This window comes from Labrus mixtus, chromosome 16 (assembly GCF_963584025.1).
Source record: "Labrus mixtus chromosome 16, fLabMix1.1, whole genome shotgun sequence".
In the NCBI taxonomy this organism is placed as follows: Eukaryota; Metazoa; Chordata; class Actinopteri; order Labriformes; family Labridae; genus Labrus; species Labrus mixtus.
Window position 1 is genome coordinate 7510773 of NC_083627.1, and position 133880 is coordinate 7644652.

The following is a 133880-nucleotide window of genomic DNA, read 5'->3' on the forward strand; positions in this document are numbered from 1 at the left end:
CAGCGTGCAGGTGTAAATAAAGAGATACAAACATATTTAACACATAAAAGAAAACAATGAGATACAACATGCTGCTTCAGGACACAGTCAAAGAATATGTTTGTAGTAAAAAACAAACAATATCAACATCTGTCTTGATGTCACAGCAACAGAAATAGAAGTCCTAGGTACCCAAATTGGGTAATTTCTTTTTTGCCTTTATTGGATAGGAAAGCTGCAGAGAGACAGGAAACGTTGGGAGGAGAGAGAGAGAGAGGGGGGATGACATGCAGCAAAGAGGCGCGGTCGGAATCTAAGCCATGACTGCGGCGATGAGGACTGTAGTCATGGGGAACACAAAATAACCGCGAGGCTATCTGCGCTCTCTCCGGTAATAACTTGTGTCTATCACATAAAATTGCAAAACCCCATGCCGCGAGAAAAAGAGAGCGCAAGCGAGACGCCGTCCCTTTAATCTCTCTCTCTTTCTATATCTCTGCACATCTCTTTGTGTTTCATTATCGGACACGGCAGGAAGCGAACAGGCAAGATAAAGGTGAGTCACCCTGAGTCAAAGCGACGTCTTCCTGTTTGACTCCGTATTTAACAGCCGCTCTCTGCCGAGCCTCGTCCTCACTGCGTCCACAAACCCACAACTCCTCCTGAAACACACACACACACACACACACGAGCGCAAAGTCACACACTTTTTGTTTTTTCCAGATTCTGTGCGTAGAGATCAATACAGCGTCGACGTAGATTTATCTATCTACAGATCTAACCTGCTGAGTGTCGGTAGAATCAGGAAGCTGCACTCTGTACGCCGGGATCTGATGACCCCACCAGAGCTGGCGGGAAACGCACCAATCACTGTAAAACACACGGACATTGTTTGATCACACAGCAGCTCATTCATCATCAGGCTGCTGTCATTTCACTCACATGTCACATCAGAGACACAGGCAGAGGCATTGTTCATCCTCACTCCCCTGCTAACAGTCTAAAAGCTCCTTTCACACACACACACACAAACACTGAACTCCTGGACACGTCCTGATGTATCCAGGTGAGCTGAATGAGTGAACAAACACCCCGACTTCAAGGGGACTTAACTGAACACTCCTCCCCCTCCTCCTCCTGTGCTGGAGTTCAGTTTTGACAGTGTCCGATAAATTCTCCTGCTGTGATGTGCAACGTCCCCGGTGAGGAACATACCTGATGTTGGACAGCCAGCTCTTCCACGTCTTGTCGTATGAGTGAGGGATGATCTCCAGCTCGCCCTCCTCCACCGCCTGACACAGAAACAAACGTCACCATCCTAACATTTCAACCTTAAACACACAAAGTTTAATCACCTGCTGCTCACCTGAACGGCTTTCTGAGCCATTTCCTCGCAGCGGACGAACCACTGCTTCTTCAGCAGAGGTTCAATGACGTCTCCTGAGCGGCTGAGGAGCAGAGGGAGGAGGAAACTAAATCAACATTTAAGGACATAATTCAACTTTTTTAACCCTTCATTTGACGGGAGAGCTGAAGAGAGACAGGAAGCGTTGGGAGGAGAGAGCGAGGGATGACATGCAGCAGAGGGCCGAGGTCAGTGAGATGAGGACTTTAGCCTCTGTTGGCAGGGATTGTGACTTAACTGCTTGGCTACCCAGTGCCCCTTAAGGACAAAATAAAGCCTAGTTAAGTCTGGACAGGAAAGACTGTTTTCATGTGTCGTGATAAAGGAAGCTGTAACGAGTAGGGCTGGGAGATATGGACCAAAACTCACATCTCAATATTGTTTAGCTGAATGGCGATACTCGATATATATGGATATGTATTTTATTAACAGTGAAAACACATGGAAAAATAAACTACCTGTTTGTGAATTTAAAAAGTAATATTATAAAATAAAAATGTTCCTTAAATACAATAAAAGAGAGAGAGAGAGGAGGAGCAGGGTTAAGAGGGACAGACAGTCAGTCATCATCAGTGAGATGAGAAAAAAGTGACCTGGCACCTCTGTAACGTTATTTTAATGCAACTTAAACTATATTGATATTAACGATTTTGTCTTGACCCTATATCTTGTTTGAAAATATATCGATATATCTTAAAAACTCGATATATTTCCCAGCCCTAATAACGAGCACTGCTGGAAATCATTGTGAAAGTTTGTGCACACAGTAAGTATTAAATCTGGTTATGCACATTTATACTACGACCAACTATTTTGGTGCTTTCACACATACACAAAACTCCTGAAATGTTAGGGTTTAGCTGCATGTGTGAAAGCAAACCGCCTGATTTTTCACTCCGACTTTACCCGGGATTTTTCCTGCCAGCCCCCTTAGTTAACACGGCAGGAACGCAGCAGGAAAAAATTCAGGAAAATTCATGGTGTGAGTGAGCAAAGTGTGATGGATTTGATATCCTGCGACAGACACACGACCAGACTTCATGCATCCGACCGGTGCAATCTCTGTGCATGTACAGAAACTGCTGCATTATGTCTTCTGTTCATATGTACACATAAAAGTGGCGTTCTTTATGCGTCATCCCCCTCCCGTCTGACAGGGAGAGTCTGCTGCTGTGGGATGCATGTGTGAAACAAGTCAGCCAGGTAGTCGTCCTGACATTTGCTAAACATTTTCAGGAGTGCATTGTTGAAATCGTTGTGTGTGTGTACCTGCAGACAGGTAAAGTCATGGCGTGGCTCTTCTTCCCTCTGAACAGCTTCCTCTCCATCAGAGCGTCGACCACCTGCTGTCTGGCATCAAAACGCTTCACTCCCTTTAAACAAACACAAATCATCACATCCCAAGCCGTCAGCTCCTGTCCTCTAACACAACTACACACTTCACAGCAGCTTAAAGAGAGTGCACCTGCAGCCAGTGTCCACAGGGGGGCGACATGGTCCCATCTCCTGAGATCACAGTGAGGCGAGGCAACGAGTGTCTCTGAGACAGCAGGAAGTCAGCGTGGTCGTGAGCCGGAGTCACCTTCACCGCACCTGAACCACACACACAGACACACACACAGACACACACACAGACACACACACACACACACACACACACACACACACACACACACACACACACACACACACACAAACACACACACACACACAAACACATTCACACACACACACACACACACACACACACACACACACACACACACACACACACACACACAGACACACACATACACACACACACACACATACACATACACACACACACACACACACACACACACACACACACATTCACACACACACACACACACACACACACACACACACACACACACACACACAGACACAGACAGGTGAAATGACATCCACTGAGCATGTGCAGGAGCAGTTTGTGATGAGGCAGGTGTGTGTTACTCTCACCTGTTCCCAGCTGCATGTCCACTGTGCGGTCAGTGATGACGGGCAGCAGCCTGTCAGTGAACGGGTGTCTGAGCTGTTTCCCATGATGAGCCTGAAACAAACACAAACTAAAGTCATGCTGGATCATTTTGGGATCTACAGCTCACATCTGAGCCTTTTTCACTCAAACACTCAGGAGCGTCATTTAAAGGTCTCTGTGTCTCTTTGTTTCAGCTCTGCATTATAGTAGTTTATATACTCTCCAACGTGGTTGACGTTTACATACAGACATATGAAGGCGTGTTAGGGCCACATTAAGGGGGAAAGGTTGAGATTATGAGATTAAAGTTGAGATTTTAGTCTACAGTTATATCAGAAGAGCAGCCGCCTGAACGACAGGGAGGAACGTGGAGCCTCTTTAGTAAATGTTTCACATATCAGAAAAAACTGGACCCTGAAAATCCATATCACTGATCCTGTTCTACAAAAACACATTGGATCTTCATTAGAGCTCCATCAAACACTGAGACTGGCCTGATATCGAGGGTCGTCGGGGTGAACGGCAACAGCCACGTCTCCCAGCATCGTCTCGGGTCGGGTGGTGGACACACACACCTCCCCATCTGACGGACAGAGAACCATGAACACATCAGAAATCACTCTGTAACAAATCAAAACGAGGAAACAGTAAAATGTAAATCTCTCACCGTGTCCGTCCAGAGGATACGCAAATGTCACCATCGTCCCAAACTCCACCTTGTTGTCATACCCAGGAACAGACAGCATGGTCTGTCCACACAGCTCCTGAGAGTCCACCTGACACAGAACACACACCTTTACCTTCACACACATACACATCTGTACAGTTTGTGTGGATAACGATGCCAAAGTATTTGTGCAATTTAAACATTTCTCTCTCTCTAACATTCTTTTTCAGGCTTCAGTACTTATGGATCATTATTAAAATGACAGAGATTGGGGTGCTGGTGGTCTAGTGGTGAGTTCCTGCGCCCCAGGTACGGAGGGTGTAGACCTCCAAGTAGACCTGGGTTCAAATCTGTACTGTGTCTCCTTTCCCACATCTCATTCCCCACTCTCTCTCTCTCTCTCTCTGATTTCTGACTCCATCCACCATCCTGTCTCTACTTTGAAGGGATAAAAATCCCCCCTACATCTAAAGCTGTTCGCACACATGCACATCTGGAAATGTTTAAGAAACTTCATGAAACCTCTGATACCTTCCCCAGTAAAAAAAAATGTGTCCATTTGTGTTCACACACATGACATTCGACATTTCAGGGAGATTTCAGGAGCTTTGTGCGAGTGTGAAAGCGCCGTCAGTCTCACCTCGATGTCAGAGATGGCCGACTCCAGTGCACAGCTCCAGTTGACCAACGCTTCAGAGCGATAAATGAGACCGGAGTCGGAGAGACGGACGAAGGCCTCGGTCACCGCTCGGCTGAAACTCTGGGAACAGATTCAAAACAACATGAAACAGCACTCGTTGAAAATCAAAGAAACTTCAATGATATGGTGCAGAAGTTGCTGTTTTTACTGAGAAAATCTCGTCTCCTGTTAGCTGCAAAAAACGTGTAGAGCACCTTTAAGTTTATCTACATTTTGTGCAATTTAGAATTTGACTTGATTTCATTTAACTTCCAGCTGTTCTTTTTGTTCCTGTTGACTCATGAAGATAATCGATTATTTAACGTATTTCCAGTTGATAAAAAATGTAGATTTGATGTGAATGAAAATACGTTCGTTAAACCTTTAATAAAGTCTCTTTTTCTGTGGAGCATTTCAAAATGTCTGACACTAAACTTTAACGTATCTACACTAGTGAAGGTTTTCAACATTCACATCACATTTTAAACATTTCTTACTGGATCCAGAGTGAAACAGGCTCTGCTCCAGTCCAGAGAGGCTCCCATCCTCCTCAGCTGCTGGTAGATCTCATCTCCTTTCCTGAATCACACACACACACAGACACACACACAGACACACACACACACACACACACACACACACACACACACACACACACACAACACACACAACACACAGTGTAGATAAAGAGCAGGCTGTCAGCGCTAATGTGTTAAATGTGATTTCCATTGAGGTCCAAAATCAGCATATCCATTTTTTTGATTGCATTCGTCCCATCTCTAGATTGTCACTTATGGGGCACCGTAGTTGGGCCACTGTGTCGTCTTCCTGCTCCTGCAGTGAAGATGAAGAACAACGCTGCTGGACCTTTGAGTGGCCGATTTCACTTAAAATAAACTCCCAGAAGGCTCAGCTGCGACGTCCAAAGTAATATCCACCTCGTGATATCAAACATTTCACTTTTGACCGTTCTTTTATATGTTTTCATTCACTTCAGTTATTTTCCGGTCTGTCTTGACTTTCTTAATTTGTTGATAAACTTCTCAAATAAACTTATAAATTCTTTAATTTTCTTTCAAAATAAAAGCACGTTTTTAGTCAAAACAGGAAGTAAAGGGACCTTATTTTAAGACAGTAACAAAAAGCAAACAAAACAAAAGCATGACAAAAACTGTCCTCAAAGGCAAAATAATAAGAATCAAACATGCAATTAAAAAATGTGTTAATCGGGTATAACTCTGGAAATTCCCCGATTGACCGTGAATAAAATGATGAATCGTTTGACAGCCCTAAGAAAGAGGGACGGTGTGAAGGTGAACACTCACTCGTTCTTCCATTTCCAAATCTCCTGCAGGAACTCCTCTCTCGAGAAGTCCTTTCTGCTCCTCCCTTGTTCCCTCAGGAGCTTCCTCTCCACCACACTCTGCAGCGCACGCACACGCACACACACACACACACACACACACACACACACACACACATCTTCTTAAAGCTTTGACATGAAGTCAATACACAGCCAGATAAAAAGAGAACTTTAAGTTGTTGTTGTTGGTCGTACCTGAGTAGCGATGCCTGCGTGGTCACACCCGGGGACCCAGAGGACTCTGTAGCCCTGCATCCTCCTCCTGAAGGAGAACAAACACACATGTTACTGATCCACCCACAGACAGTCGGACACAGCGTGCTGCGAGTGTCGTTGTCAGGTACCATCGGACCAGAGCGTCCTCCACAGCCACAGTGAGGGCGTGACCGAGGTGCAGAGTCCCCGTCACGTTTGGAGGAGGGATACACAGAGCGAAGGTCTGATCCACAGCCTGAGGTAAACTCTCCTGGAAGATGTGGGAAAAAACAACGTAAATTAACAGCAGTAAACACACACTCATTGTACACCATCACCTGCTCACTGCTTACACAGCCAACTATGAATCCAACCTCAGGAAGGTTTAATGACTAAAGATTTTCCAATCATACACTGTGCAGTGTTCAAGTGTCGCTGTTGTTGTTTCTGTCACAACAAAGAAAAGTAGGATATCATTATAAGAACCTACAACACATTTTTAAACTTGTTAAACATTTGTGTTTTGATGTCATTCTATTGTTGATCCAGTTACAGTTGAAGTTTTATTGTGATATCAGAACATGGACCCTGGGTAAAGATGTTGTTACCAAGGCAACAAGGGCCCTGGGTAATGATGTTGTTACTAGGGCAACAAGGGCCCTGGGTAAAGATGTTGTCACTAAGGCAACAAGGGCCCTGGGTAAAGATGTTGTTACCAAGGAGACAAGGGCCCTGGGTAATGATGTTGTTACTAAGGCAACAAGGGCCCTGGGTAATGATGTTGTCACTGAGGCAACAAGGGCCCTGGGTAATGATGTTGTTACTAGGGCAACAAGGGCCCTGGGTAATGATGTTGTTACTAGGGCAACAAGGGCCCTGGGTAATGATGTTGTTACTAAGGCAACAAGGGCCCTGGGTAATGATGTTGTTACTAGGGCAACAAGGGCCCTGGGTAATGATGTTGTCACTAGGGCAACAAGGGCCCTGGGTAATGATGTTGTTACTAGGGCAACAAGGGCCCTGGGTAATGATGTTGTCACTAAGGCAACAAGGGCCCTGGGTAATGATGTTGTTACTAGGGCAACAAGGGCCCTGGGTAAAGATGTTGTTACCAAGGCAATATCAGAGATCACAACAACAACTAGAAGAACAACTAAAGTGAAGGAAGTGTAGTCAAATTGATGTTTGAACACTTCAGTGTGGACAACATTTAGGAAGCTGTTCTAACATCCTCTCACATGTCGCTCCGGCCTGAAGAATCCTTCTCTCTCCCACCACTGATACCAGCTGGACTCCACATAGTCTGGACTGTAGGCAGACGGGAATGGCAGGCTGGAGTCTGCAGAGAAACACCAACACGTTTTACAGTTTGCTGAGAGACACACACACCGCCACACACTCTCTTACTCGATGAAACATTCACATACATACAGTGTATCACAAACAGACAGTGGTATCAAATAATATTGAATATTTTGACACTGTACTGACAGGAAGTCAGTTACCTTTCTTTGTGCCAGGTGGGGTTGACCCGGTGTACACTATCGTCTGCTTCTCACTCCATCTCACAGTGTTTTCTTCAGCAGACTGGAAATAAAAACATCAGAATTGTGTCACTTTTTAGTTTTTAATTTTGAGCAGTTTCCTTCTCCTGAAGCTTTCTTCCTACTTACTCTATGTTGGCCTGACAGAATGGCATCATCCCTCTCTCTTCTGCGCCTCTGTTTCTCAGCTTTTGGGCGTTTAAGAGACTGAGATGAAGATGAAGAGGATGAGGAGGAGGAGGAGGGTTTGGTCGGGTTGCTGGAACAGAGTCTGGTTCCTCCTCTCCTCGTCAGCCTCACAGTCAGGACACAACCTGCCCTCCACATCCTCAATATCACACTAAAAACACCAGAAACATACACCAAAAAATCAAAGTAATGTCATATAAAAGGCCTCCAGTGATTCAGAGCAGTGAGCGTATGTATTAAAACACGAGAATAATTGTATCCATCATGACAGTTAATATTTCTACGAGTTTATTTAACTCACCGAGCATGTCTGCTACGACCTCTAAGTCCAGTAAGTTACTTCTTCACCGGAAACCCACGAAAGTGCATTTATATAAATATTTATTTATTTTATATTAAATCATAGTATAACCGTAAGTTAATTGTGACAATTTAAATAACTGTTTTAAGATTTTGTAGTTTGAGAATGAGGACGGTGTTTCTTGATGGACATAAACTTGTCCGTCTTGAAATATCTTCCCCACTACACTACCCTTGGCATCCTGTCTATATTTTCAAAATAAAACATTCAAGGGAATATTGTTCACTACAAACTAAATTAAATGTCCTGATTACTTATTCTTACCATTATTAAAATAATTTTGGAGATAGAGAGTAACACGGTTTGGCGTTACAGTTTTTCGAAACACGATTTAATGCGTTTTTTTTAATAAATAAATAAAAACACGATTTAATGCGTTTGTAAAAAAAAAAAAAAAATACATACATTAAATTAAAAACGTTGTATTTTTAGATTCCACGTGTTTTTAAAACAATAACATTATTTTAATGATAATAGTATTGAAAAGAACCAAAGTCGGAATAATTACTGATCTTTCATTTAAATATTTAACCAAGAAAGAGAGAGCGCATTTTAAGTTATACTAATACATTTGTGCAATTTAAAAAGTGTCCAGGAGTTTGCCTGCAATTTTTTGGTAATTAAAACAAAAATTAAATTTGATTTACATTTTTGGTTGCCGTGGAAACGGGTAATCTATTTTTACTCGGATCATAATGAATCTGGTATCAAACTAACTCTAAATTATCGTATCATTAACAAAACAGTGAATACATTAGAAAAAAACAATAGATTACGAGAAAATATGGAGTTTTATTTAAAATAATTGGAGTTTGAACCATAGACTGTAAATATTACATTATAATAAACATTATATTTGAACGTAGACATATTGAACTTCCTGTTTAAGTCGTTCTTGCTTATGTTACATTTATTGATCCTCGGATATTCCTATAGTCAGTTGAAACAGGGGTTCGGTGTTTTCACCTCGAGTTGTAATATCGAAACAACAAATTAAGGAATACAATAAACGAATGTGTGTCGCCTAGAATTAGCAGGTCATTCTTTGTGTAAAGCAACTAGCAGTAACGGCCGAGTTGAGGTGACGTCGTGTGTATTTTCCGAGTTCGAATCTCCCTTTTCCGATTATTCCGACACCACCTGAACGCAGGGTGATTTTACAGCTTGCCTGTGTGTTAGCCGCATCCCACCAAAGTGATCAACAGCTCCCCGTCTTCATATCAGAAGCCTTTTATTTCAATAGATTCTGATTTCAAGAACAAAAGTTAATAACCGGAGTGTGCGGAGTGTTACATTACAGTCATCGTTTATCGCTGACTGCGTTTCTTTTGGCGTCTTTTAGCCAGCTAACGGCAGCGTTAGCACAGCGGCCGCAGGTATGGCGGAGGTTCCCGGGACATCAAGTGAGACGATAACGGAGACGGTTCAGACCAGCACACCGCCGCCGCCCCAGCAGGTAACCGATCACGATGATGATGATGTCACTTGTTTGATAATGAGTAGTGGTGTTAATGTGACGAAACACACTGCTGGAACACAGTGTACATGTTACCAGTCTGACGGTGTTATAACGATGTTTGCAGCCCAGCTATATGATGCTCCACCAGGCCTAATGTGTTACACATTAACCCTAATTAACCAAGGTGCAACATTAGTACTGACAACCCAAGTAAGCACATCCTCTGCTGAGGTGTGTCTGCACTCACACAGGATTTCTGGTTGTTTGTTTTTCCACTTTTACTCTAATTAAATCAAATCATCTTTATTTGTATACAACTTTACACACAACACAGTTGATCCAAAGTGCAAGAAACAAACAGAAAAAACAGAAAAGAAACAAACACATATACCGCAAAACTTCAAATTTCCCAGTTTGGGATCAATAAAGTAATTCTATTCTATAAAAGGCCACCCCAATTAAAGTCCCAGGCCCTTCTGCTAGCCTGGCACATTTTGACAAGTAAAGGCAGACACTGTGCATTTAGTGTTGCACAAGTCAGCAAGACACAAAACGTGTTTTTTTTTTCAACATCTGTTAAAGCAAGACAAAACATTGTGCATCAGTGCTCTCAGAGCCAGCTGCAGGACGATCCGAAGAAGAACATTTTAACCTCAGTGAGCGACAGGAGACACGGGTGCTATAACATCGGCTTCAAACGACTGAAGACGTGCCGATGTGCTTCCAGCTCCACAGGCCAGCACAGGACTCATTAGTGATGGGGAAGCGAGTTCCATAGTTCTGGGGCTCAGATGGAAAAGGCCCTGACCCCAAAACACTTAATTTATAATATAGGGGAGGGGACAGAAGTTCTGTGAAGTAGTAGGAGGAGGGGGGGGGGGGGGGCATTTGAACGAAGGAGAACAAAAAGCTGCGGCATACACACACAGATATTTAGCTTGTAGGCTTCTTCTTTCACCACACACACACACACACACACCACTAATGCCTCCTGTAAAGATCCATCAGGTCCTCACGGCAGCGTCTCTGCATCTCTCGTGTCTCTCAGGAGGGACGCAGTCTGACCATCAAGCTGAGGAAGAGGAAGACGGAGAAGAAGGTGGAGTGGTCCAGCGACACCGTTGACAACGAGCACCTGGGGAGAAGATCCTCAAAGTGTGAGTTCACCATCGCCCTGAGAGAGCGCTGACATCTCTCCAATGCACTCGTCTTTAGAAAAAAAAAAGGGGGGGAAATGCCTTTATTCCATCGGCAAGTTCTATAAGTAGCACACGTTAAAATAACTGTTTCTTCTAGGGGCTCTGGTGGCCTAGTGGTTAGTTCACACGCCCCATGTACAGAGGCTGTAGTCTTCAATGCGGGGAGCCCTGGAATCCGACCTGTGGCTCCTTTACTGCGTGTCGTTCCCCTCTCTCTCTCTCTTTCTGATTTCTGACTCTATCCACCTCTAATATAAACATGAAGGCCCCAAAATAAACCAGTTTTTCAGATCTTGCCAATTTAACAAAGCATTTTTTACCTTTCTTCTAAAGACGAGAGCTTTGTTTATTTTCAGGATTTGCTCACGTCTTCTCCCAAAGAGCTCCGTCTCTTTCCCGTTATTTACGACTTCTAAGAAGCTCTCCTGTTCCAAGGCTTTTCACTGTCTCCCTTTACTCTGATCCCTTTAAATGCTGTTAAGAATATCTTCAATATAAGGGGTTTTTACACCCTCAAATCGATACTTTAATGGACCCTAACACATCGAGGAAACGGCCCGGGCTGCAGGCAGCCAGACCACAGTTGGCATCTTTAGTGTCTCTGGGAGCTTTAGAGCGTAAACACTGCATCCTCGCAGTGTTCCTGCTGCCACAACCCACATCTGCACACTAAACAGTATATGTAATGAAATCATGACAAACAACACTGACTGAAATTATCCAGACACATCCTGGAATAATTATGACTCTCTCCTCTGCAGACAAATGTTTTATGAACCAGCCGACAAAACACAGAATATAAGAAACAACTTCAGGTCAGACTTCATAATCATCACGCTCAGGTGTCTTTGGCATCAAATCAGTCTAGTGCTATCCACGAAGCTTACACAGCAGGTGATTTTATGGAAAAGATTCTCTTAAAGGTAAAAATATATAAGCTTAAGTACAGGCTGAGGACGGTCTCCATGGCAACGTTAGACTTTTTTCATCCTCAAAAGGATGCTGAAAACGTAAAGTTTAAAGATTCTCAATCAGAAGGTACAGATAAATGCATTTTTTTATGTTTAATATGCAGATAATTTTTTTATTGCATGACCACGTGTCCCTCTCTCCATCCTTTAATCCACAAACCTGTGGACATGAAAACTAATCTGACGATTTGAAAGCCTCCTGAGAACATGTTTATAGTACTTATTTTAAAACGACGACATATAAACTTTAAAGAGAAGCTGAGACGTGCAGCGACGTGATGTTAACCTGCACAGGAAAGGAGAGAAACCTGAGCACAAAATAAGATGGAAAGGTGCTGATCAAGTTACAGGAAAAGTCTGCAAAATCTCATTCAACAAAATGTGCGCCACATTTTAGTACTGTCACCTTTTTTATGGTCCTCTGTACTCGTGCACACACAGTCTGCGTGATGCACGACTCCGTTTGATCAAATCCAGCAGCGATGAGTTATTTTTAGCACAGGCGCTCTTTAGTTTCTATTCCTGACATCACTAACGTCTGAAGTCTGTGTTTTTTAATTCTTCACCAAGAGCTTGCAGTGAGTCATTGAACGCATCACCAGGATGAGTTGTAACCCTGAGTGTCGTCTTGCAGGCTGCTGTATCTACGAGAAGCCCAGACAGTTCGGAGAGTCGTCCTCCGAGAGCGATGGAGAGGACGATGACGAAGGCTGCGGCAGCGCCCACTGCATCCTCGGTCATGGCAGGACAGACCACGGACAGAGGGGGGGCCGGGGGGCCTCGGGGCCTCCAAACTCTGGAGGGGCACACACACACTAATGAGGCTGAACGAAGGGGAGGGGTGGGGGGGGGAAGTGGTGAGGAGTTTCTCACGCATCATACAAAATGCACTCTGTCTTTAGTTTAGCTCCATTAAGCGAGGAAAGGGGGCGGGCCGGATGCTGCATTCAGTAAAGAGTCAAAAAGTCCAGCTGCGTCTGAAAAAACGACATCATCATTTCATTATCTGCTTCAAACGGCAGAGAGCATGCTCAGTAACCTGCCAGCTCATCAGGGGAACATGGACTGATGAGGACACGCCCACTTTTAAAATGTCTCCGATGTCTGCTGAAGGACACGAGCTGTGATCAAAACAGAATCAGAGTCTTTCATGTTTTAGCTCTTTTTTACTACAAATCCCATAATTCCTGCCAAAGGCTTCTGCGTTTCCTGCTCTTAAGGCTTCGGTTGAAATTCTAATTTGTGCTTCTGCTGCTGCTCCTCAAGTCATACACTGAAATAATTTGTCTAAAACACTGAAGATCTTTACTTCACTATAATGTGCTCAGTTGTGCCAATATGGCGGCACATTTCCCTGATCTAAAAACAAATAACTTTTTTATCTCAGTCTTTCTCTCTGTAGGTAGGCCTGCGTGTTACTGCGAGAACGATTCACTCGACAGGGTGACGGTGTAACATCATGTAACACGTGATAGTTTCACTGTTATGTGATTATGTTTCTCTTTTATCATTCTTCATTTACGTGCGTTTTCCTCATAAATAGGCGAAATAAAAACTCTTGTTCAGGCTGTAAAATAATAGTGCGGTGATGTAAAGCCCGACCGATTAATCGGCTGATATTAGCTTATCCAGTGACTATCAGTATCGGCTAATTTTATCACAGATATGTGCCAATATTACTCGATTTATTCACCAGAAAAAAATAGCATTTAATTTGAGCATCATTGTATTACACTGGCTTTTCTCTTTCTGACTGTCACCAGCAGAGGGCGCTATTTGGATTACAACAAGCACTCTCAGAGTGTCGAGCAGTGATGCACGTACATGGTCAGTTACTTTTGTTTGATAACTGCATCTGAGGAATTAACATAATAAATGTGTTTATATATCTATATCTACAGATCTAAGAAAGATATCGGCCGATATATCGGTATCTGATTTTTTTCCCCCCTCACCGTTAAAGATATCGGCCCCAACAATCTCATATCGGTCGGAGTCTCCTCCGATGTTTGATGTTGTAGTTACAGGTTGACGCCTGTTGATTACACTGGTGACCTAAACAGGATGTGATCGTTCATGATCACAGACATGTTGACCGTCAGCACCTTGTTGACATGTTGATGAGAGGGTGGAGTCGGAGAGCGGGGGACGCTAGTTCGATTTCCAGGGCAAACCCATTATTTATCTGTTCGGGTGCTGATTTTGGTTCGATAAAAGAAACAAGTTTTAAAAATTGAACAGCTCACTCGTGCTGAAACCACATTTTTCAGATGCCTGTCACAGTGACCTGACGATCCCAGGTAGCCCCGCCCTAAATCCTCCCCTGCTGTCTGGTCTCTGTGACTCTCAAAGGGACCATAATTTACCAAATGAACATCGTGCTTTATCGAGACTTCAAACTAGAGATTAAGATCATACAAAAAGTTTCCTGAGGGAATAAATCAACAGAGAGGTAGGACCAAAGACTTCTCCGCTATCAGACATCTATTTGGAAAGAGAGGAGTCACATCCTGCTGGGCTTTAGGAAGAATGAAGGTTCAATGTAATTTCTAATAAACAGTTCTAAAATGAGCTAAAACATGTCTGACGTCATTTTCAATGAAGCCAGAGGCGGTAATCATGAAATCACAGGAACTCTTGACCGGTTTCCGTGGAAACACTCAGCCTCCTCTGTAACAGTCTGGAGCTGTTTGGAGAAACGTTCATCAGCAGTGATGTGAAGTGGTTTTTGTCATTAATGAGTTAAAAGCTTCCCAGCGCAGGGCTGAAGCTCCAAACATGAAGTGAAGTGTTATTGATCAGCAGCGTGATGGACTTTCTGACTGTGAGGCGGCCGTGCAGCACAGAGAGAGAGAGAGAGAGGGAGTGTTTTAATGATTTTATTTATTTAATCCGGTCTTAACTCTGCTGATACTTTACGTGCAGCCGACCACAGTCTGTGTAATAACACCATAAATACAAACAGTACAAGAGAGAGAGAGATATCACTCTCATAATGAAGTTACAAAGTAAAATAATCACACAATAAACTCATCAGTACCAGAGAGCCCCGCCCTGCTGTCTGTTCTTCAAGTGTGGAAAATTTCATTCATAGGAACAGAAAGTCCTCTCGGCTACGGTTGTCAAAATGTTTCGATACCACGTGTTTTAAAGGTCACATGATTGAAAATCCACATCACCATGTTTCTCTAACACTAATGTGTGTCTCTAGTCCGTCTACAAACCACCCTGTGATGACAAAAGTCCATCCTCTCCCCTCTTTTAACCTGCTCCACTTTTTAGAAAATGTGTGCTCAAACAGGCCGTTTGGAGATTTTCCCTTCATGACATCACAAAGGGCAGTAGCCCCTCCCCCAGGTGGGTGACACTCCAACAGCTAGGTGTTTGTTCTGCCCTCTGAGTCCGCCTTCTCACCGGAAACAATAAGACATGGAGCGAGAAAGCCTGAGACACCCGAGCCCTTCCAGAGAGGGAGCGTGGTCAGACACAGCTCATTTACATTTAAAGGTACAGACACAGAAACAGCCTGTTCTGAGCAGGGCTCAAATAGAGGGGTTTATAGACATGATCAAATACAGGATCAGAGTGGATTTAGAACATAAAACTTCACACACATGTTTAGAGGAGCTCTGAGACTTATTTACACTGGTTGAAAAAGAGGAGAATATGTGACCTTTAAAATCCTTAAATTTTAATCATCGAAGGCTCCTGCACACTTTGTAAATTGCACAAACACAGAAATGTTGCCGACGTGTTTGTGCAGTCCAGACAGTGATCAGAAGTAGGACTTCTGTTTTTATTGTCTCGTGCCACCGCAGGTTTCAAAAGTTTCCCTTTATTCATGAAAATGTTTTTGAGTTCAGCAGTGTGACTCGGATCAGAGGCTGACAGTGAAGCTTCTGACTGACGTCTCTCCTGCACACCTGTAACCATGGATACAATCAATCACTCTGTTTTTATGATTAATAATCTGATGAACTGTTGGCCAGTTTCGGTTTGCTCTGCACTCGTCTTTTATTTCAGAACAATGCTGGTTTGTGTGGGTTTGCATTTTGCTCGATTGATATATTTTTTTTCTCCACTGGACAATCCTGCAAACGCTGATTTTTACATGACGGGCTCGCGTCAGAAGATTGAGCTGCTTTAGCTTTTTGTTTTTTTGCTGAGTGACGTCAGAACAGAGGAGGGGCGGAGCTTCAGTGTGGATGAATAACCTTTTTATCTTGTTAATGCAACATTTCATGGGGAAAATTTTAGGAATTCAACTAACTTATTAAACTCAAATTTAAAATTCCCCGTGTTTCAGAACGATACGAGATCTGTATTGGAGCTTTAAAACATCTGTAGTCATATTTTAACCAAAAGGTGCAAAAGAGAGCGAGGGCAGAGTCTGAGTTGCACAAATACATTGGCAACGTCCAATTTGTGTAATTTAGACGGCGTGCAGAGTCTGACTGCACTTTTTGGTAATTAACACGATATCAGGAGCTTGGGAATTTTATTTTTTTTGTTTCTGTGGAATCTATATCATTTTATTTTGAAATGTATCAGCGTTTAAAAATTCTGGTATTCTGACTCTGTTCAAAGACGCAGGTGTGTAACAGGAGTGCAGCCAACATGGCGGAGCGGACAGGTGAAGGTGAAGGTGCATGTCTGCAGTGACTCGCCTGTCTCTGCCTCCATCCTCCTCTTCAGTCTGACGGCGGGGTGCGTCCCGCTCGGCTCATTACTCGTCCACTTTGTGTACTCTTATCTGCACACATTGTTACATAATGTACATCGTTCTTGTAATGCACCTTTCTGTATATACTGTTGAAGCGTAAGGAGAGCAGATTTAATGTGAAATAAAGTTTTCAACTGTGATTCATGTGGCGTTCAACGTGAGTTATTTATGACACAGGAGGATGGCTCAGTTCACATTAAAGGCTCGTTCTTCTGTTTTTTAAACCTGAGACCTGAGTTTACACATTCAGGTCTAAATGACAGAAAAAGGTGGAAATGATTCAAACCGTCTCCAGTAAATTTCTTCATTCTGCAGCAGTGAAGCGCCGTAATGATAGATACTTTATTGACCCCGAGGGCCGGGCCCAGACCAACTAGGGTACTGCCTTGTGCTGGGGTGACCTGAAGTGGGATGTGTGCACACCAAGCGGCAACCTCCGGTCTTGAAAAAGACCATGTGGAAGTGTAATATCCTGCAGTTACTCGAGTGTCCACTAGAGGCTGGCTGCAGGAACTCAGGAAGTCACATACATATGACAGCATAAATAAACATGTTTACAGCCTGGTACAAAAAAACAAATAGGTCCAATTAGTTATTGTCATCATGGGCACACATGATTTTTTTTAAACTGCTCCACTTTGATTTTATAAACGATATGTGTTATCCATAGTTAGGTGTGTAGCTGACATGAGTGACAGGTGGGTGGTGGTAGGCTTGTGATTGGTTCATCAGATTGGTACCTCGTGGCAGACATTGGTTGACGTTTTTACAGACTTACAACTGATACAGATGATGGGTTTTCTTTGTTCATTTTTCAGAGAACATGAGTTATTAATTTCTGTCAGGACCGAAAGACAATTTCAACCAGAATCTTAAAAAGTGGATCTGGAGGAAATGACCAACCCTGCCTTTGGTAAACATTAAATCTGCGATGTGATTCACGCGTTATAAAGTGAAACCAAAGAACACGTTGTTTGAACACGGTCTTTAATTTTTGTGCCTTTAACTCTGAAGCATAACAAGGAAGTAAAAATCCATACAAACACGTCATAGTGAGCTTTACATTCCCAATAAAGACGATGGCACAGAAACATGAACGTGCTGCTGGTGTTACAATCTCCAAACACAACAAACATCAGCGGTAGTGTCGTCCTGTCGAGGGCGTCTCCGTTCTGCTCTTTCAACAGGTGGTCGTCTGTTTTCAGTTCAACTTGTGGAAACATTCTCATAAAAAAGAAAAACAGGTCAACCAGCAGAAACCAGAACATTTGATGATGTCATTGAGAATAAACCAGAAGCGTCCTGCAGTGAGGCTCTCTCTGAATGCATGTTTCACTTTTAATAATCTAAATCTGAAGTCTGTGCTGGGTTCAGGATCTCTTCGATGGCTTTCTTAACAGATATGGTTGTGTTTGTTCCCGTTTGATTGACAGGTGTTTACACCTTTAGGTCCAGAGTGCAGGTAGCTCGTCCCTCCTCTCATGAGCCATCATGCTCAATATCAGACTGCATGATCAGACCATTAACAGCGTGATGACGCCGTCTGACGGCCCAGAACAGCGCTAGGAAACAAGAAACAAGATCTTGAAAAAGATCTAAACTTTCACACTGTCGGGTTTGCAAGAAAAATACGTAGCATGCAACAACACGTTTGCAAGTAAAGTCACAGAGTAAGGTTGATGCCACGTCTTAAAAACAATCTGTTATTCTGATGATCCAACGTTTTGAAAAGTGATGAAACTTCAGATCTTCAGTCGTATTTTTCACCAAAACACTGCTGCAAGTTAAACACAGAGAACTTCACCAGCACGTTTTGTATAATTCAGACCCTGGGTGCTGGAGTTTGTCTGCAATGTTTAGAAACTAAGAAAAATAATTTACCCCAAATTAGGTGCCTTTGGTTTCTACTTTCGCTACCTTAGTGTCAAAATAGTTTGAATGTTCCTGGTATGGTATTCAAGTTTTAAAGTCTGGTATTGTGACAACCCCAAAGTGGGCGTGTATTCTTTGTTTCCTGCTCCAAAGACGGTTTAAATTCTGGACTTCGATTCAAAATCAAAGTCCTTTTAAAGGTCACATATTCTCGTCCGTTTAAACCAGAAGTTTCTTGTTCTAAATCCACTCTGATTTCGAATGCAAGGAGTAGTGCTTTCAAATTCTGTATAAAATGTCAGTTATCTTAAAAGGTATTCCCCCCTCCCCTCCCCAAATATCTCTGCGATGTCTTTGTTTCAGTGCCGAAACGTTGCTAATGAATTTGTGCAATTTAGAAAGCATGCAGGAGTTTTGCTGCAGTTTTTGGTAAATAATTCAGGGGGTCCTCGGTCTGTAAGGACTTGGGTTTGGAACCTGAGGGTCGCTGATTCGATACAGACCAAAGTATTGAAGTTGGAGAGAGAGATGCACCTCCTGAGTCTCTCGCTCTTAGGCAAGACACCGAACCACAAACAGCCCTGTAGCGCCCCCTGTGGAGCAGCCTCACTCTGACATCTCTCCATTAATGCACGGCCACAGGTCCTGTTCATGCACGTGTGTGTTTCGGACCTATAATTAAAGCCAAGGACCTCATATTGTGTGCCTCAGACTTCTGTTTTGTTGCTGCAGTATCCATCTTGTATCGTGATAACCCTCGTCCAGGGCGCTCAGATAGGAGCCGGTGAACTTCATGCAAAGTACTTAAGGAATATGAAAAGTAGGAGAGGATCTGTGTGTCATCAGAGGGAGACCGACTTAAATCCACAGAACAAACACAAAGCTGTGTTTATAAAGCTGCGAACCTACCGGACGCCATGTTTACAAATTCACTCAACCTGGACTTGAAGAGAACACTGAAGAGACCGGGAGCCTCCGCCTCAGTATTCATGTTCCTCTTTAACTTCTGAAAAGCGGACACTGTGCATAAAGTTTGTCTGTACTTTGGTGCCTTGGAGAATATCCACACCAAACTTCTTAGATCCCCTAAAATCCGCTCTGATGATGATACAGCTGTTTCATCTTGTAGTGTTTCACGATGCGGCGGCTTGTATGGTTTCACATTTTCCTCCTCCTGGAGTTGATTCAGCATATTTCTGCTCATTCCAGCTGTGGGTGTGTTTGATTGTTTTGCGTTACATTGGGTTCATTTCTCCTTCCTCAGAATGTACCGAAGGCACACGGTGACTGTCTGTCAGAACATCAGAGAGGGAAAAGTCCAACAGGACAAGAAATAAAAAGCTAACAAGATAAAATGCAACAGACTATTTTCTGAAATACTGCATATCATCGTCTTTTCTTGACATTCACAACCCCTCCTGTGATTATAGTCGTGGTATTCATTGATGCTGAACTCAACACTCAGGTGACGACATGAATATAAACTGCAGGTCGAGAGTGTTGAACATAAAGTGACACGAGTACAACGTCTATCAGTTTGTAATTAGTGTGCAATACAACATGTGAGTCCGGCTGCAGGAGCTGACTCTGTGGGCCAAGTCCGTCTGTGGTGATGTCACACACCTGCTGTGATGTCACAGATCCTGCATCTCTTATATACAGGTGAGATACAGGTGGACTCAGCCTCTGTGGAAAAGAAACAACTCTGTTAATTATGAGGAAAACAGTCATCTGAGCAGAAGTGTGTGTGTGTGTGTGTGTGTGTGTGTGTGTGTGTGTGTGTGTGTGTGTGTGTGTGTGTGTGTGTGTGTGTGTGTGTGTGTGTGTGTGTGTGTGTACTAGGGCTGTCACAGTAACAGATTTTCAAACTTTGGCCCTTTTCAGACTGCTCTTTTTCTGCAAAATTGCCGTAACTGAACTCAGCCGTCATCAAGTCAAGATGATCAGACATTAAAGAAACATGCTATGTTGAAGTGCTGGCTTCTCTGACAACAATGCAGCAGCCAGTATGTCCTCCTTCTAACTTTAGATTCTGGTTCTGAATGCTCTGGATTTGTTTGGAACAGAGAATGTAGGCGGTTTTGGACGTCCCTCGGTTTGCCAGATATGAGACCAGTTATCAGGTCAACAGGTGTTGCAGTGATGGAAGCGGGTAAGAGAAGTGGTTCAGATAGAAGTGATTGTACTCGACCTAAAAAGCCTCTGCATGTTTCTAATAAGCTCCACGAGCAGAAACGTGCTCAAACTAGGATCAATATTGGAGATGCTTTTGAAAAATGGAGAGAGGTTAGAACGCAGAAAGGTTTACAGACCGATGCAGAGCTGGATAAACACTGAAGCTTCAGTGTCCACCACATGGCGACCTGAGAGAGCATCCACTCTAGAGAAGAGAGGGCGGGGGCAGACAGCTCTCTACAATGTCTAGAATTTGGACTGCAGTACCCATTTTAAACACTAGGTGTCAGAGTTACATATTGCTCCTTTAAAGCTTCAGATCTACTTGAAGCTTTACCTTTAACTTGGAACACTTGAGTAGAAGTGACATGTTTTACTCGTCTGAGTTTTATGACTCCCTAATAAAAAATTCTTCTAGATCAACATCGCGATGAAAATCTGCTGATCAACTGGAGGTGACGAGTGACACACAGCTGGAGCTGAAGCAACAGTTGGCTCAGGTCCGTTTAGCTTTAACCCACTTTTAAAGTTAATTTAAATAATAATAAGTCTTAAAATATATGAAAGAAAGTGTAGGATATAGAATAAGTAAGGTAGCTGGATAGTTATGAATCAACGACTCAGAGAGGAGCGGTGGGATTTTTAAGTTTTAAGTTCTGGTTTTTGTGTTTGGGGGGTTTCGGGTTGCACGGTGAAGCTCCGGCTTACATCACTGAGCTGCTGAAGCCGATCAACACCAGCAGGGCTCTGAGGTCCTCTGATGAACTTTTGACCTGTAGTCTTCACCTTTACGTTAAGGGAATGTGCAAATGTTGAGTTTAAATGACAAAATCAGTCCGAGCAGAGAAGTTTAGAAACCCTGATGTAAGCTTTAAAAACACGACATTCAAGATGCTCATTCAACCCTTTCATGATGTGTCTCCATCACCACTCACAGACATGACTCAGAGGACGTATTAACCATAAAGTACTCTTTAAAAACATAAAAAAGTGTCACACTTATATGGGGATTCATCCCTACAGTACAGATTATACTCTTGCACTATGTGTATCGTCTTTATTTAAAACAGACGTACAGTATCTCTTCTATCTGGCTTTTTATTGGTAACATAATGGCGTCTCTGTGAACAGATGAATATAAAAGCTGAAGCAGGAGATGAGACGCCTCGGGCTGATAAACTGAATTATGTGAATCTCCCACAGGATGTGTGCTGCTCTCTGTCTGAGGTTTCACACCGATCGGACAAAGTCACAGCGAGTTCTCTATGGCAACAGGATCTAAATAGATTCAACGCGGCCTCACTCTGGGTGTGTGTGTGTGTGTGTGTGTGTGTGTGTGTGTGGTTAATTTAGCACAACTTAAATAGACTAACATTGAGCCACTGTGTCAGATCAGTTAAACCTGACACACAAAGCCCTGCTCAATAATCCGATATGAAAACAAACTCGTCTTTCCGTGGTGGATGTTTGACGGTGAAATGAAACATAAACACACACACACTGATCCTACCGCTGAGGTCAGGTCCACCTTTAGAGTGAACACCTTCTCGTCCCTGTGCTGCTAAAGGTTTAGAAATATTGTCACAGGGTCTTTTTCTGCCCTAATAGAATCAACACTGAACACACAAAGAAACCCTGCAGTGTCGAGGTCTCTGTGTGTACATTGTGTCGTTGTAAACAATAGTGTGTTTGTTGTTTGAGTTTCAGAGTTTTAGGGCTGTGTGTTTTTCACCAGCCAGGTAAGAGATAAGATTTACTTTATTGATCCCCGCAAGGGGAAATTTCTGTTTTTACACTCTGTAAGTCATGCAACACACACGTAGGCTGAAGTATATACACACATGCACAAACAGGATCCTATGAACATGCATTAATGGAGAGATGTCAGAGTGACGGAGCTGCCCACAGTGGGCGCTCCTGAGCTGATGGTGGGGAGGGGGTTAGGTGCCTTGCTCAGGGGCACCTCGGCAGTGCTCAGGAGGTGATCTGGCACCTCTCAAGCTACCAGACCAACTTCAATATTTGGTCTGCACCGGGACTTGAACCGGCGACCCTCCGGTTCCCAACAAGTCCCTACAGACTGAGCTACTGCCGCCCAAGGTAACATTTAATGGAATGTAAAGGAAATATTTAAAGACTGTAAGTTAGGCTACTTTTTGATACAGCAGCGTACCTGCCCCCTCAGGACTGGAGTTTCAATACAACAGGAATAACAGGTTATTCGTAATTGATTAGTATCTTATCTAGGTTTGAAATTCTGTTGTTGTGACAACCCTATCAAAATGTAACCAAAACAGGAAATGAGAGGGACATAGGGGCTCACCTGAAGTCTAATTTGTCTTCACCTTGTCCTTCACAGACATGACCTTCTCTTTGTGTTCCCTGCTCTCCATCATGTCATCAGTCTCTTTGCCCTCCTCTTCCTGTTCTCCTTCTTCCTCATCCTCCGTGCCGAGGAGGACGCTCTGTCGCACGCTGACGGAGATCACCAGCGCCTGGATGATCCCGTAGAGCAGAGCAAACTGCGGGAGATACTCCTGAACCAGCCAGAGTAATCCTGCCATCCCCACTGTGGACACGAAGAACATGGCCATGCCGTGAAGCCACAGCCTCAGGGCCCCCGTGACCCCCAGAACCTCCAGGACCAGCTTGGCTGGGGGGGACACGGTCCACAGGAAGCCGACCACAAACAAGTCAAACAGGTGGCGGAGGAAGTTGAAGCAGATCTCATGGTGCTCTGGATGGATTTCCACCTTCAAGCCGTTCACAAAGAGTCTGAAGGGAGATGTTCTGGGAGGGGTGGGAGAGGGGGGTGGTGTACCGTAGTCTGAGAAGTCCCCGTCAACATCTTCTTCACTCCGACCATCCCGTTTTCTTCTTCTTACTCCGCTTGGTTCCGTTTTTCTCGGCCAGGGAAGGTAAGAAGTTGGCATATAGTTACTCCACCATCTGGAAACCAGCTGTGAGCTTGATTCGGTCTCCTGCTTTCCTGCACGGAGCACTTCGATCTCCATGGGCTGAAGCTTCTCCTGCGCCTCCCAGAACTCCTCTGCCGGACTATCACTCTGACGTCCCCATCCTCCCCAGACCCAAGAGATCCACCCCCTGCCGCCCCGGCTGACCTGCTTCTGTTCCTCAGCTGTTACTGCGGGGGTATTCTCAGACACTACTTTACTGCTGCTGCTGCCGCCCCAGGAGCGAACCCACCCCCACGCCCGGCCCACCACAGCTGTCATCCTCCCTCACTGAGCCGCCTGGAGGTGAATTAAAAATGAGTTCACTAAAGTTTGATTTAAGCTCCTCTTGCTTGAGTCAGCCAAGCAGCTATGTGAGCTCACTTGTAAAGCACGCATGCACTGCCAGCTCAGCCGTTAAGTTGCAGCACTTGTTGACAAGGCCTGGGCAGAGTTATGTGCCATAGAAACACCTGTGGGTGTGTTTGAGCAGGTAAATGTACAAAGAGGGGGGTGGGGGGGGGGCAGCTTTCACAGACTGGCAGCATTTAGAAGTGCAGCTTCTCAGCTACATGTCTTTGGTTTCACCTGACACCTTTGGGGAACCATCCAGGATGATAACTGTGCAGGTTAACACAAGCGAACAAACTTTTACGTCGTCGCAGGCTTCAGGTCGATGCCGTCAGTGTTTGGCTGAAACTTTGTAACACCTGCAAAGAAAAGAAAACACATTTTAAATCCACCCTGTCAACGTTACTGTTTTTAAATCACCAAAAGTTGCAGACGCCTGAATTGCACAAATACTTTGGCAACGTATTTAATCTCTCTTTTCTGACTGAAGATCTGTAACTTTTCTAACGCCTCGGTTCTTGTGGATACTATTGATTGATTATAGAAATAACAGAGATAGCATGCCACCAATATGAGATGCATTGAAATGTCCCCTTTGAGTTATTGAGTCTTGTTTATAGTTTTATTTCCCTTCTCTTACTTTTTGTCAATTTTTACGGTTTAATTCATCTTTATTCTTAAATATAAATATATTTTTAAGACATTAAACTTGCAACTTTTAACACAAAACACTTTCTCTTCTTGTGACAGATTTTCTTCAGCATGATTTTGTCCTCTTGAAACAAATCAAATGTAAGTAATTTTATAAATTTTCTTTAAAAAATTGAAGGATTAAAAACTGTCAGCTAACGCCAGTCTGTGTCACACATCTATACAGTTGTGTGATCTTATTTGAACCCAGCTAACCTGTAAAAAATGACCTCATCTCACCTGCACATTGTGAAATAACTCACCTGTACATTTAGCTAAATTAGCTTTTTGCTAACCTGTAATTATTTTTTAATCCGCTAACCTGCTCATCATTACTTCGCTGACATGTTAATTTCACCACAGTTTTAAAGGATTAAACGGTTCAGTCTTCCTGTCTAATGCCTGGAGAACCATTTGAGAGTTTGAACTGGGTAATTAATCTGATAATAGGTAATAAACACTCACCTTCACCGACGCTAGCTGGTGGTTGTCTGTCACAACAGAGGAGCTAAGTTAGCTCTCCTAGTTAGCATCACACACGTCTCTCGTCTCACGCCCAAAACTTCGTGAACTTTTTGTGTTTCTCGTTCACACGGCAGAGTGTGTGTCCTCTGTGTTTGGAGAATACTGTCGGAGCTGAATGGTGAGATGTACCGGCCGGGTTCGATACCGAGAGCCCGTTGAAAACAACACAGTCCGGGGTCCTCCTGTCGGCTCGGGCTCAGCCGTTTACCGAATTTAGAGAACAAAGACGAAGAAGAAGAAGAAGAAGAAGAAGAAGAACAGGTCCGGTCTGCACCTTCACAATAAAACTCCCTACAGGTCAGCCTGAAGCTCAACTTTCACAAAAAGCTGCCAAACTCAAAAGATTACTGCAACTTCTCACTCCTAGTGTGGATACATGAATCTATCCTTAAGGTAGCTTCACCTCCAGATCCCATCGCGGGGCTACAGGACAAAGTGTGGAGCACAATGCAGAATATCTTTATTGCGTGCGTGTAGATTTAGGGCGTGGTCGCCAACAGTACATTCAGCATTTCGTAACATGCAATCAGGTGGTTAAACTGTAAGGCAAGGCAAGTTTATTTATAGAGCACATTTCAACAACAAGGCAATTCAAAGTGCTTCACACAAGACATCAAAAGCATCATGACAGAGGAAAGAAAAGAAACATTAAAATAGAACATAAAAAAAATCAAAAAATCAGTGGAATGATTAAATCTGAACACAAATGAAATTAATTGAAATAAATAAAGTAAAAATATAAAAAGAGTTAAAACTTACAGTGCAGAGCTGAGAGTTTCAGCAGACCTGCAGTAACCCTGTAAAAACAACTCTTTCTTTCAAACAGGACTCCTTGTGGAAGAGAGCTCCCTTTACAACAGTCTTTCTGCAGACATCACATTTACTATTTTTTATAAACCTATTTCATACTTTTATCTTGACATTGTTCATTCATTACCAACTTCTCTGTAAACGTGTACTATTTTAGTCAATGGGTACGTGTGTGTATGTATTGCAGTAACAGCTTTTTATCTTTGCACAATAAATATACAAAATACTCAAAAAGATTATTTACAGTCCAGGCAGAGGGAGAAAACTGAGCTTTTTTAAAGGGTGGCTGGTTGAATCCCCCTGATGAAACAAGCTGTTAGCTGTTCTTAATGACTACAAACAAAAATAAGATGGAAATGTTTCTTATTTTGTCCTACAATACAGTTGAGAAAAATGTATTCTGTATTTATGATCAAGTTTCTGATAGAGTTTCTTGTTTCATCTTATTTTGGCCAAGTCAATTCACAAATCTTATTAAACTTCTGGTTCAAACACAGTTCTTCAGTAGGGACTTAAGTTGGGGATAGGAGGGTTGCTGGATAAAGTGCCAGTGTGCACTACGTCTTTAAACTGGTAAGGTGCCAGTTCCCTTCCTGAGCACTGCCACGATGCCCATCAAACCCTGAACTGCTCAGGCACCCTTTAATGTGCAGCCCCCTCGCTTTGACATCTCTCCCTTTGAGCCTGTGTTCATAGGATCCTGTTTGTGCATGAGAGTGTATTCCAGTCGGTCTCAAGAGTGTAAAAGTAATTTCCTCTTGTGGGATTATTAAGGATCTGCTCATCAGACTGCATGCTAAAAAAAAAGCAAATGTTCCATACTTGGTTAAGTGAACTTCTGATTTAAATTAGACAAAATTTCCTTCAGAATGAAAGTATCCACATCACTTCAAACTTTGATCACTAGAGGGATGAGAGGTTTGCATTTTAATAGTAACCTGGTACAACATCAAACCCAGTGGTTAATTACATCTTCTGACCATTTCAATCTTAAACTGCTTTACTTCTTCCAAAGCAATGAGTGTATTTAACTCCAAATATGTGTGCAGGTAAAGTGATCTACAGGAACAGATTAATGCCATGAGCCAAACTGCTTCACTAGTTATCAGGTTTTTCAAATTGCATGTGCTGCTGGAGCTTCATGGCTCTTCAAGCGTTGGGTAGTTGTCCCAGAAAAACCCCTTTAACTTTGGTTCTACAGAAACACTTCAGTACTGGTTATTCAAGCCGAGTACATTTACATCCCCAGAACAACCTTCTGCTTAACGCATTTCTCTTCAGTCTAATCAAATCTTCAGACAGAAAGCACAAGAGTCATTCTATTGTCAACCGTTTATTTAAATACATCTGCGTAAAACAAAATTAAAGACGGTCTTCTCCTCCTCCATGACTCCGTCGACATCTGCGCTCCAGCTTGATCAACCACAGCTCGACCTGAAAGAAGAAAGAAATATTTGGTCAGCTGAGCCCGACTGAAAACAAACTCTTCAAAAAAAAAAAAAAGAGAATCTCTGGTCGTCTGAGCGTCTCAGTGCGCTGCGAGTAAAACTTCAGTTAGAATCAGACGAACCGAAAACTGAATCATCATCGACCAAACTCAGAAACCAGAGCTGCAGGATCAGTTTATGCATCTCCACATTTTAACACCAACTACCCACATTCAAATAAACATCAGTACTTACAGCTGTTATTTTCACTGCTGATTTCCATCCAGCCAAGCGCGAGCTAAAAAACAAACACCAGATATGAATTAGTACCAACACGTGACAAACGTCGAGCAGCGATCACAAACCAGGTTTATGGATGTTTTAAACTCATTTACTGCAATCATTTCCCAGAATGGAAAATCAATCATGGCAGCACACTTTGTCCAGCATGCTGCACAATCATGCATCTTACTGCCTTCATGGAGGTCATAATCCTGCATGTCATTTCAAGTCAACATGTGACCAGCAGAGGGTGACAGAGTCTGGATTGGAGAGTCTGTACGTCACAAACCCACAATTAGAAATGTTCCACACAGGAAGCACAATGGATTACAGTGAGAGTGAAACAGTTGTGACTCCCTGTGTTTCTGGAGCCTGCCTCAAGCAGACATGGTAAAAAAAAAATCACTGATCTGTAGTTTTATCTCAGTGAATCAAGTTTAAAACATCCATTCACTGGTGTGTCTTTGTGGTCAGTGCACTGTGAAGACATCTTCATGCTTTTGTCAGAGACTCTAGTCTAAGAAATCATCATCCCACAAAAATCAGCAGAGAGGACAGAGGCTTCTTTTATTTTTTAAACTTACCGAGAGGTGACGTCACATTCAGCTGCTCCGTTGTGGACACTGTGGTAAGAAGAGAAAACAGCCTAAGAACCAGTTCTACTCTGTGCAGTGTGTGGTGTTAATCCAGTAATCTGCATGATCAGTGCACTGTGAAAGAGCATCACGGGTAATCAGAGACTCTAGTCTAGTGAATCATCATTTAGCAGGTTTTTTTTTGGATTCTGCAGCTCATCAGGGGTTCAGAGATACTCACCATCAGGTCACAGCTGCAGACTGATCTCACTCAGGAGGGATCCCAAAGGAGTGTGCAGGGATGAACTTCTGCAGCATCCTGAAACAACAGAGGGGTCAAAATCAGCAAATCATGTTTATGCAGCACGTGGTAGACGCCATTTTGTTTCCCTCTGTGCTATGCATTTAAATAAGTCTTAAAACTCCCTTATTTAACTCACAACTAATGCTACTGCAGAGATTGTATGATCGTGGTTTCCTAAACATTTAGAGCAACCATTTCCTTAACTCACCTTGATCAAATCCGCTCTCTAATCCACCTGGAGATCCATTAATCATTGCTTAGAGAAACATCTCACAGGTTGAAGTCATCAAGTTTCTGCGCCTCCATTACAGTCTGGTCTATCTGCAGCCACACCACGTGGAGGCCATGGAGGGACCTGCGCAGGCGCTGTCGCTCGTTCCATCCCGCCCAGAGGAGAAATTAAAAAACCCTTTAAAAGGAGACTTAACATGTTCTACAGTTACACCTGGAGGTCTCCTAAAACTAACTTTACAGAGTTAAATCTCAATGTTTGCTGAAGAGCTTGTGGTTGCTGATCGGAGGGTTAACCGAGAGGAAGAGACAGAGAAGTGGTCCGCTCACCCTTTTATATAAGCGGGGTCCTTAACAGCGCTACGTCATTTACGTTCCCTCTGCACTGCCTGTTTATTAATTGATTTCGTTCTTTATTCGACATTTTCAATCAATAAACAGGCATTTAAACTGTTGAATATTTCACACATTAATCCAAACATATTATCTAGATGAAAAAAAAAAAAATGTTACAACCAAAATTACCAGAAAACAACAATAGCGAAATATATAGGCTACAATAACTTGAAATAGCCTAATCACAATGAAAGAGATCAGAATAAAATTGGGCGTCTCAAGTCTTTCAGAAAGTCTCAAGGCACATAACTTTTTTCCAAGTCATTTTTTTAATGCTTCAAAATTTGGAATAACTTTTAAAAATGTACATTTATGAACAGGCAATATCATTAACCTGTAAAAGTTTGGTTTTAAAACTTCGATTATTTTCGATACTACGGATTAACATTAATAGGCTATATCAGATATTAAAAACACGTTTGAAAAGCATCATGAAATGCAAAAGCCTAATTCACAGGTTAGCAAATACTGACGTTTCTCAGATCATTTGGCTTCTCAAAGTTACATTGACCTCTCGCAAACAGACAAATAGCAGAGGAGGAGAAGCTGTCTAAATTGCAGAAATACTTTGGCAACTTATTTGTGCAATTTATCAGTGTGCAGGACTCTGCCTGCAATCTTTGGTAATTAAAAACTAATTGATTACCCATTGTGAATTAGGGAACACTTCTAAATAGTTTCTGTGGTAAATAGTCTTAATAGTATCGTATCAAAGTTACATTTGACATAAACATGTAAATATACCAGATTTTAGACTAAATGCTAATTTACATCTGTTTCCATTTCCCTCGGCAGGTTGGTGGTTCCTACGCATACAAATGTACATAAATCCACAAAAACAAACAACAACATAAACTGTACATTAGTTGACAGAGACACATTTATATAAAGCATAAGAAAACACACAAAAAAAACAAAAGGCTCTGTTCTTAACATTTTTCATATTCAACTTTTTCAAGCATTTTTTTAAAAACAGGCGTACAGAATTTAGTTGTGAGTACATCGTCTCAAAGGAATATAGTTGTTTGCTTTTTAACCAAGAGTTAGCGGAGATGACTGATACAACTTTCTGTTTATATGTGCGATGAAATAACTTTTATACGTTTAATTAATTCATCAAACAAACAACCAATTAAATACAGACATAATATCTAAAATCTTGAAGAAGCGGGGCGACTGTGTCTCAGTTGGTAGAGTCGTCGCCTCTCAACCAGAAGGTCAAGGGTTTGATCCCCAGCTGAGCTACATGTCCGATGTGTCCTTGGGTAAGACACTAAACCCAGCATTGCTCCCGCTGCTTCGGTGGCGGTGTATGAATGGATTAGTGTTGTACTTACTCTCTGATGTACGTCGCTTTGGATAAAAGCGTCTGCTAAGTGAATTGTAACAAGAAGCAGAAAGAGCAATAATTCTGTATAATCTGCCGTCTTCCATAAAACATTTAAAAACAAAACATATAATTAAATTAAATTAAAATGAAACAGCTGCAGGCCAACACAGCCAATCACATCCCACCATAAATTCCTGTTACCATTAATTTTATACCACCCAAAGAAGATCACAAAATGATCACCCGTCACAAAATAAAAAAACATAATAAACACATTTTAGAATATTTCCTCGACCTGCTGGCTTTCATAGTTTTCTTATTTTACGGTTGATTAATCTACTAAGCTGGTATCATGACTACTTTAAATAACCAGAACTGTGTGTCACCTTTAAAAACATTTACTGTACTTTTAAATAAAAAATAAAAGCATGAATTAAACTACGTTAAAAAGGCCTTTTCACCATTTTGGCATTTGAATTGTTGTTAAACAATTATTTTTTAATGTTATTGTTTTTTTTGCCTTTATTGCACAGGACAGGAAATGTCGGGAGGAGAGCGTGGGGGACGACATGCAGCAAAGGGCAGAGGTCGGATTCGAACCCACAGTCACTGTGACCAGGGGGCGGGTGACAGGGATACATATTCAGGAATCAAGAAGTACAAATGCGAAAATTAAGAAAATAAATAATTTTGCTTCGTGGATCTGGGGTTTGTCATTTTGGAAGGTTAACATCCACCCTGACTTCAATCAACCAAACAATATGACGCCTACCCAGAATCACATCTCCCACCTGTCTAAACTGATTTTTCACGCTTTTTAATATTTCATAATTTTACAACTGCCAGATGTCGTAGAAACATCTGCACACGGGGCGCGTCACCGCCAGGCCCAGCGGCGATTCTAGAGTCTGTTGGCGCCCTAAGCAAAAATTCATTGGGGGGCCCTCTTACCAGCACCTGTTTCCCAACGCTTACTCGTCTTCCTCTCTCTCTCTCTTTTTTTTTATTCAGTCCCTGACTGATAGTTCCCTTTAATTTTTGCCTTCGGTGACTTTCATTGATTTTCAAATGTTGGTTTTCAAATAAAAAATGTATGCCACGCTTAGCAGGGCAACGAGAGGGAGCGCTGTCAGATGGGAGGTATCCTGTCATTGCAAAACTTTTTGCACATTTTTAACCACTGCTTGGGGCCCCTGGCCTCTACTGGCCTAGGGCCCAAAGCAGCGCCTCTGGCCTGGCCACCGATGCTCCACAATTATCATTTTTTAAGAGCTCATAAAAAAAGAGTTAAGAATCATTTTTCACCTTAATTATGACAGAGATGACAGAGAGAAACCAATCAAACCAAAAGGATATATTTATTTCAGGCCCACCCCTCCATTGGTCCCCGGGGCAGCCAGTCCCATTCCCCCCCCCCCCCTCCTCTAAGAGACGCCCATGCTGGCTAACACACCCGGAACTCACTCTCACTGCTGCCGTCGTCACTGAGGTCAGGTACACGGAGCGAAGATGGCGACCGCCTACGAGAGATACAATTTGTAAGTACAAATGCTGAAATTCACGCTTTTTTAAAACCGTCCTTCTCACGGTTGAACGATTTAAATTGAAGCCGAGGGAGCGAGCTGACGACCGGGGGCGTAAGCGGGGCTGTCGGTCAGACGGAACCGGCTTGATCGCTCGTGTTGTCGGATGACACAGCGGCTGAAGTTCGCTGACAGGTCTGAGCTGGTGGAGCAGGAAGCAGCCAAGTTTCTCTCCACAGTCATTCATTATCAAGTGTACACGCTGCCACGTTCACAAGGAGCTGTGCACGGCAGCTTTGTAACTCTTTAAAGAAGAGGCTTGATGTTCTGTAGGGACGTAGGAAGTAGAGCCGCAACAACAACACCTGTTTTTTTTTTTTTTTTTTTTTTTATCAACTTCGATTCAATATCGAGATCAGCTTCGATACCGTGTGCAATATAGACAGTGTGCAGACGTTATCCTGCAATTTATGGGGGTTAAAATCAAGAAATAAGCTTACATCAGGTGTCTAGGACTTCTATTTGTGTCACCCTGGTATTGAAACATGGATCCATATGGTTTCAATTTGACTGGTCTCAAATGGAAGATTACAATTCTGGTGTTGTTACAAACCCTCTATTTGTATGATCCAGGTCAAAGTTAGAGACGCACCGATTGGGAGGATCAGGGCCAATGCCGATACAGATGTTTGTTTTGTGACCTCTTTTGTAAGGCTCCCACAGTGCCACCATTTTTTTTTCTTTCTCATGTTTGACGATGAAAACAGGTCAGGTGACTTCATCTACCCAGTAAATAACCTCAGGAGTGAGGTGCACGAGATGTCGGCGTTAAATTGATCTGACACAACAAGTAAACATCGGTTACAGACGTTGTCTCGTTGCCACGTCGTTTGCCGATATCTGTGAGCAGGGCCGATATCTGCAGATCCCGATGTTGAACCGATGCATCGGTGTATCCCCTGACAAAGTCAACGTGTTTTGATACCTGTTTCAGTAACGCAGCACCAAAACGGAGGTCTGTCCTAGGAACCTAGTGTTGGGGCGATTCCAACAGAAGTGCAAGAAAACTCCTACGTTGGCTACGTTTTGTCTAGATTGCACAAATACGTCGGCAAGCAACCAACCAACGTGTTTGTGGGTAAGAATCAAAAAATAAAACATAAAAAGGATCCACGCCGTGTCTTTGCAGCTCCGGTGCGTTCTCTGGAGAACAAAGGCCCGACGAAGATCTTTGAGATCGAGACGTTCAAGTTGAAGTCGTTTTATCAAACGTGTTCGTGCAATTCAGAGGAAATAAAACGACGTGCACTTTAAATGACACCATGCTGACCGTCTTAATTGCCCAAAAAACGTTGGAAATGTTCAGCTGCACAATTATGTTCTTATTTAAACTTATTTGTGCAGTTTAAACAGTGCTCTCGCTCTCTCTCCCCCTCGCTCTCCCTCTCTCTCCCACTCTCTCTCTCTCTTTCTCTCTCTCTCGCTCTCTCTCTTGCTCTCCCTCTCTCTCTCTCCCCCTCTGTCTCTCTCCCTCTCTTTCTCTCTCCCTCTCTCCTTCTCTCTCTCTCTATTTCTCTCTCTCTCTCCCTCTCTCTCTCTCCCCCTCTGTCTCTCTCCCTCTCTTTCTCTCTCCCCCTCTCCTTCTCTCTCTCTCTCTTTCTCTCTCTCTCTCGCTCTCTTGCTCTCTCTCTTTCTCTCCCTCTCTCTCTCTCCCCCTCTTTCTCTCTCCCTCTCTCTCCTGCTCTCTCTCTCTCTCTCTCTCTCTCTCTCCTGCTCTCTCTCTCTCTCTCGCTCTCTCTCTCTCTCTCTCACCTTTAAAATGATGAATGCTTTAAAATACGTAGTGTCCAAAAGTATCAGAGTGTTGAACATTTAGTCAACCTTAGCAGCAGGTTGTTGAACGCTGTGACTTTGTTTTATGTTATTTGACCTATTTTTGAAGATGTTTTCATGAAACGTATCCAGGTGTGACGTCGACATATTGTGACCTTTTGCCGTCGGCTGTTCTTGAACTGTACCTTTTCCTGAAGTCGACACATCTATATGTACTTTTTACCCGACACACCCTTTATTAAAAGCAGGTCACCCACCCAGTCTTACCTGTCTGTCCAACCCGTCACTGTCTGCACTGAGTCAGCTGACCCACCAGTGTTTGGGCTTTGTTTAAAGTGGCCTCACCTCTGCAGCTCACCTGGTCGGTATGAAATGGGTTAAACACTGAGTTAGTGTTGGTAGTCTCTGCAGTATTAAAACTGGTCTCAGGAATGCTTAGTTGGTCTGGATTATGGAGGGAAACAAAGGAGTGTTTGTGTGTTGGTGTGTGTGTGTGAACATCACCCCGAGCCGCAGACGTCACCGCGGCTCAACACGAGGTCCTGTTTTCATTCGAGGCTCAGTGTGTTACTCAAGCAGCTGCCGCGTTGAACTGTGATTCACAGTTCTGCGTTGATGGCGGGTTCAGTTTGTTATGTAACTGATTCCACAAAGGAAGCGACCATCCATCCACACACACGGGGAGGTTCGCCGTAAAAGCTTTACATCCGGAGACAGTCAGGAAACATTCAGATGTGCTTCCAGCTTTCATTTCAGAAATCGTTAACTTGACCTGGATCGCTTCCAGGTCTCTCTGTCTGAGCATCCTGCAGAAGTCGCTCTCTATCAGAAACCACCCTCTGCTGCTCATGCAATCCTGGGATTAAGTTGTGAAAATGTTTAATACTTTGATACTTATTACATGTGTTCTTAAAGGACACCATTTCAGATTTGTTGAAGTGTTGAAGCTTTAACAAAAATTAAGATCTTCAGTTTTATTTTTTAGCCACAAGGGAGAGAGTCCGATTTAAATTCACAGGTTGACAAATACTAACACTTCTCTCCAGTTCCTTTTGGTGTCTCATCAGGATGCAAAAGTTTTGTTCATGTCTCTTACAAACAGACCGAGAGCAGAGGAGCTGACGAAATTGCGCAAATACGTTGGCACGATTGTTGCCGGTATGCAGAAAACAAAGTACTCGATATCAGGTGTCTAGGACTTTGAATTAAAAAGGGTATCAATCAAGCCGCAACCTCCACTGTTGGAGAATAAGGCTGATGCTGAATGCCTTGAGTGTCCACTAGAGGCTGGCTGCAGAAGCACTGGAACCCATTCTAAAAGCCTGTTTTGACAGCAGAGATTATCATGTCTACATCCTGGTTCAAAAAAAACAAATAGGTGTCTCGATGGACACGCTGTACGTGAATGTTCTGATGACTCATTCGTTTTGATTGGATGAAGGGTAAGAGTTATTCACAATAAGGCGTGTAGCTGACTTGATTGACAGGTGGGCGCGGTGTAACGGTTTGTCAGGAGGTTTAAAACCCGCCTCAGCGCTCAGCCTGTCGTCAGACTGAGACAGCATTTCATCACTCAGGCTTCTTAATGTTTACAGTCTGTGGTATCACTACAGTCACACAAACCTATTCCTGAGTTTGATTCCTGGCCGGTGTTTGTTTTCTTAAACCTATCCGTCCACGTGTCACCCTGTCGATCTGTGCGCTGACTCAGATATGCAGAAATAATATTCAAAATGTGACGGGGGGAAGTGGAAAATAAGGGCTGAGCTCCTTCTGCATTTTGATGTGCTTTAATGTGACATATGTTCAAACTCACAAGTGGTCAAACAGAGGGATGTTCTGCTCCTCTGATCTTTGTCCTCCTACAGGATATCCTCTCTAACACATCGGAGTGAAAGAGTGATTGCAGAGCTGTAACTGTTCATTGTGACGTCTCCTTTCTTGTCTTTTAGGCACATTACCCCGGAGAAGTTCTTCATCGAGGCGTGCGATGAGGGAGCTGATGCTGTTCTGGCCATCGACAGGGTCTCTAATGAGATGACCCTCACAGGTAGACAGCCACTCGTACACTCCATTAATGTGTCTTAAAGAGACAGAGGACATGAGAAGCACGATGCGCCGAGAATTAAAGTGCTGCGCGTCCCTCCTGTCTCTATGACGACAGACGCTGTATGACCGACACGTCTCCGTTGCTTTTTACTGCATGTTTTATATTTTTGAGATTGATTTTTGCCCGATCAGATATAAACAAAGAGGATGTGGGTACGAGAAAAAAAATACGGGGAGTATAAATACATTTGGAGAACAGCGGCGGTGACATCAGCAGCGCCTTTCTGAGAAGTTGAACGATTTTTAACTTGAGCACTCAGAAGGCAGAGCGCTCTGAGAAAAAGATGCAGGGTGCTGCTCTTCTTCTCTGGGCGTTCATTTGCAACCGTCCTCATTGAAAACAGCTGAAAAAAAGACGCTGGCGCTCTGAAAAAAAAAAATGCTAGGTGAACGCGGGGCCTGAGAGTCGAAGCACGTGGCTGGAAGTTTGTGAAATTAAAAGTTTCATTCTGAGAGATTCTATAAAGCCTGTTACCTTTTCACACATCATGCTGCTTTCACAGGTAAAAAAGACGTCCCTCTGTCGGCGGTCACCCGGCCCATCTGTGGCATCATGGGAACCATCCGTCTGGTGGCAGGTCGGTACAGTCGAGTTTCATCATCATCATCTGTGGAAGTGTTTATAATCAAACCGCTGTGACTGATGGCGTCCTCGCCTCACAGGTATGTACCTGATCGTCATCACCAGGAAGAGGAACGTGGGCAGCCTGCTGGGTCACGCTGTGTGGAAGGCCGTGGACTTTGACGTGATCTCTTATAAGAAGACGGTGCTGCACCTCTCAGAGATCCAGGTCAGTGAGAGACGGGTCGCTCAGCTGGGCGAGCGAGAGCGCGGTATACAGATGTTTACACAGCCCTTTGATATCAGCTGCATGTCATCCCAAATCGCTCCACGCCGTGCGTCCCAATTCTCTTCAGCTCTCACGACACATGAAGGTCAAAACATGGACGATATCTGGGCGGGCCGACCATTTTTATTTTGCCATATTTTTTTTATATATCGCTATCCGGGATCAATGAGCAAGTGGCTGAACTCCCCTCAGAGTTTTTCTGCATTTTTCAGAGATTAAAAGCAAGAATTGAAGGACTGTTTGTTGCTGCCTAGGATGTGTATTTGTGTTGCCTTGGTAACCAGGTCTGAATATGGATTACATTTATTAGAATCCTATCAACGTTTGAAATTCTGGTATTGCGGCTATCTTACTGCAAAACCATTTCTGCAACACGCAAAGACATTTTTTAAGTTTAATAAGAAACTCGTCCTTTCTCCTGCATGTCTCTCTCGCTCTCGCTCTCTCTCTCTCTCTCTCTCGCCCGCCCGCGTCACACTGTTTGTTGTCTTCATCTGATGATATAACAACCACACACTGTTCTGTCCAGGTGTTTGTGTGACAGTCTGACGGTCAGACGCCTCATGTTTCAGTCTGGATCAATGTGTAGGATCTGATTTCAGGGAAGCAGGCGGTGAATTATTCATCGGCTTCTGCTCCCGGTTTGTTGACACTAAAAGAGCAGCAGCGTTAACACGTGGCTCATTCATGAAAAAACACTTTTCTGCAGTGTAGAAAAACAACAACAATAGACAACGGAGCTTTCATCCAGCCGGTCGTAGATCTAACCTGTGATTTCTGGTAAATCTGTCGTGTGAGGGACAGTGGAGCTTCACTCTGTGTGCTAACTGGATTAGCATCCTGATCCTATTAGAAGCTGAAAAAACACGACATGCACGCCGTTTGTTTCCTAAATGAAGAGCTGGTAAGAGAGTCGATGATCTCCAGCAGCAGCAGCAGCACAGCTTTTAAAAAAAAAAAAAAAAAATGAAAGACTGACCCTCGCGGTGCCCTGTAGTCACTGTATTTACACCTGTCAGCTTTAAATTCCAGAGCAGCAGCGGCACGTCAGCAGCTTAAGCCGGGCGTACACTGCATGATGTCGGCCCAATTTAGACCTGAATTCTGAGTGCTGCAGCTCATTTTGGAGCCAGGATGAATCGTGTGACGTCACTCGTGTGTCGATTGTGAGAACGAGAGAGAGAGTGTGTGTTTGAGCCGTACATGTGAGACAACTGAAATACACTCATTTACGACTTCATCCTCCGTCTGTGGGAGTTTTCTATTGACGCTGTCCTCGGGGTGGGAATCACCAATCACCAGAGACCCCGCGATACGATATCGTCACCACACTTGAGTCATGATAGGATATTATTGCGATTTTAAACATTTGCGACATTCTGAGAATTGCATATCACATACAGACAAGTACATGTTGCCCGTTTTAACTTTTTGAACTGCGGATTGCGTCCACAAAATTCAACTACATCAATAACTGTTTAGTCAAATAAGCAAACAATCTCAGTCTATTCATCTCACTTCTGTCTTTTTATTTCTACACAATGCGAGTCAGGCCCACCGACTGACCATCACTGTGTGAAGTCAAACCCTGTAGAAGGCCGCACGCTCCTCACAACCTGAACTTTGTAGTATTTTTCAGTCTAATTGAACGTAACTGAGCTCAAACATGTACGGACGACTGAACAATGGCCTTCAGCTTGTTCAAAATGAATCGTGTAACCTCTTCAGCAATTTCAAATCAAAAGAGAATATTTGCTGTTAGTACGATAGAAATGTGGATACTCGGGCGGCCATGAGACGAGATAATATCGCCATGTAAAATGTCGCAACGCTAAGCTGTATCGATTTTTTCCCCACCTCCCCTCCGTCCTGATTTCACTCGTACAGTTTGAGCTCTGAGGTCGTGCCTGACGATCTCGACTGCACGGATACTTGACCCGTATTATTGAGCAGTTAAGACTGTTCTCTCTCTCTCTCTTTGTCTTGTGGCAGCTTTTTGTTGTTTTCTTTAAAGCTTCTGTCATCTTTGTCTTATGTTTGACTTTTCTTGTTTAAAAAAACAACAAAGTATTGAAGATGTGAGTGAACCTGTCGGTCTGCTTCTTCAGTCTGAACGCGTGTTGTGTTTCCTCTCCAGTCTCAGGAGAACAAGACGTTCCTGTCCATGATCAACAACGTGCTGACCACGGACGGATTCTACTTCTGCACCGACTTCGACCTCACACACACTCTGCAGAGACTCGCCAACACCAGCCCCGACTTCCACGAGATGAGTCTGCTGGAGCGGGTGAGACGGCGAGGACATACTTCTTTTAAATACCTCGTGAACACCCGTTCATTCAGGCGTTTGTCAGAACAGACGGGGGAAACTCAAACGTGTGACGGTCTCATCAGCCGCTCTGATCGTCACTTTGTTAATGAGATGATTTTAATCAGAGAGTTTCTTTCTGTTTTCAGGCGGATCAGAGATTTGTGTGGAACGGAAACCTGCTGAGGGAGCTTGCTGCACAGCCAGAGGTCACACACACACACACACACACACACACACACACACACACACACACACACTAACTAAAAACATACACACACACACACACACACACTAACTAAAAACAAACACACACACACACACACACACACACACACACACACACACACACACACACACACACACACACACTAACTAAAAACATACACACACACACACACACACACACACACACACACACACACTAACTAAAAACAAACACACACACACACACACACACACACACTAACTAAAAACATACACACACACACACACACACACACACACACACACACACACACACACTAACTAAAAACATACACACACACACACACACACACACACACACACACACTAACTAAAAACATACACACACACACACACACACACACACACACTAACTAAAAACATACACACACACACACACACACACACTAACTAAAAACATACACACACACACACACACACTAACTAAAAACATACACACACACACACACACACACTAACTAAAAACATACACACACACACACACACACACTAACTAAAAACACACACACACACACACACACACACACACACACACACACTAACTAAAAACATACACACACACACACACACACACACACACACACACACACACACACACACACACACACACACTAACTAAAAACATACACACACACACACACACACACTAACTAAAAACATACACACACACACACACACACACACACACACACACACACACACACACTAACTAAAAACATACACACACACACTAACTAAAAACACACACACACACACACACACACATTACACACACACACACACACACTAACTAAAAACACACACACACACACACACACACCCACACACACACTAACTAAAAACAAACACACACACACACACACACACTAACTAAAAACATACACACACACACACACTAACTAAAAACACACATACACACATTACACACACACACACACACACACACACACACACTAACTAAAAACAAACACACACACACACTAACTAAAAACACACACACACACACATACACACATTACACACACACACACACACACACACACACTAACTAAAAACAAACACACACACACACACACACACTAACTAAAAACACACACACACACTAACTAAACACAGACACACACACACACTAACTAAAAACACACACACACACACACTAACTAAAAACACACACACACACACACACACACTAACTAAACACAGACACACACACACACACACTAACTAAAAACACACACACACACACACACACTAACTAAAAACACACACACACACACACACATTACACACACACACACACACACACACACACTAACTAAAAACACACACACACACACATTACACACACACACACACACTAACTAAAAACACACACACACACACACACACTAACTAAAAACATACACACACACACACACTAACTAAAAACACACACACACACACATACACACATTACACACACACACACACACACTAACTAAAAACAAACACACACACACACACACTAACTAAAAACAAACACACACACACACTAACTAAAAACATACACACACACACACACTAACTAAAAACACACACACACACACACATACACACATTACACACACACACACACACACACACACACTAACTAAAAACAAACACACACACACACACACTAACTAAAAACATACACACACACACACACACACTAACTAAAAACACACACACACACACTAACTAAACACAGACACACACACACACACACACTAACTAAAAACACACACACACACACACACACACTAACTAAAAACACACACACACACACACACACTAACTAAAAACACACACACACACACTAACTAAACACAGACACACACACACACACACACACACTAACTAAAAACACACACACACACACTAACTAAAAACACACACACACACACTAACTAAACACAGACACACACACACACACACACACACTAACTAAAAACACACACACACTAACTAAAAACACACACACACACACTAACTAAAAACACACACACACACACACTAACTAAAAACACACACACACACTAACTAAAAACACACACACACACACACTAACTAAACACACACACACACACACACACACACACTAACTAAAAACACACACACACACACACACACACTAACTAAAATCACACACACACACACACACTAACTAAAAACACACACACACACACACACACTAACTAAACACACACACACACACTAACTAAACACAAACACACACATACACACACATTACACATACACACACACACACACACACACACATACACACACATATATGCACACATTATAAACACGTTACACAAACACGTTACACACACACGTTACACAAACACGTTACACAAACACGTTACACAAACACGTTACACAAACACGTTACACAAACACGTTACACAAACACACACACACACATGTTGACTTGGAGTGTTTGTTTATATCATCAGAATAACTGACTCTCTTTTTCCTCCTTGCAGCTCCACAGGTTTGCTCTCCCTGTCGTCCATGGATGTATCCTTCATCTTGATTTTTCATTTTCACATTTATTCTCCTGTAGCTTTTTTATTTATTGTCTCAGACACGCTGAAGATAAGACGATGTGGATTAATGCCAGTGTTGGACAAAAAGCAGAAGTGACACGGGGAGGTGAAATGTACAGGACTCACAACATTTTCTCTTCCATTCATCAGTCTTTAAACATCTCATGACACGCGTGTGTTTAACTCATGTGACGTCTTCCGATCTGTAGATTTGTCCGTCATAGCGAACACTTTCTACAGCGTTAAAACTCTCTCCTCGGTGTCATCGTCTCCATTCTCGTCGTTTCCCCGACGTCAAACTAACCAGACTTCTCTCCGCGGATTGATACGATCACAGTTAGTCCTGCAGAGTCTGTGTGATATGAGCTGCGTCCTTAGCAACCGTCTGCTTTTCTTAGCAACAGTGTTTTTCTTGTTGACAATGGCGGCTGATCTGTGGCGGGTCATTTGTTGAAGTTCTGTTTTGTCGAGGTGGATCATCACTTCCCCCCCCCCCCCCCCCCCCACATTGGCTCTTTGACGCTCTTGTAGATGACAGAGGTTTGAGGTAGCTTCCTTGACGCCGTGTGTGTGTTCAGACATCGTCATGAAGCCGTGTCGTATCAATGGAAAGATCTTTGAGTGGATCCTGATCTCGAGGAGGAGCTGCTTCAGGGCCGGAGTCAGATACTACGTCAGAGGTTAAAACATAAACGTAGTTGATGAATAAATTGGAAGAAGCGTTATGTGCCTTGGTAAAAGTTTGATTTCCTTTTCCTGCACAGGCATTGACTCTGAAGGCCACGCCGCCAACTTTGTGGAGACGGAGCAGATCGTTTTGTACGAGGGAGCAAAGGCTTCGTTTGTGCAGGTGAAGAAAGAATATTATCCCCCCTTCTCCACCTTTTCAAACAGTCCCCCTGTGGTCTAAATGAAACATCTGTGCTGTGCTTTGGTCAAAATATAACATGAATCAAGCACCAGAGGAGGTTTGTGACCCTGTATAAACCAGCTCTCAGAACGCTCCGTTTTGGTGTGTGTGTCTCTTTAAATGCAACGAGCCCCCCCCCCCCCCCCCCTGAGTTTTCCCGGTAGACATCACTCCTGAAACGAGAATAAAAATGGCGGACTTGCTCAAGTTTTGCTCTAGGCTGGAGGTGGAGTCTATGGGTGGAGATATAAGGAGAGGGGATTTTTTTTAAACCAGAATCCCACTGTGACATCACAAAGAGAGCAAATTTGAAACAGAGCATTTTTCTCTGTGTTGTAAGACTTATGCAGACCACAAACAAAGGACTGGGTGGGTTTATTTCACATTCAGTGGGTCAGTAGACACTCAGGTTACCCAAATATATGTTCAGAAACACTGTCGAAGAGGATATTTCATAATATGTCCCCTTTAAAGCATCTGTCTGCTCAACTTTTCAACATGAACTTGAATTTGTCCTGCAGACACGAGGCTCGATGCCCTTCTACTGGAGTCAGAGACCCAACCTCAAATACAAACCTAAACCTATTATCAGCAAAACCACCAATCACGTAAGAGCAGACTTCAACGTGTTCCCGTGTGCTTTGGAAACTGTACAAAAAAAAAAAAAAAACAAGACGCTAACCTCTTTCTGTCTGTGCAGCTGGATGGTTTCCAGAGACATTTCGACTCTCAGCTGCTCATCTACGGGAAGCAAACCATTCTGAACCTGGTGAGGATGCTTTTAAAACGGAGCGCTGTGTGTCGTCTTTATTTGTCCAACAGGAAATACGATAAGTCATGTGTTTGTGTCTGCAGGTGAATCAGAAGGGCTCAGAGAAGCCGCTAGAACAGGCCTTTGCTAAGATGGTGTCGGGTATGAACAACGGTATGCTCCAGTAAGTTTCAGCCGACGCCTTCTTCAGAGTCACTGTCAGTGCCGCTCTGACCTCCAGGGGAGGAAATACTGAACTACATTGACTCTTGTTTATGTATCGAAGCGGTTTTTGTGTATTTTTTTGTGCACTAAATCACTCCTGAAAGTTCTTAAGTCTCCTCCTCTGTCCTCAGCTACATCGCCTTTGACTTCCACAAAGAGTGCAGTAAGATGAGGTGGGACCGACTGCAGATCTTAGTGGACTCTGTCGCTGAGACGCAGGATGAATACAGGTAGCTTAACGCTGCTGTTTGCGGGATAATGTGGACTCTAATGTACGGTGAAGGAGCTGATCTTGATCCCTCTCCTGTGTGTGTGTGTGTGAAGTTACTTCATGGTGAACCCCGACGAGAAGACGGTGGCCCAGCAGAGAGGAGTGTTTCGCAGTAACTGCATGGACTGCTTGGATCGGACCAACGTGATCCAGAGCCTGCTGGCCCGGCGCTCCCTGCAGTCCCAGCTTCAGAGGATGGGGGTTCTGAACGTGGGTCAGCGGGTCGAGGAGCAGGCCGAGTTTGAAAAGATCTACAAGAACGGTAAGAACGTGTGTGTGTGCGTGTGCGCTCGTCTGTTAGCATGTAGCTGTGTCTTTAGCAGATGGTATAACCTCTGTGTGTGTGTGTGTGTGTGTGTGTGTGTGTGTGTTCTTGTGTGTGATCTCTAACAGCATGGGCTGACAATGCCAACGCATGTGCTGTGCAGTACGCAGGAACAGGAGCCCTGAAAACAGACTTCACCAGGTACAGTACGGTGACATCACACACACACACACAAACACACACACACACACACACGCAGCTGTAGTGCTACCAGCTGGTCGGTTGTTTGATCAGAGTCTGCTCCTCCCTCAGGACGGGGAAGAGGACCAGGTTGGGGCTGCTGATGGACGGCTGGAACTCCATGATCAGATACTACAAGAACAACTTCTCTGATGGATTCAGACAGGTACAGGCAGCGTCGCCGAGGACACACAACGGAGCTTCATCTGAATCCAAAGCTGAAGGGATTTGTGTGGTCAACCCTGAGATTTTCTAACAACCCCAAAGAGTTACCGAGTCTCACTTTTATTTTCCTGATGGTTTCAGGACGCCATCGACTTGTTTCTGGGCAACTTCGCTGTGGACGAGTCCGACGGTCCGACTCCTCTTCGAGTGCAGAAGGACTGGAAGTTCCTCACGGTCGGTTCATCTCTGTTTTCTCTGTTTGTAGCAGCAGCTTCACTAAGCGTGACGTTTAATCTAATTCTGCGTGTCCTGTTGTCTCTGCAGCTGCCCATCATCATGCTGGTCGCCTTTTCTATGTGCATCGTCTGCCTTCTGATGGCCGGTGAGTTCTTCTTCTTGATATCGTCTAAAGCATCGTATAAAGGGGGGGGGGGGGGTGCCTTGCTCTAGGAAAGTGCTCAGGAAGTGAACTGGCATCTCTCCAGCTACCACACCAATTTCCAGACATGGTCCGCACCAGGACTTGAACCTGCAACCCTCCGGTTCCCAACCCTAAAGACTGAGCTAATCCCGCCCACTATTCTTTCTAATGTCCAGCAGGGGGCGACTCTCCTGGTTGATAAAGTAGTGTGATAAAATGCTCCTGCTTCTCAGTTAATTTCCGCGTGCATTTTTGTTCCTAGTCTCTAGTTTCAAGTCTTCTTCGACACAGCATGAGGATCATTTTGTACATTTTGGTCCCATTTAGAGTCAAATAGCTCATAAAGCGGGATCGGGGTTAGGGCAGGGTTACCTGTGAATGACATGTCACTACCTCAAGGACCTGAAAAAAATCTTAAGCCGTTTTCACATGTGCACTCCGGATAATATCTAGAGGAGGACTCTAGATTATTAGAGTCTTCCTGCTCCGGAGATTCTCCCGACCTAGCCGTTGAAATATGCTCCTCACAGCGGGGGGACTTTCCCTGTCAGAGAAAAAAAACAACGCGGAAGTAGCGGCCAAAGCAACAGAGTCCGCTACACGACGTTATAATGAGAGTATTTGCCTTTACATCAATGCTATGTGTAATCCAATGGAATGACAACATCCACAAAAGACTGGAGAACAACATACTGACGAACAGAAAACAGAATGCAGCCGTTTAATTACGTGCACGGAGATCGTAGGGGTTGGCGTGCAGACACTTTAGGCAGTCACTGTATATAAACGTCATTCTCGTCCCATTGGCTCGAGTTGAAATCTCCAGAGTATATGCTGCTGCGTTCAGACATCAGCTCACAAAAAAAATACTAGGGGTCTGGCCGGATAAACTCCGGGTAAAGTCTGCGCGAAAAATGCCGCTGTTTGCGTTCACACATAGCCTAATGCCCCTCCGGGTAGACAAATCTCCTGAGTTTTTTCAGGAGATTTCCGTATGTGTGTAAAGGGACGCTCATTGGAGTCGCTGTGAGAAACTTTAGGTTTGAGTTGATTTTGGCGCCCCCCTGTTGAAATAGCAGTACCTTTTCTCTCTGTTGATTTGTCCTGTAGATGTGTAAGTGGGTTTTTTTTTTAACCAACAAATGTCATCCTGCTGTCTTATGAAAGTCAAAGTTAAATTCTTTTTATGTTATTATGGCGTTCTGATCATGTTTTTTTCTGACACTGAACCTGCAGCGGCAGCGTTAGGCGTTTAAAATGACTTTATAGACCTAGACAATCTTTTGGCTGATGATCTTGTTCGCTTTTGTTGGTCATGTAGAGACATCTGTATTCATTTCAGTCTGAGTCATAAGCAGCAATAATCTCCTGAAAGGTGCTTAAAGTACATTTTGTTATCAGTCTGTTTTAAACCGTTTGAAATAATCAAAGTTCCTCAATAGGTCACTTCCTGCTCCACAAAAAAGACTGAAGAGAAAGATGTTTGAACTCTCCGCCTGACTGACTTTGTGTGTGTGTGTGTGTGTGTGTGTGTGTGTGTGTGTGTGTGTCACAGGCGACACGTGGACGGAGGCTCTGGCATACGTGATGTTCTGGGGAGCAGCGAGTGCGATCACAGGAACCATCATCATGTTCAACGGGCAGGACTTTGTGGACTCCCCCAAACTGGTTCACAAGGAGAAGATGGACTGAGAGCGTGTGTGAGACTGTGTGTGTGTGTGTGTGCGTGCGTGCGTGCGTGTGTGTGTGTGTGTGTGTGAGGATTATATACCTCTTCATCGTCTTCTTCCTCCTCATATGTGGACTCTCTGAATCTTTCAGACTCTGTGGTGTATCTACAGGATCCTCTGGTGTTCTGCACTCACTCCTAAACTTTACTGAACACGTCCTTCATTTCTCTCGTACCGTCTCTTCTGGGTTTGTCTGGGATTTCTGACGGCACTTAGGTCAACACTACTGTACCGTTAACCATTCTTAACGTTTAAAATCTGTAAAGAAAAAATGTTAGAAAAGGCACCTTTTCGTTTGTTCTTCATCCAACACCTCTAGATTAAAGTCCTGCTCTCTGATTGGACGAAAACTTGTCAACACTAATTTTCAGAACCAATCTTTTTTAATCAATACAGTCTCAGTTCTTTAAATCATCAATGGTATCAAAACTTCAGATTTTCAGTCATTTTTAACTAAAAGCTGCCGCCGGAGAAAGAGAGACGACACTGTCTTAGTTGCAGGAATTCGTCTACAATAACCGTATAATTTGGTGTAAAAGACGCCTTTCTTTTCATCTATGTAGCGCGCTGGTTCCTCTGTACCAGTGCGACCAATATACCAGTATGAAATGTTGAGACATGCGTTGTCATGACCGCAAGTGAAGCTGCCGCCGTCACCTGCTGCACACGTCCTGACACGATCAAAAATTAGCCCCCTTACAAACAAGTGACAAACAAGCAGCTGCTTCCAGTGTCCGCTGTGCAAAGCATGCTGGGAAACGTAGTGAAGCTGACCAGGCAGACAGTGCCATCTTTTCTCCTTCATGAGGTCATAAACCTGCGTTTAAAGAATCTGTGGAGTCCTGGTTTGAGTCAAACGACTCCTCCACTAAAGACAACGAGTGACCAGCAGAGGTTTGCAGCGTGACTTTGGGACACTTGGTCGGGGGCTGTGGGTTCAAACTTTGTAACATTAAACATGACCGCAGGCTGCGAGCTCAACTGGCATACTGTTGGCCTGTTAGAGGAATGTAAACTCCACACATGGTGAAACAAGATTGGACTAGAAGGAGCTACACAGCTGTGCAGACACTGCACGTTGTGGACTCGATAAAAATCATCACACAGGAAGCAGTTTAAACCTCCCAAAGAACAGACTGCGTCTTATTTAGCAGTGCACTTTTATGGTCATTAATAACAATAAGTTACACGACATAGGGTGTGTAGGACTTCTGTTTGTGTTGCCGTGGTGTTGAAATCATTTGATTTTTACTTGTATTATAGCAAAGATTAAAAAACTCTCGTACCCTGACGCTCCTTAACTCTGCATATTTACTAAATGACCACGCTCGAAAGTGTCCTGACTCCACTGAGTGAGAGAGAGACGGCGATAAACAACCAAACTGAAACTGTGCGGGGCTGAAATACGACTGCTAAGGTTGTTTTGTGACGTTTCTTTTGACGCCAACACAAAGCGAGGGGGGGGTGGGGGGTGGTTTTGTGTCCTCGCCTCATGTAACACACTCGGCCATTTCATTCATCATTAGTATGAACATTAGGATCATTGTGGAGCTTTAAGGATGTTTCCTGTCACCGTGTTCGTCTCAGACGGAGGATGAATTCATGTCGGTGAGCCCCAAACTGTCACACTAACACATTCCTGATGGATGTCTTACGGCGTGCACGTCCATGATACGTTTCTAATGTAACCGCCTTACAGATGCATCAATATTTGTCCGTCTGTCCGTGTGTACCTGGAGTGAAATACATGTCGTCCTTTCCGGCTCATTTTATCCATGTGTGTCTCATTTTGCACTTCGGACGCCATCGAGTGATCTCGTCGTTTTGTTTCTTTTTTTTATTTCATGCGTTTTGCTGGTTAAACAAAAAAAACCGAGCAGGTGATCGTAACGGAGCGTGAGGGGAAGTGTGTGTGCCGTATCACACGACTTACCAACTTCACTGATTTCCAACGTGTGTTAATTACAGAAATCTTTGTTAAATGAGATCAAATGTCCGATTCAAGCGTAAGAATCCGAACTTTGAACCTGTTTGTAAATCTGATTTCACGCTAACAGATGTTTGAGTTCTACGTTCTGATTTTTCTGTTTTTTGTTTACATGTGAAGATTCCCGTTACTGTCACACATTAGGAAGAACGATGAAGCTCTAAATGTGTCGACATAAAGCTCTAGACGACGTGTTTGTGGTGTTGATTAAGACGTCTGTGGTGCATTATGTACACGTCTCTTTTGTTTCTCCTCCGAAGCCTTCAGATTCAGACCTCATCCTGACATTTCTGTAATTATCAATAAACTCCAGTGAACACACACTGATTGCAAATATAGCACCTCTGATCGTTTGGCTTTTTGCATTTTTCTTCTTTTGACATTTAACAAACTTTGACTCAACACTCGGACACCATCAGAAGTAATGAGGGCGACTTCACCTTTAAGGACACCGACGTCCAGTCTGATTTACTTTTAGTAGTCAAAGCTTTGTTGTCATTTTACTGATTGGAGAGACAAAAATACAACTCACTGAAGCTAACCTATAAACCTACAAATATCACCTGAAATTTAAGAGTAATTTGGTAAATGGACTTGTATATTTATTTTCTAAGTCTTCTGACTACTCAAAGTGCTTTTACACTGCAGGTCACACCTACACATTCACACCCTGATGGTAGAGGCTGCTGTGTAAAGTGTCCATCAGTATTAACTCATCCATTCATACAGATTCACACACTGCAGACAAAGCAGCGGGAGCAACTTGGTGTTTAGTGTCTTGCCCAGGGTCATGTGGCTGCAGGAGCTGGGGATCGAACCCTCGAGCTTCCTGTTAGGAGACAACGACTCTACCACTAAACCACAGCCGCTCAGTCGTTTTGAATTCAAGACATCAAGGTAATAAAGTCAACAAAGGACATGAGGCATGTTCTGTCTCTTTCTTCTGTGGGGTCAATGTAAAGGGCTCCTTTTGAGATGATCAACAGCCCTGAAATAAATCCAACCTTGAATCTGAATTTATTTGTGAATTAGAGACGATGCAATTTAACATGGTTTCAATACAGAGCATGAAACTGAGAGTTTATAGCTGCTTTTACATCGGGAGCCAGGGACTAAGAATCAGCTGATCAGATGAAGAGGCCAGACTCTACAGTAAGGCTGTAACCACTCAGAAATGAAGGCAGGTCCCAGGCGACGCAGGGCTTTGTAAGTGATTAACAGGAATGTGTTGTAGAAATGTACCTTTCACTGAGAGGTGTTAATGACCTCGTGGTTATAAATGGGATGGAAAAATAATGAAAAACCTTTAACACAACATTTAAAGCACATATTCAATGTAAGAACTTTGATTTAGGTTAGACTACTTTAGGTTTATACGGTAGTTTAAGAAGCTGGTGAATAAAGGATTCCTCTCCAGAAATGAATATACATTGTTGAGATGTTTCCTTTTTGTTATTTTTACACAAAACTGAATTATTTATAACAATATTTTTTATTATGATATTAATTATTATAATAATAAATTATTATTATAATTATTATTATATTATTTTTATTATATCATAATTATAATAATAATAATAAATTATAATTTATAATATAACAATATTGTTTAACAATAGTTTACAGTCAATACCAGGAACAAACAAGTAAGAAAAAAAAGTTGAATTGCCATTTAAAATGAGATAATTATCACAAAAATGCTGATTAATAACAGGTTATAAAAAAGGAGAATTCAGTGTTTTATTGTTTTTTTTAACAACTTTGGTTCAGCAATTTTAATTAACAAACAGGCATTTAAACTGTCGGACAAGTAAGTTGCTCAAGGCAGGACATTTAGATGACAAAATACAATATAATCAAGAACAACAATATATTTTTGTTAAATAATATTAATAATTTTAAATAAATCAGTAATTAAATTTAAAATGTGAGTGTTTTAATCATAGACTGTAAATAAAACCGATTTCAACAACGGTTGACGTGGGCTAAAAAAAGTTACAAAAAAAAAAGTGTACGCTACGTAACTTGTGACGCAATTACGTAGTACTTCCGGTTGGGTGACGCAGCACGTAATGTTAGAGTTCTTCCTCTAGTAGTGCGCAAAGAGTTAGCATGTGCATGTGTGACTGAAGATTCCGCTTAATTCAGATTTACAGACCGTGTTTAAACACATTATATTATTGTTCTCATCTTCAGCGGCACCATGAGCACGTTATGGATGGGAAACGTGAGTAAATGTTTCACTTTTTAACTTTTTTTTACTGCGATTTAATTAGCTAGCCTAATGTTGCTGCGGAGCAAATTCAGCTAGCTCCACATTAGCTTCATACGTTGTTTGAATGGATTAAAAAAACAAAACACCGTCACTTTAACGTCTCTTTGTTTGTATAGAGCAGCGGGAACACATAAACCCTGGTTAAATATGATTATTTATCAGTGAAGAAACACATGTTTAGGCCTCATTAGGATGTAAACATTTTAAATTCTGAGATACGACGCAGTCAGAGAGTTAAGTCTGAACTACACAAACACGTTGGAGACATTTCAGCTGTTTCTGAGAAGACAAGGTTTCTCACAAGTTAAGAGTTTAAACTTTAATAACGTTAAAGTTGAAAAAGATTCCATATCTGTATTTATACTACGGCAACAAAAAAAGAACACCTATGCACCAGATATTTTGTAATTGATAAAAATGAAAACATATTCTCTAAATTGCACGAAAATGCTGCAGATCTGTAGTTTCTAAAATAGCTTTCTAGTTTTTGTTCTATTGATCATTAAAATAACAGATTGTATCATGTTTTAAACCCTCTGCACCTTTTAAGAAAAAGACCCAGCTCTTTCATGAATACCTACTAACTTAATGATGATGGTCTCCATATTATTGATGATGATGATGGTTGTGACGATTGTTTTTGTTTGATAACGACGACTTATAAGATGGTTTCTATACTGATTAGAGCTCTCAAGAACTGCCGTCAATGTTGTGCTTTGCCTCTGGTCACTTCCTGTCAGCACCTGTGTGTCCAATCAGACTCAAAGCTGATCGTTTGCTCTTACTGACATTGTTCCCTTTTTTCTAGATCCTTGCTTGTGTTGTACTTACTCTCTGATGTACGTCACTTTGGATAAAAGCGTCTGCTAAGTGAATTGTAGAATCATGGCGGTCTTTGATTCCTGTTTTGATGACACTAAAACCTGTTTTATCTAAACGTCTCCCATACTCATGAGCAGGAATAGAAAAGCCAGCTGTACAGTTACTCAATGACCTCTGTGTTTCTGTGCAGCTGGAGACCTACATGGACGAGAAGTTCGTCACCAGAGCATTTTCCACCATGGGCGAGCAGGTGGTGAATGTGCGGATCATACGAAACAAGATGACAGGGTAAGTGTTAAATCTGCAGGTGTGTGTGTAGCAGATTGTCATTCTGACGTTAAACAGTGTGTCATCACCCAGGGGGGCCCTGGGCTACTGCTTCGTGGAGATGACGGACGAGGCCACGGCCGAGAGGTGTCTACGAAAGATCAACGGGAAAGCTTTACCCGGAGCCAGTCCGGTAAGAACACATTAAATATTCAAAGCAGACATGTTTGGAGGAAAGACACCGTGGATTTTGTAATGAAAGCCTCTCTCTTACAGCCCACGAGGTTCAAGTTAAACCGAGCCACGTTTGGGAAACAGGACAGCGGGTGAGTGAAGATGGAATCACACATGAATATGATGTCAATGATTAAAATGTGCGTCATGTGACTGTGTCTGTTGCTGTCCTCACAGTCAGATGTACTCTCTGTTTGTGGGAGATCTGACTCCAGAGGTGGACGATGGGATGCTCTATGAGTTCTTCTACAACCGTTACCCCTCCTGTCGGGGGGGCAAAGTGGTGCTGGACACCATGGGCAACTCCAAGTGAGTATAAACACGTCATCAGCATGCAATGAAGGGTTAACACGATACCAGAATTTACACATAAGATATAGCCTGCTGTGATACCACAGTGTCAAAGACGGGGGTCTCAGACAACCAATGTTTGTATGTTTCTTGTTTTTATCCACCAAAACATGAAGGCAAACTCCCGCACACGGTCCACATTAATCAAAGAAGTTGTCAACTTTTCAGTACCAAGATATTTCTAATATATTTGTCGGTTTAAACAGGACTCTCTCTCTTTTTCTCGCAGCAGCTTTTGGTTAAAAATATGACACTAGATCTGTTGTTTTTAAAGCTCTGGTACTTTATGAAACTTTTGATCATTAAAATAATAGTTTGTAGTGATTTCAAACATGTGGTATCCAAAGAGACAGCTGCGGAATTAAAAACATCAAACTGTAAGAAATCTTGAATTGATTGTGAGGTAGAAAATTAAAGTGATCTTGTTCGGTTGGAGCTGACGTTGATTGTGCTGGTTTGAGAGTTTGCAATGATCTAAGCCGTGTGTGTGTGTCTGTAGGGGTTGTGGATTTGTTCAGTTCCCAGACGAGCGGCTGCAGAAGCGAGCACTGGAGGAGTGTCAGGGCGCTATGGGTCTGGGGAGCAAACCTCTGAGACTCAGTCTGGCTGCAAACAAGTGAGTTCCGCTCAAGCTGTTTTCAACTCGTGAACTAGAAAATTATCGTTTCTATATTCCTCACAAGTCTGTTGTTGCTGAGCGTTGTGTCCTTCTCCTGAGTTTAAGGAACCGTCAGCAGCAGTCAGAAAACAAATCGTGGCAGCCCGGCTCCTCTTACAAATACAACTACGACCACTACAACCAGTACAACCAGTACCAGCAGCAGGCCTACCCCGGCTACTACAACTCCTGGGGCTACGACCAGAACGGAGCGGGGTACGGTTACAACTACCCGCAGTATGATTACTCACAGTATGCTGCCCAGGTAAGACCTCTCTGTGTTTACACCTGTCACACAGTCAGCGTTAACACACATGAACCTTTCTAACACAATTTATCTTTTCAGGAAACTGAAGCTGAAACTGAACCTGTGCAGGATGACGGGATTGAAGGCAAGTGTTCAAGTTCACAGTGTTCACAGTTTCAATGTTAACCTTTAGTATGTCAGTTAGATTTTCACTCGTCAAAGACGCCTGACTCCACAGAAGGGTAGAAAAAAATGTGACTGTACGGGTCGGTCAATTTGGTACTTTACCCAACTGTTGACTCTAGAAATGCCAATAAATGAACCGGACCGCTTGGTTGAAACGGGGAAAGTCATTTGAAGCCCACATAGGCTCCAGAGTGAAAAATACTTCCACTCTGCATACATGTATGTAGTTGGCATGTGTTTTTATTCTGCATACAGTCCGATCTGTGCAGTATCGTCTAACTTTGTGTCTTGGCTGCAGATCCCAGTCCGGAGCTGGACGTGGTGGAGGCAAACAGGAAGTTCATGGAGCTCAGTGAGGAACTTTACGACGCTCTGATCGACTGTCACTGGCAGCCTCAGGAGTTCTCTGAAGAACAGGATTTTATGGAATCCAGTCTGCCGGAACCGATCTCCTGCTGAGACCGGACTCTTCAGACTATACCCCCTCATGGGGACGATCGGCTGTCTGCTGGCGTGTTCACAGTGTGGATTATTTTTGTAAGGACGTAATGAAACGTTGGATTGAAGCCTGCTAATGTGTAAAATGAATACAAACATATGAGTCTCATCAAGAAATATTTATGATTTATTCAGAACACACTTAAGGTTGTCAGAAGTTTTGATACTCAGATATTTTTCGGTACCCTGTGTTTAAGAGTGAAATGTTATTGTAATGATTAAAAGAATCAAAAGTACCAACGCTTGTCAGGGTGCCGGTAGCCTAGAGCGCGCCCTCCATGAAGTGAGGCTTAAGTCCTCAAGAGGGGGCGGATCTGTGTGTAGTCCTGTCCTGTCAAACATTAAGGAAAACTTCAGATCTTTGGTCGTTTATAAACCAAAAGCTCCTGAGTGACAGAGAGAGAGATGTCTGTCCAAATTGTACAAATAATTTGGAGTGGTTTTGGTACCAATGTTTGATCATTTCATTTGTCCATTAAGACCATGTGCAGAATTTGTTTTCAATTTTTTGTAATAAATAAAACAAGAAATGATCCAATAGGGGTGCCCAGGACTCCTGTTTTTGAAGTTCCTCAAAACGGGAAATGTTGAAACTGATACTTACTAGAATCAAAATAAAGTTTAGCAATCTGCTATTGTGAAAACTTTAGAACAGACTGAATCCAACGAAAAGCATTTAATGGGTTGTTATCCTCAATGTACGACTAAATGACTCCAACCAATCAGAGCACAGAAACACGTGGAGTAACTGTTGGTTGCTGGGCAACGAAGCGATTACAAAGATCCATTTGATCTGTCGTATCATTTATGTCAACGCTCTGACGTTCTGCATGCACATGAGCTGCGTCCAGTGTGTGACCGTTAATGGAGCTGGATAGAAGTTAATGTGCTGATTCCTAACTTTCTACATCAGCCATCCTTGCTTCCTTTCCTTCATATCATTCCCCGCTTTCACTCTCCCTGATTTCAGACTTCGTCCACTGTCCTGTTTTCAAATAAAGACACAAAAAACCTCCACAAATAAAACTTGAAAGACATTTTCTAGACAAATTGGGGCATAAAAGACCAGAATACAAGAAATGGTTGCACCTCTTCTTGAGTCATGAACACAACAGAGTAAATAATAATGATCAGACCTGGAACACAGATCGCCTCCTCAGGGTTTTCATAGGCGTGACTAGAGGAGGTTAAATAAGTAAATGAATAAACCTGTACGTGTTCTCTGTGTTTGCATGTTTAGTGAGGAAACAGACTACTGGTAACACTGAAGGTGACACTCACAGACACACGACATCTTGATTTCTCTTCAGTAACTTTATTCACTGTGATTAAAATACATTCACTGACAGTTCATCATGCCATCCCGTGGTTTACACAAACGATAATGAACAGGAGAACAGTGTTAAACACTCGTCTGATCACACGAAGGATCATCACCAGCACATTGACTTCCATCATAGAAGCGTCTTGTTTAAAAGGCTGCAGGGTCTGTAGGTCTGCCAGTGACACCTGGTCAATAGGGGGCGCTACGGCACCGCAAATCCCCACAGGGAGACGGATAGACCTTCACTGAATACGATTTTTCTTGAATAAGTTTAAAATATTTAAAAGAGGAAGGTTGATATTAGCGAGTAAAATGTATAACATGTAAGTATAAGTACACGTGATGATGTTTGTTAATTATTTTAAGTAAAATAGATCGTTTCAGAAGTTAAAATTACTTCTGACCGCCATGCTAATTGTGTTAGCCAGTTAAAGGCATTTTCCATTATGTGTTAGCATCAAGCTAACAAACTAAAAATGTACATCCCGGTTCATCCGTGAGATAATATAGATACAATAATGAGAACAAATTCTGATATAGAGAAAAACCTGAATAGGTTTAAAGGAGCCGCACACCGAAGTCTGAGGAAGAGCATGTTGTCTAAATGGGAGCTCATCGTTGTGTGGGTCTTTGCTTCTTTTTACCTGTTCAGGTGTTTTTGGGATCAAGCACCCACTGAGGGATGTGCATGTCTTTTTAGATTTTTCATAGAAAGGAAACCAGCCTTCATATCTTGAGCTAATAAGATAATTTAATCTGATATAATAAGAAAATTCGTTTTTTTTTTTTAAATGACAGGGAAAATATACACAGAACTCTAGAAAACTGAATTTGCTCATTATCAGGGGAAAACGCAGTAAATAAAATGTATGGGTGAATGTCTGCTCCGGGCTTCCGTAGTTTTAAAACCGAACGAGAACAATAAAAAGTCGTTTCAACAGTCACGTGTGTTTTAGGCCGTAGAGGAAGAAGACATCTGAGAGGTCAAACAGCACCAGTATTAAATCTGCCTTCAGACTACAGAATACAAACTGTGCACACAGTAAAAGTGAATCCATCCAACATACGCTCACTGTGACAGGGATCTGTCATTTCCTGTGGCTGTCTCTGTTACTGTAATATCTCTGACTACTCTTTTTTTTTATAGTGGAAGAATAAATGAAACATGTTCAGTAACACTGATCTGTATACTTTTCTTTACATCCGTCGCTGTGTTCATGTCATGTGAGGAGAGAAAAAAAAAACGGGAAGGAAACTTTTATTTTGACACATTCTTGTTTTTTGTTTCGACCTTCGAGCTGCTGCCATCAGCAGGTGTATTGTCAGTTGAGATTTTCCACGAGCCAATCAGTGACAAGCAGGAGGCTGACATGTTTTTTTTTCTCCAAATGGTCATATTCATGTAGCGGCCATTTTCCTCTGACGTCACATACTGGAGTATCACGGTAGAGCAGTGGTTCGCGAGCTTTTTGGCTTTTTGACTTCACAAAACTCTGGGTTGCAAGTAAACATTAATTTAAGACCACATGTGAGGAGTTTATTTTTCGCATGACACATGGATGGGAGACGGACAGTAAAATCTTCCTGAAATCTTTGCGCAGGTAAAGGAACTGCTTCATTAAATGTTTTGTTGGCCAGTATGTTCTATGTAGGTCGTACCAGCTGTTGGTCGGCCAGGACACCGTGTCACGCTGGGTTATCAGAGGAAAATGGCCGCTGTGTAAATATGGGGAAGTGACCTCCATATCTCCACTGACATGACATGACACCACAGCGAGCAGGGTGTGTGTGTGTGTGTGTGTGTGTGTGTTGAGTTCAGGGAACTGAGGATTCTATGGGCTCCACCTGAGGTTCAGTGGGTGGAGTCGAGATGTCCTCCACCTGATCTGAGTCTGGTTCAGTCACAACCACCTCGACCTGCTGACAGAGAAGAGTGATGTGTGAGCGTGTGAAAAGTCCAGTTAGCAACGTTAGCACCAGCGCTAGTTTGGCTACGTTATGATCGCATGAAAAACAAAAGTGACAGCGTCGCACAATGGCGTCACACTGGAAGGAGTTTTCCAAAAGGGGCGCCCAGCAGTCATCTACCGATTCATTCATGATCCTCTCTCGATGAATCAGCAACAAAAGAAACTCATAAAGTATCAGGAAACATCCTCAGAATGTAAAGACTACGTTCTTCATACCTGACATGGCTCGGCTGCAGCTGGAGCAACATAAACAGCTGGAGCAGCCTCAACAGCTGGGACAGGTGGGGGGCGACTCTGTGGGTAGACAGGTCTCTGGCTTGGACTCTACGGGACACACACACACATACACAGACACATCATTTGGTAAGAATAAGGTTTATCTTACGCTTTTACTAAACTCCTAAAAATCAAGTTAAATCAAAGATATCAGCAAATCAAAGAAAACAGAAAGGAAACAGTGTGAAGACACCGCTTGGTACTCTGCTGCCCCTAGAGGTCAAATGTCAGATGAATCTGTCAGGTATCAGAGCTCACCCTTGTTCCACCAGCGGCGAGGACACTGAGTCCAAACAGCATGGCGGTGATGCAGATGAGCAGCTCCAGGACCAGGAAGATCACCAGCGTCCCCAGGATCCCGTCGATCAACAGCTGGAGGAGAAATCATCGAGAAAGCCCCGGTGAGAACGCAGGAGGAGAACTCACACCGAACTCACACAGGGTTTGATGATGTGACTCTGCTGATTCTACAAACAGTGAACCTATCACACCAAAGTATAGTTATATAGTCACTTACTTTACACTTTTGCTCGATCAGCCCGGTGCATTTCCTGAAACAATGTTGCTGCAGTGAACAGACAAAGAAACATGGAGTCTGTTTCTTCATAACATCAAGTGTCAATTGTGAATTCATTCAATTGCCTCCAATTGGTGCTGCAGTGATTAGTCAAATGATAACAAACACCGACATTTCTGATGTTCATTTAAAAGTTTCGATCATTTTGTAAAGCAAAAATGTAAACATGTTTCTGGTTACAGCTCGTTAAATGTGAGAATTCGATGTTTTTCTTTGTCTTTAGGGCTGTAGATGGGCTGTATGTTCTACTTCAGCATCAGTTAATAATTAAAAATAACTTTTATGAAGGTAAAGGATTCATTTTTTATCATATAACGTATGATAAAAGATGAAGTATCATAACTTATCATAAGGAAATAGTGTTTATGTCACTGTATAAAGGGAATGTGAATTAAAATATCAAATAGTACACCGCAGTGAAAAGCATTGCAGACAATTTAAGGAGCAGTATGTGGAGGTTAGTGGCCTCTAGTGGTGAGTTTGCAGATTGCAAACGTCTGATAAAACTGATCTGTGATTGGTCTGTAGCTTCAGTGGTGGAAAATATGAGGAACTAGCGCTGTAGTTTCACCCCGCTAACTGCAACAGCTTCCAGTGACGCAAAATGACGACTTTTGCGTCATCGGAAACTCCTTTCCAGACTTAAAAAGATTTCCCATCTCAGGAGAAAATGAGGGCGGGATGCACGACCATTCAAAAATACTACCAGGTTTCTAATAATACAAAGCTTAATGCAAATGGGTGAAGTATCCCTTTAAGAGTTGTGTTCATCTGTTTGAAGTTGCTCTAGTAACATGGAAGTCATGCTGAGGTAGCAGCAGACCAGCAACTTCCATGTTCTACGTTGTAGAAGTGTTTTCAGTAGAGTCTGGCTTCAAGGGAATGATTTAACGCTTGCTCCTTTTTTCCTGCTGTTTGGAAAAATTCCTAGAATAATTGGTAAACCCATTTTTTTTAAATATATATTTCTGTTATTTAGCAAAACTTTGAGGAAGTTAATTTCTCTATTGAGAAGTCAAATGATTAAAAAAAAACTAAAAACTAAAACCTGAACACTGCAGCTAAACATGTAAACAGATTGTTGTTACATAAGTAGGAACATATTCTCTCCTGCAAACATTGTTTCAGTCTTGCACCAGACAAGACTCATATCGAAACAAATCGATTACTTTCAGCCCAAAACAGAATTTTCTGGCACAGATTTCGTCTTGTTGTTAAATCAATAAGCTTTCATTTCAGTTTTTGCCCAGGTTCATATTTAAAGATGTAATCCAGTGTTTTGCTGTTGATGTAAAAGTCGTAATCAGTAACCTTTAAACTGCTTTGAAACAGCCTTTCCTTTCGGCGCAACTTAGAGCTAATACATCAAATCCAATGATAAATCTAATAAACATGTTTTAGGGGCATTACCACGGCATGCAGCTCAAGCTTGCGGCAGTGTTCACAGTGGTACGAGTCCTGGCGGTAGGGCAGGTGTTTGGACATCAGACCCAGAGCAGCTGTGGCGAACGCCGCACTGATGAGATGAAGGATCAGGACGCATTTCACCTGAAGAAAAACAGCAAACAACACACCTGCATTGAATTTTTTATTTTTCTACTTTCACTCCTCTGAAGTGACTTTTTGACATGATTTTTTCCCCAGTGAAAACTCTTGACATTGGTATCAGGATAAGACCGTTGGATGGTGCAGGACAGTGTTTCCACGCCGACACAAACACTTGAAGGAATCTTGGTGTTCATGCGTTACTTTTAATGACAGCTGTCCTTTTCTATCGGAAAGGTATCCTTAAATGACTTCTTTCCCTGATTTCCGACTCTATCCACTATCCTATCTCTACAATAAAGGCCCAAAAAGCCCAAAAAGAAATCTTTAAAAAAAAATTATTATTATTATTATTTTTTTTTTACTTGACCTTCAAGGGGGGGCGGGGGGTGCCGTTGGGGCGGGCCGCCCCCCCCAATATAATGGTAGGGGAAACACTGCAGGAACTATAATGCAAAAAGCACCCAGTGTAATCTTTATGGATATCTCAGATGGAGTCCCACAAGGCTCTGTTTTAGGCTCTGTTTTATTTTCTATTGGAAACAACAGCTTGGTGCATCTTTATGCAGATGATACAATTGTCTATTTAGTAACAAAGTCAGACTGCTGATGAGTGTTAGACCTACTTTCAGCAGCTGCAGGACACATTTTAAGTTCTTTAAGGTTCTTCTTGATACTAATAAAAAACATTTATTCTCCTTTTTATGTTCTAGATATCACTTTGTACTTTGGAGAAACAGAACGGCAGATTGTATTTTTCAACGACGCCTGAATGAATCGACCTAATTGTTTATGAGCAGTAGTCTACATCCCTGACAGTAACACAGAGTTCTGGTTTGATTCAGACTCACCCAGAACAGAGTCGGTCTCCTCCCGCTGTGGATCAACACCGATCCAGACAACGTCACCTGGAGGGTCACAGTAACATTGACTGAGATTTAGCATTTAGAAGAAATCAAAGAACGGTGTTAGGTTAAGTTATATCTCAATAAAATGCTGAGTAAATAAGAAAGCACCTGTATGACCACAATGAGGAAGAGGGCCACGTCTCCTGTGAAGTGGACTTCATGGATCTGCAGCACAGATGCACTCAGACACAGAATCAGACCCCCGATAACCACCTGGATCGCCTGAAAAGGGAAACAGCAGGTAAGATCAGCGCGGTTACTAATTAAGAGTGTGTGTATAAAAGCACTGGAATATTATCAGTCGCTTTGAATCAGAAAACTATTTTTTCCCACAGTTGTTCTCCTGGACCATGTGGGATTTTAATTACCCACAAGGCTTCCTGTGTCTTTCTGTGGAACACATGTTTGCATGTATTGGTAAGCTTGAATCCCTAACACGTCAGGGTATAAACTGTTGGTTTACAGACTTACTCCAAGAGTCTTGGGCTCCATCTTGAGCAGACTCTGCAGCTGTCCCGGGGCGAGGTTCCCCACCGGAGGCATCGGGTCTTTGTCATTCTGAGCCATCGTGCTGCTGATGGAGACACAGAACACTTCAGTGGTGGACAAAGTAACCAGCTTCATCACTTATAGTGAGTATATGTAACCATCTGCTGGATAAATGCACGTCTTTCTAGGTTCTGGAGGAGCTACGTTGTGAGCATAATAACCATGTGTTCCAGTAAATAAGAATTTTACATTACATTTACACAAACATGGAAATAACAATCTAGGCCCTTAAAATAAATTGTCCTTGTATTTGGTGTCCTTGTAGAATAGTTAGAGTCAACTGTAAATCCAGTTCATACAGAGGTCAGCTCTGCTTTAAGTCAGAGTTTGGTCAGAGTGCACGCTACGTTTGTGTGTTTGAACTGGTACCTACGGTGGCTGGGAAGTGCAAAACAAAATTACAAAGTGTGAAACACTTTTCCAAAAGTGAGACAAATTTACATTTTGAAAAACATTTTTTGACAAAACCCAAAACCCTTTTACCAAGGACAAAACAAATGTACATGATGTGAAACACTCTTACAAGTACTGAGACAAGTTAACAAGTGACAATTATGAACTAAGCCAATAATTATGTTGTTTATGAATCTTTCAATAACTATTTTAACCCGTTTTTACCAGCAGGGTTACACATACATCCTCCTGGGATCCTGGGATGTGTCAGTGTGTAATAAAAGTTTCCATAAGGGATTCAGGCCATTTACAGCTGGCTCGTCAGAGGTCCACATACCACCGTTTGGGAACCTCCGTCCCACAGTATCATCATGTTGTTTGTCGAGAAAGGGAGCAGGCCCCTCTGAGAAGAAGGAGCTCTGTGTGTGTGTGTGTGTGTGTGTGTGTGTGTGTGTGTGTGTGTGTGTGTGTGTGTGTGTGTGTGTGTGTGTGCTTCAACATTTGCAGCATCATCCACACAGACTGCATCAGCTCTGATCTAAAGCTGCTCATGTGTCTGCTCTGAAGGATAACTTTGAATCCTCACCTGCAGGAATGATTCAGCAGAACAGAATATTCCTGCTTCTTCACAGGACATAAAGATCATGCTGACTGAGCTTGAAATATTAATGTGCTGACTTGCAGGATATTCCAGAATTAGCAGTCTGCAGCCAGAGACACTAAAAAGGTTTCTATCATGCATTTCTACTGGAAGCACGTAACACACCGAGCTGAGACATTCAGGTATAACCACTGAGATGTTTGAGGTTATTGAAAACATCCACAGCTGCAGCACAGAGCGGGGAGGCGCTGATGGACCGCAGTCACATCTGACTCAGCTCCAAGAACACCAAAACAAAACTCAGGCCGATCCGTGCCGGGCTCATCTGGGCTACATTTTTAGCAACAACACCCCCCCCCCCCCCCTCCCAGCAGCACTGCAGCGACTACACCAAAAACTGCGCGTGCATAAAAGCAGCATCAGTCAAAGTCACGGCTTCTCCTCCTCAACAATGACACCTCAATGTCACCTCAAGTCCTGTCCCGGTTACTCGGGACAAAAAGCGGTGAACGGATGAACTTACCTGCAGCCGTTTATCTCTGATGTCAGTGCAGGTGTGTATCAGAGGACTCTGCGTGTGCGCGTGTGTGAGGATGGTCTGCAGGATGCTGCAGGGTGTGTTCACGAGCTGCTCTCACTGCAGCACTCTCAGAGACTCGGACTAGTTTCTGTCTGCAAGGTCCCACACAGACTGCAGACAGCGCGCGGGGCGCCTGTGACGTCACATAATACCTCTAAAAAAAAAAAGTCACACACTGAAGTCTTATTCATCTTAAATTTACAAGTTCATTATTCACAGGGGATTGAAGAGGATTCAGGTGACTGAGAGGGCCGAATGAGAAGAATGACGATCATAATAATAATAATAATTAATTAATTTAGCAGGGCTGCAGGACTTACAACATAATAGCACAAAAATAGGCATTGACTAAAATAATACAAATAAAATAATACACTTATATGATGATAATGAAATGTTTTTTTTAAATTAAATGACAATGACTAACTTTCTGCTTTCATCATCGAATCAAAGCCTGATGGCACCAGTCAGTCATGTAAACTAGAAACTTAAGGACGTTAGGACCTGGATGACCAGAAATGTTTTGCTACTTAACTCCGAGAAGACTGAAGTTATTGTGCTAGGCCCTAAAAACCTCAGAGAGACTTTTTCTAGTGATGTGACTGTCCTTAATGACACCAGTCTGGCATCTAGCACCACTGTTAGGAATCTAGGAGTTCTATTTGATCAAGACGTTTCCTTTAACTCTCACATCAATCAAATTTCAAGGACAGCCTATTTTCACCTTCATAATATATCTAAGATCAGGAATATCCTGTCTCAAAGTGATGCAGAAAAACTAGTTCATGCATTTGTTACCTCCATGTTGGATAATTGTAATTCTCTTTTGTCAGGGTGCTCTGGTAAGTCTCTAAAGACTCTTCAACTAGTCCAGAATGCTGCAGCTCGTGTACTGACTGATGAGGAAAAGGGACCACATTACTCCTGTGTCTTCTCTGCACTGGCTCCCTATACAGTCTAGAATAGAATTTAAAATCCTTCTTCTCACTTACAAAGCTCTGAATGGCCAGGCACCATCTTATCTGAAGGAGCTACTAGTGCCGTACTGTCCCTCGAGAACATTACGGTCCCAGAATGCGGGTCTGCTCGTGGTACCTACAGTCTGTAAATGTACTATGGGAGGTAGAGCCTTCATTTATCAGACCTGCTCGTGGTACCTACAGTCTCTAAATGTACTATGGGAGGAAGAGCCTTCAGTTATCGGGCTCCTCTCCTTTGGAATCATCTACCAGCCGGGGTCCCGGAGGCAGACACAATCTGTATTTTTAAGAATAGACTTAAAACTTTCCTTTTTCATAAATCTTATAATCTATCCCTCTTCCTGCATCTTATCCCATCTCTCCCCCTATCCCTTTCCAAGCCCGGCGCAGTCTAGGCCTGTGAAGGCTGTTTCATCCTGAGCTGGGGATCCGGCGTTTTAATAAGACATTTTTTTCTTACCACTGTAACTTTTGCTGCTTTGCTAAAGTGCTCATGATGGATAGGCCGGATCTTTGTAACATAACAATGAGTAAGGTCTTTTACCTGCTTTTTTGTAAAGTGTCTCGAGATAACACTTGTTGAGTTGATGCTATACAAATACAAATTGATTGATTGATCATTTATCTGATTATTTGTTTAATTTTATACTTTTTATTCTTATTTTACTCTCAATTATAAAAATATTTATGTAATACGTTTTTTGTTTCATGTACATCTTACAGGTTTTCCTTATCCTAACAGTTAGTAAATTTTTATTTTTTTTACTTGAATTAATTATTTGTATTTATTAATGTGCATTAGATCCCCATTGGTTGTTACCGCAGTAACTTCCTGTTGTCCATACAAAAGAAAAAATACCCCAAAATAATGAATCTCAACAACCTTTGTTTTAACTCTAACTTTATTAACTCTTTTATTCTTTTTGTGCTTTATTCTGATTTTATTAATAATTGTAAACATGACCGTTGAATATATAAATAAAGTTATTCACTGATTATTAACACGAGTGTTTGTTTTATTCTGAGGATCCTCTGACACTCACACTGATCACTAAACAATAACTTTAAATATTTTATGTTTTTAAAGGTTTTAGCCACGAGGGGGCGCCAGAAGACAACATTTCTCTGGCAGCGGCAGAAAAACACATTTTGGAAACTAATTCTTGAATCCTTTGATAATTCAAGTTTCTTATGAGGCTGAACAGAGTTTATATTCTGTAAAAAGAAAGACAGACCACCACACCAAGTCACACCATGCACTTGTAGCCGGTCTGTCTTTATTTTTACAGTCTATGGTCTTGACACTCAGTGTGTGGAAATGTCTCTGCGTTGTGCTGTGTGTGGATGAGACGAAGACCAAGAACTTCCTTGCCAACTGGAGCAGATGTATTATCACACCATCTGTGTAAAATAAAATACATTCAGCACAGCAACTTCATACGACTGGGCTTCAACATGCACACCTCTCCTCAGCGGGGTCTCAGGCCGGCTGACACAATGCATGGGTGTGCTGTGACATTCTTTTTGTAAACGAGAACAAAAACTAAATAAAAAGTATAAATTCTATTTCAGCTTATTTCTTACTCAACAGTGGCAATTTTGTGTTTTTGTCAAAACTGAAAATGTACTTAAACAGCTCAGCTAATATTGTTATACTGTACACTTCACGTTATATTAAAATAACAAAATATTTTGTGACTTTTGGTGAATTATAAATAGTTTCGACAACACCTGTTACACACACAACACAAGTCTCACGTATCCAAAGTGATTCACCTTGAACTTTTATGTGCTTACTCCGATTTTAATGTACTTTTATACTTATTTCCATAAATATATATATAAATATTTCCATCTTAAGAACCTGTTTTTACAGTGTGTCCTGTGCTGCTATGAAGCTGTCCTAACTGCTGTGGGTGTGTTTGAGAGTGTGTGTGTGTGTGTGTGTGTGTGTGTGTGTGTGTGTGTGTGTGTGTGTGTGTGTGTGTGTGTGTGTGTGTGTGTGTGTGTGTGTGTGTGTGGACAGCAGCAGCAGTTCTGTGTTGTTGTCACAGCTGTGTTCAGCTTCATGTTGTCTCTTATCTCAGTTCGGTCGAGTTTGGGAGGCGGCAGCTGCAAAACATATCCACGGTAATAACACCATAGAACCGTATGATAAACGTGATGTTTCTAAATCTCTGTCTTATAATCTGTTCTTAAATGTGGCTTGAGCCCAGAGAGAGTATGTGAGATACTTCCTGTCAATATGTGGAGTTTTTCTAGTTCGTAAAATCACCTGAATCTGTTAGAAGTCAGGCTGTCATTAACTAGTTAATACAGATGAATTAAGGTCTGAAATTAAATCATTAATATATTAAAATAAACTCAGAGACACACAGAGGACACCTTCACTTTTTATTCCTGTGCTCGTCACACAGTTTGGACAGTTTGTTATCATCACACCTCGAACAGTCATACCAAATCAGAGCAGCCGGTGACCGTACAGTCAGACCTCCTCACCGAGACCTCCGCATGGTTTTAAACATCTCACCAGTCATTGTCTTCATCGACTTACAGACAAGAGGACACTGATGCTAACACACGGAGAAAAAACAGACTGAAAACCTGAAATGATCTGCAGAAAAATAACCACCAACAAGTTACAACTCGCTGATGATGATTGTGCTGACAGAAGCAGAAATTATGAGAATTTCTTTAGAGATGAGACATCGAAGGGTTAAAATCTGTCCTGATTATGAACATGTGAACAGTTCAGGGAGTTTTCTTAACGGTCACATATTATGCAAAACACACTTCACCATGTTGTTCTAACTCCAACATGTGTCCCTTGTCTGTCTAGAAACCCCCCAATGATGAGAAAAGTTTACATTTAAAGGTACAGACACAGAAACAGTCTGTTCTGAGCAGGGCTGAAATAGAGGGGTTTATAGACATGATCAAATACAGGATCAGAGTGGATTTAGAACAAGAAACTTCACACACATGTTTTGGGGAGCTCTTGAGACTGGTTGAAGAGGAGGAGAATATGTGACCTTTAACCTACTAAAGTTAAACTCCTTCAGGTAAATTTCTTAGCAAGTGTTTTATGACACTTTAACCTCAGGGACTGACGATGAAAAAAGACTTCCGGTTGACTGTTTCCGTGTGCAGATGAATTTGTTTATGATTAAATGTCTCGTCCTGACTTCTCTTCCACATGAACACAAACCTTCAGTCCGTTACTGACGTTTCCTAAAATATCAGTTTGGCAAAGTCAAAAAACACATTACGAAGAGATTTCTGAGATGAAAACAGCCGCTGACTCGTCTTTATTTTCACAATCCACAGAGGGAGTTTTAAAAAATGTAACATCGGTCTTCACGTTTGGTTCATTTGACCTCCTGAGAATTAATAACCTCATGAAAGTAGACTGAAAACTGTGGCTTCATAGCAAAGTTTCTTGTCTAAAACCTTTTACAGTCAGGTGAACTCGTACTTTACAGCACAGACAAACTGAGTCAGTGTGTGGAACAACACAAAGTACCGTCACAGATTGGTCATCACATTTTAAACATCGTTCATCTGACTGACAGGTGTCCTCACAGGTGTACCAAGTCTCTAGTGGTTCGGTTCTTTCACACATGCACAAAACTCCTGTGTGAACAAAAAACAGACTCCTCCCCCCCCCCATCAGCTGGAATCATCTCCCGCTGCGAGGTGCATGTGTGAACAAGCAAGAGAGGAAGATTTCTGCTGCTGCATTCTGCTTGAAGTACATGTGTGAAAACAGCGTAGCCTTTTTAACAGAACCTCCAACAGGACTGACAGAGAGTCACCGTGGTAACAGGCTCCTCCCACCTCTCAGGTGTAACAGTGAGTGTGTGTATCAGTGTGTGTGTTTTGTGTAACTCTCAAATGGGGGTGTTGGGTAAATGTCCGTTAGACCCCGTCAGAGCCCCGTTACTAACCAGCACCCCCGCCTGTGCACTGTGCGGGGTCTTCCCGTTTCGTTTGCTCGCACAGGGGCCCCTGAGGGCCTCCTGCTCCATGGAGGTCCTGCGGCCTCTGGGGGGGGTTCCCGCCTGGGGGGCGGTGCGGCTGCGGCAGCGCTGTCTGAAGGTGTAGAGCAGCACGGTGATCAGCAGGCTGACACACAGGAGCAGCAGCACCGACACCACCACCAGCTCCTTCAGGTAGCAGGGACCCCGTGCAGACATCAGGGGCCCCTCCTCCCAAAGCTTAGTCCCTCTGAGCCCTGACTCTTGAGTCCACAGGGCGGGGTCTCTGTCCTGCTGTGGGGTAGGGGTCTGAGCATCTCTGCTTGACTGTGTGGGCTCAGTCCTCCCCAGTTCTGATTCTGTCCTCTGAGGTCCCTCAGAGGGCTTCGATCTGGGCCCCGGCCGGGCCCCCGCCTGAGTGACAGGGTGCGAGCTGGGCTGGGACTGAGCCGTGTTGCTGCTCTTCTGTCTGACGTGGTAGATGGCCACGGTCTGCTGGAAGCCGTTCTCCGTGGACAGGCACAGGTAGTGACCCAGCGAGGTGGGCGTGGCCACAAAGCTCAGGCTGCCGTCCTCCAGGTGCAGGTAGAGCTCGGAGGACAGGCGGCTGTTGGGACGCTCCCACTGCTGCCGGGACAGACGGGAGGACGGGGGACACTGCAGCCGGACCACCTCGTTCAGAGAGACCGAGACCAGCTCACCTGCAGGACACGAAGCTGATAATACAGATTACATCACCAAGACCACCCAAACACAGAGACCCCCCCAACTAGAAAAGTACCAAAGATTGTTTTGTTTAAAAGAAGAAGTCTCTAAAGGGAGCGAGGAGCAGAGCTGCTGCGTCTGAAATCTCATTCCCTCCCCCGCTCCCAGTGAGCTCTGTAGAGGAAGGGAGTTCATTGGCAAATTGTTTTTAAAATTATTTAATTATTCTTCTAACAACAGTTTCCTGCAGGTAAGCAGCAGAAGCGGAGCAGCAGGTAAGATGGTGACTCACCCGCAGACAGTTTGTTGGGGCTGAATCTGGCTCTGTGTGTTAACGACACGCTGCTGCACGCCTCCTCCACGTTCCCTCTGTCCACGTCCTGAACTCTGAGGAGGAACAAAACACACAGTCAGCACAGGTAGACGCGAGAACGAGACTGAGGCTCTAGACTCCCGAGGACTGAATGACTGAAACTCACAGACTGCTTTTGGAGTTGGAGACCCCCACGCAGGCCCTGCTGTTTGGGTCCCAGCCACAGAACGGGTCTCGGGCCAGAACACACTGAGGACAGGTCCAGTACACAGAGCAGTTGGCTGTGGGGACCCTGACCACCCCCTCGGACGTGCCCACATAGATCACTCCCTGCACACACACATTTGAGATCAGAGTTTCATCAAACATGCTGCACAAAAACGAGAGACCAGGGAGGACATTCACTCTGATGAGTCTCACAGCGAACATTAGGGAGTCAGGTGTGTCAGAGAATAACACGTTTAACAGAGTGATTCCACTGAGACGATAAATCCACAGAGTCAGAAACACACTCCGCACACAACACGACTTGTGACCAATTAGTGTCGCTCGACGACATCATGTCATGGAGCTGAGCAGCTGAGACACAAACTGTTAGAGCGGATGGCTTTTCATTTGTTGTTTGAAATCTTAAATACAAATCCTGAAGCTGCCTTTAAGTTCACAGTGTCAAAACCACTGAGGGTGAAGGGTTAAAATGAGGGCAGAGCAGCAGAAAGGAGAAGAGGCCAACTTCCTTCGACTAACGGGCAAAGTGTCAGACTTCTCTTCGTCAAAAAAAACGAGGAAATGAGAGCAACGCAACATTTCTGTTTTTGACACAAAGAAGGAGACGCATCGCTAAATATTGAGAGCAAGTTCGAGTCCTCATTTACAGATGAACATGCTGACATTAGTCAGTGCTCTCACCTTTGATTAAAGGGTGCGTCATATATTATATTGTGCTAACTCTGTGTGAGCAGTGTGCAGGAGTGTGCTGCAGTTATTGGTAATTAAAAACAAGAAATAAGCCAACATTAGGGGTTCTGTTGTAGTTCTTCTTTTTCTACATCGTTTGAGGTCCTGGATGTTAAAGGAACAGAGCACTTAAGTGACCCAGATCAAGTCACCACAGGATGTAAAGGAACCAGTCCGGTCCTGTTCAGTCTTCTGATGTTGCTCTGGGGTCACAGACTGCCGCAGGAGTGCATCGATGATCAGACATCTAACTTTGGATTCATATCTTACAGATTTCCAGCCGGACTCTGTGGACTGTACCTGCGCTGTGGAGAGCTTCAGACTCTTGACGGGCTGCGGCTGCACGAACACCTGAACCTCCTCCACGATGTGAGCCCCGGCCTGCAGCAGCACCGCTTTGTGCAGGTAACCGGACTCTGAAAGACGGGCGAGAGAGAAGAGTTGAAAGGACTGCATCCCGCGAGACCATCGTGCAATCAAACACCAGGTTCCGTTGTCATGGTTACATGTTCTTTAAACTTAAAAGATGAAGAACGCGTCGGTGCGCTGATGTCAGACGCGGAGACGCTGTGACCTGGACGTGCCGTGTGAATACCTGTGAGCAGGAAGAGCACGGTGTAGTCCCGTTGGTTCACCGCCTGCACCCTCTGCACGCTCAGGTGACTGTACGTGTGCTCAGCAGAAACCATGGTCAGAGTCCTCCCCACAGGCCGCACGCTGTCGTCTGCCAGGAAGTTCTCTTTGACGAAACGTAGAGCGTTGTCGGACGCGTTGTGAAGGCCGCACTGCACGCACAGAGGAAGGTAGAACAGACGTCATGCAAGGATGTGACTGCAGTCTGCAGCGTGTATTGTTTCAGTACATAGTATGCATTGTGCAGTATGTGGTTTAGCTCGCAGCCTTAGTTTTGATAAACTGGGTCATGAAATCAAAATGTTTGAAGCCAAACTGAACTCAGCTTGTTAAGAGTTTAAGAACTCTTCACTACACATGATCTTCCCCTCCAGGACTAAATGAAGCGTCCTTCCTCCACCCCCGTTTCTCCATCATTACCTCTCCTGGATTGGCGACCTTCTCCTGAACCCGGGTGCTCCACTGTAACGTGTCCCGGTTCAGGACCTTGTAGTTTCCAGAGAAGACCGACTTGATGTCACTCAGACGGAACGAGCACACAGCCGAGCGTCCAGAGTTGACAGACCTGGAGGACGGAGAGCAAACTCGTTTACTCTGATTCCGCTGAAGATGAAAAATAATCTGCAGAGTCAGACGAGTTAAAACATGCGGCTCCGTCATTGTCTGGGTTTTTATTTTCTTGTGTGTATTTAAAAAAAAAAACTGCTCTCTCTGCATTTCTGCCATTCAAATGTTGAAACTTCCTTCCAGCTATTTCAAAACTTCTTTTTTTTTTTTCTGTGACATCCCTGCCGTGAACTCTGACAACACATGCACATCGTTCTGGATTGAGCTTTAATTTAAAAGGAAATATAAAGGGGTTCTCCAGGATTTGAGTCCGTCTTTCTGTTGTCTACATTTCCGTAGCATTCACGGGTCATTGCACAGGTTGGGGTTGCTATCCCCAAACCCAACCGTCCACCGATTCTGGCTTCTGATGTGATTTGGAGTAAGTTAGTCCTCTCCCCTTGTCTTCCAGCTAATGGATTACAGAAACCACATGAGGCCAGACAGGTTTTGGGTCGTGTGCAAGCGGTCTCTGCACACAAACTCATGCTACTGTGGAGTGAAAGCTGCAACCAGAAGCGAGCATTTCCTCCCAGTGGTGCGACACAACGTACTCAATGTGTCCTGCAATTCTTTTGTGTTGATTAACAGTAAAATTAGATCACATTTTACAAACACAGATTAGATCATCCTGAAACCACAAACAGCTGTTACATCACTCATTTCAAAGACACCAAGGATTAAAAACATTCTTTTAACAACTCTTATGAAATGTCTGCTTTCTTGAAACGGAGCAGGAACAGCAGGTAAAAATGTGGCCGTTTGCGTTCACACATGCAGCTCACTCGGAACGTTTTCAGGAGTTTTGTGCGCGCGCGAAAAGCGCCGTCACTGACCACTGGGAGGTGAAGATGCCGTAGAAGAGTGTGTCGTCTGCCGGAGCGCCCTCTGCAGGCGCGAGTGTGTCGACGTCCTGGATGACGTTGTAAGGCAGCTCGTTGTCGGCCTGACACAGCAGCTGAGCTTTGGCGAACGTGGTCCAACGTCTCTGCAGGGTCCGCTGGCCCCCCACGTCACTCTGATTAACGAGGGAGGAGACGTTAGATACAAACACAGCACTTCTACCTGCTGCTGTCAACACACACACACACACACACACACACACACACACACACACACACACACACACACACACACACACACACACACACACACACACACACACACACACACACACACACACACACACACACACACACACACACACACACACACACACACACGTTGTGATTCACAACAGGATTACACGGCTTTGCATCGACTACAGCTGTGCAAATAAAAACAAGGAGACACCACCTAATTTTAAAACGCACACAAAGGGTTAAATGTCCTCCTAGCTGTGCTGCAGAGCTAACAGTGTCTCTCTGCTCCGCTGCTGTCTGTGCTTTTTTTTTTTTTTTTAAGGATTGATTTTTGCCTAAATTGGACTGTCCTAGTGGATGGATTTGGAAACAAGGGAGAAAGAGGGAAAGTGAGGAATGTACTGCGGGAAAGGCGCTACAGACCGGACTCGACCACAGACCGCCCGCTTGGAGGACGACATAACCGCCAGCCCATCTGCGCCCCCGTTTGTGTGTTTCTGAACAACACATTATGCCGTCATGTGGGATTTTTTTCCATTTCTTTCATTGCAAAAAAACGTCTAATTAAGGAACACTGGCACTGACAGCGACACGCCGTTACAGTGAAAAGTTACTGTCCACTGAGAGATGGAGGTAACTGAAACCGAAAGAAATCATCTTTAAATAAAATCTAGAAATAAATATGACATTAACGTCACAATTTAAAAATAATCAGGGGTTAAATCAGTCTGAGGCAGCCAGGTTTTTTTTTTTTCTTTGCTCCATTCAGGGAGGAAGCTTTATTTTAAAGTGTTCAAATCAGATCACACTCTTCACGTCTGGCCTCACGATACACTTTAAAAGTTCCCCTCTCCCCTCCGAGCTCGCCATCGTCATGTGGACAGACCCGAGCTCCGTCAATGTGAGAGCTCAGATCCTCTCAGAGTAAAAAGGTTCAAACTGCTTCTCTCCACATTTAGTCCAGAAAATAGAGCAGGACAACGTTTTGGTTGGTTTGCACCTGAATATCATGAAACAGACCCCGAGGTGCAGCAGATAGTCGGAGCAGATGAGGAGCAGATATAAGCGGCAGCAGTCCGTTCTTCATGACTGACCCCCCCCCCTCCCCAAGAGGTTTTGGTTGCAGTTCCCTCTTTGTGCATAAACATCCTGTTGATGATTATCTGAGGTTGCGTTCCATCTTCAGCTGACTCAGACTCACCTCTCAGAGCTGCAGACAGTTTCCACTCTGAGGGAAGTTTTCCATCTGAATCAGACGCATCAGTCTGTCCTTTAGTGCATGGTCACCTTTTTTAGAAAATCGTCTGTGATGCTTAAAGCACGGTTAAAAACATTCACGACCTTTTCTGTGTCCTCGCGTATAAATTAAGTGTCAGGCGACTTAACTGAGCTCAGCCGTCGTCACGTCTTTGTACATTCATATTGATTACGTGACGGCGTGATAGCAGTGTCCCAGTCTGTGAATTCACGTTGTGTTTTCAGTGTTGCAGAAGCACGGCACAGCGGGAGCTCCACATACACACACACTCAGTGCTGCGCTCCCACACTGGCTCCGCCCCCTTGCTCTCGCTGTCTTGCCTCTGTTACTACCTCTGACTGTACAGAGGGGGGGGATCAGTTCGTCCCCCCATTAGGCGAAAGGTGCTACTGTTGAGTCTGCAAATATCGTCTGCTAATTCAACAAAGCGTGTTCGTTCGGTTTCATTTTACTGTTCATTTAGGATTCTTTGATCGCCACATACAGGTTTGTTAGACTTTGACAAGCCTCATTGTGCTGCGTCGCTGCTTTAAGATTAAAAAAATAAACGACTTCCTGTGCCCACATGTCATCACATCAGTGTTTTATAGAAATAAACTGTTTCTTGAAAATGAGTGAATAGCAAGAACTCTCTTAAAGCGTTCCTGAAGTTTTAATCGGTCTGTACGAGTTGTTGTTTGTGTTTGCTCACCATGCAGATCTGAGAGACCCGAGAGACGATGAACTTGTCGATGAAGTCGTACTCTCTGCCCACCTCACTGAAGAAGAAATAAATCTTCTCCTCGTCAGGGACGAAGCTGGAGCTGATGAAGGTCGGATCTGAAGCGAACAGATGGAAACAAGACTGAGAGATTCAGATTCAGTTCAAAACAACAGACACACAACTTTTTCATATTTAAAGAGGACATATTATCCCCCTTCTCCACCTTTTCAAACAGTCCCTCTGTGGTCTAAATGAAACATCTGTGCTTTGGTCAAAATATAACATGAATCAAGCACCAGAGGAGGTTTGTGACCCTGTATAAACCAGCTCTCTCAGAACGCTCCGTTTTGGTGTGTGTGTCTCTTTAAATGCAACGAGCCCCCCCGAGTTTTCCCAGCAGACATCACTCCTTCACTAGAGAGAATAAAAATGGGCAAAAGTGTTGTTCTAGGCTGGTGGTGGAGTCCATGGGTGGAAATATAAGGAGAGGGGAGGGTTTTTCTTTTTCCCACTGTGACATCACAAGGAGAGCACATTTGAAACAGAGCATTTTTCTCTGTGTTGTAAGACTTATACAGACCACAAACAAAGGACTGGATGGGTTTATTTCACATTTTGTGGGTCGTTAGACACTCAGGTTACCCAAATATATGTTCAGAAACACTGTAGAAGAGGAATTTTCATAATATGTCCCCTTTAATTAAAAACACGTGTGTCTCTGCCCTGTTTCTGACACTACTGCTCTCCGGGTCGCCGGTGGACTAGTGGTTAGTCTGCACGCCCCATGTATGGAGACTACAGACCAGGTTCCCTGCATGTCACCCCCCCCTCACTCTCTCCAAACATGTTGAGTAATCATGCAGGTCTCCTCACTGACCCTCGAGCCATCCCAACGTGTCGTCCAGCTTCAGGTCGACTCGCCGGCCCTCACTCAGGTGTCTGGAGATGACGGGTCTGTTTCCTCGGTAGTCTGCCACCGTCCCCGTGTACAGCTCGCCATCTGAGGGACAGAAAATCCACCAGAAAACTTCATCAACAAACAACAAACTCAGAGCGACACACAATCGTTGGTTTCTTAGTTTTATAATTGGGGTGGGCTTTCTTGGCTTTGAGTCGGAAAAAAAAACATATTTATGATCTTGAACGTGTCACCGTCAGCTCGCCACGACGGCTTAATGTATTCAAAGGTACAACTAAACAAAAAGCGTCTCCAGGCTTCTTCATCAATCACATCAGTTTCACAACATCTATCATCATCCTACGAGGCTGTTCTGGATTCTCTCTCCACACAATGAAGTCCCAGTCCCACCTTGGAACACGTGACCCCCAATGACCCTCAGACGACCGCGAGGGTTAACATGTCCGGGCCAAACTAGGTCAGCGTCTCAGCTAATGACTCTCATGACTCTCATGTGAGTCATCCTCGATCGATAGCATGCTAATGACCCGCAGTGAGTGAAGAACTGAAGCTGTCTTCCAGGTCTCTCACTGAGTCCACTCGTCTTTGGATCGAGCTGCGAGCTGAGGCCGAGGTCGATTCGACGACCGCATTGGCTTGTACAGAAAATAAAAACGCTGCCAGTGGAAATATCTGCATTATTAGACACGACATGACGACATGTTTCCTACTGATCAGCTGACAATCCACGGGGCGTGATCCTGATGTTACACCACATGTTGTAACTTCATAATGAAGGTGGAGACGGTCCGGGACATCAGCGGGAGCTGGTGGTTAGGACGATCTTCGAGACGCATTTCTCCAAAGAGGAAGAATCCAATGATTAGCAACATTTAGAATCGATTTGGTTCAGCTGTGTTTTATTTACAGACACCAGATTCAGAGAACACGATCCTCTCTGACCTGCATCTTATAAAGCCCTTCCTCTTTTTAACGAACAAATGGATTCGACCTGAACTTGACCGATAAGAACGGACTTATAAAGAACAAGCAGCACATTCTCAGGGAGGTGTCAGAGTGGACGCCTGACCCTTTATAACCAGCCGGTCCTGAGGAGAGCTCAGGCTAATACTGGTCTGCTTAATCTACCCACTTCATGGTGAGTTTGACCTTTGACCCTCAGGTCGTCGTCTCAGAGCTCCTGTGAGGAACACTAAAACACTCCGGCTCTCTTTTGTCTGAGACTGAGTTGATGCACATTTCAAATCTTCAGGAGCTCATCACATTTCCTGTCCAGCAGCTCTGGATCCAAAGACAGATCTCAGGTTTTCTTCAGCTGAAGTTTGAATCTGAACATCAGTCATTAAGTCAGTAAGATCGGTTTCATCCTTCCTGTTTGGATTCAGCAGAAAATTCTTCGACACCGAGTTAAAGACCTAATGTTTTTCCTCCCGAGTTACCTCAGCTAGCCTGTCGGTTTCGTTGTCTTACCCACGATGATGGCCGTGTTGCGTTGGTAGGGATCGTAGGGGCAGCGACCTCGTCCCTCGTCGGGCTTCGGGCTCATCGTTAACGTCTCGGAGTTCTTCACACAGGAGAGGAAAAAAAAAGTCTAACTTATTCCAGAACAAATAAAATCTACAGAAATCTGCTTTGAGAATAAAACAGCACGAGCTCAGGTTGTTTCACATATCAGCACTTTGTGTGTTTACATGTTTTTTTTTTTTAAATCGATGCAATCTCCGTCTTTTGTTTCTGTCGTAACCATGGTAACTAAGGGTCAGCTCGTCAAGAGTTACATCCCAGGATCACGCGCTGCTTTACCACAAGTTTGGACTCTAATCATTTGATATTCGTTTTTCTTTTCACACATTTTGTCTGTGACGACCTGAAGAAAGTCTGAGCCGACGCTAACGAGTCGTTCGTTTCTCTACTGAGTCGTAGAGATGCTCTCAAATCTTTATCAAATCTATAAGGTGCATCATCCTCATCGTCTGTAACAGTTCAGTGTCCACGTGTGTCAAAAATAATCATACAACGTAGGTGCAGCGTGGACTGAAGGCGAACGTCCCGCAGGCGTAGACGTGGCTGCTGTTCAGGAACTGCAGAACTCGGATGAAGTTTGGACAGTCGGACTGGAGAAAAAAAAAAAAAAAAAAAAAAAGTCATTTAACAAACAGACAATCAAAAGTTTAGGACACAGCGTGCCTGCAGCAGGACCTTTGGATCCAACACAAATATTTACACAACAGACACACGCAAAGGAACATCAACATCTGCTAACGTTAGCCACGCTCACCCTGCAAAGATGACACAGCTCATCACGACAACGGCTGCACAATTATGTGTTTTCTTCCCTCTAGACTTCCCGGCTCGTCTTAATTTATTTATTTATTTTTTTAACATTTATTTTTGGGGGCTTTTTGTGCCTTTAATGGAGGGACAGGACAGTGGATAGAGTCAGAAATCAGGGAGAGAGAGAGAGAGAGTGGAGAATGACATGCGGGAAAGGAGCCACAGGCTGGATTTGAACCTGGGCCGCCCCCGCTTGGAGGACTACATCCTGCACACATTGGGCGCACGCACTAACCACTGCGCCACCAGCGCCCCGGCTCGTCTTAATTTTAACTATAGTTTAAGTCTCTGAGAACAACCTGGTTCAGAACAGCTACTCACCATCTTCTTTCCTTTCATGGAGCATTGTTCGAGGTCTTTCTCCGACGGACTCCAGTCCAGCTGAAAGGAACAAAGACAGGCAGATGAAGAGGCGGGCATAAAAAGAGTCACCGTGTCTTAAAGACGTTTATCACTTTAGGAGGGATTAGATCAACCTGAAAGTTTGGACAGCCACTAATGGATCCATTTCCTTTTTATCAACACAGTTTTTCAGATAGTTAACTCTGAATGTGCGCTCAGTGATCACCTTGCTCCTCAGTGTGATAGCGTCCTCGTTGCTAACATCCAGTGCTAACACGGCGTCCCGGGCCCCCACATACAGCACGTCCCCGTTGTCGCTGAGCAGCAGGGTGGTGGTGTTACTGACGTCAGGGCTGCTGAAGCGGGTCACAAGTCTCCCAGGACTCCCTGTTTGTGATCAGGATGTAACACAGACGATTAAAAAAACAAACAGGTGTGACGACGCACGCTCGTCTTCTTCTTCTTCTCGTCTTTAACTGACAACAGGATAAAGAGCAGGCGTGATCGCTCCTCACCCAGACTGAAGGAGACTCTGGGAGTCTGCCCGGTCTCACTCGGACTCACACAGCTCAGCAGGACCACAGAGAGGGACAGCAGGCTGTGGATCCCCATCACAGCTGATCTCAGTCACATCTAAGGCCCGAGGCGTGAAGGGAGGGGGGGGGACCGTAGCTGAAGCCACATGATCTGGTTCCTACAGTCGACCATCACTGGATCTGAAACACACGCAGGAAAGAAAAACATGAATGACCACCGTCTTATCGCACAGCCTCAGAGATCCTCAGCCGAGTCTTCATCTTGTCCTGAGAGTGACCAGGAAGTGACTCAAACGAGACTTACACAAACAGCCTAACGGGGACGTTTTAAACATTTGTTTTGTTGCTTCCTCTAACGGACGTTTCTTCGTTTGCAGCTTTAGATTCAGCAGTGAAGGAGAAACTATGAAGGGGCGCTCAATCTTCAAAACCGCCAGTTGTCATCTGACGACACGCCTCTGGGAGCGACGGCCAGCGCCTCTGTAATTCCTCTGCAGAGGGTTAAACCAGTTCATAGAGACTATCAGACAGCATCAGGGCTTCAGATAAAAGAGTCTCAAACACTCAGAGAGTTTCTACTCTTCTTAAGAGCCCGTTGAGTTTCTCTTCTCCTTTCCTTTTTAGAAATGTCGTTTCTGAAGCGAGGAACGCAACGTCAACATCAGCTCGGTTGTTTATCGGAGCTTTTTGTTTGTCTGTCTGTTTTTTTTTTGTTTTCAGCAGGGAGATGCTGAGCAGATATCCGGGGCCAAAGGAAGAGCCCATTACAGTCTGGAGCGCGTCCAACCTGCCGAGAAGAGAAAATGACTTCCTCCAAAGAACAGCATTCTGTTCAAACTAAATTAAAGAAAAAGAAAGGCCGTATTCATGATGTTATTCTAAGAAAATACGTTTTGATATGACTTGTTTAAGGAAAACAAGAAAAAGGGAGCTGGTGCATTTTTGCGTTCAGAGAATTGAAATAAAATAATCTAATTTATTAATGAATTGAATTTAATCGCATGTTGTTGTTTGTTTTTAAACAGCAGACTGAAGAACAGTTTCTTCCACCTTCTCTTAAGACTCTTAAATACTAATATTCATTTAAAAAAGGAACACTATAACCCCCTGTGCAGCGTGCAACACTTCACATTTTAGATTGTATATTAATGCCACACTCACTCACATCATGTTATTCTGCCTTGATGTTTTCTTAAAAACTAACATTTTATTCTCATTGCGCTTCTTCGTTCTGGTTTGATATTCTAGTTTTTAAAGGTTTATTTTTGGGCATTTTTGCTTTTATTTTAGAGACAGGGCAGCGTTTCTTAAGGAGGTGTTCACACATCCAACGATCCCATGAGGTAAAACTTTACTTAGTACTTTCTTAGAGAGAAAGAGAGAGAGAGAGAGAGAGAGAGTGGGATATGATATGCAGGAAAGGAGCCACAGGTCGGATTCTAACCCGGGCCGTCCGCTCTGAAGGACATAACCCTCTGTCACCACTACCTACCGGCGCCCCTTTATATTCTATTCTACCTACCCTCTGCAAAGGAGCCTCCTAGCATAAGAATTTCACACAGTTGTGTTTGTAGGACTATGACCATCTTGAACTTTGAACCCAGCATCAGATCTTGAGTTAAGTGTATTTTTACATCCATCGTCCTTGTTGTTCAATGTTCACTTTTAGGATGGCTTCCTGTTTTTAGACACAACTGTGCAGAAAAAGATACTCAAACATAAGGCATGCAGCCTCCAGGTAACTTGTCCTGCAGACCTCTGACTTCTGAATAAGTCACGTGAAATAATACCTGACTTTCTAACCCTCAGGAGGGCATAAACTACATGTTATTAACTTCTCTCTAAATGCAAACGGAAGTGACAGTCACTTTGATATTTTCCGTACCTGCAGAAAAAGATCCTGAATGCTTTCATTTGGTCAGATCTACCTGCTGGATATGAGCATGTAGCTCTTCTCCTGCTGCCAAACATCAACAACACATGCAGCATGTCTGACTGATGAATAAGCAGGTGACTTTGACCTCTGGTATTGTACTGTTGTGCACTTTTCCGACATGCATTAGCGCATTTTTAAACCCATTTCACTCTAAAGCGGCTCATCGTGCAACATGTGTGTAGCTGCGTAGTCTTTGTTTCTTCCAGCAGACCCGCGCAGCTCAACATGATCTGATCTGTTTGTTCTGTTTCTGCTGCAGGTTGAAAAAGTCAAATGTGACGAAACACGTGGTGTCCAAAGTTCAGCTCAAATCCTGCAGTTCAACAACACACTATAACACGTTACAGCCCGGTATTAAAGCTGCACCGTGCACACACTATCACACACACACACACACCGAGCTGATTGTTCCTGCTTTCAGGAGGAGACATTTTCTGATCGTGGTGAAACATCGAGCCGTCATTTTTTGTTTTTTTTTATCAATCTGAGACAAACAGCAGACGATCAGCTGCTGTTAAAAAAAAACTGAGAGAAAGATAAAGTGATCTCACGTTTCCGCAGATTGTTTCCTCTCTGTTTTCTCCTCCTGAAGTGAATCCGCAGTTTTCCGCCCTCCTCTCTCCGCTCCGGTTCAAAAAAAAAAAAACACTCCTCCAAACGTGACCCCCGGTGAGGAGAAACCGCTGACCGAGGTTCAGCCTTTACTATCATAACAAAAGCCTCCCCCAGCCCGCTCCTCCTCCATCTGCTCCTCCTCCTCCTCCTCCTCCTCCTCCTCCCGTCAGGAGGAGCAGCAGCAGGTTGCAGGCTCCCCCTACAGGCGGTGTGACACATTACAACCTGCACAGGTGGAGAAACTCTGACATTCAGAGCTCACTGGCTCCTCTGGGTGTTCATGGGCGTCTTGGTGAGACCGGCTACCCTGGGCCACCATGGACGAGGACCCTCATTGGACTTTTCCCTGGTCCTTTTCATAGTCCATTTCTGCAACAGTGCCAGAACGACGCTCCGAGAGACAGTAGAGAAGTCCCAAAGACAGAAATGATGGAATATTTCATCATTTCTGTCTTTGGGACTTCTCTACTGTCTCTCACTGTGGGAGACGATGGTCGAGTCCTCTTTTGACGCGTGCCGATGATCGCTGTCATGCTTTACGTCGGCGTCGGCGTGTAACTGGAGTACAAAGAGGAGGAGGAATCATCCGGGGGAAAAGATACACGGATACATTCAGAAGTAGTATCATGCTAAGGCAGTTTCCCTTGTCTTCAGTTGGCTTGTTGTTGTTGTTTTTTTTTTGTTTTTTTTTAACCTCATGTTGCCGCTTCCTGGTTCAGAGGAGGTCTTTAAACAGTCTTTATACACACACACACACCTTTAGGGGGCGTCGCCCTCGGCACAGCCAGCGGGTCAAAACAGAACTTACATTCATCTTATCATGTAACCAACACCTCCTGTGGATGTCGTTAGTTTCAACTTCTCCACATGTACACACTCATAAAGTCATGCTCTCCCTTCCTTTAAAACACCGTCTCTCTGTGTGAAGAAGCTTTCGTCACAAACCACGATAAACACGTCTCACACTGCGTTAAAAAAGAGAAGCAAAGACCTCATCCTCATAGTTCGCTATAACTGTATCAAATATGACTTTTAAAGACCTCGTTGCGGTCTCTAGGTGTTAATGCAGGTTCAGTGGTGTGTTAGCTGTTAGCTACGTCGGGGTCCCAGTCTGTTTCACGTCTCAGCGTTGCGGAAGCGCGAGTGCACACACACACACACACACACACACACACACACACAGCCGGATCTCGGCTCTCGCCCCTATAACACCTCTGTAACTATCTCAGAAGGAGGCCAATCAGAGGGATAGTTTCTTTAAAATGCATGAAATCAAAAAAAAAAAAGTGAGGGATTCATTCTGATGACCTTCATTTGAAGCTTTTAATTTGTCATTCATGTAATGGAGGCGGGGTCGTAACAATACTGCAAGGCTGACTGAGTCTGTGGCAGAGGGGCCCAGAGATCCTGGAGACGCCTCTGGGGAGGTTTAATCAGGTGAAGCTGCAGTGAAGCATCTGCTGCAGAAATGTCTCCATTCAGCCGTCTGTAATAATCTATGATGTGCATGAATGATCTATGAGAGCGTGTGCATTAACCACGCTTCAGAGTGCAAACAGCGTCCGTCTGGCTGAAAATATAAGCGACGTGTGGACCCTGCAGGTTCCTGTTGTCACCTGATCAACTCTTCATGTATTTAATGTTTGTATGTTGTTTCTGGTCTGAGTCTATGCGCCTGTGTTTCTACAGGCGTTTGATCGTAGGAACGTATTCACAGTGGAACTGTTGGAACCTCCGCCTCCTTTTTTACTGATTCCACACCGCAGGAACATACGGCTTCACATATAAAACATGTTCCAGTGAAACATCAACAAACTGAATGAATCTTCGCCCCGTCAGTGTGAACACAGATCTGACAACAACAAACCCAGAGGGACTTTGACTTCACTGTTTGTTTTTAGAAAGGCATTACCATCTTGAAGCTGACGCTCGAGGAACTGCAGCGTTCTGCACTTCTGCACTGGCTTCATTTATCATCACCAGATGCCGCTTGCTCCAAACATGGCTCCAGAAAACAAAAATGGTTGCCAAGAGGCCAACCTGGAGGCTTCATATTCACAGTCAACAAACTACTTTGTGACGTTTCAGTGGTGGCATTCATTATCACAGAGTCTTTGGTGTGGAGGTGCACCGCTTTTTAACACCACTTCAGATCCTCTCTCCTCGTCTCCTCGTCTCCTTAATGGATTGAGAGATCCTCCATGATGGCGGAGGGTAACGATCAGGTCAGAGGAGAAGAGAGGACGCGAGGAAGTATAAATTAAGGTAGCTGGTTAAAGGCGCCCTGTGTTTTTAGACCCACACAACAGGCCTACAGTCAGGATTTCACAGCTCCTCTGACACGCTTTGTTTATGTGACGCAAAATTACAGGAGCTTTGTTTTGAGAAGTAAAGTGAAGTTAAACTAAAAGTGCTCCACATTATTTAGCGCGGACACACAGGTCAGATTTAAGGTTGCTTTTTTATGTCCTGTTCAGATCCTACATTTATTTTTTTTGACCTCAATCAGGCCCTTTCATCACTTGTAGTATGAAGATGTTTAAAAAGCTCTCGTTGTTGATGCAGCCATGCCATCAGCTGATTCATCAGTGCTTTGTTTGATAATCAGAAGACCATTCTTGTATCAACAGGCTGTTTAACTATTTTATGTCTGCTTTTATGTACAGAAATGCATGTTTTTTATTCATACTTTTTACGCCAGAGTGTTTAAGCAGAGGATTTTTATTTATTTAGTTGAATATTTAACTTGTCAATATATCAATAAACTGAATTAAATACGGTGTTTAAATGCAACTTTACTTTGGACAACAACCTTGTGTCTCTTCTTAGAGGTAACAAGTGCTTCTTTCTCTGCAGGTTTTGAAAAAAAATGAAAATGTCGTCCTTGCACTTTCCACTTTATTTCTAACATCTAGCCCCTCTTAAAAAGCATAGAGAGGCCTGCGGTGTGTGTGTGTGTGTGTGTGTGTGTGTGTGTGTGTGTGTGTGTGTACCTGTCTGGTGTCTTGTTTGTCTAGAACTCCATCTTGATATACAGCTGGAGGATCTTCTGATGTTTAGCTCCACCTGGTCTCCTCCTCTGCTCCGTCTCCTCCTCATACAGGCCGACTGCAGAAATAATCCAAACACTCCAATAGTTTGTGCACATGCAGGATTGTTCTCCTGCAGACGATCCCTCGTTAAAGCCGCCTGTTTCTACTCTCCGATCAGCTCAGTATTGGAGTGTGTTTGTTAAAGTAAAAGTCTGTTTAGCCTCGTCATCTCTCACCGTTACAGGTTCAAATTCAGCACAACTCGAGCAGCAAACTATTGGCGTGTAAATTTAGACTCCTACAGCTTTAGAGCAGACCGGCTTGGTTGTGAGCGCAGCAGGGAAAGGAACGGGTAAGAGGGCTAATGAGGAGAAAAGAAGATTGGAGCGGATTAGCAGTGACCTGGAAAGAGCCATGTGGTAACAGGCTGAACGCCTCCAGCATCAAACACGAAGCTGCTGCCTCACAGGTGTATGACGACCGAGCGGCATGACAGCAGACAGGTGTGCTGCTGCCTGTCGGCTGCTGCATAGTGGCTGAAAACACCACCAACCAGAAACAGGCAGCAGGGATGTACCTGAGGCTGCAACCAACAAGGATTAACTTTTTGGTTGACTTTTAAGGGCTTACAATGCGACTTTCAAAGCAGATTTTCAGACCAAAACAAATAATCTCTGAGGACACACCTCCTTCACGACTACAATTACATTTGAGGAGGAAGCCAACAATTTCCTTTAGGAGAAACAGTCAAATACAAAAAAAATGCAAATTCAAAACCACACAATTTAAGATCCTTATCAGGAAATTAATATGTTGCAACTAGCACAGGTACGAGTCAAAAACAGACATTTTGCTCTTGTAAAAAAGCTCATCATTTGGGGCCGTAGTTACATTTTGTGTGACAGTTATGATTAGCTAGACATGCACAGACCATCAGCTAAAATGTGTACTTGTAACCATACTAGGTTTGTAGCTGATGCATTCAGGGTTGAACACACTCAGGACTTTTGTGTATCCATCGCTCAGTTGTTTTAAAACCTCATAGTTAAAAATAATATCTGCACACACTTCCAGAATGAGTACACAAACTATAACGACAGCTACGAAAACTTTTTACACATGCACAAAATATTTCTTCTAGTTTATGGTCAGTATTTGTCCATCTTGTTTGTTTAGCTGTTTAGTGGACTGCTTTAGATTTCTCACAGTCAGTCTCTTACTGAGTGTCCCTTTTGCAAAGTATATTATTATGTAAGTCAAACAAATAAATATAATAAATATAAATTCATTAGTCTTAGGAAACAGTGTTGTTTGTATTTTGTGCAACTTTCCAACACATCAACAGTCAGAACAACATTTTCAGTTTATTAGTGGATGACAATAATAAACTTTAAAAACTCAGAAAAAAACAAACGTACACAGGAGATGAAGTGCAGCAGTGAATCCGTCTGCAGGCTGATAATGTTTAACTCACAAACGGTGCAGTCACAAACGTTATTTTGTCATTTTCATTTTTTATCTATAAGCAAATGTGGAGAGATAACAACCTGACCCTCGTCTTCCTGCTGGACTCAGATATCTTCACTCCAGCTGCAGAGAAACTCAAAGCCATGCAGAGACTCAGAGGATTCTATTTGTACGCTGTCCTTCAGCTGTCTTTGGCAGGTAAGACTGTTGTACTTTTTATTTTTTTTATTACATATTAGCTTATAATTTGAAGGGGCTATATGTAACTTTCAAAAATACTGAAATAACCTGTTGCTCACTCTCCCTCGCGTGCTCGTCATACATGCTCACACGTGGAAGACGGTCTCTGGCTGTGGAGGTGAAGACCGGGAGTGTGTGATGAGTTTGTTCTGTTGATCTCTGTAAGCGGAGCGGAGTGAGGAGGACGTTGAGAACGTGCATAAAATGTCACTTCCTGGAGCTTTCGCGGAAAATATGACCTGGGGAAACTTTTTATACAGGCAACACAGATAGACAGTGAACATCTACTGTTTCACATCAGTTAACCGTTCGCTTATTAATGGGCGATAAAAAACTATTTATACATGTAAAAAGTTACATATAGCCCCTTTAATAATACACAGAATCTGAAAAACTACTAAAAACCTGACATTTGAGCCCATTTATAATCTTAATACATCCTCTGAGTGGCAACCTCCAGTGTTAAAAAATGAAGCCATCGCAGAAGTGCAATATCCTGCAGTACCTCGGGTGTCCATTAGAGGCTGGCTGCAGAAGCACAGAAAGTCACATACACACCCATTCAAAAAAGCAGAAACTAACATGTTTACAGCCTGGTTAAAAAAAAGAAAAAGGTCTGATTAGCTCATGTCTCGATCGGCACACACTTTACAGAGGGTGAATGCTTTGATGACTCATCAGTTTTGATTTGATGAAGGATAAGAGTTATTCACTATAGTGCGTTTAGCGGACCTGATTGACAGGCGGGCGCGATGTAACGGTTTGTCAGGAGGCTTTAAACCCGCCTCAGCTCCAGCTCTTAGCCTGTCGTTAGGTTGACTGAAAGTAAGACTGAGACAGCATTTCCAGCATGGAGACCGCCATCGATGGGACTCCAAAGCGCCCTGCAGGAACAGACGGGTGACGTCACTCAGGCTTTTGTCCATTAATAATTACAGTCTGTGGTTTTGAGCTGTTATGATTATGAACAAATGATTCATTAAACATCAGATGAGCAGAGTTTTACATGATAACCAGCTGACTGTGTTTTCTGTCATTTCAGCCCAGGGAGTTCAGACGACTGTGTTCAGCTCTAATCTTGGAAGCAGGTAAGACACATAAAGATGCAAATGTTAGAGTGCGTGCTTCTTTTATCTAAAATGTCTGACATGCCGATTCATTACTTAGACAGAGCAGTCTGTGAGAGAACCGCCGAACACACAGATATTTATACACACATACAGAAACAACTCAACAATTGAAGGTCGTTTTTCATCAAGGTATCCAAAATGGTCGTTTGTGGGAGGCTTTGCACATCATGGTTACATATTCATACTTTTCCATCAGTGTGTTAAAAGGCTTCCGTGTCCTTTGAAGGGAGCACCAATTGCTACTGAAGGCGTAGCCATCTTTGGCTTTGGATAGATACGAATTTTTTATAGATTGTCACTTTGCATAGCAGCCTCTACCATGATGTGTGGGTGACAGGGTGAATGGGGAACGATGGCACCGGTCGCAGTAAAGTCTTTCAAATGATTACCAAATACTGACACTTTTCAAGCTACTGTACATATTAAATACTGCAGGACATTATCTGTGTTTGTGATAGATTGCTTCTTTAGTTTGTTTAACTGAAAATGTGGACAGATAAAAAAAGTAATCACAAAGAGCATTCATAAATTTCTAATGAGCAGAGTTGATGGACCAGTGCCGTTACTTTTGGCACCAAAGAACAGGACTTGGCATGAAAGTGTTCAAACTGTCTTATAATCACTATTTAACACCTCCTTGTCGATTTTGATTCTTGCTGAATAACTCGTTGACCGCTTTAATTATGCCTTATCTATTTCCAGAACATATCTTGAGACAACTCCACCGAGATTTTACCCCATCCCCTCTGATCCTGGAGACGCTGGAACGTGGTCGATGGAACTGGACAGGAAGTCCAAACCCCCAAGTGCGTCCAATACAAGTGAAGGTTTACGGCAAACAGAACCTTTGCTTTCAAAGGAATTAGAGACTTTGTCGAACCAAGAGTGTATAAACCCCAGAGAAGTTGATACCCCGAACAGGCATCAGTTGATAGTTATTATGGAGGAAGACGCAGCAGTGATTGAGTCGGCCACTAACCTGTTTGAGAGGAATCCAAGTGAATCAACGCTGCTGAGCTACCAGAAGGGGGCACTGCAGATTCTCAGGGGGAGCCGATTCTCTTCTATTCTTAACCATGATGTCATTCTGGTTGGTCACGGCAGCACTGGTACCAACGGATCAGTCCTGTCTGGTTTTGATCCTGAAGAACTTGCCAGATTCATGACGGTCTTAAATACCGAGAGCCTCCCTGGTCGTCTTTGCACCATCAGCCTCATCAGCTGCAACCTTGGAAACGACTTGAACTTCACGTCACAGCTGCTACAAGTCCTCAGGTCTCTTGGTGTGGAAACAAAGCTTCACCTTTACAACTCCTTCCTGTCTGTAAGCTCTGACGGAGAAATCCTGACTAGGACTGAGGACCTCTGGAGGTCCAGTGACCACAGAAGAAGAGTCATCGCTGAACTGGACCAAAGAGGAGACCTGCTTGTGAGAGAGGAACTTGGCTGTGCAGGTCCAACGTTTCCTGATTTTAGAGGAAGTGTTTTGTATCTTCAGACGCTGGATTGGCCGCGACACCCTCAAATGTTCGTTCCAAGAGAGCTGCGCAAGAAGTACCCGTCCATCGACTGCCTGGAGGGGCTGACGTGGAGCTTGTTCTTTGAGAGTGAGCGACGGCGAGCTCCTGATTATGTCTCACCACAGGGCGAACAAAAGGGTGCAATTTGGCTTAGAGAGCCAGGTCCAGAGGAAAACATTGTCATCAAGCACATCAATACCATCCAGGATCTACTGGTGGAGATACGATTCAATGCAAGAGAGGAGGTTTCATCCAACCTTTACTACGTTCTGAATGAGTGCATTTACAAAGTAAGTGGGAAGAATCTTAATGTCACTCTGGTGGGAAAGTTCATGAGCACCAACAATGAAGCTGAAATCGAAAGCTTCCGTCAACGTTTCAACGAGCCGCAGGGTGAGTCGTCCCTTCAGGAGCTGAGACAGGGTCTGAAAGCGTCCAAATTCACTGACTTCTGTCGGCAGACTTTCCAGTTCCAGCAGTGCATCTACAACTGTGAGAGGTGGGGTAGATACTTCATGGCAGCCGTGTTTTCTGCATCCGTGCTGAACTTCAGAACCTTCTCTCTCTTCCTCATGAGTGTCATAGGCTGTGAGGTCGGTCGAGCGAAAGGAACCGACAGCCCCCTGTGCACGGCGTTCGTCGGATCCGATCACCCAATGGAGACGGACAAACCACGGCCCAATCATCTGCGGAGAGGGTTCTACGGCTGCACTGTTGACAACTACCAGATGGCTCCTCAGGAGAGGCAGATTTGGTTGGATGAGGTATTGGCGAAGGAGAATGATTTGTACATAAAGTCCAAGATGATGATGATCGCCAACGAACGCGATGAGCAAACAGAGCTTGACATCTTCGGGAAGGTGAAGGTCATGAATAAGTACGTGTTCTCATCTTACCTGGAGTTCTTCAGAGGTACACCTGAGGGGAAGAAACTCAAGAGAGGATGTGCTCCTTCGTTAAATGTAAAAAAAAAAACCTAACACACAAGCAATGTGATCGGGGAACGCCATTGTTTTGTTAATTTATCTATAGCATAGTTGGTAAGAGTATTTGTTTATGCATGTTATGACTCATAGTCTGTAAGTGAGAGATGACCTAGCTTCCAAGGCACTACAGAAGTTCCTTAAAGCTGTATTCTCTCTCATCTGGGGGCAGGGGGCAACTCCATCGGCTGCAAAAGTCTGAAGTCTATGAGAAAAATGGCTCTTCTCAGTTGATTTATTCCTTCTGAAAACACGTTTATGGTCTCAATCTTCAGTTTTATGTCGTCTTCAATACATCATGATGCTAATTTTGTCCCATTTAGAGTCAAGTAGACCACAAAACAGGGGAGGATTTAGGGCGGGGCTACATCTGATGGACAAGGTGGTACCACGATAACCTGGAAAATCTCTAAGCCTCTACTTAAAGACATTCAGACGATTCCACTGTTTGTTAGATCATTTTTTTAACCATGCTTTATGGCTGCGCAAAACTAGCATCGCAGCTAACAAAAATAACATATGCATATTTGTAACCAAGCAAGCTAGCTGTGTCTCAGTTGAGGTTTAGCATCCTATTGGCCTTTGTAACTTAAATATGACGGTCTTCTTGTTTGAGTCACCAGCTGTTCCCGTCCTTACCCTTTTTGTTACCTAGCGCCATCCTGTCGCCTAGCAACTTCTACAGCTGCACCCAAAGTAACTAAACGAATGTCATTTAACTTTTGTTTCAAAGGTAATTTAAAGTTTCGAAGCAGATTTTTAACTGAGTTGAGACCAGTTACTTACATTAAGTGTTTAATTGTCAAGGGGGCACAGATGGCCTAGCGGTTAGGTTGCCCACCCTTGTACAAAGGCTATGGTCCCCCAACTGGGCAGGCCTCGTTCAAGTCCAGCCTGTCATATCCAATAAAGGCAATAAAGCGCCAAAATAAATCGATAAAAAAACAAAAAGTCTAATTGTCAGCTGCTTAAAAATCTGCTATTTCCTTTAAATTGGCGCACGATGGATCTCAGGATATGTTGGAAGACGAAGGATGTACCAGATGGTTCTTTTGTTGGCTAGGGAAATGCCTTTGCAATGGGACCTTAAAATGCGCTCTCTGAAAATGCTTCCCCTGAATTGAGACACAGCTCAAGTCTGTTAATCCCTTACACTCATTTTAGCTCCGCCCTCTAATCCAAATATGGTCATTCTTCCTCCAAACCCCGCTTCCACCACACAAGATGGTGATGCTTCCAAACTGAAGTTTTCATAACTGTAGTCCAGATCATGGTAGCTGTGTGAACATCATGGTGGCTGTGTCTTCTTCTCCTGTACAGTCTATGATCTGACACATGATGTGTTTGATCCTGCGATGATATGATACTGAAATAAAGCACTACTGCTTCGGCTTGTTGGCGATGCTAAACATGTGAGTGTTTTAACAGCTTTGAGACAGATTTATTTGTCAATCAATAAAAGATTCATCAGTGACAAATGCAGTCTTGGTGGTGATTTCTTTTATTACATCGGCGTCACACAGGTCAGAACACGGGGAATTATAAAACATAAATACATAGAAAACGCAGGATCACAGAAGGTAAAGCATTACTGATAAAACAAAGGGAGAAATAAGCACATTTTGAGATGTTTCTCCAGGTGGTTGCAAAGTAAAATATTCCAACATTTAGAAAGTATCCAAAGTGTTTTGATGGTGACATACGAGGAGGAGTTGAGATGAGTTTTTGACCTACACACTGAGACGAGGTTGAGCGCTTTGTGTGTAAACTGTGAGTCTGCTCTGCACACAGGACGAGATCACTTCTCTTTACATGCATCACTCATACAATCAGATTTCACTCACAAGTATAGTTACACTACATTGCTGTCTGTAAACGAAATGCTTGGCAATCGAGGGGTTAACTAATGAGATGACTGTTGCCAGAAAAGTGAGAAAAAAATGCACCTTAGACCTCGTTCTTGTTCCCTTTTTTTGAAACAGTGGAGTGATGTGTCATCTCTAATCTGAGGCCGTGTTAACGCTGTTGTTTGAGCTTTTAGAAAATGTACTGAATACCGTATCATCGAGCAGTTTATCCTCATGTTCATGAAGTAAAAACACAACCCATTGAAAGGCTCCATGAGTCACATTCATACAAGGGAAACAGAAGAAATACTTGGAGTGATTGCAGGAGCGTGACTTTTACTCGGGTAATGCCTCCTGATTTTTGCACCAGTTAAATTTAAAATGCGTGTTTTGCAAACCGATTGCTCGTTGGATCCACGAGTAGTATCTGAATTTGTTGACTCTGACGATGCAAAATCGCCTGATTGTACCTTTAACTGGTGCAAAGGATGCTGGGACATGTAGTGGAAGAAGAAGTGATAATGTAGTTTTTTGGTCCTGATTTTTTGGGGGTGCGTCCTGTGTGCAGACTACACCTTTTTTATTCTGTCTGACACCTGATGAGGGGGCTTATGAACATTGTGTTACTGTGTTTAGTTAAGACTCCAGGCGGTGGATGTGTCGCTCTTAGCGCGGCTCTTCACAGGAGGATGCATTTGCAGCCCCCCTGGCCTGCGAGGAGGCTGTGCTGGCTCGTGGCTACTGTCTGGATCAAGCTCCAGAAGTGCTTGAAAGAGATTCCCTCGCCGTCCTTTACGCCCATCTTCTTCATGATGTCACCCATGCCCTGCTCTGAGAGGAACGACTGTGGAGACACAAAGGGAACAACATGTAAAGTTTCATTATCCCAAAGAAACAAGCTGTGTACGTAAAGATGCTAACTTCAGCTCAACTCTGACTGTGAAAGATCGTTTTGATTTATTGTAAATCCATCCTCAGTCAGTTTTAACCCTTTGCGACATTTTGGAAGTTGTTTCAACACTGATACAGTTTTCAGGATCCCTCTGATTGCGCCAGGAAAGGTGGGTTGGGAATCCAATATTTTTGAGCCGTCTACTTTGCAAAAATGCATTTATTGTTTTGGTAGTTAAGTTAGACAGTGTGCGAGAGTTTGCTTGCAAATCTTTATGGGCTCACTTAGAACCGGTTTTATAAAATAGAAGGCCAATAATTAACTCTGCTACTGAGAAAATGGATGGGATGACTGTGGAGGCAGCGCTGAATAAAAGTGAATTAATCACTTCATGTTCAGCTTGGTGTTTTAAATGTTGGCCTGCTTGTGTTTCTTTACCTGTCAGGTTGATTGATGTCACCTAAACTCAACATTTCTCTTCAAAACAAACAAAAATAAGAAGCAAATGACCCCAGCTATAACAGTTCCCTTCCAGTTTTCATGTTTATTCTGTATGACAACAATGAAAATGTTGGCTTTGTAAGAACATTTGTCTTGTATTGTTTTTCTGGAAAATGGTGATTAAAAGAAAACAGATTAAACATTGCCAAAGGTCTTTAATAGGGACGAGTTACAGCTGGTCTGCACAAACAACGAGTGCCTTACAAATGATCCGTTTAGACAGCGAGAAAATGTGCAGCTAGCATGAATTAATCGCTTTGGTTTCCCCCCATGTATCAACAGATTTCAACATGACTTAAAAAAACATGACCTTTCCTCTTGTCCCCCTGCAGCCTGTGAACTCATTTATAAAAGGACTCTGGAAGTTTTTTCCAGGAAATCCAAAGGATGTCGTGTTTATGAGTGATGGCACTCGCTGGAGACTTTTTCCCTCTCTTTAGCGTCTTTTCATGAACAACAGTGTGCAACAGAAGCTAACGTTAGCTTAGAAAGATTCTGCTAACAAGAAACAAAGAGCAGGCATCCAACAAAAGTCGAATAAAAGCGGAGAGAAAATAAAACTTTCAGTCTGTGTGGTGAAACAGAAATGTGGGGAAACAAAGGGGGGAAACTACGATGTGAATGTTTCATTCTTAGAGGGAGATATATTTGGTTTTGTTAGCTTTAAAGTTAGCTTGCTTATAACATAGACGAATGCAAGCTAGCTAACGAAACAAAACTCAACCTCGAGTGGATAATTCAGCTAATTCATCAGACTTCTGTTTTTTGTTGTAGACTTTTTATAAATGTGTTAGCTTTCCGTTTTCAAATCATTTCAAAAGCTTACTTTGTGAAGCTACCAACATTAAATAAATGTAGCTTGGCTAACAGCTAGCATACAATATGTCAGCAAAACTTTCCAAGTAGATATGTTAGTTATAAAGCTCCTCCAATCAACAACTTAAATGATTCAAACTAGGGATGTCCACACTCGACTTTAGAGCTTATTAGATTTAAGAATTAAGATCTAGTTGAATAGTCTAAGATTAAGAAACACGATTTATCTAACATGGCTAAGGCTGGCTACATACTAGACGATTTTGGGCACGATTGAAATCTTGTCACAAGCGATTATTTGTCCAAATAGTCCACAAATGTGTGGGTTCAATATGATTATTCTACTGCTCCCCATCGAGTCGAAGCCTCCGAGATCTACGAGTCCACATTGAGCTGATCCGACAGAGTACAATCAATAGCCAATGAGAGCGAGCAGACTGGGAAGTGTCACCGACCAGATGTGGAAAACTGTCCTCCCGTCTGAGATCTTCCACGTTTTGAAAATCGGAAAAGATTGAAAATTGTCTCGTGTGTAGCTAGCATGGCTAGCCGAGCTAGCTCAGCCAGATGGATATTCAAATGACAGATTTTCTTTACTCCTTTAAACTCAAACACCCACTCTGATGTTACGGTGAGTCACAGCTTCATTGATGGCTTTTTTTCTCAGCAGTCAGCTAAGCTTGGGTCTTATGTCTGTGTGTGCACATCAGTGTGTGTGACTGTGCTGTCGAGCATGTTTCTAACTGTCTGTGTGTGGTGAGTCAAGATCTGCCACACCCAGCTGCAGGAAAGAGAGAGACACAGACACACACACACACACACACACACACACACACACACACACACACACACACACACACACACACACACACACACACACACACTCAGAGGCTGACGGCGGTTTTACCTTGGCCATGTTGGGCATCTGGCTGGACAGAAGGCTCTTGAACTCGTCAGCTTTCAGCGTTGGACTGCTGCTCCCTGAAGCACCGTGGAACTGATTGACCAGTGTGCCGATGGCATTCTCCAGGTCTGAAAACTGCGAGAGCAAAAACAAAATACATTTTTTATACTCTGCAAGGCTTTGATATTGTCTCTGCACACACAACAACCGCAGCTTACGACCAATCAGGAGAGAGAGTTTGTCAAAAATACAATTTATACTCAAAACAAAGAAACACGAGGACTACATGATCTGCTCCTCTTTTCTGTTTTTTATTTCTGTGCAATGGTCGATACAATATCCGTTATTTTTAATGATTAGTAGAATCAAAAAGTACCAAAGGGTTAAAATATCTACATATATTTAGTCCCTATCCAAAAGCAGAAGAAAGAGAGAGATTGTTCAAATACGCTGACCAGGCATTTGGTACTGAAACATTGCAAGCCTTTTTGTGCAATTTAGACAATGTGCAGGTGTTTTCCTGCAACTTTTCATAAATAAAAACATGAAATTATTAAATACTGTGCTCCTAAGACTTTCAATTTTGTTGCTGTGGTATCGAAACAGGTCTGGTTATCGTTAAATTTGACCTAGTATTGTATCAAAGTTTAGAAATCTAGTAACAAAGGGGCGCTGATAGTTTAGTGGTTATGTTCTGCACCCCATGTGCAGAGGCTAAAATCCTCGTCACAGTGTCCGTTGGTTTTTGACCTCAGCCCTTTGCTGCCTGTTCCCTCACTCTCTCCTCCCAACACTTCCTTTCTCTGTTCAGCTGTACGATCTAATAAAGGCAAAAAGGCCACACTATCTGGACAACCCTGCTATGATCGGTAAACAATTTAAAAGAGGTAAAAAAGTCTGGAGAATTATCCGCTGAATCTGGAGCTCTGCACACGATGCGTTCAGGGGTTTCCGTCAAACACAATCGGGCAAACAGAACTGTTTTAGTGCTTTAAAAGAAGCGGAGGGAAAACTGTGAATCTAAAGACGGAAGGCGATTCAGGCCATCATCAATTCCTGTGAGCTGAATCATCTCCTCCTGCACAGTGGCAGGTCAGCAAGAAGGAAACAGGCACCATCAAGACATTATGTAATGCTTGAAAAAATAGTTTGTAGAGAATAACGGAGGCACCTTTGAGGATCAGAGTTTTCTTACTTTGTGTCCCTCCTCCTCTCTTCACCTGTGCTCGTGTTTGGGCGGCAGGCTGAAGCTGACTGAGCTCTTGAACAAACAACGAGAAGCTCTGTTTGAATAAGGGCAACAATGTGAGCAACATTTCTTTACCTTTATTTGGTTTACGGGAGGTGGTTGCAGATCTGCCTCTTACCAACAGAAAGAGTCAACCAGTTCCTACACGGCTATTTCTTGGAGTATCTTCAAATGCTTTATATCCCTGCTTTCTTTGACACCTTAAAATTACGCTCTGCAAGTTATGCTCTAGCTGTTTTCCTTCTGGACAAACCTCGAAAGGATTATGCAAAGTACGCTCTCTTGCAACCAGCTCTGTGAGAGATTCATTTTTCATGGGATAGGGTCTGCTGTTTATAGCAGTGTCTAAACTGCTGGGTCGTGACTCACAGGCTGTTTGCAGCGGGTCACCAAAGGTGTGCCTGGAAAGAAAATTGTGCCGAGAATTATATGAAGCGCTTTTTAAACATGTTTGTTTTGTTTCTTTTTCTTTGCTCTGTCACATGTTTTGTGCCGTCTGACGTTCACACTGCCGACATTTGGAGGAGTTGAATCCTATGGCCAAACCAGCTGAGAAGCACTGGTTTATTGAATAAGTTGGTTGACAAAACATTGAACGTCATAGCTCATTTTAAGGTTTTTAAACTTGGACCAACCCTGGATCAATCCTCCTTTAAAGTGACTGAGAAATGGAAGCACTGAAACGGGGGGAAAAAAGGACATCTTCTGAGGAAGGTTGGTGAACGATCGGGGCTCTACAACGTCTTCAAACCGACCCATAATCGTAACAAATGATTTTGAACTGTTGCAAATATGTGAACACATGACAAGAAGCCATTCTTTCTTTCACAAACAAACGCCACAAATGGTCACCGCAATGAATTGTTAAAAAGAAATTGTTGGCAAAAACTAAAATGGAGCAACATTGGTAGTGTACTCGAAATCGATCTTGGTCTTTTTGACAGTCTCAGTCTTGTCTCAGAATCGAAAGCATTTTACTCGTTCTAGTCTCGGTTTAGACTGGGCAAGACCGGTCAAGATTATTTGATCTGAAGGAGAACACCTTTTTTTCTAAAAGAACGAATAACTACAATTCATTCATAATTAGATTTTTATCCCCCGGGTTATATCCCCAACCTTCCCGGTGTTACAGTCTAAGTGCCTTGCTGCACACAAGATGATGATTTTTTTTAATGATATTTCTGGCTCCTGGTCTTGTCTCAGTCTCGCCCTGCCTTGGTCTTGGTCTTGGTCTTGTCTCGGAGCACTCTGGTCTCGGTTATGTCTTTTGTTCTCGGTTAGTGTGCTCTTGACTTCAACACTAAGCTTTAGCATTCACGTTGAGTTGTTGTTTTTTGTCCAACCTTTGCATCAAAGTCGAACATTTATTCTCTCCTCGCTCTGTTTTTGGTCTCCACCAACACCTCAAGGAAATATGTCAGAGCCGTGAGAATGACCCACAACTTTAATAGCAGAACAAGTATCTGATAACATCGACCAATCAGAGGACAGTGGCTCACGTGGGGAAGGGGGCCTTAAAGGGACAGCAGCTGAAATGAACCGTTTCAGGCTGAATTAAAGGATTTTACTGAAGTCAGTATCAGATAGGCTACATGAGGAGTTTTTTTTTTTTAGCTTAGCTACTCTATAGGTTTCACAGACTGACAACATGAAAGGTGAACACGAGGAGAATATGAGCTCTTCAATCATTTAGACCCTGAAATATGTAGAAACAGAGCCGAGGTGTAAAAAACAAACTCCCCTTTAATTGTGACTGTAGTGGCGTTAAAGATGGCCGTCTCATTTCCTCCAGTGAACAGTCTGGCAACAGTTATTCGTTGCATGTGGGCTGACTGCTTTGTCAAAACCACACCCTTTGTGACTGATGCACCACAAGCTGCTGCAAGCCCTCTTCACCTCGACAAACAGAGGCTCCCACAGAGAAGAGCCAGCACCCTGACAGTACACGAGAAGCAGTGTTCACATACTGTACAACACTTGAACACCTCGTTACAGTCACCAAACATGGAGATTAAGTTAGCTAGGAGTTAGCACACAAGTCTCTGAAATACATGAAGAAGACAGTGGGGGCTTACGTTTATCATTCGCTCGGCTTAGAATGAAAAATAGTCCTTAACAGACACAATGTTTAGAAAGCAGAGTCATGGATGGGCTTTGTGTGATCTCGTTTGAGGAACATATTTCAGACAGGCCGCTTGCTTTTGTAAGAGTGCCCATCATCACCACACCCAAACCCGATCTGAAACTCGACACACTTTGAAACATCCACAGTGAGGTCGGAGAAGCTGGGGGTTCGGGCTTTAGAATCAAAATTGCAAATGTATCCTAACCTGTGAGCAAGCCCTACAAGAATCTACCTCGGCACAGGCTGCAGCGGAGCATTGTTTGTTCTCCTGAAATGTCTGCTGTCAGCTGTTTTTAATCATTTATTGCGAGCGTCAGGATGGAGCTGACTGTGCTGGTATTTAAAGGGGAATTCTGGGATTATAAACCCGGGCACTACTTCTTCTCATTATGGGGTCTAAATGACAAAAGGTTTGACTACCTTTGAGGGGGGGGGGGGGGGGGGGGGGGGGGAATGTATGTTTTTATCAATGGAGTTTGGTAGCTGTCAGAGCTGCGTCTGGTCCATCAGGATCATCTCCCTCTTTGACAAAAAAAAGCTCTATCTCTGTAGGGATCCCTTTCTGTGATGTTGTCACACACTTACGATAACAATCAGAGCCTGTCTGTCAGTAAAGTAACAAAAAAAACAGAACTTTTAGTTTTAGTTTTACTTTGACCCGAGCATGGATTGTGTTCAAAGGACACTGACAACATTACAGAAAGGATCCCTAATGAGACAAACCATTTTACTTCTTGACCCCAGAATCAGCTGCTCTCTGCAGACAGACTCCATTGACAAATACCGGTACAGTACTTTCAGGACATGGGAGTCGCTGGTCTACCTTCATCCCTTATTTTTCCTTTTATTGGTCGTGTAAGAATTCGACAGTTCCTTTTAGCTCCCTGGTGGACTCACTTCGCCCCACTATATTAGAATGAGTCCTTTCACAATGAGGAAGCCATTTCTGTATTGCACAATCATGCTACAGGTGGATGAGCTCCACCTGGGCCTATACATTCAAACTGGGACACGCCCCTGATTCAGTTACTGTATTAGTAACATAATAGGTTAAACGAATGTTCTCCTTCGTGTGTCTGCTTTGTCTGAATATGACAGTGATCTCTTCATCATAATGCTGTAACGTGTGTAAGAAAGTTTGCGTAAAGGTGTAACAGGACTCTTTCAGGGAGGGGCAGCCAGCAGCGGTCTGCACAAGCGTCTCCGTTAAAGAAGAAGTTTGAAGTTTGAAAAAAAGAAAAAAAGAAAAGAAAAAGGGAATCAGAGTGATCTGTAGGAGTCTGGATTTTGGACACAGACTATGTAAAACGTCTGTTAAGTAACACAGAAACAGTTAAAAGTCTTGTTGTGCGCTGGAAGTTTCTCCTCAGACGCATTTTTTCCGCCTGCGTGAGATGGCGCGCCTGCAGCAGGAAACCGTCCTGTAATGACTCTGGACGCTCCCAGACTGTCACCATCTTAAACCCCCCCCATACTTCTGATCTCAATCCGCGTTAATATTTCACTTTGAACAAACTTCACACATCACAAGGAGTTTTTAAGGATTAGCTTCGGTGTAGTGTAAAAAGTGTAAAAAGTTTTTTTTTTTTTTAAATTCCCAAACTTCGCCCAGCTGTCCTCAGGTAATGTTTCCTCACTAACAGCGGTAGAATGTGTGCGTAATTTCTTACCTGAGCCATGTCTGCGGTGAGTTTACTGTCTTTTCGTCCTGCGTGTCTCTCTGCTGGCTGTGTGTGTGTGTCTCTGAGTGAGTGTGTGTATCTGTGTGTGTCAGTGGATCATTGCTTCTGTCACCAGCTGGCAGCCGTCCTGGATCCTCCCTCAGCCGGGAGGAGGGAGCAGAGCTGCAGCCCGGGAGGCGATACCTCCAACAATCTTACCGTCTACCTTTTCTCAAACACACACACACACACACACACACACACACACACACTAAGTTGCGTCTAATGTTGTTCTCTGGACGTAACTCTTGTTAAAGTTTAAGAATATCTGGAGTGAAATGTTCACAGTGAGCCGCAGGACTCATCAGCTCTCTGCTCCACATCTGGAAACTTTTAGGAAACGTTGGACCGCGATGTTTTGCGCAACAACTGCCTTCATGTCGAGGCTGGTTTTCTACTTCTCCTCCACACTGTCACCGTGTTAACCTCTTAATTGCCTGATATTTAAGGAGACTTTTACTGTCTAACCTGGGTTGACCCCTTTTTTAAAAAAAAAAAAATGTGATTATACATGGCGCGGTGTGTAAATGATTAACAGCTCAAACATTTATGGAAATTCCCCCGCAGGACTTCTGTGCCTGAATGAAACCAGTAAAAGGTGATGACATCATTCTGATCATTCAGATTTTTATGACCCCATAAAAAAGGTTTTTACCTTGTAGAATGGGGGAGTTGTTGTTGTACATTTGCCTCTTTTAGTTTTTGTTTCTGTGTGACTTTTTGGTTTTAAACTACGGAAGCTCGAAGAGGACATACACCCATACATCTTACTTAATTAAATGTAATGTACTCGTTATCATGGATTTATATGAAAGGGGTTCGATGCATGACTGTTTGACTTTCATATAAAACCAAGTTTTTGGAAAATGAAGCCGATGCTGAAGTGCAAAACCCTGCAGTTCACAGAGTGTCCACTAGAGGCTGGCTGCAGAATCACAGGAAGTCACATACACACCCATTCAAAAAAGTCTGTTTTTACAGCAGAGATTACTGTAACATGTTTACAGCCTGGTACAAAAAAACAAAATAGGTCTGATTAGCAGCTCCTGTGTTCGTAATGTGTTGATGTTTTTATCTGGTGTCTTTGAAGAGAGCGATGCAACAGATGTTTATGGTTATAAAAATAATCTGCCACTCAAAGAAAAAAGGTCTGTCTCTGTAGGGATCCTTTCTGTAATGACGTCAGACATATCGGAGTCTGCAAGTGACGAAAACAAGAACTTTTAGTGGACGCACCTTCATCCATCGAGGATGACGTTGCAGCCATTTCAACCTGTGTCACTGCTGCAGGACTGAAGAATACTAACGGAGAGATTCTAAAACTTTTTCTAACCTTTATTACTCACTTTACCAAAAAATATTTAGAAAAAGGGCCATTGATTAAAAACACCACAATGCCCCTTTACTGTGTCACCATGGACAGTGTTCACGCTGCAGCTTTTATATGCAAATCAGTCCAGACTTTGTTTTAAGTGAGACGCTCAGACTGTGGGAAATGCCCTGCAGTTGTGTTGTTGGAAAAGAGTTTTTAAATAAGAAAAGGAGGGGTAGAGAGAGAGAGAGGGAGAGAGAGAGAGAGGGAGAGAGAGAGAGAGAGAGGGAGAAGGAAACAGGCACGACCACATTCCTTCTATCCGGTTTTATGACTTCAGACAGTCGATGGGTGGGTGTAGAGGCGAGGGGAAAGCTGAACCACAAAAATCTAACTCTGAAAAAAAAAAAGCACAAGAACCGAAGGCAGCTCCTCGGCCCGGGACTGAGAGGAGTGTTTCCAGGCTGGGAGAGATAGAGAGCAGTGAGGGCGTGTCCGAATATATGATTTCAATTATTTACATGCTTACAAATCCCCACCCCCTCCCTCCCTCCCTTCCTTCTTCAACAGGTCATAAGTCTGGAACCGGGAAGCGTTGATGCCACACCCAATCAGAGACGCCATAGAGGATTGTTCCCTGATTCATCCTGAGTGACACAGAACTGAACGGATCCCAGATGCTCTGCATTAAACTGCACACAGAAACATGAGCAACACAATGAATGCACAAACACATCCCACACACTGAACTGTCAGCAAACATTCCCATCATGTTACACATCAGCAGCCTCCTGTAACAACACCGACAGAAACATCTGAAAAAAGACGAGGATTTTCAAGGACCAGCCAGGTCGACTGTTCATGTATCTGAAATATTAAATATGAACTTTAAATTAAAGGTGGAGTTCAGCTGTTTTTAACGTCCATAGAGTTTGTGGTTGTGAATGGGCGAGACTCACAAAATACAAATTAAAAACAGACTCATCAAAATCTGTGCAGGAGGATCAGAAAGCCTGACTTTAGCACTACTACATTTCCCATAATGCCTCTTACAATAAAAGCAGTTCTTACAATAACAGACTGTAAATGACAAGCTGTAGAAGTCGCTGTAACGCCACCTATTGGACGACCATGATGTAGCTTCAGTTCAGCATTTCGGTTGTCGCCAACCTGCTTTTTTTTAAACCAGAAGTGCCCATATTTGGACATAAGAGTGCCCATAAGGATTACATTACAGCCATGACAGACCAGTGGTCCTCTGACTTGAGGAGCCTCAGGACCCACCACCGCCTCCTTAATGAGAAATAACAAAAAATATTTCAGATATTTTAACCACCAAGATTTATTTAGAGACAAGTAGTGCAGTCTGCACCCCGGAGGGCGCAAACCTGACAGAAAAAAATAGATATTTTTTTAAAGCGCTTCATAGACTTTTTTTCACACACATTTTCTTCACCCACTGAAAATGGCTCTGCGAACCACTTCTGGGTCTTGACCCACCGGTTGAGAACCCCTGAATTAGACTACAAAGCGTAGTCCCTCTCAAGTCAGGGGATCTGATCCCCAGCTCCTGCAGCCACACGTCTGATGTGTCCTTGGGCAAGACACTTAACCTCAATTTGCTCCCCCTGCTTCGTCTACAAGCTCAAGTCCATTTACCATTCTCGTCAAAGCTTTGCACCGCAAAGCATTTTTGGTGTTTTGCTCACTTAGCGACCATTATTTGAACACTAGTTTTTGCAATGCATTGTGGGATACAATGAGTCGACACTGTAGGGTGTGATAATGCTCACTTATAACTCTGACAGCACTTCAAAATGATAAAGAAGCAAAAAGTCAACTATAGAATGAGTAATGTTTGATTTGTGACAAAAAACAGGTTAAAAAAATAATCTTAACATCTTAACTTTCTGATTTCTGCAGCAAATTAAATATTTTATTGAGTAATTTGTGTAAAACAGTGTGAGGCTAATTAACATGGTCAGGAAATGTAAATGAAATATGAACCAACATAAGAAGGTGGTGGTGTTAAAGTCAGTGGACAATGATAGAGCTTCATGGGAGGATACATGATACACTCAAAACCTTTTTCACATTTCTTTGTTTGCCCTCCATTAGTCGTTCTTTGATCAACACCTTTTCTAAGTGACTTCATGTTCCTTTAAACCTTCATTAAAAAAAGCAGAAGCTCTCCAACAGCTGGGTCATATCTGCCCACTGCAGAGTTTATTCTTACAGTACATCCTGCTACAGTAAAATCAGGGTTGGTCATTTTCTCCAGATACACTTTTTAAGATTTTGGTTGAAATGGTCTTCAGGTCCTGACAGATATCAATAACTCATGTTCTCTGAAATAAGGAACAAAGAAAATCTGTCATCTGTAGCAGTTGTAAGCCTGTAAAAACTTCAACCAATGTCTGCCACGAGGTACCAATCTGATATGTAAGTGAGGAGCGTGAGGCTTTTGAGGAAGCGCAGAGGGAATGTTTTTGAAAATGACCAACCCTGCCTTTAAGGTCCACAAACACATAAAAAACAGACAAATAAACTGTTCTTTAATTAAATGAGCTTCTGTTATTATTGAGTCTGCAGAATAAAGATGTCTCTATTGTGTTCATGTTAGAAACTCTGTGCTGAGCTGCAGGTGAAACCCCTCCAGGTGTTCTTTCAGTTTCTCCCTCACATCCTCCTTCAGGTTAATAACGGACTGCTCACTGAGCTCTCCGTCAGGGCACACACCCGCGCCGCTCTCCGTCAGGTTCCCAAAGTGTCCCTTAAGGTCCACCTCTGACACGAGAACAGTTTGTGACATGTCAGTGCCCCCTGCTTTCTTTAAAACACGCTGTGCTCCGTCCTCAGCCGGGACGGGAACCAGAACCACCGAACCCTCAGCACAGTCCTGGATCCAAAAGAGCTGCTGAGCCACGGCTTCAGCGTCCCCCTCAGAGAGCAGAAACTTCTGCTGAGAGCCTAAAAACTGCTCGTGGACGTCAGGCACATGTTGCAGAGTTTGAGTTTGCAGCAGGATTGTGGAGTCTGTGTCTGAAGAATTGCTTTCTAAACTCCTCCCCGGTGAATTCACCAACATGTCTATTTGGAGGTTTTTAACCTTTTCAGCTGTGCAATGATGATCCGTTTTGTCATTTCTGTGCGAGTCCTCATGCTCTGTGGGCTGCCCCTCTTCTCTGCTCTGTGAGACACATCCTGCGTCCTGTCCCTGTCCTCGTCCACAGTAAAAACACTGCCCCCTCTCCTCCTCACACCAGCTGTTTGTGTCCTGAAGAAAACGACCTCCAAACTCCATCTGATCCACTCCTCTGTCCTCAAACACACCGGTGTCCTCACCTTTAGCATCGTTCTCAGTTTCCTCCAGGTTACCTCCTCCTCTTCCTCCTCGTCTCCTCTCCTCCCCTGGACCCCTGCGGTCTTTACAAACGTCCCTGGACACCAGCAGCGCCTGTTTCAGCCGTTTATCTCTCAGCCTGAGCAAGGTGCTCCTCAGGCGGTTCTCCCTCCGCCGGGCCGCGTGCAGCTGTCGCAGAGTCTTCTCCAGACAGTCGATGGCCTGGTCGTAGCGCCTCCTCCACAGCAGGGGGCAGAGCTGAGCGTAGCTGTGCTCCTTGGACAGGTAGAAGCCCGGAGGAGGGGGCAGGCGTCTCATGTAGCGCGACGGGGAGACGGGCCGAGGCTCCGGTTCTGGTGGAGGAGGACTGTGTTCGTCCTGCGAGAGCGGCTCCACCTCGGAAGACTCCGGAGGAGGTGCAGGTGTGCCTTCAGGCGTCTCTCCAGGTGCTGCCGCTGAGCTCTCACCTGTGGGTTCATCTGAAGGGAGGCTCTCATCATTCTCCCGGTAAGCTAGGTGTGGACTCTTCCTGCAGAACAAAAGAGAAAGTGAAAAGGGATCTCTTATATTTGTTCTTCCTCCTCATGGTCATGATCGGACACGGAGATGAAAAAACAACAAATGAAAGGACAAACACATTTGTTTGGTTTCAGGACAGTGATTGTACTTTGTCTCGTGTTTCCCCTGTAAGATTTGAGTTTAGCAGAGTTTTAAGAGCACTGGCTGTCAGGCTGACATTAAATCACGTTAGCCCAGCTTCCCCGCATCATGCCGAAGCACGATTGTCCCCCGTTGGCCAGCACTCTGACTGCTCTAGGACCAGCCACGCCTGAGCACGGCTCCCTCTGTACTTACGCCATGATGACATAAGACTGGTCAGTTGTTCTGCAGGTTAAAGCCATTTACATGAGTTCTCGCACAGCGGGGGATTTCACATCAGACCGGAAGGGGCTGCATTCAAACATCGACTTATCCTGAATTCTTGAAAACATTTTTGGGGAAAAAAGTCGGGCTGAAAAAAGTATCCGTTTTGATATCCTGTGTTGAGACTTACATTTGATCTTGAGACAGCGCACAGAGAGGCTTCTGATCTGGGGATCAGGTGTGTTTACCTGACAGGAGGGTCTCCTCGTTTCTGCAGCCTCCCCGCTCTCTTGGATTTGGTCGTTGCCGAAGAATCAAACACTGTAGGTAAAGCATCTTCTCTCAGTCTCCTGATCCCACTGAGAAGGAAAATAAAGGTCATACACACTTTAAACACGCTGATATCCAGACATCAGCACCCAGAGATTCGTATTAGGAACCTACAGTTAGTTAAACCGTCGATATGTTCATGACCTATCAGTGTTCACTCACCTGTATCCGGTCAGCTCAAAGCTCTCCTGGGTGAAATGTTGGGAACAAAAGTAGACAAAGTCACTCTGAGGGTCCCAGGAGTCTGCACGACGGGAGTTTGTGATCCAAAGGTTCCTCCTCGTCGGTCCTTTAGGCAATCTGTTGACACAACGACGAATTATTACAACATGGCGGCTCAATCCCAAACTCCAGGAAAGGAGCCGCAGGCCGTACACTTGGAGGACTATAGCCTCTTAAAATCTCAGGAGGACTGCCCCTGAAATCCTAAGGATAATTACTTTATGTTAATAAGCACGAGTATATTTCACCCTGTGGACGGAGGCCAGAGTTTAATGTCTGGCTGTCAGATCAATCTGAGCCGAATTAGAGGTAAAAATGTGTCTTTTTGAATTTATTGTGGTTTCAGATGGGACACGTTGAAAACACAGGTGTCACATATGTTAACTGTATTTTGCAGGCCGATTGAAGACCTCATCACTTAAAATCAGCAGCTCGGTATATCACATATAAACAATTTGATCTGCCAACTAGGTGATGCAGCGCAGACAACGCGACGATCAAACATTTTAAATATGAAATTCAATGACTGACGGAGCAAATTCAGAAATTAACAACACGACTCTGATGGGAATAAACTGAGTTTCATGCTCACTTGTGGAAGGTGATTCCTGCATTACGACTCTCACGGTTGTCCCGAGATTTGCAGCCACCAGCTGAGCAGTGTCGGGGCATCTGAGAGAGCGAGAGAGAGAGAGAGAGAGAGAGAGGAGAGGGAGAGGGAGAGGGAGAGAGAGAGAGAGAGAGAGAGAGGGAGAGAGATAGAGACAGAGAGAGAGAGAGAGAGAGAGAGGGAGAGAGAGAGAGAGAGAGAGAAACAGAGAGACACAGAGAGAGAGAGAGAGAAACAGAGAGACAGAGAGAGAGAGAGAGAAACAGAGAGACAGAGAGAGAGAGAGAGAGAGAGAGAAACAGAGAGACAGAGAGAGAGACAGAGAGAGAGAGAGAGAGAGAGAGAGAAACAGAGAGACAGAGAGAGAGAGAGAGAAACAGAGAGACAGAGAGAGAGACAGAGAGAGAGAGAGAGAAGGGGGGAGAGAGAGAGAGAGAGACAGAGAGAGAGACAGAGAGAGAAGGGGGGAGAGAGAGAGAGAGAAGGAGAGAGACAGAGAGAGAGAAACAGAGAGACAGAGAGAGAGACAGAGAGAGAGAGAGAGAAGGGGGGAGAGAGAGAGAGAGAGACAGAGAGAGAGACAGAGAGAGAAGGGGGGAGAGAGAGAGAGAGAGGAGAGAGACAGAGAGAGAGAAACAGAGAGACAGAGAGAGAGAGCGACAGAGAGAAAGAGAGAGAGAGAAACAGAGAGACAGAGAGAGAGACAGAGAGAGAGAGAGAGAAACAGAGAGACAGAGAGAGAGAGAGAGAAACAGAGAGACAGAGAGAGAGACAGAGAGAGAGAGAGAGAGAGAGAGAAACAGAGAGACAGAGAGAGAGACAGAGAGAGAGAGAGAGAGAGAGAGAGAAACAGAGAGACAGAGAGAGAGAGAGAGAAACAGAGAGACAGAGAGAGAGAGCGACAGAGAGAAAGAGAGAGAGAGAAACAGAGAGACAGAGAGAGAGAGAGAGAAACAGAGAGACAGAGAGAGAGAGAGAGAGAGAGAAACAGAGAGACAGAGAGAGAGACAGAGAGAGAGAGAGAGAAACAGAGAGACAGAGAGAGAGAGAGAGAGAGAAACAGAGAGACAGAGAGAGAGACAGAGAGAGAGAGAGAGAAGGGGGGAGAGACAGAGAGAGAGACAGAGAGAGAGAGAGAGAAGGGGGGAGAGAGAGAGAGAGAGACAGAGAGAGAAGGGGGGAGAGAGAGAGAGAGAAGGAGAGAGACAGAGAGAGAGAAACAGAGAGACAGAGAGAGAGAGCGACAGAGAGAAAGAGAGAGAGAGAAACAGAGAGACAGAGAGAGAGACAGAGAGAGAGAGAGAGAGAGAGAGAGAGAGAGAGAGAGAATTGTATTTTCTTTATTATAATATCATATGAATCATCTCAGAAGAAGAACAGTGACCCTGAAGCAGTCATAGGTAAGTGTTACACCTTCTGGGTGTCTCCTGACCTCCCTGGGGGTCCCGACCCCCACTTTAGGAACCACTAAATCAACCGACTAAATGTGGCTCTATATTAGAAGTAAGTAAAACATCATACAGCTTCTCATTATCCTGATATCAAACCTTTCCCTGTTTGTTATTTTCAAATCAAATCTCCTAATGTTTTTGTTTGACCGCTAGAGGGCGCTGTTTCTTTGTTATGTTGCTGCTGACTTTACCAATAAAGTTTGAATGGTAAAGAGAAAAACGTTCACATATCTCTGAGTCATGAAAGTAAACACTGAGCAGCGCAGAGGAGATTCAAAAAGGACAATAACATAACACACTCCTCCGGTGGTCAGCTGTTTCTGCAAACAGGTGTTTGTTTACATCCCAAAATAACAGTTTAGTCGACTGACTTGATTTAAAACCACCGTCAGTTCATCTTATTACATTAATTAGTTTGCGACCTTTCAGTGAAACAGTGAACACTTTGTCGACATGCAGCAGCTGACTCATCTTTAAACTTTGGCACTTTGATAATTTAGGTCATAAAGCATGCTAACCGGGAGCTAGCGTGGAGCTAACCCATTAAGGACATGACGTAATCAACTCTTAAAGAAGTATAAACAACAACAACACAGGACTCAGTGGTGATAAATAGAAACATAAATATCAAAATATTACCACTGTGCTGCAGGTTTCGACCTCACGAAGATGGCTGACCTTTCCTTCACCCACCTTCCTCCTTCTTGTTCTTCTTCTTCGTTGTTTTTTCCTCTTCCGTCTAAAAAGCCAATAGGCGCCACACCGCCACCACGTGGACGACAGTGAGAAACACAAGCTAAGGTTTGGCGGTTTTCTTTTGCTTTTACTTAGATTTAATTCTTTGTAAAACGTTATTTTAAACATGCAGCATTATAGAAAACTTAACATTTAGTTCAAATAAAAATCAACTTAAAGACCTTTAAATGTGATATCTGTAGGAGATATTAAATCTGCTTTTATTCTTTATTTTTAGATTTCCTTTGTAAACACCAGGGGGCAATAAGCACTAATCAGTAGGCTAATAGGAATCACCAGTGTTGAAAAATGCTCTAGAGGCTGTCTGCTGAAACACATTGAGTCACATACACACCCAGTTAAAAAAGTCTGTTTTTACAGCAGAGATTAACATGTTTACAGCTTTGTTAAAAAAACCCAAATAGGTCTGATTAGCTCATGTCTCCATCGGCACACACTGTATTTTTTGATGACTCATCAGTTTTGATTTGATGAAGGATAAGAGTTATTCACAGTAAGGCGTGTAGCTGACCTGATTGACAGGCGGGCGCGGTGTAACGGTTTGCCAGGAGGCTTAAAACCCGCCTCAGCTCTCAGCCTGTCGTCAGGTTGACTGAAAGTTAGGCTGAGACAAATTCTGAATAAAAATAAATGAATCTGCAGGTGACGGCATTAGACCGTAAGTGGAAATTTAACCTTAAGTTTTGCAAAATCTTAGTTTTATTAATGTTCTTTAATTTGGTGAAAGTGGTTGAAGAGGAAGAGAATATGTGACCTTTAAGTAACAGCAGCCATGATCTTTGTGTAAAATGGTCAAATGAAGGCAATTGGCAAAGAATAAAAGGCCTTCTGAGCTGTCCGTCAAAAATAGTTGACGTGTGTGTGGAGAAATAACACCTGTTGAATAACCTGATAACAATCAAACCAGGTGGGAAGTAGCCTGATAAAAATCACTTAAACTCTGATACAGCCTGTAGAACACATTATTTATAAGTCAACATTTATAAAAAAAAACAAAGCACAGACGCATGAAGTGAAGCAGTTCTTCCTTCCTTTATTAACACGAGTACAGAACAAGAAGTGACACAATAACAGGAGCTAGAATTAAACTGACTGATAAATAAGCACGTTTATGAGACATGTTGACAAAGTGCGACGAACGGTGGACACAAACAGGACCGAGGGACCATACGGGAGACGGTATGAAGGTTTTTTAAGGGGGCGGGGGTTGAGAACTAGGGGACTGAGACAAAACATGGCGCAGAGATGATCTTCATCAGTCTTCCTGACCGGACGAGGAGCTCCTGGACGGTTAGCTGAAAACACAAGGAAACATGTTAAACATGACTCAGCAAAGCAAGCACAACAGCGGGTCTGTGGAGGACCAACCACAGCCCGACGCCCAGCCTCAACCATCCGACTGTGTTGTCCCCACAACCACAGGCGTCCTCATTCATGCGCGGCCTGCTCCGACCTCCACCTCAGCGGAGAGGAAGTGTGAACAACGGGAACGAGAGGAACACAAAGGAGAAATCCTTCCTGCATATTATCCCATATGCTCTTTTGTAAAGCGTCTCATGATAACACTTGTCATGAATTGGCGCTTTACAAATAAAGATTGATTGATTGAGGATGTAATGAACAGAGTTGAAATAGAACCAGATCAAAATGCATCCAGTATACTAGTTCTTGTTTTGTCACTAACATTTGTTGAAGAGGGAAACGCATCAGACTCCAGTGACAAGATCTGTCATTTCACCTGACTGGTGAATGTTGCCACACGCTCAGAATAACAATCAGAGCTTATCAGTGACAAAAACAAGAACTTTCAGCGGACGCACTTTAATCCATTAAAGGAGCAATATGTAACTCTGACACCTAGTGTTTAAAATGGGTACTGCAGTCCAAATTGTAGAGAGCTGTCTCCCCCCGCCCCCTCCTCTCTAGAGTCGATGCTCACACAGGTTGCCATGTGGTGGACACTGAAGCTTCAGTGTTTAGCCAGCTCTGCATCGTTCTAACCTCTCTCCATTGTTCAAAAATCATCTCCATTATTTATCCAAACAAACATGCTGAACACCATCAGTCAGTCAGAATATCACACGCACTAGCCTGCGTCTCAAACACACGAGTACTCACATGGACGTCATGTCATTGAGGGCGTGGTCCAGCTCCTCACTGATGGCTTTGTACTTCAGTTTCTGTGCGTACAGCTCATCTGATCACACACACGGACACAGACGAGATACAGACGGTGAAATAAATGTTGTGGAAAAGAACCGTGGACCCTCCGCCACAGCCTCAGCCCACCCTGCTGTGTCGCCATAACAACACCTCGATTGCACAAATGAAACATTAAAAAGCTTTGAAGTAAGGTCGTCAGGGGTGCTGTTGGTTGAGAGGGTAGGGCGTGTGCTTCATAAACGGAGGCTGTAGTCCTCAAAGCGGGCGGCCCAGGTTCAAATTCCACCTGTGGCTCCTTTCCCGCATGTCATTCTCCACTTTCTCTCTCTCTCTCTCTGCCCCTAATTCCCGACTCTACCCACTGTCCTGTCTCTAAACAAAGGCACAAAAAGCCTGAAAATATATCTTTTGAATTATATATCGAAAGAGGTCTAGATTAAAAAATAATAACTTAAAATGAAAATATAACACAAAATGAAAAGTTAATAACAGGATCTGAAAAGCAAATGAGCAAACTTTAAGGACCCCTCACAACTTTTTGCACGTGTCCCCTAACATCCGGACAGTCATTGAATTAAAATCATGTTTAAAGAATGCACTTGAGAATATTTGAAAGCGTTTTAAAATGTGGCCGTATACCTTCCAGATCATCGATTGTCTTCTCCAACTTGGCCACGGATCTCTCTGCAAACTCAGCTCGAGTCTCAGCCTGAGGCGACAAACACAAAGTCATGAAACAATGAACATATTCACGGTGTGTGGACCTGTTACTGAGTCGACACGTCGCTCAGAAATCTAAAAACAAAGTGAGGTTTTATTCTTTGTTCCACGTGGAGCTCACCTCTTTGAGTTTGTCTGTGAGGATCTTGATCTCCTCCTCGTACTTGTCTTCTTTTTGGGAGTACTGTGGACAGAAAGAGACGTGAGAACAATTCAACATAACATTTACGTACACAAAATCTGCGTAAGGTTCAGATATATGATGGTTATGAATGAAGCTAAAATGTTTTGTTTTTGATTTAAAGGTCACATATTATACAAAATCCACTTCACCATGTTCCTCTAAAACTAATGTGTCCGTAGTCTGTCTAAAAAAGTCCATCCTCTCTGTCTTTTGCCTGCTCCACTTTTCAGAAAATGTGTGCTCAAACAGGCCGTTAGGAGATTTTCCCTTCATGACATCACAAAGGGCAGTAACCCCTCCCCCAGGTGGGTGACACTCCCACAGCTAGGTGTTTGTTCTGCCCTCTGAGTCTGCCTTCTCACCGTAACCATGGAAGGGCATGGAGCGAGAAAGCCAGACTGCCCGAGCCCTATTTTCTGTAAAGTTTAATTGGAAAAATCTCCAGCAAATCACTCAATAGCCACTGATACTGAATTAGAAACCTGAGCTCTTCATGTGACTCAGATCTTCCATGTTAGGACCACAGATGGTGCTTCACCTTGTATAAGATCCTAAAACCCCCACTCCCTGATCTGTGTAAAAATACATTCACACCAGAGTCATAAATCTAGAGAGGATCCCCTCAGCTGTGGAGCTCCCTGGACTAATCTGCAGCAGCTCAATGAGAATCGTTTAAACTTGAGTCACAGCTCATCCTGGAGCCTCTCTGACTGACCCTCAAACATCCCACCTCTCTGTCTGGGTCACTGTGTGCCCTCAGCACAGCCTAACAGGTGCATGGTGTGTTTCTACTCGACTTTATTGGACTTTAAACAAGTCGCAGAGTAATAACACCCCGCAGGTCAGTACTGTGTGTGTACCTTCTCAGCCTGAGCCTCCAGAGACTTCAGGTTGTTGGTGACGTTCTTCAGCTCCTCCTCCAGCTCCGCACATTTACTGTTTGATTCCAGAGAGAGAGGAAGGGTAACAGGAGGGGAGGACGCCAGGTTAAAGCACCCATTTCATGTTAAAGTCCTGATGTAAAAATATGGCGTTAAAGTTCAGGTGTGATGTAGACACTCACGACTCGGCCAGCTCCGCCCTCTCCTCTGTGCGCTCCAACTCTCCTTCTACGATCACCAGCTTACGAGCCACCTGCACGAGTATAATTTACATGCATCAGGTGATATCCGGCCTCTTATATGACAGACTTCATGCCTGTTTTATAGTAAATTATCTGCTGCAGTGCAGAGTTTGTAAAAAAAAAAAAAAAAAGGATCTGACCTCCTCGTACTTTCGGTCGGCCTCCTCTGCGATGTGTTTGGCTTCTTTCAGCTGAATCTCCTGGAGCTCCATCTTCTCCTCGTCTTTCTGAGCGCGATTCTCAATCACCTTCATCCCTCTGCACACACACACACACACACACACACACACACACACACACACACACACACACACACACACACACACACAGTCAAAGTATGTATATTCAGCTTAGAGAAGTTCAAGTATATAAAAAAACCTGCTCACTGATCTATCTTTAAATAAGGAATGTCTCAAACTTAACCTCCACATTCTCATAAAGAATATGTAAATGAGAAGCTTTACGAAGCAGCAGCAGATTGAGAGAGAAGCCCACGCTTTGTTCCAACGACAAATTTAAAATATTGATATTCCAGATTTATGCTTCCCCATCTTTTTATTAAGCCGGTTCCTCTTGGAGGCGAGAGCTGATGGAGAGTTCTGCCTCAGCTGGTGCAGCGTAAACTCCATCCTAAATAAGTTTTATGATTTGTTTCTCTCTGAGTCTGGTCCTTATGTATGATCAAACTGGGCGATGAACTTACACATAGCTGGTGCAGGACTCTATGACATCACTGACGGGTGCATCCGTCAGGTGTAACAGAGGACATTTCTGACATGACACACGTCTGACGCTTTGAACCACAGAGGGCAGTAAACTGTACAGCTGTGTGAGCCTTCCCTCAGGTCATTCTCTTTATTTTCACCTCTCACTCTCATCTGCAGCTTTCTCCGCCTCCTCCAGTTTCTGCAGAGCCGTCGCCAGTCTCTCCTGAGCTCGGTCCAACTCCTCCTCCACCAGCTGGATGCGTCTGTTCAGAGACGCCACCTCGGCTTCAGCCTGAGGACACAGAGACATTGTGATATACTACAGGCTGTATAGAACATGGAAGTTGTTTCAGTGAAGTCATCCATTGGTTACTGGGGGGGGGGGGGGGATTTTGAAGCCCAATGATGGCAATATGGGAAACCTAACTTTCGGCCCTAAACAAAAGGCCTTGCTGAACAGGCCAGAGTGGAAACTCTTGACTTTTTGTCTATCTCTGTTTGTGTTAAACTCTGTTTTCTATGTATGAATGTTCTTTGGTGGGACTTGTCTGTTTGGACAGTAACGGTGCTGTGAAAAAGAATTTCCCCTTGGGGACAATAAAGTCTAAAGTCTAAGTCTTCTTCTACATGCTTTCCTTGTTATTGTCAATATGTTGAGCTACACATGAACGTAAAAATTCTCATCTGTTGCTTCAACCGCAACTTCTGTGCCTTTTTTTGAGTCATGTCTAACCTCCTGAGACCCCCCTCCTCTTCCTGTCAGACGGGGACAGACCCCTGCTGTGAGGTGCGTGTGTGAACAACCAACACAGGAAGATTTCAGAGGCAGCTGGCCTCAAATTTTCTACACATTTTCAGGAGTGCATGTGTGAAAACAGCTACTGAATTTGTTTCAGGGGGTACAGTGATTCAGGATTCATTCAGTCCTGGAGAATAAAACGAGGCAATGAAATACTGATGGGAACGTGTTTAACTGATGTTCAAAAGGAGATAAAGTCGTTGATGTGGTTTTTATAAGCCCACAACGTCAGTTTCATTGAATAATTCTCTAAAAAACTAAATTTTCTGGTGTCATTTTTTAAGTATCCTTTACCATAATCTCATCTAAAGCTTGACCAACACCTGGTTTAGTCATAGAACCAACAATTTCTTAAGTGTTATTTTCTTTTACCTGTTTTTTGATGATGTTATGTAGAAGTTTGAAAGTATTCATGAACAATAAAAGGGATAATGATTCAGTCTTTTCGTCAGAACACCTCAGCAGAGTGACTGATTGAGGTATTCTGGATACAGTGACCCGAGGGATCTGGCGATGCTCCTAAAATGGACCCATTGTTAATCCCACAGTGGAGTCTGAGCGGCTGACATCATGGTTAAAGAGGGCTCTGAATCCCCTCCGACAGCTGTGAGGGTCCACGCCGGGCATGTGGAGAATGGAATGAGGAGGGAATCAGTCTGGATTGTTTTACACGGCAGCATCACGGCTTTTATCTGAGCCTCAGGTCACAGCGAAACACCGTGAGTCAGAGCGAGAGAGCGACAGCCAGTGTCGGCTTCTGCCTGGATACAAGTTATTAAAAAACAAATATTTCATCTCCCAAAGAGGCTAATCCAGCTCAACATTCACCTTATAAACCTGGACTGATCGTGTTACACTGATTTTTTAACTTTTATGCTGCTGTCTTGAGATCTTGTATCTCACCGAGATCAAAGGTTAAAATAAAGAATGAAGGAGTTCCTCACATCAGCAGCCTTCTTGTCGGCCACCTCCAGCTTCTCCTGAGCGTCCTTCAGAGCCTCAGAGTATTTATCGAGCTCGTCCTCCGTCCCCTTCAGCTTCTTCTGCATCTGCAGGAGTTCATCTTCATGCTGAGGGAGGAGATCACACACACGTTAGCACATCAGAGCTATAGTAACATCCATATATTCTACATACATGCTTTCATCACTGCTCCTGTTCAAATTAGCTCTAAAGAAATCAGCGTTTGATCGCTTCTGTTTACAGGCAAAGAATGGAGACAAAACACAGAATAGAAACCCACTCTTCATTTTCAAAATTTGGATTTTTGTTCATCTTAGACGGCAAATTTAAAACCTTTCCAATGAAACTTCCTGCTGTTTGTCAACAGACAAGGTCACATTTAGCAACTGCTTGCCTGGGGCCCCAGGTCAGTGGGGGGGGGGCCCCTTAGGCTGACAAACTTTAAACCACATTCAGCAGTGGCTCAAAATTTTTGCAATGACAGTAGGAAACCTCCCTAAAGGGGGTCCCATCTGACAGCACCCTCCCTCTCGTTGCCCTGCTAGGCGTGGCATGCATTTTTGCATTGAAAACAAAAGTTTGTCAATGAAAGTCACGGCGGGAAAATAAAGAGGAATTATCTAAAAAGAAAAAGAGAAAAAGGAAGACGAGTAAATGTCAGGACACTGGCAGACAAAATGGTGATGGACGTTGGTTGGAGGGCCCCCGATGAATCTTTGCCTGGGGCCCCAACGGATTCTAGAATCGCCTTTAACTTGAAGAAAAAAACTGTCTGACTCTTTTGAAAACAGAACTGCAAACTTTTTATAGTCTTTTGTAGGCAAGTGCACATCAGACGGTTACACCATTATTTCAAGAACTCTGAGAGAAACAAAACAGCAACAGGTGCGCCTTCGGTGGTGTAGAGGTTGGTGTTTGTCCTCTGGGTGGGCGGCCCAGGTTCAAGTTCGACCTGTGGCTTCTTTCCTGCATGTCATTCCAAATTGGAAGTTCCTTTATCATGGCTGAGTGGGAGTAACGGAAATCCTCCCCCAATGATGCATTTCTTCACTGCGTCTCCAGTGAGAGGGTCTCCGGTGTCATGACGTGTTTAACATCCTCCTCTTCAATGTGTATCTGGTGTTTTATCTGCAGATGGTCCAACTGGAAGGAGGTTCTTCAGGTGCGGCAGAAGAAGACTCTTAAAGGCCAAACGATGAGACATGATGATGTTATGGAGTCCCCAGCAGAGGTTTGAGTGGTACCAGAGATGAGTGATGAGGACCTGGACAGGCTGTTTGAGGACACTCATAAACCTTTCATAAAGGGGGCTCAGCTCAGTCATGGATTTCTCAGTCATCGGTTCTTTTGGACCACATTGGCCGCTCGTAATTCCTCTTTCGATGTCAATCTTGCTCCTGAGTTTCCTCAGAGTTTTTCACCATCATCATGACTTTTTCTGCTGGTAGAAATATCAGTTGGTTTGTCCGGTCCAATCCAGCTTGTGGCTTTTATATTCCTGTTCAGCCATTTTTCAGTGAAGAAAAGCAAACAGTGCTCCATGCAGGAATGATGGACGCTCATGAAGGTGACAGTTCATCCATATATGTTTATAGATTTCATATTTTAAGTTTTTTTGCCCTTTATATGACGGGACAGTGGATAGAGCAGGAAACCAGGAAAGGAGGGAGAGAGAGTGGGGAATAAAGGAGCCGCAGGTCAGAGACTCTAACCCGTACTGCTCGCTTGGAGAACTACAGCCTCTGTACATGTAGTGCAACCTAACCGCTAGGCCATCGGTTCCACTTTAGAATATGTTTTTTTCCCCTCTCTAAATATACGCCTATCCTTTATGTGTCAAAAGTGGATACAGAAAAATCTATGGAAAGATTTAGAGCAACATAACAAAGAAGAGATGGGAGTCTGGATGTAAAAACGCAATCTGTTCAAATCAAAGTGACCGATTTGTTCAAAGAAATAAAAATACCAGATCAGGTAATCTAACTTTTTTTTAATGGATGAAAGTCTTTAGCTTGTGTTGTTTAAACTTTTGAGTAGGATTAGGATAATTTAAGTTTTATATAAACCACCAACAGGGAACGACGTGCACAGCCAACCTCGACCTCAGATGCCGATGGTTACATACATTGAAAAAATTCAAAATAAACCGTGCTACACTGAAACTTGCGTTGCTGCCACTTTATTGTGAGCGAACAACGCGTTTCGCCTGCGGCATGCTGGGCGAACCTGAAGAAGCTGCGGACGAAACGCGTTGTTCACCACGGTTAGGGCCACAGTTTATTTATATTCTCTTTTCTTTTCACAGGATAAGACTTTTAGATCTTAATTGTTGTTGTCTGTGACATCACTGTGTGTATATTTATATCTTCTATGGTAAGCCGCTCCAAACCAGTTGCCCTCAGAGGGATTTAATAAAGGTATTTTGAATTTGAACCCGAGCAGAGGGCTGGACTCTGACAGGCTGTCAGGGAAAATGTGAGAAAACCCGTAAGTAGGTCAAATAAAAGGTTGATCATGTTTCCAGATATTTTCTTTAAGGGTTGAATCCCTTAAAATAAAAAAGCAGAACCAGAACACATTAGAGATTACAAAAAGGAATTTTGTCCTCGTAGGCGCCGATGGCCTTACAATGGAGGTGGCCCGCGTTTGAGTCCGACCTGCGGCTCCTTCATTCCCCACTTTCTCCACACAGTCCCATCCAAAAGAAGGCACAAAAGCCCCAAAATAAATCTTTAAGATATATTTCACCTCAGAGCATCGATACCTAAAAGCGAATATCTCATTTAAAACTGCTGTGAGGATCTTTCAGTTTGTGGTGGTTTTGGCGCCCCCTGTGGACAAAGTGTGTAGTGTGAAGTCTCCATTAAAGCTCATAATCTTTGATATGTAACTGTATGAGGTTAAATCCAGTCCAGTTTTACACATCAGGTCTTCACGTAGCAGCCAGGTCCAGGTCTCAGTTTCAGACCTCTGCTGCTGGTCAGATCTTCAACATTTGAAGCCGTAATGTGAAAGAGTTTTTCGGACCATGCATCCTTCAATACTTCCTCTAGACACTAACTCAGATCATATCAGATATTTATGTTTCTGCACACAGAGGACGTCCTGACTCACTCTATCAGATGAAACCAGTTTCTTTTGGATCTGGACCCCTGTGTCCTCCACCCACCTGTTTGCTCCTATCCTCGGCCGCCTTCTTGTCGGCCTCCGCCTGCTCCGCCTGGTCCAGAGCGTTCTCCTTGTCCAGCTTCAGCATCAGCATCTTCTTCTTGATGGCCTCCATCTTGGCTGAGGGTTAACGGGGCTACTGCAGCCGCACGCGAAGAGAGCAGAGAAGAAGAAGAAGAAGAAGAACGGGTGCTGGACGGCTGACCTGAGAGCCTGACAGACGGGTGGAGACTGTGAACCGGGGAGGGAGGACATTTATACGACAGAGGAGGAGGAGGGGGAGGAGACACCCCCACTTCTGAGTCCCTCATCACCCCACCCTCCCACCCTCCTTCATCCTCACTGTCACCACATCATGGAAAGTGAATCTGTGTATTTAAATGTTTGTGTGGATGTTTTCTTTGTTAGGGACACAAATACTTCAGAACATCTGGATTCTAAAAACCGCCGTCATCTAGATGCTTCGGAGATTTTGGTTTTAAATCGAAATGAACAACTTTGGAAAGAGTTTCCTGCTCCTGATTAAAATACTTTATCTAATATTGAAGTAAAGGATGCTGTAAGAAAACATGTTGAACACACACTGCTCAGATTACAGACTCCACAAAGTTCTGATATGACTAAATCAATATCTCTATAAATTAGAAGTCTGTTGTTTTTTGGGTGATGTAAATTGATCCTGTTGTTGTTTTTTAAAAGTATTTTCTCAGATCTCACAGAAGCTCTCAGTTCGCCTTTAAAAGACTCTTTTAAAAAGTCGTTTGTGTTTGTTTAATGTCTCTTATTGTCGTGTCCGGCGTGCAGAGAAACAACAGCTGCTGCTGCCCGTAATGGAGCCGAGCACTAAAACAATCTCTCATCCATCCGACACCGTCACAGTTTACAGAGGAAGATGTGATGTGAGATGGTGGCAGCGGATCTGTTGATGCCTGTTAATAGCAGTGAGAAATCACATGTAGCCTATAACGTATGGGATTTTAAAAAGTACGGAAGAGGAGCAGGGCTCGAGAGATAAATAATGAGAGGAGGAAGATTTTTTATTCTTCTACACTTCAAGAAGAAAGATGAAGCGTTGAGATTAACGTCTAAATGTCAAAAGAAGTCGACATTTTTGTAAATACAATTTAACTACAACTTCCAGAATAAAGTTGTAATTTCACAAAAAATGTGTTTCAACTGATCTCAGGTCATTTGGGGTGCATTCACACCTGAGCCATTTGGTCCGTTTGTAACGACCTCTAGTGACCTTTGTCTGATTGTTCGTCGGGTTTGGTTTCATTCGAACAAGACGATCTTTGGAGTGATTTTAGAGGTAAAAAAGAAAGAGTGAGCTCATCTCTACATTTTACGCACTGAGATGATTTCAGAGTTTTGGATCGTTTTATTCGAACAGAAGTGAAGATGACGTCGAGGCATTCAAGTGATGTGAACAGCTGAGTGACAGGATGTGATGTCAGGACTCTGGCTCTCTGTCGATGGGGGTAATGTGTCAGAGACATAAACATGTAAACACTGAACGCTGATGTGTCATCACAATGATGTCATGATGTCATCGCGTCTGCAGTGTATCCCCAACTAAATAATCAGAGACTATCAACCCCTCTTTTAAAGATGTTTATGACGGGTTCTGATACTGGATGTGTGACTGAACGGACAAACTCACTTCTACCATAAAACAGAGAAAAGTGATTTTTGCCTCTTCGTGTCCAGCCTGGATTTTTTTTTAAGTCAAACCACTAAACATTTGGCCTTAGAATCACATCCAGTATATAATCAAATACAAAGACAACAGCAATCAGTTAAAACACTTTGGAAATCAGAAACAATGCGGCTAAAATTCAAAATCCTAAACTCTGCAAGAGAGGGAAGAACTCCAATCTTTCGAGCTTGCTGGAGTGCGTTCAGGAGTTTTGGGGCAGCAAGCGAAAATGCAGGTTTACCGATTTCAGATAAAACTTGAGGGACTTAAATAAGTCAAGATCCTGAGAATAAAACAATGGATATGTTCATGTTGCCACGAGGAACCTGTATGGATGCTTCGCTGCTTCAGGTTCAGGTTACTTTATTTGAAAGCGTTGGAAGATTTGTTTGCAGCCGGCAAGATCGACATCCATCTTGAAACACAGAATACAAAACAGATGTTACAAGGAACAACACATTACTGAGGAGAAAATGGAAGGAGGAGGAGGAAGAGGAGGAGGAAGACGAGGAGGAGTAGGAGGAGGAGGAAGAGGAGGAGTAGGAGGAGGAAGATGAGGAGGAGGAGTAGGAGGAGGAGGAAGAGGAGGAGGATTCTGCTCAAAATTACTAAAGAAACATATAAACATTTGAATCGGAGATCCAGTTGTGATTTATTGTACGGTATTCCACGTTTCTTGTTCTTGTTAATTATTGTGAGTATTCCTCAGGTATCCCGTGTCGTATATTTAACAGGCTGAAGAATCCGTCTTCACTTTCTCACTCTGACAGAAAGGACACGCCTCGAATGGATGAGACGCTTCAAGTTCAGAGGAGAAAAAGCTTTAGCAGAGAAACATATGCTTTCATTTTTTAGTCAAATCCTGCTAATTCCCCTCCGCCCAAACGCTGAGTAGAGTCAGTGTGAGGACGTGTTTTATGTTGAAAGAGCATTTCAGGGCATTTCAGATACGAGCTGTGAGAACAAAGACAATAGAAAATGAACAGCAGGGAGGAATGCATGAGGCTGAAACTCAACTCCATCACCTGGCCTGTAACGTCTATAACTGTCCCCCCTCTCCTGAGGATACACGGGGTACACAGACGAGTGTGTGTGTGTGTGTGTGTGTGTGTGTGTGTGTGTGTGTGTGTGTGTGTGTGTGTGTGTTTGTTGAGGAGAGTTGGGGGGGTATGTCAGATATTCCCCTCTCCGGGCCCCAGTGGTTATTAATAAACATCTTTTGGCTGACATTGTCTCAGGGATTAGAATTAGAGACTGCAGTGTCTGCAGCTGTGCGCGCGCGCACACACACACACACACACACACACACACACACACACACACACACACACACACATTTACAGAGACAAAGGTACATCATTCCTGCTTAAGAGTCACCCTCTGTGTGATGAAGTTTACAATGCGATGAACACCGGGACAATGTGGAAAGAACTTCAAACCATCGATAAACTGCTGCGTTTCTTATCAGTTACCCCTCTTCATTGTGTGTGAGTGTGTGTGTGTGTGTGTGTGTGTGTGTGTGTGTGTGTGTGTGTGTGTGTGTGTGTGTGTGTGTATGTGTGTGTGTGTGTGCGTGACCTTTTCTATAACAGGGTCTGGGGGGGGGGATCTTGTTGGCTGACCACTGGGCCTGATGGGGCTCGTATTCTACTGTATATGGTGTCAGGGCTCCAGGCTGGTATTAAGGGGAGCGGGCTATATATAATTTTAGGGGTTGTTTCATTATTAGGAGGTTAAACCTGAGCTGCTTCATCTTTACAGAAATGGTTATTTTTAACATTTAAACTGTTTTAGATGTTACTCTAATGCTTGGAGAAATTTTACTTTCAACGTCCCCATGACATGAAACATTCATTATCCTGATTTTAATCCAGCGTTCCTGTGTTTACTTAACTGTCTTAAATATATTTCAATAAACATTATCTGAGAAACATCTGAATAACTGTGTTTTCTTTTCCTGTAAAACGTTTGAAATGTCTGATGACTTATCCTGCCCTCAGGGGGCGTTTACTTATGTTGGACCAATTGTCCAGTTATTGGATTGTGCAGATAGATTGACAGCCCATGTAACCAATCAGAGAGCTGGAACAGGCAGCTAGGCTGTGTTGATGTTAATGTTTGACGCCTGATGTCACCCATCTGTTCCTGCAGGGGGCTTTAGAGGCTCATCGATGGCGGTCTCCATGCTGGAAATCCTGTCTCAGCCTAACTTTCAGTCAACCTAACGACAGGCTGAGAGCTGAGCTGAGGCGGGTTTTAAGCCTCTAGACAAACTGTTACACCGCGCCCACCCGGCAATCAGGTAAGCTACACGCATTACTGTGGATAACACGTATTGCTCATATATCAAAACGGATGACAAAATCACCCAATCGTGTGTGTGCCAATCGATGAGCTAATCAGACCTGTTGGTTTTTTTAACCAGGCTGTAAACATGTTAATTTATGCTGTAAAAACAGACATTTTTGAATGGTTGTGTATGCGAGTTCCTGTGTTCCTGCAGCCAGCCTCTAGTGGACACTCGATGAACTGCATGATTTTGCACACCCAAGTGTGATACAACATATTGATGGATTTTTTTCATCCTGCCATTATGATAAAGCTTTATTAGTCCTAAGTAACAAAACACATGTTACATATAGTTCCACGATCACTTGTCTCTTGTACGAGTTGAAGGTAAGCTCTCGCTCTCTCTTGTCCAGAAGGATGACGCCCTGCATTATGAAGAGCGGGCGCATTTGGTCGTCTTTCCAGGAGAGCAGCATTCTAGTCTTCTCTGCATGTTCTCAGACCACCTGTGAGTCCTTAAACCCGATCCTGGAAGCCAAGGAGAGGCAATCTAAAAACTCTCCGGGTCCACTTCGTATCAATCCCTCACAGCCTCATTAACGCAGCAACACGTCCATCGCCACATCAGGGGAGCGATCATCTGCTGCATTCAAGGACTCAAGTTACATTTCAAGACGGCCCACTTGAGGGGCCAGCTGCAGGACCTGATTCCTGCTCCTCGGAGGGAATCTAAAAGGATTCCTATGATAGGCTTTCTCTCCAAGGTGCACCAAGGAGGCCATGATGAAGAAGCAACAAAAACAATAATGAAGATAAAATCAAAGACGTGAAGAAGCATGGAGATCAAAAATGGGACATCGAGAGAAAGGTTATTGTCTCTTTAAAGGAAGAATAAGGAACTGGACCCAAACAAAAACCTTCTTTAAAGTCCAAATTCAAAACAAAAGTGCAACAAAAAATCCACACGAGAAACAAGGAGCCATGAGGAAACATCGCACGGGTGTGAACAGACAACAAGAGGGAAGAAACGTTGATATCGTTAAAAAGACTCAGGGGTAATCAGACACAGGTGAAGACAATCAGGGCGATCAAGATGGAGAGAAACCAGACAAAGGGAGGAAGTAAAAGAACACTGGGGACAAGAACTACAAAATAAAACAGGAAACACTACAGACTAAACTAGGAAATAAAAACACACACTACTGGGAAACAAGCAACACTAGGATAGAAAATATAAAACTAAACAAATAATGACAGTTTATAACCTCAACTGATGAAAACCCAATAAAATGTCCATCTCACTGACACAACTGAAGGACCTGGGGCCCAAAAACATGCAGAGGAACCAAGGGGAATTCAAGTCCATCCAGCACGGTCCTCCACCAATATGGAAACAGAAAGTTGGAGAAAATATGCAGAAGTCTTTTTGGTGAGTTTGATCTCCTTCCTTCTTGCCGTCGTTACAGAATGCCTCGAACCAAAATAATGATGTGCCGGACATTCTTCTATGCCCGTTGCAGATAAAAAAGCTGAATCTGCTTTGCTGTTTTCTTATTTGTATTTTTGACTCGGTGTGGTTGAAGTTCCTGTTTTTCACGAGACCTGTGGATTTTATGTATGCCTGAACTCCTCAAGTTGTCTTTGGTGTATCTGTCGTGTCTTGTTGCTTGCTGCAGATTTCATTATAAAGTTGAAGTTCATATCAGAGGGTGAACCCCCCCCCCCCACCCCTATTATCTTCACGTTCATAACGACTAGCTCTTTCTCCAGCTAAGTACAACAACACAATCACGATGCGACACAGTTTGTAATACATGTTTAATCTTTAAGTAGTATTTTCAATTCACATTAAAGACGATAAATGTGTGCAAACAGAAGTACAGCCCTTGTTTCCGGTTCGGCACATTACACAAATTCAGTGTCTGTTTAAATGATAATACCTTATACTTCATGACGTTATCTCATACATCTCCATATTTCTTCATCAACCCCGACTTTTAGCAAACACACACACATACATTCATATCAGTAAAGTAGATACAGGTAAAGGTACAGCGGTAACATTCTCATCTCTAGCGGTCGTGTAAAGGTCACGTTCATTTTGCAGCCACAAGAACATTTGCATAACTCAGCACGCTCCACGCTATTTACAATTAAAATACACAGCAAGCTTAACCTGAGGATAATATCCCTCTGATTCTGCAGATAGATAGATAGATAGGTAGATAGGTAGGTAGGTAGATAGATAGATAGATAGATAGATAGATAGGTAGATAGATAGATAGATAGATAGATAGATAGATAGATAGGTAGATAGATAGGTAGATAGATAGGTAGATAGATAGGTAGGTAGATAGATAGATAGGTAGATAGATAGATAGGTAGATAGATAGATAGATAGATAGATAGATAGATAGATAGATAGATAGGTAGATAGATAGGTAGGTAGATAGATAGATAGGTAGATAGATAGATAGATAGATAGATAGGTAGGTAGATAGATAGATAGATAGATAGATAGATAGGTAGATAGATAGGTAGGTAGATAGATAGATAGGTAGATAGATAGATAGATAGATAGATAGATAGATAGGTAGGTAGGTAGGTAGGTAGGTAGGTAGATAGATAGATAGATAGATAGATAGATAGGTAGGTAGATAGATAGATAGATAGGTAGGTAGGTAGGTAGGTAGGTAGGTAGGTAGATAGATAGATAGATAGATAGATAGAGTCCCCATACATCATAGAAACTTTTATGGATAAATACACAATAAAGCTCAAAGTTTAATTCTATTGCGGTCTTTAGAAAAAAAAGGGGGGGGGTTGTATTGAGGTTTAAAAACATGCAAAACAATCAGGCCAAACACAACAGATATAAACTTCTCTTAAACATAAATATGAAGCCCCGTTTCGTTTCCTGTTTTCTCTCCGATCATCGGCTGGTTCCCTTTAATAACTCTGTGGAGGGTGCGAGGAAAATAAAAGAGCCATAAAAATGGATTTAATTACGATGATATTTGTGGTGTTTGTTTCTGATTCTAGCCACGAGTCTAAGGCCACGTTCACACGAGAAGATCCTCTGAGGACGGAATGGTTTTTCGTTATCAAAAAAGTTACATGTTCAGGCGACTTTTTGATAACACATAAAGCTCCAATAAAATGAGAAAGAACACTGTAGTACACATGCCAGACCAGTAGATGGCAGTGTAACTTGGTAATGAAACAACATGCACACGTTCTCTTTTTTCCACGGAGCCGTGAGGTGTAGTGACTCGTTCCATTTGATCTCGGAAGTCAGAAAGTCTATAGTCTGTAACTATAGTGTTTATTAGCAGCTCAGTCATCTTTTTGTGTAATAAAATCAGTCACACCGATAGTATTGTTTAAGTTCTCTCTGTGGATATGTTGTCATGTGCAACCTATCATGTAGTGCGTTGTTATCGTCTGGTATTATCTAACAAAACGAAGGTGGTCCTGGAGGCGTCCATGTTGCTTTTCTGACTTGTTGCCAACTTGCAACTGGAACGCGGTCAACCCAGGTGTGACGTCATACCCAGCTCCGAGTTCCAATGTAAACAGAACACACCGTTAACAAACGAAAATGGACGGACGATGAGGTTGGGTTTCTACTCCACGTGACCCTCAACTACAAAGCCGGTACATTTCTAGCAAATGTCAACTAAGCAGCACAAACCGAACACACGAGTCCACCATTTTTGTTGTAGTCCACCTACTGTACTCACCCACACAGAGGCGCTGTTTGTCAACAGGCATGTGCAGGTCACTGCTTGGGGCCACAGACCAGTTGGGGGCCCTTTGAGCGCTCCCAAACTTAAAGCAAAGCAGCGGCCCAAAATGTGCAAAGTAGGAAACCTCCTAAAGGGGGCCCCATCTGACTGCACTCTTGCTAGACTTGCTGTGAAAACCAAAGTCCGTCAGTGAAAGTAAAAAATAAAAATAAAAATGAAGAGGAATTATCCGTCTGTAGAAGAGGAAAAAGAAACAGGAAAAAAAGGGGAGTTCTCGTTGGGACAATGGCAGACGTAACGGTGATGGATGCTGGTTGGAGGGCCCCCCCCCATTGATTTTTACAAAGGGCCCCAGACTCTAGAATCCCCACTGCTCACACACAGGACGTTTGACTGAAGCCGTAATGCTCATGTGTGTTAAGTCTCTGTTTTCAGAGGGACAGCGTTTTCTCAGTTGAGTTGGAGTTTTTCAAAAGTTTGCACTCTGGATGTCGAGGAGCACTACACGCCGTTGTCTTGTAAAACCAACAGCCAAAAGGCGACTAAAGTTTACGTTTTTTGGGCTGAAATTTTTGTCGTGTAAGCGTGACCTGCATACGATCGATTCTATTGTTCGCGCCGTATTGACCCTGACGTCCTGTTTCTATTTTCCTCTTGGTCACTCGCGTAGACGGACGAGGAACAAGGAAGGAGAAGGCGCTACAAGGTTACTCGCTTTTTCGCTTTTAACGAGCCTCTGAGTTGTGATTTGAGTCACCACACAACCGTTTGTTCACCTTCAATCTTCGATCATGTGCGATGCGATGTGATATCTAACGCTGGCGTGCGGTTAGGTCGCGGTGTTAGAGGTCAGGACGGAATAATTCTCGTGTGGCGTTGACCTGGGTTGACTGTTTGTTTGATCTCCAACCAATAACCAGGTTTTTAAAGTGTTTTCATTTGATATATTTTAACCCAACCCTGAAAACATAATTTACTAAACAGACCTCTGAATCTTTCCGGTAACAGTCATCTCTAAAGGTTTCGGAAGGCACTGACCCACAAACTGGTTTATTCCTGCGAAAAGTGAGATCAGAAAATGGAAGACGGCGAGATGTTAATTTTTTTTTTTTACTTTGGAGTTAGGGAGGGGAGAACAATCAGGGGTCTCAGATATAAACCTTGAGGTCGCCCTAAAAAGGCTTAAAACTAGCACACTGGCTTATTTCCTAAGAAGAGTTTGTGATCTATAAAATCGAGGAGACCTTATGAAAAACCTTGGAATCGGTGCGTCTCTATTTACGATTAAAATAATGATGAAGGCTGTTTGAAGCCAGAGCAGACGGGGACACTTTCAGAGTAGAGAGGCACTGTGACAGCAGCTTTTATTGCAGGATGGTTTGACTGGATTGCTTTGAACATTGTGCATGTTTTCTGGTATTTATGCCTTGATTAACTCTAGAAGGAACATTAGTTTAACTTTATATGGTTTATTTCTAAAAAGAGCAAAATTGTTTAAAATGTCACATCATGGTTTTTGTTTCAAATGTTGCAAGACGACGTCTAAAATAATCACCCAGATAAGAACTACAAAAGTGCAAATAGCATTATTAAACCCATTTCTCACAATGTTTCCTCCTCTTACTCTCTAAATGTTTGGAACAAAAAGTTCAAAAGTCCCTGATTTGACATTTATTGGAGTGCAGTTGCTTTGGCACAACATGTTGAAACAGTAGCCCTAATAGTGTCCGAACCTTCAGAGTCAAATCTACGGATCAAAAAGTCAAATAAGCGCATCATCCATCAGTTTTCCCCTCATTGAGTCACCCGACGTCAGAACAGAAATCTACTCGTTCAAAAGCTGAAAATAAAACAACACTGTCACAAGCCAACGACCGAGAAAGCAAAGCAGCTAAATAAACATTGTTGTGCTTTTTGTGTGTGTTAATGTGTGTGTGTGTGTGTGTGTTTCTCCAGAGAGCACAACAATGTGCCGAGCTAGAGTTGATCAGTTCACATCTTCATGACTTAAAACTACAAGCTGAGAAGCATCGTGGCTCATGCAGAGGATCAGATCTCTTCTGGGATATCGTGAAGATCTGAAAGAAAGAAACAATCAAAAGTTAGTCCTGTGGTCCCACAAAACCATGAAAACATGTTCATGTCAGTGTTTCTATTTTAAGTTACAACCCCACGTACATCGGACCTCCAAATATTCTGCTTTGAAGGTCACTTGTTATACAGAATCCACTTCACCATGTTTTTCTTACACTAATATGTGTCTCTAGTCCGTCTACAAACCCCCCAATGATGAGAAAAGTTCATCCTCTCTGTCTTCTGCCTGCTCCACTTTTCAGAAAATGTGTGCTCAAACAGGCCGTTTGGAGATTTTCCCCTCATGACATCACAAAGGGCAGTAACCCCTCCCTCAAGTGGGTGACACTCCAACAGCTAGGTGTTTGTTCTGCCCTCTGAGTCTGCCTTCTCACCGTAAACAATAGGAGAAAGCCAGAGCCACCCAAGCCCTTCCAGAGAGGGGCGTGGTGAGACACAGCTCATTTACATATTTAAAGGCACAGACACAGAAACAGCCTGTTCTGAGCAGGGCTGAAATAGAGGGGTTTATAGGCATGATCAAATACAGGATCAGAGTGGATTTAGAACAAGAGACTTCACACACATGTTTTGGGGAGCTCTGAGACTTATTTAAACCGGTTGAAGAGGAGGAGAATATGTGACCTTTAATATCATGTAAGGAGAGAAACGTCAACAGCTTTCTATCACTTAAACTTGCAGACGTGGAAGTAGTGGCGAGAGAAAATAAAATCATAGTGAGGCGAAACACCACGGTCTGCTTTCTGTTGAACAGTCAGGTGCCAAACGCCAGAGGTTAGCTTGTGCTAGCCTGCGTCAGCTTGCAGTGTAGGAACAAGCAGTAAACATGCACACTATGTCCTGCAGTGGGCGTGCACTTCCGGTGGCAATGAGCCCAGTAGGAGGGGCCCAGTTATTCCTGCTGTCTGACCTTTGGAGCTTTCAGATGCCGATCCATCATCATCGTCTGACGTCATGTCCGCCTCCAAATCACTGCCATCCTGTAGGCCGTCTGATTGGCTGAAAGCTTCCTTGCCGCCTCGCTGTAGGCCAGCTCCGGTTGAACCACCCCTTCCTGTTTGTAGAGACACCTGCTGTAACAGCGAGACAAGAAAAAGAGACTTCAGACATAAAAGACTGCAAAAATTTGCAAATTAGTTTAAAGGCTCCAACAACACAGTGACACCTAGCAGACTGCTAGCAGCTCCCACCTGTCACTCAGAGGCCACGCCCCTAATCATACATGACTGTAAGCCTTTATATAATTAAACAGGTACAGTTTTCATGAAGAAAAGAGCTATAAATCTTTTTGTACCAGGCTGTAAACATGTTTATTTCTGCTGTAAAGTTGGACATTTTAAAATGGGGCTCTATGGGGGTTGTCTCACTTTTAGAGACAGCCTCAAGTGGACACTCAGGGAACTGCATGTTTTGGTAATTCTGTGTTAGCTTCATTTCTAAACAAAATGTAAAAAAAAATGTAGTTGCATGCAAGTAGGGTTGGGTTTCTGCTTATTTTGGATCTGAGAGATGCTACGGACTAAAGTTAGAATATTTGTTCTGTTTCATCTGAAGTATTTGAAAGATCTCTCTCTCTTATTTCACTGTACAAACATCCCTACCTGTGACGCTAGCTCCACCTGCTGTTGGAGGTTGGGTGTGGCCCCACTGCAGACCTTCATGTGTCGGACCTGTCGCTCCAGTTTGGTCCGGGCCCTCTCGCTGTCTTTGTAGCGGCTCTCTGCGTCTCTCAGCCTCAGCAGCTCCTCCTGCAGCAGACTGTGCTGTCTCTGCAGGAGAGCCAGCTCCCCGATGGTGGAACCCGCACTGGACTCACGATTTCCACCGTCCCGCCAAAGGGGGCGCCACGCTCCTCCTGAACCTGGGGACGCTGCGTCCTGAGGCTGCAGCAGCAGCTCCAAGATGGAGTCCTGTTTGATGACTGCAGCCTGCAAGTTTTTACACACAAGAGTTAAATTTAAATATATTTTCAAAATTTAAAAAAATTATGCGAAGTTCAGGCGTTCAAGATAACTGGATGACTATCCCCTCACAGTTTTCTGCATCTTTATAAAGAATGTTTTTTTTAATACAGAGCACTATTTTGAATCAGATGTGTTGAAGGTCAGAGAGATTCTCACCTGAAGAGCATGAAGATAAACACTGAGATTCACCAGCCTCTGATAGATCTCCTGAAAACACAGGCAGAAAAACGTACTTTACAATCATTCAACTTATTCCTCACAATATAAAATAATTTACACAAACATGAGAACACACTCTAAGAAACCTTAACCGCCTGTACGTTTGATTGATTGATTGATTGATTGATTGATTGTAATTATTTACGTGTCATGCACCAAAGTCCCCAACCCTCATGGGTTTATACGACACCAGAAATCCAGTTGCAGTGGTTTACAGTAACATTTCATAACATTACAAAGTTGCTTGTTTCTGTCACAGCTCAGTCTTAAACAGGCTTAAACAGTGTGTTCTGTCTTTTCTCCCAGCATGCTTTGCAGATAAAATCTGCTAAAAAAAAAAGGTTCCTCTTCTAAAACACAACTCAAGTTTTTCACAATCATCTAACCAAAAGAAATCACCTTCAATAGAAGACCTTTTTCTAAAAAGAACATTCCTTATGTCATCACAGATCGGACAGTCTCATTCTCATCTCATTTCAGTTTTACCTAACTCACACAACAAACAAACTCTGTCTTCCTCTGGAATGGCGTTAAACCTGCCGGTCTCTAAAGGTAACGTTCCTGAACGTAGCTGTGCGCAGAGGGATCTTTGTCTTTTGGTTAAATTATATTTACCGAGGGAGGTTGCTGGTCGGGACTCCTCATACAATCCTTAAGATGAAAAGAAAACATAACTTTAAAAAAAGCACAGAACCACCTCTGAAAGCTCCGCCCACTGCACCCCTGTCAGCCAATCAGCTCACCTTTGAAGCAAAGAAATCATGCGCTCCATTGATCAACAGATCCTGATCACCTGAACACAAACACAGAGAACACTCAGCGTCACACCTGGAACCATAAACAGGTTTAATACAGAACACTGGACTATTGAGCTACAGGTAACCAAAGGTAAATAAAGATTTCACACATCACACAGCTTTTCATCTTCACGTTACGCGTGTGAATTTTTGTGTTTTTTTTTTTTTTTTATGTCGTACGAGAGATGTAATTCACTCACTGGTCTCTAGCGCCTCCAAGTGGTTGTGATGATATAGAAGAGGGATGTCCAAGCTGGAGCCCAGAAGAAGCTCGCTCAACCTCTCCACTACACACACACACACACACGCACACACACACACACACACACACACATACATAAGTGTCATGCGTCATTTTTAAATCTCAGTTATAGTTTGAGATGCAGTTTGTTGTGTTACCCTCAGCGGTGGCATCCATCAGCAGCTTCTCGGCTCGGGGGGCTTGCGGTGTGTCCGCTCTGAACAAATATCGGGTGATGGGCGGTTGAAGCCCCTCGTGGCCGCTCGTCACCTCCGTCAGCTCACAGAACAACATCACCCTCTCCTGCAGGAGCTCCAACATCTCCCGGTCCTTCTGCTGCAGGTCAGCTGTGTGTGTGTGGGGGGGGATGTAGGATTATTAACAGCACACCTGTGTTGATTTAACACATAGCTTCTAAGCAATGTCCAATTCTTGTTTTTGGTATCAGGAGGCGCTTCTTTTCAGATACACATTTATAAAGCAAAATGAAATATACTGGTCACAATCTTAGATAAGACATGATTTGTAGATCTGTTTGTCTCGTCTCTGACCTTTGAGTCTCCTCAGGTGAGCTTTGTATTCAGTCTCTATGAGAGGAAACTCCTCCCTCGATGGACACCTGAGAACACAGAGCACATTTCCTGGTTAAATAGCAATAATAAACCCACGGCTGTTTAGAAACCGCCTGCTGCATAGTAGTATGTAGTATGACTTCCAGTTGGTGGTTATTCTGCAGAACACCAGGCCAGGTTAAGCTGGTTTCAGGTCTCAGACTGAGGAAGTGAAAACAACAGCCCAGCTGCAGCTACAGTGTAGCATCCACTGACAGTCTGTAAAAAGCTGACGAGTGATTCATTTAGATTTACACGAGTTACAGGACGAGAACAGCTTTCTGTGGTTTGGCCTGATTGCGATTATTTCCTCTGTTATAATGGCCGTTGCTGGTGTTGTAGTACTTGAAATCAGTCTTAGTCTCGAGACCACTTTTTGAAGGTCTCGGTCTTGTTTCAGGATTGAAAGCATTTTTACTCGGTCTTGTCTTGTTTGTCGGTCCCTGCCTTGGTCTTGGTTTTGGTCTTGATTCGATCTGGATCCCTAAATGTCTCGGTCTTGTATCAGTCTCAGGTATGTCTTGATCTCGGTTAGTTTGGTCTTGACTACAACACAAAAAGCTGCTGTACAAAAACCAACGTTAAATATTTTTTGTGTCTGTGAATCTCCTCACTTGCTGACGGTGCGCTGAATGTGTCGGATCCACACGTTCTTGTCGTCTTTGGTGGCGGCGTGAAACTCGTACATCTCCGGAGGAGCCGAGTCGCTGATGAGGAACATCCCTCGATCCTGATTGGCTATATCCCTCACGATCAGGTTCTGAAGGGACAGCACTGGTGGTTTGTCCTGGATCACACACAGAGGAGAGATAGCAGCATGAACATTTGTTTTTATAAAAATAAAATCTGAAGTGATCCATGAGAAAAGGTTTTCTTACCAGACATGGGAAGATGTACCTCTGGTCTTTCTCCTGTAGAAACACCAGGATGTCTGTCATCAGGAGGACCTGGATATCTGCACACACACACACACACACACACACACACACACACACACACACACACACACACACACACACACACACACACACACACACACACACACACACACAGACACACACACACACACACACACACACACAGATGATGATCACACGTTCAAACCTGCAGCCACAACTTCCTAAACTACCCAACCGTCACATTCAGATTCAGATTTTCTTTATTGTCCCACAAGGTGAACTTTGTTTTGCAGAAGGAAGACGCAGAAAGACAACGACAGTAATATCAGACCCGACTAAAACCAACTTCGAAGTCAGACACGAAACTAAATATTGTATAGAGCAGTGGCTCTCAACTGGCCGAGACTCAGGACCCATCACCGACTCCTTCATGAAAAATTGCGACCCAAAATTCTGGTATTTTTCAATCAATCAGATTTTATTTCATTAAAAAAATTGTGCAGTTTGGACATCTGATGGTACGAAGTGTGACAGAACAAAGAAACTGAACGAAACAATCTTTTTAAAGAAGGGCTTTATAGAGCTTTTGACACAATTTCTCTTCAAGGTACACCTTCCCACTGAAAACACCTTCACGACCCACTTTAGGGTCCTGACCCACCAATTGAGAACCACTGGTATAGAGTCTTGTGAAGTGCAATGTGGAGGTGTGCAATAATAGAGTCTGGCCTTAAGAGCCGGGCGGTGGCATCATCTTCTACCTCGATTTGAGAGTCTTATTTGTTGCCGTAGCACCGAGTACCTTTAAGCCTTGATCCGGGTGTTTTCCAGTACAGCGTCCCTTCATGGACGAGTCTCCGCCTGAAGAGCTCTCCCGGTTTAAAAAGGGAACCGTCCCGGACTCTGGTCTCGGCCCGCGGGTCCAGTTT

The 133880-nt window shown here is 43.5% G+C and overlaps 12 protein-coding genes, 1 long non-coding RNA gene and 1 other non-coding gene across 27 annotated transcripts in view; 4 read left to right on the forward strand and 10 right to left on the reverse strand.

The window, feature by feature from the left end:
• The window catches only part of vars2 (valyl-tRNA synthetase 2, mitochondrial), a 13611-nt gene extending 5054 nt beyond the window's left edge, over positions 1 to 8557 (reverse strand). The window contains exons 1-18 of the mRNA XM_061060561.1: positions 8325 to 8557; positions 7964 to 8174; positions 7796 to 7877; positions 7529 to 7629; positions 6440 to 6561; positions 6291 to 6357; positions 6058 to 6155; positions 5230 to 5311; positions 4694 to 4813; positions 4054 to 4162; positions 3881 to 3969; positions 3368 to 3458; positions 2850 to 2977; positions 2654 to 2757; positions 1346 to 1427; positions 1195 to 1271; positions 762 to 849; positions 545 to 641 (exon numbers count right to left, since the gene is read on the reverse strand). Of these exons, the coding sequence (XP_060916544.1) occupies positions 545 to 641; positions 762 to 849; positions 1195 to 1271; positions 1346 to 1427; positions 2654 to 2757; positions 2850 to 2977; positions 3368 to 3458; positions 3881 to 3969; positions 4054 to 4162; positions 4694 to 4813; positions 5230 to 5311; positions 6058 to 6155; positions 6291 to 6357; positions 6440 to 6561; positions 7529 to 7629; positions 7796 to 7877; positions 7964 to 8161 (1735 nt within the window). The 5' untranslated portion in view covers positions 8162 to 8174; positions 8325 to 8557. The remainder of the gene's footprint in view (positions 1 to 544; positions 642 to 761; positions 850 to 1194; positions 1272 to 1345; positions 1428 to 2653; positions 2758 to 2849; positions 2978 to 3367; positions 3459 to 3880; positions 3970 to 4053; positions 4163 to 4693; positions 4814 to 5229; positions 5312 to 6057; positions 6156 to 6290; positions 6358 to 6439; positions 6562 to 7528; positions 7630 to 7795; positions 7878 to 7963; positions 8175 to 8324) is intronic.
• A 782-nt stretch (positions 8558 to 9339) lies between these two features.
• Positions 9340 to 14152, forward strand: ppp1r11 (protein phosphatase 1, regulatory (inhibitor) subunit 11). Its single transcript, XM_061060579.1, has 3 exons — positions 9340 to 9840; positions 10892 to 11000; positions 12648 to 14152. The coding sequence occupies exons 1-3, from the start codon at positions 9763 to 9765 to the stop codon at positions 12830 to 12832; spliced, it is 372 nt and encodes a 123-aa protein (XP_060916562.1). The 5' UTR covers positions 9340 to 9762; the 3' UTR covers positions 12833 to 14152.
• A 3554-nt stretch (positions 14153 to 17706) lies between these two features.
• Positions 17707 to 25754, reverse strand: c16h6orf47 (chromosome 16 C6orf47 homolog). Its single transcript, XM_061060578.1, has 3 exons — positions 25244 to 25754; positions 23107 to 24447; positions 17707 to 20294 (listed from the first exon to the last, which is right to left on the reverse strand). The coding sequence occupies exon 2, from the start codon at positions 24017 to 24019 to the stop codon at positions 23114 to 23116; it is 906 nt and encodes a 301-aa protein (XP_060916561.1). The 5' UTR covers positions 24020 to 24447; positions 25244 to 25754; the 3' UTR covers positions 17707 to 20294; positions 23107 to 23113.
• A 1721-nt stretch (positions 25755 to 27475) lies between these two features.
• Positions 27476 to 29262, reverse strand: LOC132991416 (uncharacterized). Of its 4 annotated transcripts, XR_009676182.1 has the most exons (5): positions 28910 to 29258; positions 28639 to 28716; positions 28407 to 28445; positions 27796 to 27838; positions 27533 to 27547 (listed from the first exon to the last, which is right to left on the reverse strand). It is a non-coding gene; the product is annotated as an uncharacterized LOC132991416 (long non-coding RNA). The 4 variants fall into 4 exon arrangements; XR_009676181.1 differs by having other exon boundaries at positions 27476 to 27547; positions 27796 to 28445; positions 28910 to 29262; XR_009676180.1 differs by lacking the exon at positions 27533 to 27547 and having other exon boundaries at positions 27657 to 27838.
• LOC132991718 (small nucleolar RNA SNORD52) lies at positions 28290 to 28358 on the reverse strand. Its single transcript, XR_009676231.1, has one exon. It is a non-coding gene; the product is annotated as a small nucleolar RNA SNORD52 (small nucleolar RNA).
• A 2829-nt stretch (positions 29263 to 32091) lies between the features above and the next one.
• Positions 32092 to 49425, forward strand: sacm1la (SAC1 like phosphatidylinositide phosphatase a). Its single transcript, XM_061059122.1, has 19 exons — positions 32092 to 32196; positions 35967 to 36064; positions 36627 to 36701; positions 36787 to 36914; positions 39112 to 39261; positions 39432 to 39491; positions 42060 to 42093; positions 42701 to 42802; positions 42887 to 42972; positions 43554 to 43640; positions 43733 to 43801; positions 43888 to 43967; positions 44140 to 44238; positions 44333 to 44541; positions 44673 to 44745; positions 44857 to 44950; positions 45091 to 45183; positions 45274 to 45331; positions 46926 to 49425. The coding sequence occupies exons 1-19, from the start codon at positions 32168 to 32170 to the stop codon at positions 47060 to 47062; spliced, it is 1761 nt and encodes a 586-aa protein (XP_060915105.1). The 5' UTR covers positions 32092 to 32167; the 3' UTR covers positions 47063 to 49425.
• Positions 49426 to 51151: 1726 nt separating this feature from the next.
• Positions 51152 to 55151, forward strand: LOC132991203 (tRNA selenocysteine 1-associated protein 1-like). 4 transcript variants are annotated; one of them, XM_061059863.1, is made up of 9 exons: positions 51152 to 51317; positions 52378 to 52475; positions 52533 to 52647; positions 52731 to 52780; positions 52866 to 52997; positions 53539 to 53655; positions 53758 to 53962; positions 54044 to 54089; positions 54429 to 55151. In XM_061059863.1, the coding sequence occupies exons 1-9, from the start codon at positions 51294 to 51296 to the stop codon at positions 54587 to 54589; spliced, it is 948 nt and encodes a 315-aa protein (XP_060915846.1). In that variant the 5' UTR covers positions 51152 to 51293; the 3' UTR covers positions 54590 to 55151. The 4 variants fall into 4 exon arrangements, with proteins under 4 accessions (XP_060915846.1, XP_060915847.1, XP_060915848.1 ...); XM_061059864.1 differs by having other exon boundaries at positions 53764 to 53962; XM_061059865.1 differs by having other exon boundaries at positions 52548 to 52647.
• A 2352-nt stretch (positions 55152 to 57503) lies between these two features.
• Positions 57504 to 63472, reverse strand: si:dkey-81h8.1 (uncharacterized protein LOC100034657 homolog). 4 transcript variants are annotated; one of them, XM_061060098.1, is made up of 9 exons: positions 63295 to 63472; positions 61700 to 61799; positions 61337 to 61450; positions 61172 to 61228; positions 60186 to 60323; positions 58716 to 58763; positions 58457 to 58570; positions 58139 to 58246; positions 57504 to 57872 (listed from the first exon to the last, which is right to left on the reverse strand). In XM_061060098.1, the coding sequence occupies exons 2-9, from the start codon at positions 61793 to 61795 to the stop codon at positions 57768 to 57770; spliced, it is 780 nt and encodes a 259-aa protein (XP_060916081.1). In that variant the 5' UTR covers positions 61796 to 61799; positions 63295 to 63472; the 3' UTR covers positions 57504 to 57767. The 4 variants fall into 4 exon arrangements, with proteins under 4 accessions (XP_060916081.1, XP_060916082.1, XP_060916080.1 ...); XM_061060099.1 differs by having other exon boundaries at positions 57504 to 57869; positions 61700 to 61802; positions 63295 to 63471; XM_061060097.1 differs by having other exon boundaries at positions 61700 to 61802; positions 63295 to 63471.
• Positions 63473 to 66711: 3239 nt separating this feature from the next.
• sema4ab (sema domain, immunoglobulin domain (Ig), transmembrane domain (TM) and short cytoplasmic domain, (semaphorin) 4Ab) lies at positions 66712 to 84574 on the reverse strand. Of its 3 annotated transcripts, none has more exons than XM_061059125.1 (15): positions 84241 to 84574; positions 78676 to 78876; positions 78387 to 78547; positions 78140 to 78199; positions 77500 to 77598; positions 76955 to 77048; positions 75443 to 75565; positions 74554 to 74681; positions 72359 to 72540; positions 71337 to 71481; positions 70879 to 71068; positions 70584 to 70699; positions 69493 to 69656; positions 69306 to 69400; positions 66712 to 69024 (listed from the first exon to the last, which is right to left on the reverse strand). In XM_061059125.1, exons 2-15 carry the CDS (start codon positions 78770 to 78772, stop codon positions 68222 to 68224), a joined length of 2457 nt encoding a protein of 818 aa, XP_060915108.1. In that variant the 5' UTR covers positions 78773 to 78876; positions 84241 to 84574; the 3' UTR covers positions 66712 to 68221. The 3 variants fall into 3 exon arrangements, with proteins under 3 accessions (XP_060915108.1, XP_060915107.1, XP_060915109.1); XM_061059124.1 differs by lacking the exon at positions 84241 to 84574 and adding an exon at positions 81184 to 81366; XM_061059126.1 differs by lacking the exon at positions 84241 to 84574 and adding an exon at positions 81184 to 81365 and having other exon boundaries at positions 66712 to 69009.
• Positions 84575 to 85793: 1219 nt separating this feature from the next.
• LOC132990621 (uncharacterized) lies at positions 85794 to 91285 on the forward strand. The gene is made up of 3 exons (XM_061058965.1): positions 85794 to 85944; positions 87029 to 87074; positions 87819 to 91285. Exons 1-3 carry the CDS (start codon positions 85809 to 85811, stop codon positions 89614 to 89616), a joined length of 1980 nt encoding a protein of 659 aa, XP_060914948.1. The 5' UTR covers positions 85794 to 85808; the 3' UTR covers positions 89617 to 91285.
• On the reverse strand, positions 91103 to 99774 carry s100v2 (S100 calcium binding protein V2). Its single transcript, XM_061058966.1, has 3 exons — positions 99624 to 99774; positions 94583 to 94714; positions 91103 to 92310 (listed from the first exon to the last, which is right to left on the reverse strand). The coding sequence occupies exons 1-3, from the start codon at positions 99630 to 99632 to the stop codon at positions 92146 to 92148; spliced, it is 306 nt and encodes a 101-aa protein (XP_060914949.1). The 5' UTR covers positions 99633 to 99774; the 3' UTR covers positions 91103 to 92145.
• A 3644-nt stretch (positions 99775 to 103418) lies between these two features.
• Positions 103419 to 108545, reverse strand: thap7 (THAP domain containing 7). Its single transcript, XM_061060002.1, has 5 exons — positions 108446 to 108545; positions 106338 to 106417; positions 105686 to 105823; positions 105442 to 105552; positions 103419 to 104858 (listed from the first exon to the last, which is right to left on the reverse strand). Exons 2-5 carry the CDS (start codon positions 106415 to 106417, stop codon positions 103601 to 103603), a joined length of 1587 nt encoding a protein of 528 aa, XP_060915985.1. The 5' UTR covers positions 108446 to 108545; the 3' UTR covers positions 103419 to 103600.
• A 1030-nt stretch (positions 108546 to 109575) lies between these two features.
• Positions 109576 to 118625, reverse strand: LOC132991311 (tropomyosin alpha-3 chain). The gene is made up of 10 exons (XM_061060049.1): positions 118391 to 118625; positions 115203 to 115328; positions 113618 to 113751; positions 112893 to 113010; positions 112693 to 112763; positions 112490 to 112565; positions 111567 to 111629; positions 111365 to 111434; positions 110681 to 110759; positions 109576 to 109857 (listed from the first exon to the last, which is right to left on the reverse strand). The coding sequence occupies exons 1-10, from the start codon at positions 118502 to 118504 to the stop codon at positions 109854 to 109856; spliced, it is 855 nt and encodes a 284-aa protein (XP_060916032.1). The 5' UTR covers positions 118505 to 118625; the 3' UTR covers positions 109576 to 109853.
• A 5553-nt stretch (positions 118626 to 124178) lies between these two features.
• The window catches only part of arhgef1a (Rho guanine nucleotide exchange factor (GEF) 1a), a 29140-nt gene continuing 19438 nt past the window's right edge, over positions 124179 to 133880 (reverse strand). For 2 of the 3 annotated variants that reach the window (XM_061060032.1, XM_061060035.1), the window contains exons 12-24: positions 133754 to 133880; positions 132931 to 133007; positions 132667 to 132839; positions 131993 to 132060; positions 131600 to 131788; positions 131401 to 131487; positions 131147 to 131196; positions 131019 to 131054; positions 130341 to 130391; positions 129822 to 130148; positions 129131 to 129293; positions 125960 to 128204; positions 124179 to 125831 (exon numbers count right to left, since the gene is read on the reverse strand). The exon at positions 133754 to 133880 is cut by the window's right edge and continues 45 nt beyond it. In XM_061060032.1, coding sequence (XP_060916015.1) covers positions 128176 to 128204; positions 129131 to 129293; positions 129822 to 130148; positions 130341 to 130391; positions 131019 to 131054; positions 131147 to 131196; positions 131401 to 131487; positions 131600 to 131788; positions 131993 to 132060; positions 132667 to 132839; positions 132931 to 133007; positions 133754 to 133880 — 1377 coding nt within the window. In that variant the 3' untranslated portion in view covers positions 124179 to 125831; positions 125960 to 128175. The remainder of the gene's footprint in view (positions 125832 to 125959; positions 128205 to 129130; positions 129294 to 129821; positions 130149 to 130340; positions 130392 to 131018; positions 131055 to 131146; positions 131197 to 131400; positions 131488 to 131599; positions 131789 to 131992; positions 132061 to 132666; positions 132840 to 132930; positions 133008 to 133753) is intronic. The other variant, XM_061060033.1, reaches the window with a different exon arrangement.

Coding starts and splice junctions, on each gene's coding strand:
- ppp1r11 (XM_061060579.1), top strand. CDS start 9,763: ATGGCGGAGGTTCCCGGGACATCAAGTGAGACGATAACGGAGACGGTT. Junction 9,841..10,891: donor CACCGCCGCCGCCCCAGCAG/GTAACCGATCAC, acceptor CGTGTCTCTCAG/GAGGGACGCAGTCTGACCAT. Junction 11,001..12,647: donor GGGGAGAAGATCCTCAAAGT/GTGAGTTCACCA, acceptor GTCGTCTTGCAG/GCTGCTGTATCTACGAGAAG.
- c16h6orf47 (XM_061060578.1), bottom strand. CDS start 24,019: ATGACAGCTGTGGTGGGCCGGGCGTGGGGGTGGGTTCGCTCCTGGGGC.
- sacm1la (XM_061059122.1), top strand. CDS start 32,168: ATGGCGACCGCCTACGAGAGATACAATTT. Junction 36,702..36,786: donor AACCATCCGTCTGGTGGCAG/GTCGGTACAGTC, acceptor CTCGCCTCACAG/GTATGTACCTGATCGTCATC. Junction 44,951..45,090: donor TCTCTGATGGATTCAGACAG/GTACAGGCAGCG, acceptor TGATGGTTTCAG/GACGCCATCGACTTGTTTCT.
- LOC132991203 (XM_061059863.1), top strand. CDS start 51,294: ATGAGCACGTTATGGATGGGAAAC. Junction 51,318..52,377: donor GCACGTTATGGATGGGAAAC/GTGAGTAAATGT, acceptor GTTTCTGTGCAG/CTGGAGACCTACATGGACGA. Junction 53,656..53,757: donor CTCAGTCTGGCTGCAAACAA/GTGAGTTCCGCT, acceptor CCTTCTCCTGAG/TTTAAGGAACCGTCAGCAGC.
- si:dkey-81h8.1 (XM_061060098.1), bottom strand. CDS start 61,795: ATGGCTCAGAATGACAAAGACCCGATGCCTCCGGTGGGGAACCTCGCC. Junction 58,764..60,185: donor AGCTTGAGCTGCATGCCGTG/GTAATGCCCCTA, acceptor TGTTCACTGCAG/CAACATTGTTTCAGGAAATG. Junction 58,571..58,715: donor TGATCGAGCAAAAGTGTAAA/GTAAGTGACTAT, acceptor TTTCTCCTCCAG/CTGTTGATCGACGGGATCCT.
- sema4ab (XM_061059125.1), bottom strand. CDS start 78,772: ATGGGGATCCACAGCCTGCTGTCCCTCTCTGTGGTCCTGCTGAGCTGT. Junction 75,566..76,954: donor CAACACGGCCATCATCGTGG/GTAAGACAACGA, acceptor TCTGTCCCTCAG/ATGGCGAGCTGTACACGGGG. Junction 69,657..70,583: donor TGAAGCTCTCCACAGCGCAG/GTACAGTCCACA, acceptor GTGTGTGTGCAG/GGAGTGATCTATGTGGGCAC.
- LOC132990621 (XM_061058965.1), top strand. CDS start 85,809: ATGTGGAGAGATAACAACCTGACCCTCGTCTTCCTGCTGGACTCAGAT. Junction 85,945..87,028: donor CCTTCAGCTGTCTTTGGCAG/GTAAGACTGTTG, acceptor CTGTCATTTCAG/CCCAGGGAGTTCAGACGACT. Junction 87,075..87,818: donor AGCTCTAATCTTGGAAGCAG/GTAAGACACATA, acceptor ATCTATTTCCAG/AACATATCTTGAGACAACTC.
- s100v2 (XM_061058966.1), bottom strand. Junction 92,311..94,582: donor AGATGCCCAACATGGCCAAG/GTAAAACCGCCG, acceptor GTGTCTCCACAG/TCGTTCCTCTCAGAGCAGGG.
- thap7 (XM_061060002.1), bottom strand. CDS start 106,417: ATGCCCCGACACTGCTCAGCTGGTGGCTGCAAATCTCGGGACAACCGT. Junction 105,824..106,337: donor GCAGGAATCACCTTCCACAA/GTGAGCATGAAA, acceptor TTGTGTCAACAG/ATTGCCTAAAGGACCGACGA. Junction 104,859..105,441: donor CGAGGAGACCCTCCTGTCAG/GTAAACACACCT, acceptor TTTGTTCTGCAG/GAAGAGTCCACACCTAGCTT.
- LOC132991311 (XM_061060049.1), bottom strand. CDS start 118,504: ATGGAGGCCATCAAGAAGAAGATGCTGATGCTGAAGCTGGACAAGGAG. Junction 112,764..112,892: donor CCGACCGAAAGTACGAGGAG/GTCAGATCCTTT, acceptor ATACTCGTGCAG/GTGGCTCGTAAGCTGGTGAT. Junction 111,630..112,489: donor TGGAGGCTCAGGCTGAGAAG/GTACACACACAG, acceptor TTCTGTCCACAG/TACTCCCAAAAAGAAGACAA.